Raw genomic sequence first — 109,583 nt, 5'->3', positions numbered from 1 at the left:
GAGAGAGAGGCCTTGGCTACACTGGCAATTCACAGCGCTGCACTTGCTGCGCTCAGGGGTGTGAAAAAACACCCCCCCCCGAGCGCAGCGAGTGCAGCGCTGTAAAGCACCAGTGTAATCAGCGCCTGCAGCGCTGCACGCTCTCTCGCTGCGCTGCAAGCTATTCCCCTCGGAGAGGTGGAGTACTTGCAGCGCTGGCGGCGCGACTACACTCGGCAGCGCTGTGAATCCACGAGTGTAGCCAAGGCCAGAGAGAGAGTGTAAGCACCATAGGTCCAGATTTTCACAGGTGGCCACTATTTTGGGCAGGGCCACCCAGAGGATTCAGGGGGCCTGGGGCAAAGCAGGGGAGCTTGTACTCATGGGGCAGCACTCCAAGTCTGCGGTGGCGGCATTTCAGTGGTGGGGGAGCCTTCAATCGCTCCGCGTCTTTGGCAGCACTGAAGGGCCCCCCACTGCCAAAATGCCGCCGAAGACCCAGAGCGATTGAAGGGCCCCCTGCCACCGAAATGCCGCCGAAGACCCGGACCGCCGCCGGGTGAGGAAAGGGATTCTCAGCCAGGGCTCATGGGGTTCCTGTGGGGCCCGGGGCAAATTGCCCCACTTGCCCCCCTCTGGGCGGCCCTGATTTTGGGGCACCAACCTTGAGACATCTTCTGAAAATGCTGACCAGCCTTACTGCAGCAGGATGGCTGCACTTTTCACATCCCTGCTCCTTCCTCAACTGCAGTTTCCTGCATACAGAGCCAGGAGCGGCGGCAGGGTTTTTGCCATCCTAGGCGGCAGCACTCCTCCACAGTAATCCGTGGCAGCTCCTCCTCTGAAGTTGCATTATCGGCGGCGGGGATCCTTCCGCTCCGGGTCTTCGGGGCACTCCGGCGGTGGGTCCCGGAGCGAGTGAAGGACCCACCGCCGAATTGACGCCGAAGACCCAGAGCGGAAGAAGCCCCTCACCACCGAAATTCCGCAGAGGGTAGCGAAATGCTGGCCCCCACATCCTGCCGCCCTAGGCAACTGCCTAGGGTCGCCTAGTGGAAGCACCGGCCCTGGTTCCAGCCCTCCTGTCCAGCACATCAAAGCAGTGGAGTAACTTTGTCCCAAAGGTTTTAGTGTAGGGTGACCAGACGTCTCATTTTTAAAGGGACAGTCCCGTATTTAAGCCCTCCTGCAGGTGTCCTAACTTTTTCTTAAAAACGGGCCAATTGTCCCATATTTTCTGTCTCCCCCTACATCAGTACTGGCGGCTACTGCTGCTGGCCGGATCCCTGCTTGCCAGCCACCTCCCACCAGTGGTGTGTGGGGGTGTCCAGTGGCCAATGATGGGAGTGGGTGTGCAAGGCTGGTGGTGGGGCGAAGATGCAGCGCACGTGGTCAGCTGCTCCCCCTGTTGGTCCATCAGCTCAGCCCCTGCTCCGTGCCAGCTCTCAGCCAGCAGGGCCCTGCCTCCCATCCCGTTTCCAGATGCCACTGGCTGCACACTGCAGAGGCTGGTGAGTTTGGGCAGGCGCCCGGCAGCAGCCAGTTACGTTTCGCCTCTGCTGCCCACCCATCAGCCCTTTACGTGTTTCCCCTCTCACTGTCTTCTCCCTGCTTTGCTCCTTCGCTCCTCCCTCCCCCCGCCCCGCTGCTCCTACATATCCCGCCTGGCAGGGCCTGCCTTGCTCCCAGCATTGTGCAGAGAACCAGCCCCTGTTGGGAGCGCTCAGCTCACCAACAACCTGGCCGACAGGCTCCTTCCTTCCCCCTCTGGCTAAGCCGGCGCCCCTGAAAAGCCCAAGACCCTCTGACCTGGGGCATTGGCCAGGAGGAGCCGAACCCTGCATGTACCAAAACCCTGCACAGCGCTGGCACGGGGCAGCCTCTCTGCCCCTCAGCTAAACTCTGGAGTGGTGGCAGGGCAGGGGTGGGGAGGGGGGTTTGAAAGCTGAGCCAGTCTCTGGCCAGGTTTGCTGAAGCCCCTGCAGTCAGGTTCCCTGGGCCCTAGTGCACAATGCATCCATAGGGCTTCACCCCTTCCTGCCCGCGCTGTGGCCTGGGGACAGGAAGCAGCTGGGTTATATAGGTGGTCAGCAGCAGCCTGGAGGTGTTAGCTGCCTTTTGACACTGTGTGGGCAGGAAGGGACAAGCTGCTTCCAGCCACAGGGAGGGAGGGGAGCGGAAGTGGGAGAAGAGATGAGCTCTACAAAGACACAGGCCAGGTCATCCCTTTCCCCTCCTCCTCCCCTGCGGCTGGAAGCAGCAGCTCCCATCCCTCCCCTCCTGCACAGTGACAAAAGGCTGCACATTCTGGTGTGAACCCTGGCAGAAATCTGGGGAGGGGGCCACGTGACCCTGCATGCCCCCCACCATGTGTTGTCTCAGGAAGACGTGGCTGCAGGTACCAGGAGAGGCGGGTCCATCCTGGGGGCCCAGCCTGGCATGGAGGGCGGAGAGCACCAGGCACGGAGAGTCGGATCAGTCGGCCACCTCTGCCCCCCAGTGTGAGAGAAGTGTACGGGAGTGTGTGTGTCACCTCTCCCCATGTGTGTGTGTATGTGGAGGGGTAGGGGTGTGTGTGTCACCCTTCCCTATGTGAAACCTAAAGCCTTAAAGATAAGAAGGTAAATAAAAAGAATCCAACTACGCCAGGGGTGGACAAACCTTTTGGCCCAAGGGCCACATCTGGGTATGGAAATTGTATGGTGGGCCATGAATGCTCATGAAATTGGTGTTGGGGTGCAGGAGCGGGTGAGGGTTCTGGCTGGGGGTGCAGGCTCTGGGGTGGGGCCAGAAATGAGGAGTTCAGGGTGTGGGAGGGGGCTACAGGCTGGGGTAGGGGGTTGGGGTGCAGGAGAGGGATCAGGGCTGGGGCAGGGTTGGGGCCAGGGGTGCAGGCTCTGGGCGGCGCTTACCTCAAGCAGCTCCTGGAAGCAGCGGCATGTCCCCCCTCCAGCTCCTATGTGGAGGTGCAGCCAGGTGGCTCTGCGCACTGCGCCATCCTCAGGCGCTGCCCCTGCAGCTCCCATTCATCACAGTTCCTGGCTAATGGGAGCTGCGGGGGTGGTGCTTGGAGCGAGGGCAGCATGCATAGCCCCCTGGCTGCCCCTAAATGAAGAAGCCGAAGGGGGAACATGCTGCTGCTTTCGGGAGCCTAAGCACGCATACAGGGAGCAGCCTCCAACACCACTCCCTGCCTGGAGGATGGGAACAGGGCAAGCCCCAGACTCCACGCCCCAGCAGAAGCTTGAGGGCTGGTTTAAACCGGCTGGAGGGCCAGATGTGGCCTGCGGGCCATAGTTTGCCCACCCCTGAACTACGCAGTATTTCTTTTTAATGGGGGCTCAGTCAACTTGATGTTAATTTGAACATTTGTACTGCATAGTTCTGATTGATTGCTGTTGAACTCATAGACTCAAAGACTTTAAGGTCAGAAGGGACCATTATGATCATCTAGTCTGACCTCCTGCACAACGCTGGCCACAGAATCTCACCCACCCACTCCTGTAACAAACCCCGACCTATGTCTGAGCTATTGAAGTCCTCAACTTGTGGTTTAAAGACATCAAGATACAGAGAGTCCTCCAGCAAGTGACACATATTCCATACTGAGGGGAGGGCTAGCTCAGTGGTTTGTGCAGTGGCCTACCCAGGGTTGTGAGGTCAATCCTTGAGGGGGCCATTTAGGGATCTGGGGCAAAAATCTGTCAGGGATGGTACTTGGTCCTGATGAGAAGGCAGGGGACTGGACTCAATGACTTTTCAAGGTTTTTTCCAGTTCTATGCAATATGTATAACTCACATGAATACAAGTAATTTTACCAGATGTCCCATATTCAGCATAGGGAAATATGGTCACCCTATTTTAGTAGGGGGAGGAAGAAGCTGGTTCCACAGCTCGGCCCAGTGCCAATCCTCCCAAACGACCTCCAATAACACCATGCCCTACATCTCCACTGTGTGTGTCTAGGGAGAGGTCCTCTGTGTGTGTGTTGTGTATACACTCCCCCAGCACTCTGTGTGTGTGTGCACACATGTGCACTCCCCCAGCGTGCATGTGTGCGTGTGTACACGCCCCCAGCACGTGTGTGTGTATGTGTGTGTGTGTATGTATGTGTGGGTCTGAGGGTACACTCCCTCAGTGCTCTGTGTGTGTGCATGCGCACTCCCCCCAGTGCATGTGTGTGTGTGTGTGTACGTGCGCTCAGGGCTAGCATTAGACTCGGTGGGGACCAAGGCAGAAACTATGAAGTGGTTCCAGCTTTTCTTCCGCCCCACGTGGCTAAGAAAAAAAACAAAACAAAACAAACTCGATTGAGCTGCCGCTGAAGTGCCACTGAAGAGGACGAGAGGGAGTGAAGGACCCGCCGCAGAATTGCCATCGAAGATCCAGATGTGCTGCCCCAACAATGGACGGAGTGTCGCCCCTTTCTATTGGCCGCCCCAGGCATCTGCTTCCTTCGCTGGTACCTGGAGCCGGCCCTACCCCCACAGAAGGCGTGTGTGATGGTCTCGGGGGGGGGGGCGGACCCAGCGATTAACACTGACCTGCAGGCTGGGTGGCTCGCTGAGCTGAGTCAGGGGGTGGAGGTAGCACTCCCTGTGCCCCACCACTTGGGGCTGGAGTCTGTAACTGGTTACCACCTTTGAAAATCAAAAAACCCCAGCCCTCCTCCTGCCATAAGGCAAGCCTGCCACAACCCCAGCCCCCCAACCACAAGGCAACTCCACAACCTCCACCCCTTCGATGGCCACTTATGGTATCTAGAGAGATAACACCTCTAGATAAGATTGATAACATCATCTCTTACTTAAACTGCGGAAGTGGGAAAACTGCAGCATCTTTAACTGGACACAGAAACTTCTAGCATTCGATAGCCCAGTGTATTGTGATAATAAAGCAAATGTTTAGATCCACATAAAAAACATGGCAGATTAAATTATTTTCCGGGCAACTGGCAAATCCATTTAAAAAATGGCCTGGCTGATCAAATACTGGCCAGGTGGTAACCCTATTCGCGAGGCCCCGGGCAATCACCTTGCTTGCCACCCCCTAATGCCAGCCCTGAGCATGTGCACTCTCCCTGCGCTCGGTGGCTGGGTGCGAACAGTCACCCAGCACCCTGCATCGCACCCCCTTTGGGTCCAGGCTCCACAATTCAGCCTCCCAGCAGTACCTTCCTGCCCTTGCAGGTGTCCTTCCTGGTTCTTCCCAGGTACCTCAGGCCTGTGGAGACGGGAAATCTCCTTTCTCTGCCTGCGAGCAGAGCTGGGCTGGAGGAAAAATGGAGTTCCACAGCCAGCTATGATGGCTCCAGCACAGGACAGGAAAGTAGCAGCAGAGGTCAGAGGGGCCCAGGGGACTGGAGAGGGACCCCGAGGGTATGGGGACAGCATCTGTGGGGGCTGGCTGCAGGGGAAGGCTGGGTAGGAGGGAGATAGGAACAGACTTGCCCTGTTGCTGGCAGGGAGCCAGCAGTAGTGGTGGCAGCAGGTCTCAGGACAAGAAGCTGGTGTGGAGATACCAACAAGATTCCTCTGTTATTGCCCCTGTACCACACTGCCCTTAGGAGTGGATTGGGAACTGCTTGGGTCAGTCACTGTACAGTAAAGAAGCCGTGCCTTTATTTCTGGCAGCCCTATCCATTAGACTGAGTATTCATGGTGGAAACCCACCGAGGGCTAGAGCCTGGAGAGCCGAGCGCGTGGAGCGCCAGCCAGCGTGCTGTTGGAGCTGTAGGGGGCTCTCACAGCAACCCTGCTGTGAGGTCCGTTACAATACTCAGTTGTTCCCACTGGTAAAAGGTGGGGAATGTGGCTGTGAAAACCTGACAAAATGAACACAGGTACAACAAACAAATAAAACATCCATTTACTCTTTAGGAAACAGCATGTTAGAAAACAGCATTCAAAAGCAGCACAAAATGTACCTTTGGAATTACAAATGCTACTCAAATAAGTTCAAAATATTGATCCAGACAGGGTTCAGATTTTTTGGTACAATTCTAATCAGTGATTTTTTAGAAGATGATGATTGCCCAGAAGAACATCAAGGCTGGATAGCTTTTCAAAAACAAGTTAGCAATTTTTCCACTGTGGATGTTGTTCCATACGGTCTGTTCTTGAGCCCCTTTGTTTTATTGTATTTGAACCATATAAATGCAAGGCAAGTATAAGAGTATCCAAATGACACATACAGCACTTATGGCAAGTTATTAATACAGTGATATAAGTTAATTCAAATTACAGAGACACAAAAAACTTCATTTGAAAAAGTCTGAGTTTTTTTAATTAGGTAAAACAGTACGTTTTGTAAATATCAATTTTGTTTTTACAGATGACTGCTCCCTGGGATGCATTAACATAAAGGTTTGCTGTAACATGCAAGTAAGCACAATATATAACTTCATTATGCAGCTGAATACCACTGCATTCTACTTTTACACAATGGCTCTGCCTAGCGAATCTGTGCAGTTCTTTTCATGCAGAAAATATATACTGTACATGAGCACAGAGGACAGTTGTCAGACACATCCTTTGTGCACCGTAATACAAACACACATTTTCTTGTGTGCTGCTTATTCAGCTAACTCACGTCATAGCAATGTGAGCCTTTGTCTTTTCCATAAGGGACAAGAAAGGTGCTCTCTGATTACCGTGCCACCAGCTTCATTGCGCCTTTCTCTTTGTATTACAGCATCTATCATTAGCCCTGGTTTTGCAAGGTTCTGAGTGCTCTCAACTACCATTAAAGATCAACTGAAGGAATTTTAGGGTGTTCAGCACTTTCTTGCATTAGGCTCATTAGTATTACACCTCATATTGAATGTTGTGTCCAGTTTTCAATGTTTTTAATGTTCCAGCATGGGAGAATTTGCAGTCTTCCATCCATGTGTGTGAGATTTGCATGTTTAGCTCCTCATTACCATTAATAGATGTACACGTTCATGTTAGTATTACAGTAAATTGTTGATGTAAATCCTCCATAAATGAATGAGAAAATGCTTACCACTAAAGCCATTCAAATACTCATAACATGATTAGACTTTAAGGCTTCAGTTCTGAAAGATGCTAAGCATCCTCAATGCTCATTCACTTTCAGTGGGATTTTTGGGTGCTCAGGACCTCACAAGATGGAGCTGCAGGCCCCATGATAGCAAATATACTAGGGCTGACAAGTGATTAAAAAAATTAATTGCGATTAATCATGCTGTTAAACAACAATAGAATAACATTTATCTTACATATTTTGGATGTTTTCTGCATTTTCAAATATATTAATTTAAATTACAACACAGAATACAATGTGTATAGTGCTCACTTTATTTTTTATTTTATTTTTATTACAAATATTTGCACTGTAAAAGAAAAAAAATATTTTTCAATTCACCTCGTACGAGTACTGTAATGCAATCTCTTTATCATGAAAGTTGAACTTACAAATGTAGAATTATGTACAAAAAAACCTGCATTCAAAAATAAAACAATGTAAAACTTTAGAACTTACAAATCCACTCAGTCCTACTTCTTGGTTAGCCAATCACTCAGACAAAGAAGGTTGGTTACAATTTGCAGGAGATAATGCTGCCTCCTTCTTGTTTACAATGTCACCTGAAAGTGAGAGCAGGCATTCACATGGCACTGTTGTAGCAGGCATTGCAAGATATTTATGTGCCAGACATGCTAAAGAGTCAAATGTCCCTTCATGCTTCAACCACCATTCCAGAGGACTTCATCAGCTTCCATACTGATGATGGGTTCTGCTTGATAACAATTCAAAGAAGTGCGGACAGATGCATGTTCATTTTCATCATCTGAGTCAGATGCCACCAGTAGAAGGTTCATTTTCTTTTTTGGTGGTTTGGGTTCTATAGTTTCCGCCTCAGAGTGGTGCTCTTTTAAGACTTCCAAAAGCATGCTCCATACCTCATCCCTCTCAGATTTTGGATGGCACTTAAACCTTGTGCCAAGTGCTGTAGCTATTTTTAGAAATCTCACATCAGTACCTTCTTTGCATGTTGCCATGTGCCATCTGCTGTGAAAGTGTTCTTAAAACGAACTTGTGCTGGGTCATCATCCAAGACTGCTATAGCATGAAATATATGCAGAATGCGGGTAAAACAGAGCAGGAGATATACAATTCTCTCCCCAAGGAGTACAGTCACAAATTTAATTGATGCAGGGGCATCTGAATGTTTAGCATATCTGGCACGTAAATATCTTGCAACGCCGCTACAAAAGTGCCATGCGAACACCTGTTCTCACTTTCAGGTGACATTGTAAATAAGAAGCAGGCAGCAATATCTCCTGTCACTGTAAACAAACTTGTTTGTCTTAGCGATTGGCGGAATAAGAAATAGGACTGAATGGACTTGTAGGCTCTAAAGTTTTACACTGTTTTGTTTTTGAGTGCAGTTATGTAACCAAAAAACACCTGCATTTGTAAGTTACACTTTCACGATAAAAAGGTTGCACTTCAGTACATGTATGAGGTGAATTGAAAAATTTATTTTGTTTATCATTTTTATAGTGCATATATTTGTAATAAAAAATAATAATATTAAGTGAGCAGTGTACACTTTGTATTCTGTGTTGTAATTGAAATCAATATTGAAAATGTAGAAAAACATCCAAAAATATTTAATACATTTCAGTTGGTGTTCTATTGCTATAAGTGCGATTAATAGTGATTAATTTTTTTAATCGCGATTAATTTTTTTGAGTTAATCGCGTGAGTTAACTGTGATTAATTGACAGCCCTAATATATACATTAAATTAGTGGAAGTGTGAATGTTCAGCTGGTCTTTGCACTCTTCCCCATCTGGCCCTATGCGATTCTGAGACAATGGAATGGCACAGTTTGGCAAGAGTCTTATACTGTGAAACCTAACAATTCTCCAGCAATTAACTCTTAATCATTATTTTGTGTTCAACCTTGAAGGGACATTTCTATTGACGCCTACTGCTCTGTGTTAAAATGTTGCTTTTATTTCTAAAGCTACCGTATTTAGGTGGATCTGTATGCTCATTGCAAATATCAGATACAAAAGTAACTTGAGAAATGCAGTATTTCAACTTAGAAAAGCATTTTTGCCCAAATTCTCATTTGGCTCTCAAATGCACATATGTACATATGGTTTCTGAAAGCAGAATTTGATTCACAAATTCTATTTTACAGCACCTCCAAGAATTGTAATATGCCATATTAAAGTATATTCTCTTTCATTTTCCCTGTCTGATCCTTTGCCATTTTTCTGTATGAAGAACTCTCATTGACTTTAATGGGAGTTCCACAATTAGAAAGATGGGGAAAGGCCTGTGTGTATAGACTTGGATTTCCAATCTATGCTCCCTTACACAGTATCCAAGTCTTAATTTCTTGTATTTTCCTCCTTCAAAGAAGAATTAAAAATCTTTTTTAATTAAAATGTAAGCATAATTAACATAGCACTTAAAAATGTACTAGGCATTTATAGTAGATGGTTTGGAAAATGAGTCTCTGCGAACTGACTAGTTTATAAAAACACCTACTACCAGATGTAGTACTTGCTACCATAGGGTTGCATAGGGTTTCTTTGACTAAGTAAATTGAGACTTGCTCCTTTCAAGTGTTTTGACAGGCACTGCCTCCCAGTGGTCAGAAAACTTCCCTCTTCTCAGGCACAGCTGCAAAAGTTTAGGAAATTATCCAGTTCCCATGTGTAGAGCCCTGCAAATCTGCAGATATCTGCGGACCATTTTTGCAAATCACGGATCGGATGCAGTTACAAATTTTGTGTCTGCGCAAGGCTCTACCCATGTGGCTTGCACCTAGGAATTAGCTAGTTTCCTATGGATTAAATTATACTAAACTGGTGTTCTCCCATCCGAAAACCTTATGTGTCAGATGACTACTGTGTACAGAAGCACATGCACTTCTACCCAGAGAAGAGATTGAAGGAAAAGGGCTGCATTATGCTTGTGCTAAAGGCCATATTGTAGAGAAGGAAATAAATAAAATGGATAAGTATTCGCTATTGTTGAATAATGAATTTTTAATGCTGGAAAATGGTGTGTAAAGTAAATAAATAAAATGATGTTGAAAAGAGGCCATACATAACATAGGATTCAAGTGATTTTAATATGCAATGTAGAATATGGTAACTAAAATATAATACATAAAGCATAATACTATACATCAGATATGGAAGATATAAGAAAAAAAGTTAGCAAAATATTGTAGTCATAGCATAAAAATGCATGTAGCTTAATTACATTCAATCATAAGTACTGAAGTATTCAACAACACTGTAGTCCATGGTTTAGAAACAATGTGCATTTCAGATTTTCCACTGCAAAATCCATTCTTCAGCTGAACAATTTTGCAGAGATTCTTCTGTTTACATGTTGCATCCATGCACACTTTTCCCTACCAACGCTACCACCGGTACTTTTTCCTTTCCCATATCAGGGGAAATGTAAATGTTTCTATACTTTTTTTACTGTTTTTAAATGTGCCTCAATCTAATTTCAACTTTGCAGTGCATCCTTAAACCAATATCCACCTACCAGTGACCTTGTAACTTAGCAAGAGCAATAACATAGAAGATAAATACCAGATGTGAGGCAGGCCAAAATATGGCCTTTTCACATATTCAAAATACCCACCCATCCCTTTTAATAACCCAGTCTTCTGAGGGACACTTACCTTGCATGCACATGTCTAAAATTTCTGACTGCATCAGTTCCACAGCATGCTCTTAGTATTATGTAGTTAAGGGTCAATTTTGTTCCGTGATGAGTGCCCTCATCATTCACAGAAGCTGAGGATGCTCAGCTCAGCATGTGGTCAGGTCCTTTGCCCCACTGGCTAAACAGTCTGATAACAAGCAAAATGAAAACAGTGGGAGGAACATGCTATGCTGTAGAGACTTTATAGAGAGACAAGGTGGGTTAGGTAATGCTAGTGGGGGAGTGGCACTATATGTAAAAGAAAGCATAGAATCAAATGAAGTAAAGATCTTAAATGAACCAAACTGTACCATAGAATCTCTATGGACAGTAATTCCATGCTTGAAAAATGAGAATATAGCAGTAGGGATGTACTACCGACCACCTGACCAGGATGGTGATAGTGATTGTGAAATGCTCAGGGAGATTAGAGAGGCTATTAAAATAAAAAACTCAATAATAATAGGGGATTTCAACTATCCTCATATTGACTGGGTACATGTCACCTCAGGACGGGATGCAGAGATAAAGTTTTTTGATACCTTAAAAGACTGCTTCTTGGAGCAGCCAGTCCTGGAACCCACAAGAGGAGAGGCAATTCTTGATTTAGTCCTCAGTGGAGCACAGGATCAGGTCCAAGAGGTGAATATAGCTGGACCGCTTGGTTATAGTGACCATAATATAATTAAATTTAACCACAGCCCAACACTGTAGCATTTAATTTCAGAAAGGGGAACCACACAAAAATGAGGAGGTTAGTTAAACAGAAATTAAAAGGTACAGCAGCAAAAGTAAAATCCCTGCAAGCTGCATAGAAACTTTCTAAAGACACCATAATAGAGGCTCAACTTAAATGTATATCCCAATTTAAAAAACATAGTAAGAGAATCAAAAAAGAGCCACCATGGCTAAACAACAAAGTAAAAGAAGCAGTGAGAGGCAAAAAAGCATCCTTTAAAAAGTGGAAGTTTAATCCTAGTGAGGAAAATAGAAAGGAGCATAAGCTCTGGCAAATGAAGTATAAAAATATAATTAGGAAGACCAAAAAAGAATTTGAAGAACAGCTAGCCAAAGACTCAATAAGTGATAGCAAAAACAACTTTAAGTACATCTGAAGCAGAAAGCCTGCTAAACCAGAATGCTGGGAATCATTAAGAAAGGGATAGATAATAAGATAGATAATATCACATTTCCTCTATATAAATCCATGGTATGCCCACATCTTGAATACTGCATGCAGATATGGTTGCCCAATCTCAAAAAAGATATATTTAACTTGGAAAAGGTTCAGAAAAGGGCAACAAAAATTATTAGAGGTATGGAACAGCTTCCGTATGAGGAGAGATTAATAAAACTGGGACTTTTCAGCTTGGAAAAGAGACAACTAAGGGGGGGGATATGATAGGGATCTATAAAATCATGACTGGTGTGGATAAAGTAAAAAAGGAAGTATTATTTACTCTTTTTCATAACACATGAACTAGGGGGTCACCAAATGAAATTAATAGGCAGCAGGTTTAAAACAAACAAAAGGAAGTATTTCTTCACACAATGCACAGTCAACCTGTGAAACTCTTTGCCAGAGGATGTTGTGAAGGCCAAGACTATAACAGGGTTCAAAAAAGAATTAGATAAATTCATGGAGGGTAGGTCCGTCAATCGCTATTAGCCAGGATGGGCAGGGATGGTATCCCCAGCCTCTGTTTGCCAGAAGCTGGGAATGGGCAACAGGGGATGGATCACTTGATGATTACCTGTTCTGTTCATTCCCTCTGGGGCACCTGGCATTGGCCACTGTTGGAAGACAGGATACTGGGCTCAGGGCCGGCTCCAGGGTTTTGGCTGACCCAAGCAGCCAAAACCAAAAAAAAAAAAAAAAAAAAAAAGCTGCGATCGCAATCTAAAAAAAGCCGCGAACGCGATCTGCGGCGGCAATTCAGCGGGAAGTCCTTCACTCCGAGCCGGAGTGAGGGACCGTCCGCCGAATTGCCGCCGAATACCTGCACCTGCCGCCCCTCTCTGGAGCGGCCACCCCAAGCACCTGCTTGAGAAGCTGGTGCCTGGAGCCGGCCCTGACTGGGCTAGATGGACCTTTGGTCTGACCCAGTATGGCCATTCTTATGTCTTATGTTCTTTTATTGGACCAACTTCTGTTGGTGAGAGACAAGCTTTCAAACTACACAGAGCTCTTCTTCAGACCAGAAGCTCTGTGTAGCTTGAAAGTTCATCTCTTTACCTTACACACATCTCTAACACACTGGGATCAACATGGCCATGACAACACTGCTAACATCATGTAGATTTTTTTCACATTTTACATTGTTTGGCTTGAACAGGAATGTAGCATGGTAAATCTGTGTTCAGGTTGCTGAGCCTTGCTTGGTGTAGCAGGACCATTCATTTTATTAAAGTAGGGATTTGCCCTCCTACGAGCCTCTGCTCAGCACCACCTCTGCGTAACAGAAGCCCTCTCCAGTCCAGCACAGCACTCATGGTCTACTCTGTTGTGAATATAATATTTTGTTAGAACACAAAATATTTTGACATCACTTTCAGATTAAAAATGTTTTTACTTTATATATAAAATTCTAAGGGCGGGCCCTTAAGACATAATCTATGTCTTATTAACTTTATTTTTTATCTTATTTTTAACACTTTAAATTTTCATCATTGGTATGAGCAGTCACAACTCCTTCTAAACCAATTGGGTTGTGCCCATTCACACAAGTGAGTTGAATTTGGCACAGTGTTCCAGTTTTTTGCCAAGCCTCAAAACTCCACTGAGAATTTTATCTGGAGACACCAATTCTTTAAAGGTGATCTTTAGAAGAAAGAAGTTGTGGTATCCTGGTGCCCCTTTTTGACTTGTTTATGATGCATCAAGAAGCCCTGGAAGGTGTTGGCCTTTAAAAAACACCTTTTTTTCAGCATGTCTCACATTAGAAATTTGCATCTTGTGTGCCCTGTTTTTCTTGGAATTGTCTGGAAAGCTAGTAGTGTCAGTGATTTTAAGGCAATGAAACCTGATCATTTTGATGGGAGGGGTGATTTTTTTATTCAGGCTACAGTGTTTAAACACTGTTTAACTCAGGTGCCCTATGATCTTGGGAGAAAAGATCTCTGTTAAAATTTCAATAGTTGAGTGCTCAGAACTCACAGTGAATTCTGCAACAAAAGTAGGGATGAGAAGGCTGGCTATTTCTAGGAGAAAAAAAATAAACAACAAAACACAAAATTCCTTTCATAGCTTCTGGCTACATTGTAATGAACCAAAAAAAGGGGTATAGTAGAACCCCATTACTTTTGTAAAGGATGGTTCTGTGGTTAAGCCACTAGCCCAGGACTTGAGAAACTAAGGTTTGATTTCCTGCTCTGCCAGAGATGTTCTGTGTAAGCTTGGGTAAGTCTTAGTCTCTCTATTCCCCACTTGTAATGTGGGCATAACTTTTCTTATCTCAGAGAGGATAAAGACTGTGAAGCACTTTGAAATCTATTGATGAAAAGCATTATTTTAGAGCCAGGTATTATTATTTTAATCTTTGCAGGTTGCCTTTAATTCTTAAGGAATTATTCATGTCTTATAGGCATGTGCTCACCATGGACCCAGTACTCCACTCCTTGCACACTTTGGGTGTGCAAAGAATATAAGACAAGGAACAATATACAATAGTTGGTTTCACTGAGCCACAAAAAAATGCATAGGGTTTAGATTATTACGCTTCCTTCCTTCATCTTAGGTTTGAATCATTTAAAATTTAGTAGACCATCAAGATGTGTAGACTAAACAGAAATACTAATGTATTACAGACTGAAAGACCTAAGTGGGAACCTCTTCCTTCAAAGCACACTGCAATTTAAAATGAACATTCACATTATATGGGTTCAATTTGTCAGCACATCTGAAGCTTCACATGCAAGGAAAATGAAGCATACACAATGTAACCAGTTTATCCTAGATACTTGCTGCTGAACCAGCAGGTGGCAGCTATGTTTGTTTACCACCTGATTCAAGGTGGGTCATGAGAAGGTTGAATATTTTTTAATGTTCAAAGAAAAAGATTGCATTTAATTATTTTTGATGGGGCATTCACCCCATGCAAGCCCTGGCAGGGTGAATATTGGCAAGAGAGGACAATTAGCCATAGGCTGCACCTGAAGGAGAGCTAGGATGCGATGAGGCTTAATTGGGGATGATGATCATCTGCACAGAAACAGGTGGGACCTGGGTTCCCTTACAATCCACTGTGGGAGTATTGCAGTGGGTATGGAGACTGCCTGAGACTGTGTGGTCAGAGACCCTGATGAGACTCCAGAAGGGGAAGACAATTGTGACTTAGCTAGAAGGCTAAGCCATGGAAGAGGCAGAGCGAGTGACACAGGCAATGGGCTGACTGACTGCAGGATGGGGCACCCACAGTGGTGAACTAATTCCCCAGATGAGCCATGAGGTGGCACCAACAAGTAGTGAGTAGCATGACCCCATTACATAGTTGTCCTCACTGAAAATTTCTGCACATTTCCCAGCATTTGTGCAACTCCACTGAGGCTAGCAACTCTGAGACAATTAGCATAGACTGGTGGCTTGAATTTTCACCATCATATGTAATGCAGCATGTCTGGTGGGGCTGCTGACAGCAGGAATCAAACCCTGGGTCTAAAAGCACACCTCCTATACTGCCCAAGCTAGAAGGTTATAGCAGACTCATAAATCTCTGTGGTCTAGCCAAGGGGGGTGAGGAAGACCATTTGGGCAAAGTACAGGTGTGGGGGCAGGGAAAAAGCCTACCCCAGATACTTTTAGTCCAGGCAGCTTGAGGGCGAGGGGGGGGGGCAAGGAGTCCCACACAGAGCTGGTGGGTGGGATGGGGAGGGAGAAAACCAAGGCAAGAGAAGAGCAAATACCAGTTTAAGAAACAAGTACTGGTTGAATGTGACACAAGAACCACTAAATGCCAACTAGCAAGGGGAAGCAGAAGGGTTATGGGCACCTCATGGGGCAGGTATCTGCTTTCTAGTTCACCACAGAATGCCAGGCGAGGGCTCAAATGCAAGCCAGTGTCACTATGGTCATTAATATTGTTGTGAAATGTATGTACAGCTACTCTGTCAGGAGTTGTGTGTGTGTGTGTGTGTATATATATATATATATATATATATATATATATACTGAAAATTTGTTTTTTAAGTCTGTATCAAGGTATTAGTCACCAGCAAAGGTGGGGAAAAAATGGTTTTGCTCTAGACAGGAGGTAAGAAATTAAACATTCTAAGCTAATGCAATGGATGCCTCTTTATATAGGAAGTCAAATGTTAACAGAGATGTGAAATCAACAGAGAAGGCACACAGAGGAAAAAACAAGCCGGGGTGGGGTGGGATGTATTCTGGCTAAGAGTAAAGACCGTGAACTTTGCGGGTATTGCTGAGAGGCAGAAAAGACACCATGGTATCCTGCACCTAGGAAGTAAATGGACAGCATGCTTTCATTCATAAAAATGGGCTCTCAGCCAACCTTGGTTGAAACTGCTGCAGAAGACTTTAAACAGGACATTAACCTGTTAGTTAAGCTTAGTTTCTAGAAAGCTGTTTTTGTTTTTATATGTAACTATTTGTTTCCAATATTCTTACTCGCTGTTACTTGAATCTTTGATAAACTTAATCATCTTTTAACTATAAATTATATATCTGATATTAAGCTAAGTATTGAATATGAGCTGAATCTCACAGGCTGGTGTGTTTTGTTCCTTTGGGAACAATGGATCCGGAATGTCTGTGAGTTGCCAGGGGCTGGATATCTCAGGGGAATGCTTCAAAGGGGGTTTGGGGATTGGAGTGCACCTATTGTTAACTTGCAAGGCAAAGTAAGGGTTGGCATAGACCAGAGGCAAGTGCTTGAGTGGCTAACAAACTGGTGGTGTTCAGGAGCCAACACCCAGCTAAACACAAGCAACTTTCCTTCACTTTGGAGTCAGGGGGTAACAAGGTGACTCACAGTCCTGGGCACCCTGAGAACAGGTCTAGTCACTTCACCTCCCTGTGCCTCAGTTTACCCATCTGTAAAATGGGGATAATGATACTGATGATACTCCCTTTGTAAAGCACTGGGAGAGGTATGGATGAACGTGCTGCATAAGAGCAAGCTGGTATTATTATGTACTTTTATTAATTCTAGTTGCAGTATGGTCACTTTGTGGAGAAATTCTGGCCTTGTGCGCTCATTGGCCATCAGTATTGCAAGGACAGTTTGGAAATAAATAAAGTGAAGATAAGAGGTCAGTTGAATAATTCTAAAAGAAAAGAGATCAGTTTTGTGAAGAAGAACAGGTTCTTACACAACCTCTTCTGTTGAGCCATATGTTTATTATTATTTGATTAGCCCACAAATAGTGTGTCACTTAGGCATCCCTTCAGCAATGCTAATGTGATGAATTGTTTGTGATTTTAGACTTTTTACATTCTAAATGATAAATTCTTAGCAGCCCAACCTTACCTATATCTCAGCAGCAAAGGAGGGTCACAAATGTTCCTCTACATTGTAGAAGACAGGTTCTTTGTGGCAAATGCTTTCATCCTGAAGATGACCTGTACTGGAAACCTTGGTGACCCTAGTGGGTGGGTTTTACTTCATAACTATCCATGAGAGACCATTTTGAAACTATATGCTATCTCTGAATTTCATTTCACAGGACCCTGATCTCAGTGCATTATGTTATTTTTGTACCAATTCAGATTCAGCAAAGTTTAGATAATAGTCACTACATTATCCACTCTTAAAAATCTATCTACAGTACTTGACTAACAGCTGCAAATGTCCAAGCAAAGGGTAACCATATCTCATGCTTCAAGGTGTAAAACGACTGCTTGTGGAAGTCAGGAAAGAATCCTCTTCCCTCACCTCATTCTCCACCCCATATTACAACATATAATTGCATGCATTATGGATGATTTTTTTTTTCCTTCCACAAAGCATCAGATGTCAAACCCTATTTGAGGCAGGATATCGGACTAGATGATCTAATGTTCTTTTCATAGATTGTAAGGCCAGAAGGGACCATTAGATCACCAGTCCAATCTACAGGCCATTGAACTTTTATGTATCCAGTTTCAATCCAGTATAATCCTATGGCCTTCCAGTATGTGACAGCTTGCAATTAAGTACAAGTTAGAACTGTCTTGAAAATAATGGCTCTTGAGTTAAACCACCTTGAGAGGCTTCTTCACAGAAAATGAAAGTGAGGTTAATGGTATATCTAACTGGATTCTAAATTAGAAAAATAAGACTTTCTGGGATTAAATAAAACCACAGTTTCACACTTAAACAGGGTGTTTTTCTTACCTTAAAACAGAACAAGTAACAACTTGTTAATAGTCATTCTCAAACACAACCCTCTATAACTAGGATACACGGTAAACAAATTTCTTTGGAGAATATAGACCATTTTATACTTCCTGTTATTTTTATCTCCATATTTACAAAAAGTTTTAAACCAAGTGGTAAATCTCAGAATACAAATGTAGTCTGCATGATCAAGTTTAAGATGATTAAACTATTACAATAAAATTAAGCACTTCTGTGAATTTCAGAAGAAATTCACAATATTTACATTATCTAAAAGAATGAAAATTATCTAAACCAATTAAATGCTTATTCGGCACATATTTGCATTTTAAAAAAAACATACTGGCATTTTTTGTTGCATGAAAGACTTCATCATATGGTGCAATATGACAAAAGATATTCATTTCCTTACTCATTCATGTCATGGAACATCTTTCACCATAATTTCATTGCAATTTAAAAATGGACCATGTTTATTGCCCATTTGCAAACCTGGATTCAAGGGTGTGTCATAAGCTCCAACAATATTTGTTAATAAGATGACAGAGTAGGATGATTTTTTTCCCTGTAGGATCTCCACTGGGTCCCTTGGGGAGAAATCCTTGTTGCTTATGACACCAGTTTGACCTCATTGTGACTTGCTTCATTTAAACACACAGTTGGGAAGCCATCATTATTTACAACTGGTTTCTTCAGTGTTGCACCTGAAATATAAGCAGGAAACATATTGAGTTTTCATTTTATATTGCTTCTAAATACAGAACAAAAATAAGCTGTGTTTAGTGTGCATTTTATTGGCGTTCTTATTTTATTATACAAGTTGAAAGAATAAATACAGTGGTGTGACTAGAAAAACAAGAATAGAAATTGGCTACAAATAGCAACGTGGTCAGAAAAATCTCCTGTTCGTTGTGATATATATATTTTTTTAAACAGTGCAGTCGATGTTGCACTGATATAGTAATACTGCCCTCAGCACTGAAATCCAGCCCCTTCTGCTTGGCACACTGCAACACTGCCTAGCATTGGAGGACAAATAGTGACAGATACCTCAATAGCGGGAGAGTGCAAAGATGCTCTGGAGATGCCATAGTGGAAAATGGACTGCCTTCTCTTCAGTGGAGATGACAAATGGTTGTGTAAGCAACAGGACTTCCCCTTCCAAGAAGACGACTGCCGGTAAATGTCAGTGCTACCATGTTGGGAAGTAGGCAGTTGTTTGGGCTGGGGCATATGGTGTTTCTGACTTTTGAATCCTTGGGAATTGATGTATTGGTATTAGTCCCCCAAATCTCACTAGGCAATGCATATTGCCTTCAGAGAGGCCCAGCTGCTCCTCAGAATTATTCCAGGAACTTCTTTCCTCAGTACCAAGTGCTATGAGGCATGTACGTGCAGTGACCAGTGGGAAGACAGCAGTGTGTCCCCCATCCCAGTAGACTCTTGTAGAGGGGTGCGACTCACTGGCGGGGCACCGGCTGTTGGTCATCCAGGGAATTAGCTCTTCCAGCCTGGAGTGCCCTCTGCAGGCAAGTGTCTCGTCTGTCTCTGGCCCCCATGTCCTTCCCAGACCCCGGTGCCCTTTGCCCCAGCAGCAACTCCCAATCTGGGTCTCCCCACCCAGGGAAACCCCCAACCCCCACCTTGCCTCAGTGGCTACTGCCAGTCATCATGTAGCCACTGCTCCCTGGGGCAGACTGCAGTCTATAAACCCCCACCTTGCCTCAGTGGCTACTGCCAGTCATCATGTAGCCACTGCTCCCTGGGGCAGACTGCAGTCTATAAACCACTCCTCAATCAGCAAGGGGGGGTTGGACCTACTGCCTCTGCTTATCTCTGGGCTGCCCCTCTGCAGCCCCAGTACCCTTTGTGGGCCCTTAACTAGGCCTGCAGCCTGGGGTTTTTGCTAGGCTGGAGCTCCCCAGCTCCCTCTGCCCTGCCCCAGCACTGCTCCACCCTAGGTACCCTTCTCGGCTTCCCAGGTAGCCAGATCCTCTCTCTCAAGAAAGCTAGAGAGAGAGTGTCCCCTTCCTCCTGGGGCACCGCCCTCTTATAAGGGCCAGCTGGGCCCTGATTGCATTGGCTACAGCTGTGGCTGCTTTCCAAATCAGCCCATCTTTTCCCCAGCCACAGCCCTCTCCCAGGGCTGTTTTAAGCCCTTCAAGGCACGGCAGGGTGACTACCCCGCCACAACCCTATACTGAGTTAGGCGGGAAGCAGGTGCCTTTGTGTAGAACTAAGCAGAGGGTGGCCAGGATGCTCTGTTCCCACTTAAAATGTACAAGCATAATGTCCCCCTTACAGCACACACAACACCACTTAATGATGTAGTGATTGGGGTAGGAGATGGAGTCAACCCCCACCACCTCTCCTATAGCACTCTTCGTCTAGGTGGACAGATGAGTGGAGGACAAAATACTGATGGGGACAGGAACAATTGGACTTCTGAAGAAAGGTAGAGGGACAAATCCCCCTTTAGCTACTGGGTGTGGAGACTAAACCTAGCCATAATCTTCTCAAAATGTCAGATGGGGTATAGGTCTTTTAGCCATCCTACAGCCATACCAAAGTGGCATCGTTGGCCATTGTACATTCTCTCACAAGCCACTATCTTATCTCGTCTGCCATTCGGCCGGGGATCTGTGAAGAGATGGAGGATGGCTGGGCCTGGGGGGAGGCCTCTGTTGATTCAGTGAAGTATCCAAACTTCTGAATGTTTATCCAAGCCCCAGCCTTTATGAAATTCCTCTGTCACTGTATGTTTTTACAGCATATTTGCCTGGTTTTGTGTTTGCTCTGGTGCTGGGTTTCCATTATTTTTTTCACTTTATTCCCTTGGTAGCCCTAGAATTGGAACAAAACTTAACGAAAAGGGGAAAGACCTGTTACTTCAGCTTGGGAGCCACAACTGAGCAGGGAAAATTCTAAGTATATTCCCTATTTCTATAGGATGTGATGGTGCTTATTAAATCTCAGGAATGTGAGGAATGGAAAGATAGAATTACTATATGGGTTGTAGTGTCACTGGTAGGGGAGGGGATAATAAATTGAGTCCTTGTTCTGGAACATGGCTGCCTGTCTCAGGCTTTTGGATGAATTCAAGCTATTGGGAGTACCTATTAAAATCTCAGGACTTATGTGGTGCCTGGGCCATGGTTGCTACAAGCCCCATAGCCGAATGCACACCACGACACTGAGAGAGATATTGAATACACCAGAAAAGGGAACAGAGCCTAGATAGGAAAAAGGGAAGCCAATCCTTGAGTCCCATCATTGTCCAGACCCACCTAAAGAGAAGGATATATTTTTTTTCCTTATTTAAAAAAAATTGATATTGTTGCTTTTCCCAGTGATCTAGAGAAGCCTGGATATTAGCAGATGGCTATGGGGTCGCAGGAGAAATTATTCTCAAGCTTTCCATTTTCTGTGTGGGTAGATCTATTTTTGAGGTCATGATGATTCAGATATCATTAAAATTGGCCAGTATGCAGGGCCGGCTCCAGACACCAGCTTACCAAGCAGATGCTTGGGGCGGCCACTTCGGAGAGGGGCGGCACGTCCAGCTGTTCGGCGACAATTCGGCGGATGGTCCCTCACTCCTGCTCGGAGCGAAGGACCTCCCGCTGAATTGCCGCCGCAGATCGCGATCACGGGTTTTTTTTGTTTGTTTGATTTTGTTTGGCTGCTTGGGGCGGCCAAAACCCTGGAGCCGGCCCTGCCAGTATGTATATGTACACACCCTTCATGGCTCCCAGGGCCCTGGCTTATTTGGAAATTTGGCCCTTTGAGACATTTTTAAAGTATAGAGGAGAATTTACAGCTTCCTTTTCCTCTTGTCAAGTGTTAATCTTTCCATGTTGTGGGAAAAGGTATGGAAGGAAGAGTGGAATTATTCCTCTGGAGGGAGCCAGAAGGTAACTTGTCAGGTATGTTGGGCTGGAGAATATAGACATGTGGGGGGATTCCTTTGAAGGGTTATGTCCACAGAGTTCCCATCTCTCTGAGCTCCGTGTGGTGAGTTTCTCAGTGTGAACTTCTATAGTTGTGCTCTTTTTCTTGACTTTTACTAGCATTTCAAATTCATACATTTGGGAGACACTGTCGTGCCCCTTCTCAGTGGGGCAAAGGATTATTTTTAGCCTCCCAGTGCACCTTGACACATGCCTACGATCCACCTCTGCATTGCTAACCTGCCAGGGTTTTTTAGGAGAGTGCACAAATGGCCTTACTGCTTGTGCTGCTGCTCATTACACAGATTGAAAGAGGTGAGGAATAGATGTATTCCTGACTCCTGAGAACAGCTGTCAGAGCCAGGTGCCCATCCTAAATGGGGAGGGGTGCTAACCTGTGGCCAATCTCTGCAGATTGCACACGCATTGCAGCAACACTTATTCAGCGAATGCAGTGACTTTGTGACATTCTGAAGCTTTTGCAGTTTAGTTGTTGATTTGAACACCGTTTTCCAGGGATTACAAGATAACGAATGAACCATCTGCATTATCCAGCACTTCAAAATGTAGTTCATTAACTGCTGGAACTGCTAAGAATTCATTGATGTGTGAATTATGCACAGCACCACAAAGTCAAAAGTGCAAACCCTGCTTGTGAAACTCTGCCATCTAATGGCTGAAAAAGTGGTTCATGCTCCATCTGTTTTTATTCACATTTCGTTTTTCAAACTGCTGGATATATATTTGCAGTACATCTTTTGAGTTGTAGAGCCTTACTTGGACAACTGGTCCTTGCTGCAACACTCACATTTCCGACAGATGTATTCCTGTGGGTTGCCTTTTGTATGCCAAGATTGCTGGAGCTGAGCACATTGAATTAATGAATTCATCAAGTGAACACCCGAGATCAACTCTCAGATTATTTCTGGCAAGTACAGATAATTTCTTAGTAGAAAGGGCTGGGATATGGCTAACTACAGAGGTGTGGCACCTGAAACTCCCAGAATCAGTAACTTTTTAGTGTTCCCAGAACAGAACTAAGTGGTTTTGGTTGAAACAGGGAACTTAAAAGCTCAAGGTATTCTTTAGCTATTTGAATTATTTTTTCTCTTGGACTTATTCTGCTGGGTTCTCAGGATGTGTTGAATACTCATGAAGGTGCTTGTGTCAGACTGTGACCCTGTATAATACTCTGCAGTTCTATAAAGCTTTCCATTGGAGGATCTGTGTTTTATTAAAATTTCTACTTAAGCCACTTTGCCCATGTGAAGTATTACATCCATTTTACTGTTGGGTAAACTAAGGCTCAGAGAGATGAAGAGACTTTTCCAAAATATCACAAGTCAGTGGTGGGACTAGAACTCAGAAGTTCTATATTCTGGTCCTTGGTTCTAACCACTAGACTACACTGCTTATCTAAAGCTCCTCTGAGATAGTGATGGGAGAGGCCACAAGGGTTATGAGTACTGTTGTGTGAAATGTAAATCTTGCGTGGTGGTTTATTTGTATTGTTAGAAACTCAAAACTCAGCCCGTTGTCACTGAAAAGTCCTGAATGTCTGTGAATGGTTTGGTCTTGTCTAGGCTATGGAAAAGGGTGTATAAAACATTCAGGTATATCTGATGTTAATCCAGGGGAGAGTGGAGGCTAAGGCTGGAGGGAGGGGCAGGGTTTAAATACCTTCCCCCCCGCCCTCCCCTCCAGTGCACAGAACCAGTGACTAACCTGAGCCCTGCCCACCAGCTCAAGTGGTGCTCCTCCAAGTCCAGTGGGAGCCATAAAGGAGCCCCTCCTTTTTTCTCTCCAAGTCAGTCCAGACAAAGCCCCTCCTTTCTCCCCCTGGCTTTGCGGATGCAGGAGTTGCAATTTAAAACATCTTTGCTAATGTTTTTTAAGAGCTACTTAAAGACATGCTAGCTTCTAATGTAGACAGGATTTAGCATTTCTATAATCATAGAACCATAGAGTTTAAGGCCAGAAGGAACAGATATGGTCACCTAATTTGACCTGCATAATACAAGCCAACATATTACCTGGTCGCAGTTAATGCTACATGAGCAGTCAGAGCAATAGTACCAGCCAGCGATCAACCAATGGGTTGCAGCAGGAGAAATGGAGGTGGTAGCTATCGATATAGTTTCAGACAGTTTGTTTGGTACTGAAGCAAGACTCCCTGAAAATCCTAATTGGAGGGCAATAGCTATAAAATGGTACCCAAAGGAAAAAGTATAGTTTTGGAGCCTGTGTACTTTGTTAGGTGCTTTAGAGGTCTTTGGAATCGGGGGGTCCTATAAATCAAAATATCTTACAGCTTGCTATTGTAAATGATTTCATGTGCACTGCATCACAATCTCAGAGACTGCACCTTCTGCTCTGTGGATCTAAATGTAAGCAGAGTCAGGATGAGCTCTACCCTGACATCTGGTGGTGAATTATGGCGAGGGTGGAAAAGAACTCCAGGGGCTGATCTTGTTTGCATAGGCACACCCACTCGCCTGGCATGAAACCACAGCAACTCAAAGTGGTTACTTTGGCTGGTGTGGGATCCCCAGTTTCTCTGTTATTGGGGCAGGAAGAATAAAGTTTTGTTACCCTGATTCTGTGAATCAAGGCCAGTGGAACTGTTGTATGACAGAAGGACTGAGTGAGTCATTCACCATTACCTAAGTAGCATTTGCTTGTCAAGGGGCATGGGTTACAAAACCCAGTGAATGGAGAGAGGATGGGGACAGGTATTTGTACCTGATGGTGTGGCCCCCTCCCCAAGGGGGTTGAAACACCAATTGCACTACCTCCTCTCTCCACTGTTGAATGTCAGAGCTGACTTTGATTCCCTTAGGAGTCTAGTTCCAGACTGCTGAGCTGAGTTCGCTTTGGGCCAATAGTGCACCAGCACTGGGGCTCCCCTACTACTAGCTGAAATCACTAAGAGCTGAAATCACACAAGAGCTAAAGCTATTTAAGAGCTGAGATCACTGAGGCTGTGTTAACTAGTGGGGGAGCCTGAAGCTATAGCTAAGCTAACTTAGCTTAGCGGGGAGTGAGCGGAGCGGAGCGGCTCACAGGTCGGTGAGCGGAGCGGCTGGAGGAGCAGCTAGCAGAGCAGAGCTCTGTGGGAGCGGCCCAAGGGACGGCTGGAGCGGAGCGGTGCAGCTCACAGGTCGGTGAGCGGAGCGGAGCGGCTCACAGGTCGGTGAGCGGAGCGGAGCAGCGCGGCTCACAGGTCGGTGAGCGGAGCGGAGCAGCGCGGCTGCCAGAGCAGTTCGTGGGACTGCGGGTGGAGTGGAGCAGTTCGTGGTGAAGGCTGCAGTGGAACCCCATGGAGAAGCAGCCGGTTGGCCTCGGATCACGTAAGGTGCCCCTTAACACCCTGCTCACCCCCCCCCCTTGAACTCTGGGGCTGCACTGATCATGGACAGAGACTTTGGGGGGTTGTCGGACTTTTGGGACTTTTGTGATTCTTGAGTTGCTGGACCCAAGAGACTTTGGGATTGGTGGACTTTTGGGACTTTGGTGATTCTTGGGTCGCTGGTTTCAAGAACCAACGGGAGAGGACACGGCCCAATTTGCTGGGGTGGGTCTTCGCTCATGGTTTGGTCTAAAAACTCTAGTTGTGGTGTTTTTTCCATTTAATGCTGATGTTGTTTACCTCATGTTATTAAACATTTTCTGTTACACTCAGACTCCGTGCTTGCGAGAGGGGAAGTATTGCCTCTTAGAGGTGCCCAGGGGGTGGTATGTAATTGTCCCAGGTCACTGGGTGGGGGCTCGAGCCGGTTTTGCATTGCGTTATTGAAACGGAACCCCTAGATACAGAACCCGGCCCTTGTTGCTGCCAACTTAGATGGGCAGAAGGGTTACATAAACATACTTTGTCAATTTGCTGTGGGGTTTGCAGGTTGTGCAGACCATCAGTCTGCACTAGCATTTACATTGAATTTCACAGTCTCAAGGTCACTGACAGTCTAGAAATCAATTTTCAACCTCTCCATCCTGTCTTCCTCAACCTGATTGTTTTTTTTCTTATCTATCTGTGTGAGAGAGCTGCTTGCACAAGCCTGTGTTTGTAAAATGGGACTAACTCGTATGCTCAAAGTCTTTGTCACTACAACTGAGTGAATATGACTAACAGTAAAACCTGCAATAAAATGATGGTAAATAATCTCTTCCCATATCTGTTTTAAACCTTACAGGTAATGCATGTACTTAATGTTCATGTGAGTGATGTCACTGCTGGGTTTTTTTGCTATTTTGATGTGAACCGTATTAAATTTTAAGTGGTAACCCAGATTCTCCAATTTTCAAAAAAATAAAATAAAATAAATCAAGCCTGGAGGCAGTAATGTATTTAATGTTTAAATACAACCTAGCTATGTTTACAATGTCATGCCAGCTTGGATAATATTGGATAAGGCATGTTTGGTTAACTTGTGAAAATTAGGGTCAGCAAACATGACGGGCAATCAGTTATATGTGTCAAGCGGATATAAGTCTATCTGAGGATAAGCTTCATGACCAAGCTCTCCCTGCTTCTCCCCACTTTCTCAATCACTGTGGAAAACGTCACCATTCTGCCATTACTGAGGCCCATAACCGGGACATCATCTTTGACTCGAGTGTTCCTCTAGGTCCTCACATCCAGACTTTTTCTTTTTCTCCATACCATGTCGAAGATAGGGCCTTTCCTATCTATACACACACACACACACACACACACACACACACACACACACCCTAAAACTCTCATCCCGGCTCCCTTGTGCCTTGATTATTGAAATATCCTTTTCTGTGGCCTTGACAGATGCAGAATTGCCTTGCTTGTATCCGTTCAGAATGCTGCTGCAAATATTGTTTTCCTAGTCTGTTGCTTTGACCATATCACCTCTGGCTTGCCATCTCTCCATTGACAACTCCTTCTCTCTCATGTCAGACAAGTTGCTTATTTGTCTCCACTTTTCAAGGCCTATCCCCACTATATCTACCATCTCTCATTCTCTATAAAAATGTTAAGTCCAGTTGGCTAATGTCAGCCTCCATTGCCCACTTGTTAAATTGTCACTTGTTAAAACTTTGTGCCTTCTCTCATGCTGCCCCTCCTTCTTGGGAGGAGCTCCTCATAAATCTCTGCAAAACTAACTCCTTCAAATCTCTCCTTAAAACACTCCTTTGCTGTGAGGCCTACACAAAACTGGAAAACAGTTAGGCCCCTGGTGCACTAAGACCATAGGCGCTGACTCCATGGATGCTCCGGGGCTGGAGCACCCACAAGAAAAAAATGGTGGGTGCTGAGCACCCATCGGCAGCCCCGCTACCAGAATCTCCCCCTCCCTCCCAGCGCCTACCACCTGCTGCGGATCAGCTGTTTCATGGTGTCAGGAGGCACTGGGGGGGGGGGGGAGGAGCGAGGGCACAGTGCGCTCCAGGTGAAGGGATGGGGGCATGGAAGAGGTGGGGGGGAGGCAGAGCAGGAGTGGGACCTTGGAGGGTGGGGGGGGTCAAGTGGTGGCAGGGCCTGGGCGGAGTCAGGGGCCCCACCCTGGCAGATTAGAAACTTGGTGCCTATGGCTAAGATCTGTGCCTAACATGCTGACCAATATTGTCTCTCTGTTTTCTTGTACTCCTCCATCTATGTTTCATTATGTAAGCGGGGGAATGGTCCCGCTATTGTGGGGAACTTTCCCGGCTTCTGCACTACCCAGGTGAAGTGGGCTAGCGAAAGGATCCGAGTCCTTGCTCCCACTTCCTTTACCCAGAGGCCTCCCTGCCCTTGAGGACTCCCCTTCCACTCTCCTGTCTGGCAGTGTCCTCGTAAACCCAACAAGGCTGGGCCCAGGATTCCTGGGGGGCTCGACCCCCATCCCTGCTGTGGTCACCCAGGACAGGGGCTAGGGTGTCCCCACTCCGGGGTACTCTCTCTGCACTGGGCACCTCCCTGACCCACTGATCATTTTATACAATTTAAAGCAAATACAAGTTGTTTAATTAACAATTAATTTTAAAAAAGAATAAGGAAAAATGGGAAAGGTTAAAGGAAAACACATCACCCCGCTCTGTGGCAGGGAACACTACAAACAGTGTCTCTGGAACGTCAGGGCAGTTCACAGTCTGTTCCTTGTAGGTCCCAGGCTCCTTCTCAGGCCCTGGCTGTGCTGCAGAGACGCTGCGGGTTGGACACTTGCTCTGGTGGTGGCCACACGCTCTCAGGCTCTAGGTGGCAGGACCCTTCTTCCCAGCGTCGCCCCCGCCCAGTCGGGGTTACGATCCCCTTCCAAGTCTGGCCTGCAAGGCCTCTTGGCTGAGGCGTCTCCCTGTGCTGGGCCCACTGCCCAGGGTCCCCCTCACTCTCCCCAGCTGCTCACCGCACTCGGACTGCACACGGCTCCGGACTGCCCCAGCCCCAGCTCCGGACTGCTCCAGCCCCGGCTCCAGCTCCACTCTGCCTCAGCCCGGCTGCTGCTGCTGCTCTGCCTTCAGCTCCCTGGGCTGCTTCTCTGGCCTCTCTGGCTCTGGTTGCTGCAGGCTGCTTCTGTGACTCTGCTCCCAGCTCTGACCTGCTTCCTGGCTGCTTGTCTGGCCCCTCTGGCTCTGGTTGCTGCAGCTCTGCTTCCAGGGCAGGTCTGCTCTCTCTGGGCTGTGCTCTGGCTTTGGGGCTGCAGCTCTGCTCCCAGCAGCTTAGCTCAGCCTCTGCTCTCTCCTTAGCTCGGCCCCAGTCTGTCTGACTCAGGCCATTCCAGTTCACACGGAGGACGGGACCCCCTCTGGCCTCCTGACTCCCTGATTAGCCTGCCCGCCCTGTCAATCAGGCTGATCTGGAGCATTGGCCTCTCCCCATTGTTCCTGGGGACTGTCAATCTCAGGCTCCTGATTTCCCATCGACCCTTCCCCTTTTAGTGCTGGGAGCTAACCAACCAAAACACCCCCACTGAATGTTAGTAAGGGGGCAACAGTCCCCTTACATATATCCATCTGTGGTCTCTCTTTCTTATACTGAGATAATAAGCTCTGGGGGTGAAGGGACCATCTTTTTGTTCTTTGTTTGTATGACACCTGTCACAGTGGGGTCCTATCCGTGACTGGGACTCCTAAGGTGGTACAGTAATACAAATAATATGTGAGATAGTCAAATGGGATAGATGTGACTAGAATAACCTCTACTACAGCATTTTGAAAAACCAAATCCATTGTAGGCCCTCTGGTTTGTTAGCCTGGATATCGTACTATACAAGGCCATATCCACTTTTGCCTATTCAGTACACTTATAAAGCCTCCATATAGACAAATTTATGTATGCATAGTTTTTTGTAAACATCAGAGGAACAGGCAACAGGAATGAAGATCTGCATGATGCAGTGCCCTGACCCATGCAGAAACCTTTGTCCAGCCCACTTTTCATTCTGGAACAGTTAATTTTAAGTTAACACTTTCACTCCCAGGGTCAAATGAATTTCAGTCTGTTTCATTGACAAAGGTCAGGCAGCAAGAAACAAACCTGAAGAGAGACTGCAAGGTAGTCCATATAATTTCACAGGCTGCATCTTTTAGCCATGAAGAAATAAGGCAATTCCCAAAGGCTTCTGTCAGATCATTGGAGCATGTGAAATTTTCAGAGGAAAAAATAAATTTAGCACAATTTCAAATTCCAAACCTTTGCAGCTAACATGTTAGCCAGTAAGCAAATATATAATCTCACATTGATTGGGACTATCCGTTCCAATCAAACAACCTAAAGAGAGAATAAGGGGGGGACGGCTTTTCTATTTCTCCAGGGCATGGGAGGGAAAGAGGGTCTTTATCCTTCCAATGCTTCCCCCTCTGTCAATGGGAAGGCAAGCAAAGATGCCAGCAGCCCCCTGGTCCCATTACCAATGCAGACAGTGATGAAGTGACTCATTCTCCAGTGCTCACCCCTGATGGGGAAGCAGGATGAATAGATCAGCTATGCCAGCTCTGCCACTGCCTAAGAAGGATGGAAAGATCCCTTTGGCACCTCTGGGAAGAGATTGATATGGGATTTTTGGGGGCTCCTGCCCTTCCTTCCTTGTCAAGGTCATAGGGTATGATTACCTCAGTGTTCCTTAACCATGTTTATGACATAATGATGACTTCGATAGCAACCAACTGTGATGTCAGAGAGAATGATTGACTTCAAGAGGGAAATTAGCAGTAGGAGCTGATTGAAAACTCTTCAGTAGCAAACCTGTCTTCCTTGCCAACACCCTACTTAAAAAAATAAAGAAAATGTAGCCTAGAGAAACATTGGATGTTTTTAAAAGGTTCTGATGAAGTTTGAGCAGCTCTTTAAGAACTCTTCTCCAGAAGTAAAACTGAAGAGAACAGCTGGGAAGAGATTAGAACATGTGGCCTCCTCTGCCATCTAATAAAATTGCTAGAAATGCAGTGGGAATGTAGAGCTCCTGATTTGTCTTTACTAGCTCAGACTCTTGGTGCTGCCTTGGTTTTTTTTAGGCTTCTTCAAGATCTTCTTAGTTGTGCTCTTAGCTAAGTCAGACAGGCACCTGCTATCCTGCAATGGAATTTTCTTTTTCAATCTCATTAACGTATATTCAGGTTCTAATTTGTATTAGCTGGATGTTGTCAAATAGGTAAATAGACTTTAGTTGACCTTCCCACACTTCACAACCATATTTTTAATCACATTTCACATGCTTGACCTCACATGATGCAGACCGCCTAGGAATTAAAAATGGATGAGGCACTAGTCTGGGGTTCAGTTGAGTGGCTGCATTAGCACTAAAACTGTAGTGGAGTTGAATTATTGATAGCGATAGCAATTTTCACTTTCCGTTTCACTGCTGAATAATAGATTAAAAGCTGCATGGTAAGATTATTTTTATTACTCACATAAATGACTTGTTCGATTTAAGAAGAGTGAAAATAACAAATGAAAAGTGCCTTGGGGTGGGAAATGAATTAGGCTTAAAATGTTACGGCTTCGAATGTTTAGCCATTTTGGGGGCCTTTTCCAAAAATCATTTAGATTTAACTTAAGTAACAGAGGGAGTTTCATATAATTCAGATCAGGAAATACAATTGGACAAAACAAGGTAACCGATTTGAGGGAACAGGAAAGCTATATATATTTTAGCTAAGTATCAGAGGGGTAGCCGTATTAGTCTGAATCTGTAAAAAGCAACAGAGGGTCCTGTGGCACCTTTAAGACTAACTATTATAGCTAGTGACCAATCATAAGCTAAATAAAAAAAATTAAAATAGCCAGGCAGACTAATTCCAGGGTATTCATTCTTTAACACTGCCCAGCTATTGAGTCTCAGACTTAAAAGTATTTAGGATGTTTTGCGTCTCGTATTTTGTTAGATAGCAATAAAAATGTCTGTGCAGGGCATTTCTAGGGATTAATGATCCATTTGGGAAAATGGCCTTCAGCAGTGCCTCTAGCCATCGGCTTCTCTGGCTAGTCATTAATCCTCAGTAGAGGTCTTGCCCTGGAGCAGTATTAATCAAAATCATCCTTGCTGAAGATGTTGGATCTCACAGCAGCCCTAGACTCTGAATGGGGTGAGGCACCTTTGCATTTCACGTGTGCATAAATAGAAATGAGCCCAGCTTCTGTCCTGCAGCACTGAGACTGATGTTGACTTAGAATTAGACAATTCCCCCCCCCCCCCCCCCACTGGCTTTGAACTTTTCACAGTGCAACCTCAGCAAGTATCTGGGAGGATGCCTGGACAGCTTTCTATTTCTGTTTGGTTAGCAGCAACTCAGTAAAAGGAAAAAAGAAATCCTCCTTGAACTGAGAGTTCCACACCAGTAGATCAAAAAGCACTGGTTACAGCCAGGCTAGAACAGTGGGTCTTCAAGAATGGTTTACATGTTTTCCATTCCACTGTTTTTACTTTTGAATAAAAAAGCTAAAAGTACTGCAATTATGGGCATTTCCTCTTGTAGGATTCTCAAAACCTTGTCTTTTAAACATTTTAGGGCCTGATCCAAAACCCCTTAAAGTCAATTGAAAGACTTTATAGCACCTGATGTAAAGCCCATTAAAGACAATGGAAAGACTTCCATTGGCTTGAATGGGCTTGGCATCAGGTGCAATGAAGTCTGTCAATTGAAATATTTCCATTGACTTTAACTAGCGTTGGAAGGATTAAATTTTTATTGCTAAATGTCAGTCAACGTTGATTTTTCACCCCCCATTCTCTCCTCTCACACATACTTACAAAACCATATTTTCATTAATAATAAAAATTTTACAGATAGGTGAAGTAAGACAAAAGCTCCTTGAGAACTTTAGTTTGATTTATAGACATTTACTATGTCAACATCACATGTTGAAAAATACAACTTGTGTTTTAATGGGTATAAAGCTTTAACTCCTTGAATCTCAGCGTCTGTCATAAATAATTCTGACCAACCCATAACTGTCTGTAACTGTAAAAATGTAAATGAATAAAAATTAAAAATGCTTCAAAATATACATTGATGTTACCTAGGGTTACCATACGTCTGGATTTTCCCGGATATGTCCGGCTTTTTGGTCTTCAAATCCCCGTCCGGGAGGAAATTCCAAAAAGCCGGACATGTCCGGGAAAATAGGGAGGAGTCGTGGTGCTTGGGTTTGGGCTGGAGCCGCTGGGGCCGGAGCCGCTGGGGCCGGCGGTGCTTGGCCGGGGCTGGGGCCGGGGCCGGAGCCGCTCGACCGGGGCCGGGGCCGGAGCCGCTCGACCGGGGCCGGGGCCGGAGCCGCTGGGACCGGGGCCGGAGCTGCTGGGACCGGGGCTGGGGGTGCTTGGCCACCAGTTGGCGCCGCTCGCCCGGGGCCGGGCTGAAGCCACTTGGCTGGAACCGGGTCCCGAGCCGAGCCGGGCCGGAGCCGCTGGGACTGGGGCTGGGAGTGCTCGGCTGGGGCCGCTCGGCCGGAACCGGGGCCCGAGCCGAGCTGGGCCGGAGCCGCTGGGACCGGGGCTGGGGGTGCTCTGCTGCTGGCCGGCATCACTCGGCCAGGGCCAGGGCTGGCGCGCCAGGGCCGAGCCAGGCCAGAGATGCCAGGGCCAGAGCCTCTTGGCTGGGGCCAGCCGCCGGAGGGAGCCGCTCGGCCGGGGGGGCCAGACTGGGCCGCGCCTCCTCACGCCCTCCCCACTGCCCCAGCCCCAGCTTACCTGCTGCCTGCCTGTTTCAGGCTTCCCGTGAACATTTGATTCACGGGAAGCAGGGGAGGGGGAGGAGCAGGGCGCGGAGCGTTCAGGGGAGGGGGCGGAGTTGGGGCAGGGACTTTGGGGAAGGGGCGGAGTTGGGGTGGGGTCGGGGCCCCGTGGAGTGTCCTCTTTTTGGACTATTAAAATATGGTAACCCTAATGTTACCTATCAAAACTATGCAAAAAATAAAATTTGAGTTTTGCCAGGCCTAACTTTAACAACCTCTGGATTCAGGCCTATACTGAATGTATTGCTTGTTAAGTGCCATATAGACTTAAATCATTCTTCTCTACATAATAGGTACAGCATGTGCAACAGCTTCCACCCTACCTACCTCTGTGACTCAGCCCTGAACTACTGAGGTTCCATATCCAGTCAGCTTGAGACTTCCCAAAGGGGTGCTAATTGTGATACTGAATTTTGTGACATAGATACCAGTCTATGAGGAAAAAGACAGAGCCCACAACTTATTTCATATAGGCCACTGGACTGTTATCAGAAGGTAATAGCTTAGTCCCTAATAAAATATGAATATGGGGTAATAATTGGGACCTAGTAGGCCTAGCCCAGTTGTGAGCCTAACTATAAACTTTTATCCACTTTTCCACAGTGTCACAATAACCTATAACAATAAATGTTGATGGGGGGGGGGGATAAGTGCAAAAGGGGGGGAAAAAAGGCCTATGTTAAGATCATGCCTGATAAACAAGAGACGTGTGAGACCAGAAATCAATGGTCCAAAATTGGTGTCAGAGATGACACCTAATTGGTGAATAAAATAATGAGGGAGGGGCTATTTCACACACCACTTCCTTTGGGACCCTCAAAAAGAGATTTTTTGGGGGAAATTGGTGAACACTGACTGAAAGACAGGAGAACAGAAAAGAACAAGCTTCACCATCATGGTTGCCTTCTCTTGGGACCCTGGGATGCACAGTAACACTGCTGGGTCTTTGTCGTCCTCATCCTGGGAGATGTTCTCCAGACTAGGCCAAAGAGAGGGACCCAGGTGACAACACTACCTCCACTGGCTCTGTCTATTTCCCATCCACCACCTGGGATGTGAGACAGTCACCGCCCGCCACCATGTGTCCTTTTTCTTCCCCACCTTTATTTCTTCACTTTCTTGTCCCTCTCGTTTTTCCTTTTGTGTGACAAGAGTCTGGCTTTGCCAGCCAAGTCCGCACATTTTTCGTATTTTGCAATGCTGCCATAAGACTGTGACCAGAAAGAGGCAGCTAAAAGCAATGCCTTAAACAGCCCAATGCTGGTACAAGTTTGCCAGGTCTCGGAGTGGCTGATAAGATCATGTGCCATGCCTGTCTTTCTCCAGCAGTGAGGTTGCGCATGAAAGTCAACACCAGAGCCGGAAGCTGCATTTTTTTTAAATCTTTGCTGTTCTCTTCCTTCCTCTTTTGTGTGCATAGGTCTTGTTTTGTCTTCTAGGAAACAGGATCAGATAGCAATAACCACAGCTCCAGCTCATTTCAACTACCTTATTCTCTTTTCCCCGAACAGACAGTTGTTAATATCTTTAATACCCTCTAAGAGACTGTCATATTGGGGGAATTTCCTTCTAAAAATTCTCTCTAGCTAAAGGGAACAAGGGATGTTGGTAAAATGAAAGCCGTACTTAATGAACTCCTGAAGAAGAGCTCTGTGCAAGCTCCAAAGCTTGTCTCTCTCACCAGCAGCAGTCAGTCCAATAACAGATATTACCTCATCCACCTTGTCTCTCTAATGTCCTGGGTCCAACATGGCTACAACAACACTGCATGATTACTTAATTCTTTAAATTTGAAATGCTTTAACTGTTTTTTCCTTTTTCTGTATCTTTAATAAAAGGTTAAAACATTTGTTACTGGTGTGTTTGCCATGGTACTAAGCAGGCTGAGGTCCCTGTATACCAGGGGTTCTCAAACTGGGGGTCAGGACCCCTCAGGGGGTTGTGAGGTTATTACATGGGGATCACGAGCTGTCAGCCTCCACCCCAAACCCAGCTTTGCCTCCAGCATTTTTAACGGTGTTAAATATATAAAAAGGTGTTTTTAATGTATAAGGGGGGTCGCACTCAGAGGCTTGCTGTGTGAAAGGGGTCACCTGTACAGAAGTCTGAGAACCCCTGCTGTATACCAAATCCCGAACCTTGTTTAAAACTCTTTAATGTTGGACCATTTCAGGGTCATGTTAACAGATTTGACTCTTTGGGCCCACGTATTCTGTCTAAATTAATACAACACTAATACATAAAATATAGGCATAGCACAATCTTTCCAGCAGTCTCCTTATGCCATTACTGATCACCTGATCTACTTAATCCCCTCAGTGTTACATGTAATTAGGTCAATAAGATTGTGATTTTTAATTATTCTTTGACTTCTGGACTAACATGATTACAACTTGAGACAATATCTCTGTTTTATAATTTGATATCCCAACCCACTGATATGCATATTGAGGCAGATAGGTTGAGGTCAAAATTTTGGATACAGGTTTAAAATGTGGATTTAGTCACCCAAGGCTAAACATTTTGATCTAAATGACTTGGTGAAGGTGATTAAAGGAAGAGTTTCATAGAGCCAGCCTCAGGAGTTTCTAGCTCTGAGTTAGAGCTGCTCAAAATTTTCTGGAATTTGATTTTTTTTTTGACAATTTTTTACACCCCCTCCGCCCCAAAAAAAACCTAGCCACCCTCCAATGTTGACAATTTTTGCTGATTTTCTAGTATTTTTGACCAACTCTACCATTAGACCACACTTCTTTCTGCTAAAGAAACTCAGGGCACTATAAACAAGATGCCCTGACCACCTACAAAAAGTAACGAATGCTACCAGGAGAAACTACAAATTCTTGAGGATTCATTATAATGTTTGTTTTCTGAAATATCACATTGAAGTTCAAAAATAAAAGGGGGTGGTTTGTCCGGTCGGGGTTGTGGAAACTGCCTTTGAATCTGCTAAGTATTCTTTGGCATACAAGTTTTCAGTGATTTCTGTGTAATACACTTTTATTTCACATTCTTCCTTTGCTGTGTTTGCCCCTGTACATTGTGTAAATACTCTGAGCCCAAATTCTCTAATCCAGACAAGCTGTGCTCACCACAGTACCAGGGTGAAGAAAAGGTAGTGTTATGCCATCTTTACATTCCTCCATTTCTGCAGCCAGTGAAAGCTATTCTTATGCCCTGCTGGCCAAGACCTTAGGAGACCATTCTGGCAGCTGGGGGGAGTCACCAAAGCATAAGTATACCCCAGGTATGCCCCCTTTTTTTAGGAACATCCCTTTTCTCTGGCTCTAAGCCACCTGGAGATTTCCAGTACAGATAAGCAATCTTAAAGGACTTGGGTCCACAGAGTTTCTAGCTGCTTTGAACAAAAGCAAAGACAAGAATCTAGCCCATGATTTATAATCCTCTTGACTGCACCATTTAACAGAGTTCACTTAGCACCTCTTAAAGGCCCATTACAGTGCATCCATTTGAGCAGGTCTGTTTGCATCCAGTTAATCAGAACCCAGTGTTTTGCAGTCCCCTTGGTTTTTAAATTTGGCAGTCCAAAAAGCTGGCATTTCTTGGTGTAACCTTGGACATCCATTAAATGACACACACTCCTATATGCAAACATGGAATGGATTGGGGTATCTAGGAAAGAAGACTGTGTGAGTAACATTGCATCATAATCAATCTAAATATGACTTTCTTTGTGTGTATTGACTATCGGTGGGGGGGCGGGAAGGGAAGTGCTGATCAATTAAAAACATGACTAACCTCTGTTATGATGGGTCAATAACTTAATTCATGAGGATGATTCAATTAAGGATCATTAAATTTTCATTAGAAATCTATATAGCATATGGATGTGATGTTTTATTAAAAAGGAATGAATGGGCACCAGCTTTTTAGAACTTTGTGCCGTCATTTGTTTTGTGGAAAAGTGGGTGTGAAATGTCACCAATCGTGTAACTTAGTGGAGAATTCTGACTTCATAGTAAAAAGCAACAGAGGGTCCTGTGGCACCTTTAAGACTAACAAAAGTTTTGGGAGCATAAGCTTTCGTGAGTAAGAACCTCACTTCCCTGAAGAAGTGAGGTTCTTACCCACGAAAGCTTATGCTCCCAAAACTTCTGTTAGTCTTAAAGGTGCCACAGGACCTTCTGTTGAAGAAGTGAGGTTCTTACCCACGAAAGCTTATGCTCCCAAAACTTCTGTTAGTCTTAAAGGTGCCACAGGACCTTCTGTTGCTTTTTACAGATTCAGACTAACACGGCTACCCCTCTGATACTTGACTTCATAGTGTAAATGACTACAGTTTGTGAAGCAGGGGCTAATCAGGGGCAAGTTTTGTCAAATTGTCTAAGTCTTTCAAGCAAAACTGGGTCCACTGCAACCTAAATTGGGGTGATTTATGCTTTCACCCCAAACCAAGAGAGGTTGGGGCTGGCAAGGGTTGTCTAATCCTGAAACATGAAAAACTCAAACTGTAGAAATCTGTGAAAAGAAATCAAATAATGTTTACCTGAAAGCTTGCAAATTGAAACTGCTTTTTCAGCAAAGATGTAGGTACAGCAATACTGCCTGTCAAAAGAATCACATACTTCTGTGTTTCAGTTATAGTTGCTATCACGACTGATTAAAGGTCACGCATTTTACCACCAAGCAGAAAGGAAGCATGAACGTACAACTCAAAGGAATTTTACAAATGTGCTAATAGCAAGATATTAACACAATAAACTTCCAATTTGTACAATTTATGGGAATTGAACAAGTGAAAAAGAAAAGAAACAGAATGAAATTGTTACACTAAACTTTTCTTATATTTGGATTAACGCACATGAGTATATGCAAAATGACTAAACTAAAATGGATTTTCAGTCATGGTTACCAAAAAGAGAGAGGGTCCTTCATACTGATCTGAATGTGTAAAATTATATCTGTGTAAACTAGTTTTGATGTTAGATTTTATTGTATCAATTTGAGTGTTTACACTGGAATAGTTTTCTTTCCATGATACAGCCTCAAGAAAATCTTTCCTATAACTGTCAGAAGTCTGTCTGGTGGCTTAGTAATGCTGCCCTTTGCTCTCGTATGAGTGCCATCTATATGAATTAGGGTTGATAATAACCAAGTCCCTGGTGGATTTCATGATTTGTCTAGTTCTTCTTCCTTTGTTAGAGCTCTGTTTGGGGTAGGATTTTTTCATCATTATGAGATTTTGTTCAAATAGGGCTGCTATTCATATTTTCATGGTTTGTTTTCACTTAATTTATGGGGCCTCCATTTAATTATAGCACTAGACAGGAAATATAAATGATGAATGACATGACAATTGCTGTTTGGAGGAGTTTATTGATTTATGTGCTGTGGATTATTGTCATGACTTTTATTAGATAACAATTGTTACTGATTTACTAGGTTGATTTTAATAGAATCAGGGTTGAGCCTACATCACCTGAAGGGCGCATGCCCTCTGTAAGGGATGCATGTGCTCTCTTCAGCTCCAAGGAATATATAGAGAGAAGAGTTAAAAGTACCAAAAGCAGCAGAAGGTGGGGAGTCACCCTTCATAGCAATCAAGCATCTCTGGCTTAGTGTATGTGGGGAGTGGAGGAGGAAGCCGCCACTTTCCACAACATATTCCACTCCCAGATGAACAGCTGTCCACACAAAGGTTAATGCTGCTTCTAGCAACACTGTCTATGCTCTGTGCCTGCAGCAACCTTGCACCGGGAAGCATCAAAAGGCACAAATGGAGGAGCTAGTGGGAGCAGGGGAGGCAAGGCAGAGTTAGGGAGGGATGGTCTCTCTATGGATTTGGAACTTCCTTTCTTCATGAATCCTCAGGCGCTAGAGGGCATGTCCTCTTCCCCCAAATCCCTGAGGTGAGCCTTTGATAAAAACATAAGAATGGCCATACTGTGTCAGACCAGTGGTCCATCTATCCCAGTACCTTGTCTTCTGACTGTGGCCAGTTCCAGGTGCTTCAGAGGGAATGACCTTTATCAAGTGATCTTCCCCCTGTTGTTTAGTCCCTGCTTCTGGCAGTCAGAGGTTTAGGGACACCCATAGCATGGGGTTGCATCCCTGACCATCTTGGCTAATAGCCATTGATGGAGCTATCTCCATGAGCTTATCTAATTCTTTTTTGAACCCACTGATACTTTTGACTTTCACAACATTCCCTGGCCACGAGTTCCACAAGTTGACTTCTTCATATAATGCACTGTACATCCTTTTGTTTGTTTTTAAATCTATCTATCAGTTTCATTGGTGAGCCCTGGTTTTTGTGTTATGAGAAGGCGTAAATAATACTTATTCTCCATCCATTCATGATTTTATAGACCTCTATCATATCCAACCCTTAGTTGTCTCTTTTCTAAGCTGAACAGTCTTATCTTTTTAATGTCTCCTCCTATGGAAGCTGTTCCATATCCCCTAATCATTTTGTTGCCCTTTTCTAATTCTAATATATCTTTTTGAGGTGGGGCAACCAGAACTGCACACAGTCTTCAAGGTTTGGGTGTACCATGCATTTATATCAAAGCATTATGATATTTTTATCTTTTTATCTTCCCTTTTCTTATGGTTCCTCTTTTGAGTGCAGCTGCAAATTGAGCAGATGTTTTCAAAGATATAGGAGTCATTGTGGATAGTTCTTCCTTGAGTGGTATCCGCTAATTTAGACCCCATCATTTTGTATGTATAGTTGGGCATATGTTTTCCAGTGTGCATTACTTTGCATTTATCAACATTGAATTTCATCTGCCATTTTGTTGCCCAGTCACCCAGTTTTGTGAGGTCACTTTGTAACTCTTTACAGTCACAGTTCACAGTTGGACTTAACTAGCTCTTGAGCAGTTTTGTATCATCTGCAAATTTTGCCACCTCACTGTTTACCCCTTTTCCCAGATAATTTATGAACATGTTGAATAGGACATGGTCCCAGTACAGACCTCTAGGGGGACACCTCTATTTACCTCTTTCCATTCTGAAAACTGACCATTTATTCCTACCCTTTGTTTTCCTATCTTTTAACTAATTATTGATTCATGAGAGGGGCTGCCCTCTTATCCCACAACTGCTTACTTTGCTTAAGAGCCTTTGATGAGGGACCTTGTCAAAGGCTTTCTGAAAGTCCAAGTATACTATATCACTTAGGGTTACCATTCGTCCGGATTTACCCGGACATGTCCTCCTTTTTGTGCTAAAAATAGCGTCCGGGGGGAATTTGTAAAGCACTCACAATGTCCGGGATTTCCCCCTCCCCCGGCACAGCAGAGCGAGCGGCTGGGAGGGCTGCAGGAAAGTCCCGGGCTGGACTCCGGAGCAGCTGGAGAGGAGCCGGATCCGCCCTGCATTCTGAGCAAGTGTCTCAGCACAAAGTGCAGCCCTCCCCTTTTGCAACTGGGAGCGGTTTCTGCCATGCAGTGTAGCAAAACGGGAGCGAGAGCACTTTGTGCTGATACAAGGGCAGCTCTCCCCTGCAACCCGGTCCGGACCAGGGACCGGGTTTTGTTGTGCAGGGCCAGGGACCGGGTTTTGTTGTGCTGGGGAGCTCAGCCACGTGTCCGGCTCGCACAGAGCCCAACACCCTGTTCTGAGCAGCAGGGTAAGGGGGGCAGGAGAAGGGGCAGGGAAGTTCTGGAGGGGGCAGTCAAGAAACGGGGGGGGGGCTTTTTGGGGGGAGTGGAGAAAGTTTTGGGCAGTCAGGGTACAGGTAGGGGGTAGGGTCCTGGTGGGCAGTTGGGGGGGGTCTTAGGAGGGGGCAGTTAGGGGACAAGGAACAGGGAGTCTTAATGGCTCTCTTAATGGCTCTCTTAATGGCTCTCCATGCGTCTCTGGACCCTCTCAGCTGTCGGGCTTGGACGGAAACATTGCCTGAGGGTAGTGAGAGAATGGGTTATCGGTGAGGTGGGGGTGGGCGTGAGCCCGGTCAATAGGGGCAACCCCTACCAAGATCTGAGCCTTTTCTCACACGCCCGTTAGAGCTCGACATTATGCTGTTTGGGACCCCTCTTTGAGGAAAGCCTCTGGATTGCAAGTCCAACCGCTACCTCCTCGTGGTGAGAGTCGGTAACTGGCTTGGATAGCCAGGCGGATTGCGGAGGACGAACCCACATCCCACGTTCAGTGGGGTGTGGGACGGGGTTGGGCAGCCCCATATGGTGCCACATGGATGCCCCCCTGGTAAGGGTAGCCTCCCCCAGGTACGGGTTGATTCCCCCTGGTAAGGGTTAGATTCCCCCTGGTAAGGGTAGTCTCCCCCAGGCAAGGGTTAGTTTCCCCCTGGAAAGGGTTAGTTTCCCCCTGAGAAGGGTAAATCTTTTAGCTATGGAAAAAAGTAATTTATATTTTTATACCGGATTGGCGCTGGACCGGGTTAATAACGCCCCCGCTGTTGGCTTTGATGCCCCGGCTGACAGTGTTAAATATATTAGGGGTGTGATCAGGGTCGCTGGACCAATGGATAAAATGGTGTGGACTATAATGAAGTCTCATGAGAATGAGAGTGAGAATCAAGTCCTCCCAGTGGAGCATGGAGAGGAGGTAGAGGAGAATGTTTGTGATGATCATGGTGAGGAGATTTTATCTATCTTACCGATGGTTTTTACAAGGGACACTTTTAATGATTTAACTATGGACAGTTTTAATCCAGATTTTAAGTATTTAAGTACATTTGATGATCCATATGTTAGGGAATCAAGTACTGATTTTAATAGGGATCGTAATAAGGATCTTAACAGTATTGGTAGTAATATAAATATATTAGAAAGTAGTTCGTGGAAGGATGGGGTTTTTTATTTAGAGTATCCCGTTGATAGTTTTAATTGTCCAATATGTCCCCAGATATTACCAACATTTGGTAAATGGGCCAAACACATTAATGTGGTTCATAAAAGTAAAGCCATACGAGTTGTATGTAGTAAATGTGGAAAATCTTCTCAATATCATAATATAGCTTGCCACTACCCCAAGTGCATACCCAAGAAGGCGGATACCCCAATGAAGAGCCATATGTGCTCCGTCTGTGGGCTTGGTTTTCATACTAGATCTGGATTGAGCCAACACTGTAGACATAGACACCCTGCTGTGAGGAATGAGCAAAGAAAAGAAGATATGGCTGCTAAAAGTAAGATCAAAGAGGGATCGACTAGATCTCGTATATGGACTAAAGATGAGGTTGCGCAGCTTATACAGTTGGAAAGGAAATATATTGGGAAAAGGAATATAAATAAATGTATTGAGAGCGAGATGAGGACCAAAACGAATAAACAAATATCAGATAAAAGACGAGAATTAGCAAAGAAGAAGTTAGTGGTAACAGGAGATAGGGAGGAAGTGACTGAGGTAGAGGACATTAGAGTAAATATATTAGAAATTCCGCCCCCAAGAGAGAGGATTTTCCCACTAAAAGGACATCCAGAAGTGGATTTAGTGGAGAAAATATGTAAACGGGGAAAACAAAGTAGGGAGGGAAGAGAAATAATAAATAGTTTAGGGGAAATTGAAGGCTTATTAAAGGAGGATTTAACAAAAGCTCTCGGATGGGCAATGTTGGAAAAATTATGTTATTCATTAGTAGAGGGACAGGACCCTAGAAATGAAAGTCAAATAGAGTTGAGGAATAAAGGAAAAGGGAAGATTAGAAAGGAGGGGAGAAGGAAGCAATTTAATGCAATTAGGAGATATGCTACAAAGAAAGCTAAGTATAAATTCTATCAACAATTATTTGATAAGGATAGAAGAAGATTGACTCGCATTATAATGGGAGAGCCAGATAAGGCTAAGTGTGCTATCCCTATGAAAGAAATTGAGGAATACTATGTAAATATTTTGGGAACAATTGGACATGGTAATATGATAGGGTGGCCATCATCCACAGAGAATGCGGATAATGATATATTAATGAGTCCGATCTCTGTGGATGAGATTAGAATAGCTTTAACAGAAATAAGAAAAGATAGTGCTCCTGGCCCAGATAAAGTAAAAGTGAGCAATTTGTGGGATATTTTTAATTTAGACTCCTTAATACTTACAAAAATTTTTAATATATGGTTTCTAAATAGACAGGTACCAGATGAATTTAAGAAAAATAGAACGATTTTAATACCAAAGACACAAGATGAGGAGGAAATGAAGAAGTTAACATCTTGGAGACCATTGACAATTGGGTCAGTTTGGATTAGAATCTATACCAAAATATTAGCAAAAAGACTGGTGGAAACAGTTAAGATATGTAGTAGACAAAAAGGGTTTATATCCGCCCCTGGGTGTGAGGAAAATATTGCTATATTAGATAATTTGATTAAAGGGGCTAAACGAAATGGGAATGAAATTGCAATAGTGTTCGTAGATCTGGCTAAAGCATTTGATTCTGTGGGACACGGACATATAATAGCCGGGTTGAGAAGATTTGGTATAGATGAACATTTTATAGATATTATTAGGGACCTTTATGATAATTGCACAACTAGGGTATGGGTGGGTGATGAAGCTACTGAGTCTATTTTAATTAGGAGGGGGGTCAAGCAGGGTGACCCGTTGTCCCCAATTTTGTTTAATATTGCTATGGATCCCTTTTTAACTAGATTAGAAGTAGAAGGAAGTGGTTTTTATGTTAAGGGTAATAGTGTCACGTCATTGGCTTTTGCCGATGATGTGGCAATTTTAAGTAGCTCATATAAAGGAATGATCAAAAATTTGGGTATCTTAGAGGAGTTTTGTAAAAATACTAATCTCTCTGTTAATGTGAAGAAAACGAAAGGCTTTCATATTTTAACTAAACATAAAACCTATGTAGTTAATCCTAAGGATAATTGGCAGATAGGGTCAGAGAAGATTGAATATGTTCAACCAGGGGATTTTGAAAAATATTTAGGGGCTAGAATAGATCCCTGGATAGGTGTAGGGGGACCGGTACTTAAAGAAAAATTGAAAGATTGGAGTGAGAATTTAATTAAGGCCCCATTAAAACCGGCCCAAAAAATATTAATTTTACAGACATACATCTTACCGAAGCTATTTTATAATCTTCTTTTAATAGAACCCCCTTTTAATCTTTTAGACGATCTTGATGTGTTAGTTAGAAAAATAGTTAAAGAGATTTTACATTTACCTCAGTGTACCACAGATGGGATATTTTATTCTAGAGGTAGGGATGGTGGTTTAGCTCTCACTAAGTTTAGTGTGCAAATCCCAAATATGTTAATTCGTAAATGGAGGAGACATATTGTCTCGAGAGATGATTGGATGGACCTATCTTATCTATATGCAGGAGAAAATCTTGTGGATAAAATATTGTCATTTAGTGCAGTAACATCTCATCCCAAGAAATGGAGGGAAGAGGAATTTTTAAGATGGTCGGAACTGAGATGTCAGGGAATAGGGATAAAATATTTTAAAAATGATTTAATTAGTAATTCGATTTTTAGAAACTCTAGTAAAGTTAAATCGTCAGCGTATATCGCAGCATTGCAGCTTAGGGCAAATATTTATCCTACTAGGGAGACATTAGCAAGAGGAAGAGGAGGTGTGAATGCTCTTTGTAGATGGTGCGGTAAAGTGCGGGAGACTGTTCCCCATATCTCAGGACAATGTTATAAGACTAAGAATGCTAGGATAAAAAGGCATAATAGAGTAGTGTCTGCAGTTGTGGATAAGGTTGGTAAATTAGGGTGGAAGGCAATGATAGAGCCCCATTTGAGAAATAGTAAGGGTGAGTTAAGAAAGCCGGATATTATATTTATAAAAGGAGATACAGCAGTGGTGGTTGATGTTACAGTGCGATGGGAGGATAATGCCGGAAGTTTGGAACAAGCCCACAGTGAGAAGGTGGCTTATTATCTTGAGTTAGAGGAAGAAATTAAAAACTTAACGGGAGGTAAAAATATCCACTTCTTTGGTTTTGTGCTTGGGGCGCGTGGCAAGTGGAGTGAAGGTAATAATGATTTGTTACAATTATTGGGAATGGACAGAAGTAAAAATTTTAAGGAGAGTATATGTAGACTTGTTTTATATTCCACTATTGGTATGATGGCTATATTCAGTGACAGGTAAAGATCCCGGAGTTTCCATTCCGTGTATCTTGCCAAAACTAAATTTTAGCTATTTTGGTTTCCATGCTCTAAATTTTCAAATTTTTAATATTGTTTTGAACATTAACATATTTAGTGTTATTTAATATCTGCCCTTCAATAGAATGGTTTTAACTATATAATAAATACTTATTAATGGATGAAATTCCAATTTAAATCATTAGTTTATTTATTTATTTATTTTAACTACTGGATGTGGATGCGGACTGGCCGCGTATAGTAACCAGGAAAGGGCAGGTAGTCACGCCTGTACATAAATAGGGGGTGGGGTTCTGGAGGGCAGTTAGGAGCAGGGGTCCCAGGAGGGGGCAGTCAGGGGACAAGGAGCGGGGGGGTAGGGGGCTGGGAGTTCTGGGGGGGAGCTGTCAGGGGGCAGGAGTGGGGAGAGGGATCGGAGCAGTCAGGGGACAGGGAGCAGAGGGGTTTAGATGGGTTGGGAGTTCTGGGGGGGGCTGTCAGGGGGCAGGAGTGCGGAGAGGGATCGGAGCAGTCAGGGGACAGGGAGCAGAGGGGTTTAGATGGGTTGGGAGTTCTGGGGGGGGCTGTCAGGGGGCAGGAGTGCGGAGAGGGATTGGAGCAGTCAGGGGACAGGGAGCAGAGGGGTTTAGATGGGTTGGGAGTTCTGGGGGGGGGCTGTCAGGGGGTGGGGAGTGGTTGGATGGGGCGTGGGAGTCCCAGGGGTCTGTCTGGGGGTGGGGGTGTGGATAAAGGTTGGGGCAGTCAGGGGACAAGAGGCAGGGAGGCTTAGATAGTCCTGGGGGGCAGTTAGGGGCAGGGGTCCCAGGAGGGGGTAGTCAGGGGACAAGGAACGGGGGGAGGGTTGGGAGGTCAGGGGGGGCGGGAAGTGGGAGGGGCAGGGGCGGGGCTAGGGCGGGGCTCCTCCCGTCCTCTTTTTTGCTCGCTGAAATATGGTAACCCTAATATCACTGGATCACCCTTGTCTACATGTTTGTTTGCCCCTCACTCTAGAATTCAAAGAGAGTGATGAGGCATGATTTCCTTTTACAAAAGTTGTATTGACTCTTCCCCAACATATCACATTCATCTACATGTCTGATTCTGTTTTTTGTTTGCTTGTTTTTTACTATAGTTCTCCTGGTACCAGAGGGTCCTGTGGCACGTTTGAGACTAACAGAAGTATTGGGCATAAGCTTTCATGGGTAAGAACCTCACTTCTTCAGATGCAAGGCACTGCATTTAGCCGTATGGAACGGAAACACCATGCAAGGCACTGCATTTAGCTGTATGGAATGGAAACACCATGCAAGGCACTGCATTTAGCCGTATGGAATGGAAACACCATGCAAGGCACTGCATTTAGCCGTATGGACTGGTACCAGAGTTAGGCTTAGTGGCCTCTAATTGCCACAGTCATCTCTGGAGCCTCTTCTGCGATTTGACTTCTTGCCTGTGTTCTAATATTTACCAATTGACTTTAAGGTCTTAGTTTTATGATATAGTGAGTTACTGGGAATTCAGTAACATTTAGGTGAAAGTTCTATATTGTTAGTTGGTCCTTTAACCTATGAGATATGAGCAGGCCACGTGATCCAGCAACATTCTCTACTTCAATATGAGGAATCTGAACTATAATTTAAGTAGCTTATCCTAACCAGTTTAAGCACAAATAAAGGGCCAGTGTTACCACCAGCACAATCCAATATGTAACTCCATTGAAACCAATGGAGTTGTAGTGGATTATGCTGGTAGTAATTTTCACCTAAGGTATCTTCATGGATTGTTGTCTACTGGTTAGAATGGGGAAGCAGGAGTCAAAAGTTCTGGGTTCTGTTCCTGGTTCTGCTACCGGGGTGGCAGGTTATATGGGCTATTGGTGCCCGAGCACCAGGAATATTCAAGCCTGGGGGCTGTGCTCCACCAATATTTGGAGCTGGGTTTCTCCCCTGGCCCTGCCTGGAGTGGGCCCTGGCCCCCCCTGCCAGAGCGTCATCCCTTCCCCCCCGCTCCCACCTCGGAGCTTCCCTGCCTGGAAAAAAAAAAACAGCCTGTGCCCCTCTCCCTTGCTTGTGCTGCCAGCTGCCTGCCGCTGCTTCTACCTAAGGCTATAGGGAGCAGTGGCCGGCAGACTGTTGGAGCACCTCGGGAGGGGGAGAGAGGAGGGGTGAGGAGGCACGCACCTGCTTGGGAGCCCTCTCTCCCATCCCCCAGCACCCACCTGGAGGAGACGCCAAGGGGACTTCCAACCAGGAGATGGATATCTGGAGTGGACCTTGCTCACCTGAGCAGCTGCTGGGGCTTCGGTGAGGTTTGACCCTGTGATTTCCCCCTCTCCCCCCCACAGCCCCCACTCCTGCCCAATGCTGGGCAAGGGGCATCCCCATCCCCAGTGAGGGTGTAGCAGGCTGCAGCAGGGGAGGAAGGAAGCCACATGTGATGGCAGTCCCAACCCTCCAACACTGGGGGTGATTCAGGGTCCAATATTTCACTCTAAGGGGGGCGGGGGGCTTCCTAGACCTGAACAGCTGGGGCTTGGGTGAATTTTGTGACACCCTACAACACCCCCCCCAGCCACCACCCTGCAGTCCCCACTCCTCCCCCACGCAGGGCAAGGGGCAGCCCCATCCTCAATGAGGCTATGGTGAGGGGCAGCAGCAGGGGAGGCCACCCGTGATGGCAACCCCCGCCCCCAGTACCCATCAAAGGGGAGGTGAGGGGGCTTTCTGGACCTGAGAGAGGCCCTAGGAGCATATGCAGAGACTGTGGTGCAGAGTGAGTGTGCTGCGGGGGGGTGAGGGGGAGAGAAGAGCAGGGGTCCCTCCCCTGGAGCTTGCTGCTGCCAATGGGGGAGGGGGAGCCCTCTCTGGCCCTAGCCCTGGGGAAGCCTGTCTGCACCCCAAGTTCCTTATCCCCACCCCTGCCCCACCCCAGAGCCTGTGCCCCCAGCACCCCAACCCTGAGCACCCTCCTGCACTGTGAGCCCCTCATCCCCAGCCCCACCCCAGAGCCCTCACCTGAGGGGGAAAACGTGCAACTTAAATTTCATGGTCAGTTTGGAATATCATTGTGTTTAGCACAATACTTGATTATTTTACACCCTTTAAAGTATATAACTATAAACTAGTATAAAGTATAGTCATATACAGGTGTTACGAAGTGGGAATGTTCTTAATGTTTTCTCTGAATACTATGTGGGTGCCTCAGTTTCCCCTATGCATTTCTCAAGTATCTAGGTGGTGGGATAAGGGGTTGCGATTGTTGCAGAGCCCGAGAGGGCCAGTGTGATGCTGTCTGCACAGAGAATGGCCGACACCCTATCTCCTGGCAACTGATGGCCTGGGCTGCTCTCCTGCAAGGTGCCAACTGAAGGTGTTGGAGAACAAAGAGATCAGGTGGTCTCCTAATGCCTGGAAAAGAGACAAAGGCCAGAGGAGGGAGTGTCAGTGCTTGTGCAGACTTCCGGGAAGCACATGGTGTGCAAGGGGATGCTGGGATGCTTTGGAACTACTCCACACAAAGCCAGTCAGGACTCTGGGGGAGCCTCCTCTCTCTGAGCATACTGTCTCCAGGGCAAGAAGCTTACACGACTTCACCTTCCTGGGTCAGACCTCGGAGCATTCAGCATCCCCTTCCACACCGTGCTCTTTCTGCAGCGAGTCTGCCCAGGCAGGTCCTGGAGCAACCAGAGGTCCCTGCACCCCAACTCTGCAGTCAGACGTGACTCTCAGCCAGCCGGTAAAACAGAAGGTTTATTAGACGACAGGAACACAGTCTAAAACAGAGCTTGTAGGTACAGAAAACAGGACCCCTCAGTCAGGTCCATCTTGACGGGGGTGGGGGAGCCCAGATCCAAGTTCTGGGCCTCTCCCCATTTCCCCAGCCAGCTCCAAACTGACACTCCCTCTTCTGGCCTTTGTGGGTCTTCTGGACAAGGAGGCCACCTGATCTCTTTGTCCTCAACACCTTCAGTTGGCACCTTGCAGGGGAAACTGGGGCACCCACACAGTATTCAGAGAAAACATTAAGAACATTCCCACTTTGTCACAACAGGTGCAACAAAATATAATACTGTATATTGAAGCAGGCAAGTGCTGCTTCTGACTTTCCACTTTCAATTGACCCTTGTAATCTTGTGGTGCTGACGCGTTGTAGCTTCATTTTATATCGGCTTACAGGGCGGGAGCAGGGGGGCACCACCATTTTGGGCACCACCAAAAATTATACAAACCTGCCACCTATGTCTGCTACTGACTTGCTGTCTCCTCATGAGCAAGGAATGTAGGCTTTAAATTTTCAAATGTCCATGAATGTTTGGCGCCTCCAGTTCTGGGGTGGCCAGCTCAAACACTAAGGGCCTGACTTTCCAATGTCCTGGGGATGACACTGAATAACTACTTTCTGGCTGTGAAGATTTATTAATGTTTCAAATCACATTTGAAACCCTTGGATGAATGGAGATATAATTGAGAAGTATAATTATTAGGCAAATAAATGTTTCTCTATTCTTGCTCATATATTCGAATTTCCAACTAAAAAAAAAATATTCTTTTGACTTCTGTGTTAGAAAAATAAATGGTTTGTCCTGTTGACTCCTGAGGTATATTCTACTGTGTAAGCAAGTATTTGCCATGTCAAGAATAAATTATAAAATAAATAAATGGAGATATCCTATCTCCTAGAACTGGAAGGGACCTTGAAAGGTCATCAAGTCCAGCCCCCTGCCTTCACTTGCAGGACCAAGTACTGATTTTGCCCCAGATCCTTAAGTGGCCTTCTCAAGGATTGAACTCACAACTCTGGGTTTAGCAGGCCAATGCTCAAACCACTGAGCTATCCCTTCCCCTGTACAATGTGGGCAAGGATGCATGTCGGAAACATCTTTATTACATCGTTTCAGTAGCCACCTATTTGTGGATGGCCTGATTAAACTAGATGCAGAGCAGGGTGCAAGCCAGCCAGTTTCTTAGCAGCACAGACATTATAAATCAGTGTCCCCAGACTGTATGTGCGGCAGACAATTGGCGACTACATGCCCATAAGTAAGGAAACCTGGCACAGCACCCTAACTGACAGGCCTCGGGGACTGGGAATGGTTGCAAAAAGCCTGTTTTTGCTGAACTAGCCTTTAGCAGAACAGTTGTGGAGCTGATCTTAGAGGTATGTACATGCCAGGTAGGGTTCTGCCCCCTTACTCTAAACAGCAGTACAATAGTAGTATGGTATTGCAAGTCAGCTTGTCCATTTTACACTTACACACGCACATACACATTCTCTCTTCTGATTCATTCTCTGTCAGACTTTGACACCTTTTTTCAATTGAATTTTTCAAAGGTTTCATGAATCTTTAAAAAGAAACTAGTAAGACAAAGGTCAGTAATAATTTACTCAGCCAGTAATGCTTGTAACTGAACATTAAAGAGTAGCAATTCATTCCTAACAATGCTACTGTTGTCTGAAACCTCCCAGGCAAAGAACCAGAAAATGCTTCCAAACTAATTGGAGGATACATAGAGCGCTTATTCTCTTTATACATGACACATCCCATTATAAATCACAACAACAAACAGTACATTTATTAATAATACCAGCTCCAAAGACCTATCAGCTCAGTTGAATGTAACACTTATTTTAGGACCAAATCCTGCGCTCCCTCCATTGTGTGGATATACAAGAACCAAAAAGAAATAGAACAGCTGGGAAGTGGCGGAGCAGGCCATGGAAAGGGCAAGAAGGGGACTGTGCACAGCCTGCACATTCTAGGTAGCAGCACTCTGTGGCAGCTTACCACAACAGTGCTATCAAGAAGTGACAGTGGGTCAGGTGAAAGGTGTGGAAGTGTCAGGGGGTCTGCAGCTACATGGATCTACTGACTAAAACCTGAACCTTGGGAGAGCACAGTGGCTGTTGCTCAGCAGATGGGAAAAATCTCTTTCCAAAAATTTCTGAGACAATCTGCTGCTGGCAGCCCATTTGTACTGGGTATGTGCAGGAAAACAGGCTTTGGCCCTCAAGGAGTGCACATACAATTGCAAAATTTGTGCTGCAAATGGTACCCTCGTGATAATGCCGATGAAGCAGCAAGTGCCAAGTTTATGCATTGAAGCTGCTTCTGTTTTTAGAAATATTAATTTAAAAACATGCAAAACTGATTCACTGCAACTGATTTGAACAGATTTCAATTTTGAGCTTCCCAGGCGCTAGGATGGTAAAGTTACTTTGAAAAGGATTATACAGTTGGGTGTCCCTTTAAATTTACTCCAATCTGCATTATATTTTAATTGCACCTGTAAAAGTGAGCTGTTGAGGTATTTATAGCCGGCAGCAGGAAGTGTGACCATTCTTTGTGTTGGAACTTGACTATTGGCTTCTTTACTGACTAGAGATAAATTTTTTATCCTGACCAAGCCAAAGGATGCATCACTTACATGGAGATCGTGCATAGCTCTCCGTATCGTGCTCATGGTCACCCTGCTTGCTTCAGAGTACAAGCAAAGAACAGCCCAGTGGTGCTGGGGTTAGTCCCCTTGTCCTCAAATATTATTAAGCCTTTTCTTCACTGCCAGTCACTAGTGTCTGACTCTCTAGCCCAGTCCTTCAAGAGACTGGCTGTATTCTTTTTAGAATAGTTCTTTAAACCTCAGTGCATAAAATAGAGGTGAAGGACTTGATTGGTAAATATAACAAGTTTTTAGCCTAGATATTTAGAAGTCATTGTCTTCATTCATTGCTAGTTCAAAAATCATAATTATGGTCTACACTCTGCCAAGCTGATTTATGTATTGTCCCTCCCAAGGCCTGATTTGCCACTCCTTCATAGCAGTCACATGACATATCACTAGTCTGAGGGAATGGAGAAACAGGCCCTGAGTCTTTTGCCAAAACACTTTCGCTTTGACACTATGGGCATGTTGGCTACTCAGCTATCTACCTGAAGGACTGCCAAAATATCACTGCACACCATTTGCTGTGTGGGGTTAGCCCAATAAAGCATTTCCTATCCAACACAGGCAGAGGAAACTTTTTGCTTTCTTTTAGCAACATAAGGGAATGTAGTGCACCTTTTAGTTTACATGGTATTTCACCACAACAAGGAATCCTTGACTGTAGGACCAGAGAGAAGATTGTACAACTCAATACAGCACAGCTCAATCTAACGTAGATTACTGAAGCACAGTATTCAGTAATCAGAAAGATAACAAATTAGAAAGAATTCAGAGACGGGCAATATGAATGAGGGAAGCTGGTGGGGTTGGTTTCATGAGGAAAGAAATTCAATATTCTACAGACTTTTAACCAGTCAAAATCTCTGTTGGCTTTAATTGGTGTTTGGCTGAAAATGGACTGCAAGAGTTGGCCTTATAGAAATATATTTTCCCTAGTGCATGACTAGAGGAAGGGACATTTTGAAGGTGGACTTCAGTAACAAGGGGTAATAGAATACTCCTGGGGGAATTCTGCACCACTGCGCATGCACAGAATTTGTCCACTGCAGATTTCTTTGTTTCCCCACAGAAAAATGACTTTCTGATGGGGAAGCAAAGGGAAGCCACAAAAGTGGTCATGTGACCCTCCCCAGCAGTATGTTTCAGGTGCCAAGGGTAGCCTGCAGAGAGGTAAATCACTGTGGGGCGGGGGCAGGACTGGGGAGGACGCAGCTGGTGGCTCTTATCCTGTGCCGGGCTCAGCTGCTAGTCCCAACTGGGCTGGGGAGAACAGAACTTCCTCATCCCCTGCACAGCATCAGGGGCCAGGTCAGACGCACCCCCAGATTTCTCTCCTGGCTTTAGGAAGCTCTGCAAACTCACCCACGCTTCCTGCACCCAGTGCTCCTCAGCTGCAGGGGGAGAGATCACTGTACAGGGAGTTGCTCCCCTATCCGTCCAACCCCCAATCATCCAGACCCCCTCATACCCAGACCCTCCCACTGAGCCTCACCCCCTCCCGCACTCAGAACCCCCCCAACGAGCCCCATTTCCCCTGCACCTGGACCACCCCGATGAGCCACCCACACCCAGATCACCATCCTACTGAGCCCCAACCTGCTCCACCAGGATCCCAACCCCACTGATTCCCCACTCCCCCAGCATCTGGACCCCCTCCCCCCAGTGAGCCTGCCCAGAACCCCCCAACAAACCACTGTGCATCCAGATCTCCCCTGCACCCAGATTGCCCCACACAGAACCCTCTCAACCCACACCTGGATTCCTTCCACACTTGGATCCTGCCTTGCTGAGCCTTCCTACCCACACCTGGTGCACCTGGCAAGGAGGGGCAGGGCTCTGGGGTGTTTCTGGGGCAGGCCCAGTCCTTGCGCTGTGTCAGGGTTGGATGCAGCCTCACCACTGAGTCCATGTCCTGAGAGGGGGGAGCTGCATAGTGATGTCCCATCTCTGTGCAGCCAGTGGTCTGTGCTCCCCAATGCCATGCTGTAGCCTCTACATTTGACAAATAAAATTTGCAGAATTTTCAAATATTGTGTACAGAAATCTTAATTTTTTGGAGCAGAATGCCCTCAGGAGTAATAGAAGAAAGGTGAAAAAGAGATGGGAAGGTTGAATAGCAGAAGAAATGTCCATACCATGAGATTTATTTTTTTATGACATAATTAATGTTTGCTGAAGGACCAATAGGTAGAAAGAAGCATTCTTTACATATCTGACAGTAAGAGACAGCTATCTATGCCACTCCACTGCAGAAATTGTTCAAGAGCAGTGCATTTGTGTGAAAATAAGACTCCAGCAATATTGCCAAGGCCATTGACACTATCTGCAGAACTCTGCTGAGATCTACTAATTACCAAACTAAGGACATAAGTATTTGTAATGTAGGGTGTGTGAGAGAAGTAGGATTCGGTCCTTCTATTGTCCCCTTTGTCCACCATTCAAAAGGTCTGTTATTGAGCTATATCTTCCTGATGAAAGAGTGACTGTGGCTCATTCTGGAGCTTGTTAATAATAGCTTTGGGTTAGCCAAGGGATGCTTTAAAGCAATGCACAGCGTTTCCCTTGCAGAAGCAGAGTATCTAATCTGGTGAAGTACCACCATCTTTTCATGGTCTGGGGAGTTACAGGCTGATTTTTATTTTTTTGTCCCAATCTCTGATCTTCAGGAAGTAGCAGTTTTCATTCCCCCTATGCAACAGCATTGGCCCTTCTCAGTGCATATTTTACTAGTGCCACCTATTTCTGCCATAGACTTTCTATCAACAAGGTATTTGACAAATTTCTTCTGAGGGGCACAAGCCTTCCTATGATATAAGCAGAAAGTATGACATTTATTCTATCTGATCACCATTCTATCAAACCCCAGAATGTAGGTCAGGGCAGAATAAACCTCTATCTTTATATACATCACAATATTAAACTTTCACATTTGTACCAGCAAATCCTTGCAAGTTTTCATTTTCACATAGCATAGCCCGGGATCTGCACTAAATATTATTTTATAAATAAAGATTTAGAATCATCTGCTCCTAACTGGTGTTTCACTTGTGACACACTCTACCCTAGAATCTAGCTGGCATCCATTTTAATAAACACGGGTGGGGGGGGAGAAATCAACTTCATATCATTATAATTCCTTTCCCCAACAGAAAATTGGGCCATCAGTGTTTTCACATAAACTGAAAGTCAAGCAGCTCTTGAATTCTGAAAGAAGCTAGAAATATTGTTAAATTAGTCAATAAAGGATTGATTTAATGTCCTGTGATTTTACTGATGGATATTCCAAGAGCACTTTTGAGACAGTGCTTGAATCATCTGACAATCTCTTTATTGATTCAGACTTGGTAAAATCAAGTAGAAAACTTAAATGACATCCCTGCTGTTTCTTGGCAAATACAGTTAAGATGGGTTATTGTATATTTTTATCACCTCAGCTATTAAGCGAAATACTTCTCAATACAAAAATCTCTGCTGCCACATAATTTAAACAACCTTGCCCAGTTCAGATAAAAAAATATTTTAAGAGTTTAAAAATATTAGCCGGGAAGCTATAAGACTTGTTTTTTCTGAGACCTATTTTTGTGGGCTGTTAGACTACCATCCTTATTATAAAGGGTTTCAGGGAGTTGGTTGCTATAGCAACAGTCTACTTAATGCTTTTCAGAGCAAAAACCAACTTCATTGTACATTCAAAGCAAGAAAGAATGGGAAAGGAAAGGAAATCCAACCTCTGTCTGTCTGAGTGCTGAAAACTGCAGCATCCTGTATTTAATAGTAATGGACTGAACAGCAGCTATTTTCCTGAATTGTTTTCTATTTTCTGCCACAAATGGGCTTTTTTTTACATTTACAGAAAACAAAACATAAGATGATGTGCCAGCATTTCTCGGTTCCAATGTGCAGCATCAGCAAGCAGAGTTAATAACAACCCAGGGAATATTTCTTTAAAAGCGTAGTTGAGAATGCAAAATACAAAACATGTCTTTCAAAGTTGCAGTCGTGACAATTTCTAGTGCAGTTTCTTGCAGTATTATTTACAGTGAATGTCTGCAATTATAAACAGGGCTCTATCCTGCTTTCAGTGAAGTCAATAATAGTTTGTTTTGCCATTGAGTTCGATGAGAGCAGGATCAGGCTTCAGTATTAAATAAGCCTATGCCTTACACCACACTTTTTATGTTAATGATTAGAGCTGGGAAATATTGCAAGAAAAGTACTGTACATATGCAAAAATAAATTGGTTTATATTTGTGAGCATTCCTGTGAGCAAATATTCACTTGCAGAAATCTTTGTGGAAAAAGAACATGTCTGAAATGCATGAATTTGAATTGATAGCTTAATGCAAATGTCGGGCATCTTGGAAAATTATTGATGGGTTTCCTTTCAATCAGAGAGCACAATCAATACCATTCCGTACCACAAATGGGCTGAAGTGCTATGGAAAAGTACAATTTACTGCAAACTAGAGCTGTGAAAATTTTCCAGATTTTGAAATGTCAAGGAAAAATTTCATTATGTTCAGTTTTCATGAAAAAATTTACTGTTTTTTAACCAGCTATATTGCAAACATAAGAAGGTCACCAGTCAATGACCAACACATTGTTTGATTCAACTAACTGTGCTAAGTAGAGTAGCACAAAGCAGATGCTTCTCCTGTGTAAGGTTTTTGAATTAGCAATATAGTGCCACATACCAGTATTTCTAGACTTTGCAAGTAACAAACTGTTCATGTTAATTCATTAGTTAACAGTTCAAGAATAATTTGCTGTGTGAGTGCCTCATATTATAGCTACTCTTTAAAGAAATGCATCTTAAAGAACTTAGGTCCTTTTATCATCTGATCTCCTGAATAGTGTAGTCCAGAGGCCACCTTGGTTTGTTTCTGATAAGGAAAAAAATGTGCCTGTGACATATTAAATACACAGCAATGGAGGAAAAATAACCCTTAGTCTTGCTGAATCTTGGGGTCTGATTCTCCACTGCCTTGCACCTTGTGTAGTCATCTACCCCTGTGCAAATGTGAACTGAGAACACAGTGCAAAGTTTGGTTTTGTTGTTGCCTTGTGGGGTTTAATTGTCTGAACTTGGTTGGCTTTTGTGGCTACAGCACTGTAGTTACTGTGCAGGGCTAGCTGTATTCTCCTGGTGCGCAGACCTAGAGTGACCAGACAGCAAATGTGAAAAATCGGTACAGGGGTGGGGGGTAATAGGAACCTATATAAGAAAAAGACTGAAAAATTGGGACTGTCCCCATAAAATCGGGACATCTTGTCACCCTACGCAGACCACTGCATTTTCATTTCATGCATAATCATTTGCAGTTTGCTGCAGGATGGAATTCCACAAAGTCAGCACACATCTCTAGTGTAATAATAATAATAATAATAATTTAATTTAAGAAAAGAACCATACATCTATTATAGCTGGCCTGTTGTAGTGATTGTACAATTTAGTTTTATGCATTTCCCACCCTGTGCAAAACAATCTTTCCCTGCTGCCTGTGCAACTTCAGGCTCAGAAACAAGTAGGAATGGGGATGGAGAGGCCTTCTGAGTTTGGTGGTGGTGGGTGTCATGTAGGAGAGGGATGACTTCTGAGCCTAGGGATGATTTGTCAGAGTCCTGGAGGGTTTTCTGGGAAATGGTCCAGGGCTGAGGGGGTGTTTTCCAAGCTGTGTTTTCTCAGCCTTGATGGGATAGGCATGGAGGAGGGGGGGCTTCTGAGCAGGTTGGGGTTGGATAGGAGGGAGCTGAAGGAATTGATAGATTGTGAGATGGGAGAGCTGATCACAATTGGTTAATGGGAGGGGGAGAACTGGTGGGCATGGAGGAGATGGAAGGGTTAGAGCCAGATTGTGGTGGGGGGGAGAGAGGGAGGTTGAGGCTAAGATATCAGTGAAGAAGCGACAGAGGGATAAATACTGTTTTCTCATACCTTGTCCTTGACTGTAAAGTGTCCCAGTGTTTTGTTTTGTTTTTTATTTTCTTTGTTTGTTTTTATTCTGAATGGGGAAATAGAGGCTTCAATTTGTTCTTCCTTCCTTCCCACATCTCCCATATTCCCCCAAAATGCTTCCCTGTGACACCCTGTCGTAATGTCCCAGTCTTTCCTTTGAAAATAAAATCAGCCTTCAAGGGAGAAGAGATTATAGGAAAAGGGCCCCTTGTTACCTGCAGACTCACTAGTTAATTTAGGCAACAGCCATCACTGTCTCCCGTCACTTTCAGTAAGTGCCATGACATGTTTAACCCTCATCCAAAGAGCTCACAGAGGGACAGAGGAGCCGTGCTTTAATGCCTCACGCAGTAAAGAGGCTCTCCAGTCACACACTATCCACTCCCTGTACTGTCCACATCAGAGTCCAAGCGCTGGTATAAGATAAAGGACTTAGAACCTGTCTCCACAGCCATCGATGTTACTAAATAAGAGACACGTGCCTTGATTTGAAACAGAATAGAGAGAGACTTGCCTAGCCATAGCTATATATATACACAGTGAAACCTTTCTTAAGTGGCCACTAAAGGGACTGACTAGAATCCTTTCTTAATAAAGGTGATGGAGAATTGTGCTCAATTTTGGGTGCTCTCTTGAGATAGGAATTTGCCTACTAAGTACAGTTCATTATGCATGCTTCCTGTGCTACAGCTGGCCACCACGACTCATGATTACATCAATGTCTCATCACTCTAGTTACCATTTCAGATACATCCTGACTTCTGTGTTACTGAAACTTCTAGAATAAAATAGCTACATATTCAGGAAGAAAGTTGCCCACTGAATTATACTACAACCTGCCAGCAAAACTTTCCCATTGCAGACAGAGTTACTACTTTTCCTATGTTCTCTACTCCCACATGATCTCCTCTTTTCTAGCTCTCAACCAGAGGTGACATGCTTTTAAAGGCAATAACCAAACAATGAAAATGAGGAATGTCATGTGATAAAACTTGTGCTCCCCAAATTTCAGCAGGAGAACCTCAAACGCAGCTAAAGAAGACCAGCAGAGACTAGACTAGTGATTCAGAGTAGATCTATACTGAGATCTGAGGCGTGATTGCAGCTCGGGTAGATGTACCTGCGCTCGCACGGCTAAAATTAGCAGTGTTGATACAGCAGCACAGGGTTCAGTAACACAAGTACGTACCAGGGTCCATGTCGCGCTCCTACAGCCAGCACTGAAGCCCACATTGCTGCAACTACGCTGCTATTTTTAGCGAGGCTGGCGCAGGTAAAGCTAGCACCAGTATGCCTAGCAAATCTTCAATTGCAGTGTAGTCAGACCCTGAGGGGTGGGGAGGAAGAGTTGATTGAGAACAAGTATCAGAGGGCTAGCCATGTTAGTCTGTATCTGCAAAAAGCAACAGAGTCCTGTGGCACCTTTAAGACTAACAGATGTATTGGAGCATAAGCTTTCGTGGGTGAATACCCACTTCGTCAGATGCAGTGGGTATTCACCCACGAAAGCTTATGCTCCAATACATCTGTTAGTCTTAAAGGTGACACAGGACTCTGTTGCTTTTGATAGAGAACGTTTCTCAGTGAGCAGTACTAAACCTTTGAAGGAGGCCTAGGGGTTTTGGTTTTATGTAAGATGTTGTCTTTATTGGGGTTTGGTGGTTTGTTTGGTTTTTGTTTCTCTTCCCCCTCCCCCACCAGAAAAATGCAAAAACAGTATTATCCAATGTCCCCTAGGACTGTTATGCAAGCAATCTCTCTGAAACACCACCACCAGTCTGATTAATTTGTGATGGTATTCTGTATTGTATTGCGTTAGCATACTGCTAATCACTGCAAGATGGTATCTGCTCTGAACAGTGTACATCTGTGGTAGTGCCTCTGCTATGCCAGATACACAACAAGATATGGCCTGTGACACACATTACAACCTCATGCAATTATCTGTGGAGACCATTTTGTGTTAAGTGCATGAATGGCCTGTGTACCACTGTGAGCTAGGGGCTGTATGTAACTCACAAGGGGAGAGGGGGAAGGTTGCCACAGCTCCCCCAGGAACTAAGAACAGTAGGGGATGATTAAGGTGAAGCACTTAAGTAATAAATACTTCCAGGGAGGTACCTCCCCCTGGGGAGGCTTGTATATTCTGATTTTTTTTCCAGCAACCAACAGACAAAGAAAGGGCTTTTGATATAAAAAGTCTGTTTTAAACTGACTCAGGGCCTTCTCTCTGATCCAACAAATGGGTAACCGTTGGAAAGATTTTGGCCTCCTGGGACCCATAAGACTGATGGGTGGCTGCTGGTAAGCTTTTAGAATGTGTATAGTACCTGTAATTGGTTATTAACATGTTTTCTCTGTTTTTTCCTTAAGAATAAAGGAGCTTGCTTAGAAAGAGCTGTATGGTCACTTGCAACTGTTCACTGCCCTCAGAGAGAAAGCAAAGCACAAGCGCTGGCCTTTAGACAGAAGGGCTTGCTGAGGATACCACAATGTAAGGCAGGGAGCTGTGCAGTCTTAAAAAAAAAACCCAGTCAGGAGAGCAAAAGATGCAGGTCTCTTACCAAAGGTGGTGATGGCTGGGAGCCAGAAACTTTAAGCGGGTGACTTCAAGGGAGGACTGCAGGGAAATACAGGTGCAGTTACGCTGAAACATAGCCCCTGCCCCAAGGAGCTCACAGACAAGCAGACAGAGGTCAGGAAAGGGGAGGACTTCCAGATGGGAAGTTGGTACAAATCAACAAAAATTTATATAGAGAGCACAATGGAAGTGGGCTTTTAAGAGGAACTTAAAAATAGAGGCAGGGTAGGGACTTTACAGATGAGTACAGAGGGACTGAAAACTCTCCTTCTCCTCGCTTGTCCCCCAAGAAAAAAACAACAAAATTCCTTTGTTTGCTGCTAGCTGGTTGGTAAATACAAAATCAAACAGTTACAGAATATGCCTCAGCCAGTCCTTCTGCTCTACACTCTCTATGAGCCAGCTGCTCTGTTCAATCCTCTTATATACTGGTATTGGTTAAAATGTCTGCTCCATAGATTAGATACTGACTTTGTTTTTTTCCTCCGTGCCTTCCTATTTTTCATGGGGAAAAGAGGGAGGGGGGGGAGTGTTCTTCACACTACAGCAACCATTTTTAATACTGATGAAACAATATTTGGTCCAATCCAAGGCAGATATTATGAGGTAATTCATTTGGTAGCCAAAACCAGACCTGAATTTTTGCAGTTAACTGGCAGGAGGGTCTACTAAGCCACTGAACAGGAAGTTGATGTGTTTGTATTTTGGGCTTTGGCTCATCTGCACTTCTCACTTGTAACACACAGTGGTTTGCTGTGCTTGCGCTGTGCCTTAACCACACCTGCTGAATACAGAACCTGGTTACCCTCCAGTGAAAATCCTGATTACAGGGCTGCAAAACACTAGAAGCTAAATTCTGCTGTCTGTGCAAATCTGGAGTAATTCCAGTGGCTTCAGATTTATACTGATGCAGCTGAGATCAGAATTTAGCCCTCTACTGCTGCCAGGGGGAAAAAGAACGGCTATCAGACTGTATCCATGGAAACCCTGCTCCTGCAATAACGGGCAGAATGGCAAATCAATTTCTATTCTTCAAAATGAAACAAATTTAACACTGTTATAGAGCATCTGTCCTCTGAGAGAGCATCTTTGTTGATAACTGTACGTCTAAAAATCTTTCCTGGTAAATATGCTGGTGAAATCCTTCTCTCCCCCTGTTTCTGACAAAGCTCTGATTTTACACACAGTAAAGATCAGTGAAAAAGTCAGATGCAGACAGTACAGTGATACAGAGCCAAGTCCGGAAGCCATAATGTTTAATGAAGAAGAAAATTGTTTAATTTAGCATCTAGCCCTAGTGTCTGGGCACATGGTGACTAACATTCAAATGCATTAGTAAAGGCAGTGGCCCATCACCTTACTCTCCATCTTCTCTTGTTACATGGTACCATATGTCTCTAGCAGTAAATTTGTACCTGATGATGATACATTTTGTCTGAGTAAGGTGTGTTTTATTCTGTCAGATGAGATTTTAGAATCTGCTTCTTACTTGCAAACAGGCTTGGGCAGCTCAATTTATAAATCCATAAGTATCAGAAAAGGGTGCATTTCTGTTGAAAGGCACATTCTTCTTGCCAATATTGGAGCACAGATCCATTATTTTAGATCACCTGTTTCCCTGTTCCATGCTACCATCAATGAGGGCTCTCAAGCAAAAGAACTGTCATTTTAAGCAGGGGGCTATTGCTGGCATGGCATTCTCTGTGAGTGGGGCTCATCTCTCCCCGTCTCTCCTGGTAATGGATATGGCTAACATATCCATACTGATTTTGTTAGCTCTCTCAGCCATGTTGGATGCTGCTGTCATCCACAAGATTCAGTTTACTCAGTTGTGGAATCATATGGAAATGGAGGGGAAGGCCCTTCAGTGAGTTAGTTACTACTTGCTTCTGAGAGTTCCCAAAAGACATTAGGGCTTGACCCAAACTCTAGTGAAAACAGTGGAATGCACTGACTTCAATGGGCTTTGAAGGGGTAACTACACTCTTTCGCCGCTCAAGGGCTCTCAGGTGCATTTCTACAGGGTTCCATCTTTTTCTTTCCACCTGTTAAATATGTAGCTACAGCCACTAGGGGGGATGATGATGATGATGATGATATATTTTAGCCCACAGCATTGCCAATATCTAGGTGAGACTCAAATCTACATCCCCTTTCTGTCAAACCCAAATATTGCATCTCTGATTTTCCTGTGCCTTAGGGGTGTGCGTGGGGGGGGGGTGTGTGCAGGGGAGCCAATTGCCTAGTTTAGGGTAGACAGGATGGAAGTGAAGATGATAGGTAAGGGAAAGCACTAGAGTTGGCCATGAATATGCCTTCTATTGGAGATGTATATCTGATCTTTACAATATCTCTCAGCTGTATCTGGGTCGTATTATACCCATTGCCGCTTCTTGGTTGCTAGATGACAGCTATGGCCTCAACTGTACTGTCTTCTTTTATCTACGTTTGGCCAAGATGCATGGCCATTCCTCTTTGATATGGACCTTGTCTCAATCATCTCTTCCTTTCTAATCCTAAAGCTAGATTATTGCAACGCACTCTCTTTAGTGCTATCACTGAAATGCACCCAAACGTGTCATACGATAAATGATGCAAGGGCTCAGCATTTTAATGAGATGAGCTATTATGAGCACTTATAAGTGCTTGCCACTCTGCCCTATCTACCTCTTCACTTAAGAGGGCAGTTCAAAATATCTGTTAAGATCTATGAATCCCAAAATGAATGTGGGCCCAGTCTGAGAGCTTCTCTCTCTACCTCTGTCCAGTCGTGGTGGCATAATCTGTTCTTGCTGTCAATTCCTGGGGTGTGGTCTCCAGGGAGAACTCCCCTCCAGGAGAAAGCCATCCCAGCAGCTCTTCCTGTTCAAACTGAGGGATTCCTGCTTTAGAACCTCCAATGCCAGGGTATTCTCAGAGGAAGGCCTAAGTGTCTAGAACCTGCCTGCTCTCGTGACCCATTGGAACCCAAATTTAGAGTGCCATGTAAGGTTGTGTCTATTCACTGCCCCACAAACTGTTTTAATACTTTTTGTCAATCTCTTGCCAAGTATTTCTTACGAGTAACTTTCACTGGTGCACAACTATGTTCTACATCTCAAAACAAGGATGTTAAACCATTCCATTCCTGCTTTAGGTGCAGACCTGTTGTGCTGGGAATTACTGGTCATGTTCCACTGATGTGTAACTTACAAATGGGATTTGCAAATTCACACCATGAATTGAAGGGGAGGGGGAGACTGAAGAGGATCTGGAGCTGTTTCTCCCAGTTGCAATGCTCCTTGCCAAAGTCATTCAGTGGCTGCGAGGTGAGGGTGAGAAGGAGAGCAGCTGGTACAGGAAGGTGAAGAATGATGGTCCTGTGTGGTTGGAGAATTCAGGAAGAGTGCTAGCTGTGTATTTGGTCTCACATGGCTGAGGAGAAAGCATGTGCCAGTTTGGTGAGAGGGAGGAGCAATGGGGTCATTTGTCATGGGGGAAACTGGAACATGTGGAGGTCAGGGTACTTGAGATCTTCAGCTACAAGCACATCACAACCAGGTTTGAACATCTCCATCCCTGTTGGATGCATGGCGGCTTCCCTTCCCTTCCCTTCCCTTCCACCCCTCCTGCAGGACAGGGTGTAAGATTATCGGTAGGAAGCCTGCACTGATGCTGCCAGTGCAGCGTTTGTTCTGTGGCTAAACCAAGGACTTCAGTCTCTGACTGTCACTACAGAGCCTTTCCCAAGCATGACATTTTAAAATAGTGAGATCATCGCAGCCTTAGAGCTTTTGTCATGTGTAAATTCTCTAGGTTTAAGCAATCCTGCCCAGATCAGGTATATTTTCTTATTGTTGTATTTCTCTGTAGCATTAGAGCAGGTGCCCCATGTATTTTCTGCCCTTCTCCGACTCCCACCTTCATCAATATGGTAGAGATATTCAGTCATTTTCCAAAATATTAAAATCCAAAATTAACCCACAAGCCATCTGTTATTGTGGGCTCAAAAACGACCAGAGAAGATGAGTCCAGATGGGAAAACTCCATGTTACACAGTTAATAGCTACCACCACCGCTATTTCTAACATCCATGCTAAATACCATTTTAATAATTGTGTAAATTCATTTTCAGTAAGGGTGTAATAACAATGAAGGAGGCTGTAGCAAAATGATTCCCTGAAATGATGCTTTTGAGCACACAATCCACAAATATGTAAATTCCATCAACATTTTAAATTGGTAAAATGTGTGTACTATTCATTTTTACTTTGTTAGACAAATCTTCTGTCACAAACTAGCATATCCCTTTTGCAAAGAGCAAATATTAACACCTCTTTGGGGCATGTGCTATGGCATATGAACTCTATTATAATCCCTAACACTGCAGGTATCTACACTGACAAGTGGTGGCATATAGCAGCTGCCATTTGATATGATGCAGCAGAAAATGCCCTGAGACCAATAATGTCTACTTGCAGTATATCTCATACCGTGTTATGATACAATATATTACCACTTCTGACAGTTACATCAGCTACAATTCTGCCCTCCCTTTCTAGCAGACAGTGATTGTTTCCTGCATCAGAAATAGAATTTCTTTCAACCTTCCAAGCTTGAGAACTAATGGATCTGCATAGCAGAGCCTTATGAATGAATTTCAACTATGAAGTAGAAACAACAAGCAAACGTATATATTGGTCCACTGATCTAATGCTAGGCAGATGTGGCCAGCATTGGGGACTTATCTGTAGTAACTGTGACTGCTAATCTTTCCTTTTTTATTATGAATTTTTAATTTCTATATTATGAATCTCACAGCAGCAACTAGTTCCAAGAGCTACAATCTGTTCTTTCATGGCAAGGTGCAAGCTGAAATGATGGGAACTATAGTGGAAAAAGAAGCCATCTTGGATTGTCATTACAAGTACAATAGCAGAGAGCATAACACTTTGCTGCTGATGAGGTGAGCTAATCAATACAGGATATTTTTTTTTCTTTTTGGGTATTGGAGTGACGATGGTAGGTTCATAGTTAGGATGCTTTACATAACTGATTTTAGCCCCCTTTGGAATCCAGTCACACTGGCCTCAAAATCAGCAGTTTTAGCACTGGACCTGAGGTAAAAATTTTCTACAAAATGTAAAAATAATTGGAGAAAAGGGTTTTCTGAATTATGACACACTGAAATTAGAGCTGCTCACAAGAGTACCAAAACCACCTTTTTCTAAATCCATTTGAAGCAACAAATATAAAGCAGCAGGGGTTAAAAAGCACCTTCATGTACTAGATTAAGATCTAGTTCCCATCACCAAAATGTTGTAGAATAAAGCATACTTTCAGAAGTTATTAACTAGCAATCATAGTCACAGAGTACATCAAATGACTGCTGTAAACTAGGTTTTCACAGTATGGAGAGGGGGAAAGTTTTTGGCCCTTTTCTTTGCTGAGAGCTTTCAAAAAGTGCTACCCTCTGGCTACTGTTGGGATGCTTGTCAAAACGGTAGCAAGGAGCGGCTGAGCTTCCAAAGGCTTGGGAGGGGTAGGAACTCAACAAGCCTAGGGCTCGTACATGGAGGAGCACTCTCCCTTCCTTGCCTTCTCTACTTGACAAACCACTTGGGGTTAAGCAGAGGGGACTCATGCTGCTGTGAGCTACAGAACGCTTGCCTGCTGCAGAAACCAAAGAAGTGCTAGGGTTACTTCAGTTCCTTCTCCTGCAGCACTGAGCTTCTCCTTTGCTCCTCCCCCTTGCCCTCTTGTCTCTCTGCAGCCCTCTTCCACACACTGCACAGGCTCTGAAGGCTCCCGGGAGACACCCTCCCCCCGCCCCATACATAAACCCTGTAAAAGGGTGCTGCAAGGCATAGATTGTGCAGTCCTAACAAGCATCATAAAGCTCTTCAGAAGGTCAGTGCCAGGCAGCGCCTGCTCCGATGCACACCTCCTCGGGTCCCTAGGAGACAGGTTCTCTCCTAAGGATCTTAAGAGTATTGCACATTTAGTGAGGTCCCCCTTTACTGACCTGAAGAAGGCAATCCCTCTCCAAAACTTCCTTCCCTCCCCAGGCCCATTTTATAGCTATTTAAAAAACTAAGGAATACTCTCTCAAATTGTCATTACTGAGGAGTTCAGGTTGCAGGAGACAGTAAGCTCTTCAAGACAGGGACTGTCTCTTCTGCTGGTACAGCACCTACCACGATGGGGCCCTTTCTCATCTGGCCCCTAAGCCCTGTTGTTCTACATATGATAAATAATCTGTGGTTTGAGGGCATGTTACTTTTCAAGGACATTAGAGTTAAATAAAAGTTAGAAACTCAGAAAATGCAGTTAAGGTTCCACTTGCAAGCAAGATATCCAGACTACCTTAACTTCTTGTAGTGATGCGGGGGTGGGAGGATCCTGCAAAGAAAGCTGTATTATCAGTATTGGAGGGAACTTTTGTAAAATCTAGCATTATGTGATGGATGCAGTTCTCTGTAAACTTACTATATGGCAGCCATGTTTTGACATCCAGTATCAAATATGTCAGTTTCTGCAGCTGTGATCTGGAATGTTCCTAAATTATCTGTACGTTCTGGAAAATCGCTAGGTAAATGTGTGCAACAATCCCTGTGAAATACTCACTAATACCCATATTACACTGTTTTAACAACCCAATGTACACCTATAATACAGTCTACAATTAGGCATTATTGATTTTGATGGAGTTACATGAGAGTGAATGTGATTTAACTGAATGAGGAATCAGTCCCAGTTTCTCCTTCACCTTTGCATGGAGCTCTCATTCATGTCCATAAACTTGACACTTACCTAAAGCAAAGGAGTCTGTGCAATTTTAACTCTATTTCCTTTCTTCTTATTTTGTCTATATCTATAAAGCAGATCTTAAGAACCTGATCAAAACTGTGAGGAGCACAAAGTACTCGGTAGAACCAGGTGTAGTGGGCCTTAATTCTGTTTAAAGGGAATGGCTAACATTTCATTTTTTCACATTTTATTTCAATCTTCTCTACAAGAACTTACCTTGTTACACTGGTGTCATTGATGGTTCTTGCCAGTCACTGCTCTGTCTGTGGTAGTCAGCTCTGGGTTATTAGGAAGAGTGGCTCCTTCAGAAAGTCCTTGGTAGTATTCTTCTGTGTAACTGCATGAGGTTGTGCTGCACTGCTTAGATTCATTACTTTGCAACGGTTTGTCCAGTGAACTGTTTGAGCAGGCTTGTGAAAAATCATTGGGTACAGACGAGCAAACGGAGTTGAAGAGAGGTAAAAACGTTGGCCTACTAAGGGGTGTCATGCTGTTAGAGTCACTTGGTCTTGGTTCAAATCTAAAGTCTTTTATGTAAGAGAGGGCTTGATTATTTAGCTGGGCGTATTCAAAATTTATCTTACTCCTGGTGACCTGACTCATATGATCTAGGATATTTGTTCTGTGTTTCTGATCTTTAGAGCAAATTAATTCCTTATTTTGTTTCAACTGATATGGATTACTGGCTTTGAGGCTTGTCTCATAATTATCTTGGTTTGTGTGAGGGAGACCAGGGTATTCTAAACTCTGGGTGATACAGTTGCATTCATTTTGCAACAATATTTTGTTTTTGTATTGAGACATCTTACAAATTATGTTGTTCATTTCATTCCCGATGCATTTGTCTTCCAGATGTTTGTTTTCATAGCTGATTTTTAAGGATGCAACTTGAGTGACACAACGTTCCAGAAGCTGCACTATAGTAGTGTCGCTTTCCCTTTGTGTGGGGCTGATGTAGCTTTGAAAATGTCTCAGAGTAAGAGGCTGCATTGGCTTGTCGCAGGAAATAGACAAGGAATGATATATTGTTTTATTGCCATCTGCTGTCTCTAGGGAATCCATTGGGGAAGTTGCTGCAGTCATATAAGAATAACAGGATTCTACTTCCTGGCTATCATTTAACAAAGGATTTTGAGAGCTCTGGCAAGCAGGCTCCATGTTCAGGTCGCCTGTTAATGGGGCTTTATCTCCGGGTCCCTTGCATTCTCCTAAAACTGGCATCTTCTCTTTTTCAGACAAACAGGTCCCTAAAGTGTCTCCAATAGCTTGTGATCTTGGCACAGTACCTGATGTGCTGTTGGCTTCCTGAAGCCCAGACACAGTACATGAGTCCTCAGGGCAGTTTCCTTCGCTTACCTGAGAATGCCCATTAGCTGTGTGAGGCCAAGAAACCTCCCTTTGGTCTTTTTCAGCCACACCCCCTAAACACGTCTGGGCCATGTCATTGTCATCAGCCAAAGAAGACTTTGGGTTAGAAATATCAATTTCTCCCTTGGTTTGTTTTTCCTCCTCAGCTGCTATGTGCTCACTCTGGCATGGACTGGGACTACAGGAGACCAATGGATCGCCACTTTTTTCCAGCTGTAATTCAGGACTCCTAATCGGGTCTGTGGGGGAAACCAACCCTGGGTTTTTTCGTAGCCAGTTTATTATCCCCATGGTCAGTGAAAGTTCAGTATCACAGAGCTTTAACAAGCATTCCTTACCTTTCCATGTGCTGTGAAGAAACCCCTGGCTAATGATGTCAACAGCTGGCTGTGAAGCCATATTCTCCTCCGCTCCCACATGAAAGCTGTAAATTGACAAAGGGATTTCAATGGCCTGTTCTGAAATGCTTTCTGACATACACAGCTCATCGTCTAGGACTGGGCTTATTTTGGCTTCATTAGGATCATAGAATAGTTCATAAAGGGCATCGCCACTGTAACTGTCTCTTGGAAATCTACCTGGAACCCCAGGAGTCTGAGCCTCCTTCATTTCATCATCCTGCCCAGGAGAGAATGAATCATAATATCCTTCATCGCTGGTGGAGGTGGATTCTTGGTGGTCACTTTTTGGTGTCCCTGTATCTACAGAGCTTTCTTTGGAACTGTCAGGATCTTTATCAGGTGACACTAGCAGGTCAGTCATTGAAGCAGCAGCTTCACGTTTAGTCTTTCCCAAGTCAGGACTGGGTACTTTCAACAACCTCCTATCAAATAATGTGCTCTGATGTAATCGCACCGACTTGTTGATGTTGTCCCAAAATTTCGCAAAGTCAGCTGCTTCGTTTTGGGCAGGGGATGCCAGCTGTTCCACCCCCCCTTGAAAAGACCCCAGGGCAGGGCTCTCTTTGTGCTTGGATCGCCTCACCAACACTTCTTTGCTGCTCTCCAGCTCCAAATGAGCAGAGCTCTCATCTGCAAAGATTTCCCCACATCCAGTGAGAGAGTCAAAGCTCTTCAGAGAAGCGACATCTTCACACAGAGCATTGCTGTAGTCATAGGAGGAGTCAGACTGCATTTCGCTGTCGGAAAGGTCTTGTGCCAAGCAGTCAGCTGCAAAGGTTTCTCTGGGTTTGAAAAGATACTTCCCAAGCCTGCCTGACAGCTCGCTCTTCCACGCTGGAGAAGGCAGCCTCTTGCCCTTCTCAACTAGCAGCGTTAGGCTCTCTGGTTTATTTTTTTTCATGTGAAATATATCCCTGAGCCCTTTTTTAGACCTCTTAAGGGAAATCCTCTTCCTAGGAATGCTTTTTGCTACAGCTGGTACAAAAGGCATCTGTGGCACAAAGTTTCTATAATCTATCATCTGCTGACTGCTGCAAGTGGACTGGCTTGGGCTGACCACGGACTCTTTCTTACCACTGGAATTCAGGGTGCTCCCCACCCCAGAAAAGCTGATGCTATTGACAAGTCGCCCTTTACTTCTTCCTGGAGCTGAAGAGCCCACCTTGTAAGCTTTATCACTGTGGCTGCATTGTTCTGTTTTGTCTACCCCTATCACACAGTCATGGGTTTTACTCTTTCTTACCAGTTTGTAGGAAGACCCAGATGGCGCTAAGATGTTTTCACTAGCCCCGCTCCTTGTTGTTGTATTAGAAAATCGGTCATTTTTCTGTGTGGCCAAACTTGCTGGTTGGACCACTTCGCTTTTGCTCCCCTCAACTGCTACCCTTTTGTCTTTTTCTAGATCATTCTTGTCTGTAGGAATCACATCCACCAGTGGTGCTTTCTCAGAAGTCAGCTGCAAACTTGATTTTATGAAGGTCTTTCCTCTCCTTAGCTCCATACTGCTTCATCACATTTGTTTCTGTAGAGGAAACAGCAGAACAAAATCTTAGAATCTGGCTAGCAGTGTGCTTTCAGCTAACAAAGGACCCATATGGATTTGGGGTATGTTTCCCAAACAACTAGAACCCCATTAGAATTTGTATATTTTGAAGAAAATCTAGAGAAATGGACGGGAGGAAATCAGCAATATTAGAACTGATTTTATTTCTTGCGAGAGACTTCAGTCAATAACTCATGGTGTTGTTTGAAAAAGAGTTCAAGTGAAACACAGGGAGTGTTGCTTGTAAGGTTTGAAAGGTCTGAAAGAATCAGCGGGGAGAACAGGTCACTCTAGGTTGGTGGCTAGTTGGCCTGATTGCCTTTGAAACTGTCAAGCTGCTGAGCTTTCAGATACAGGATCACTGGAGAACAATGAGGATCAGTGGATACCCAAGGAACTTTTATGCCAAAGGCCTGCTTTGGGGAGGTGATTGTTCATTAACTTATGCCTTTGATTAGGTCAAGGGATGAGGAAGATCCCAAGTGGGGAAAGCTCTGGGGATGTAAAATATAACACAAGAGATTTTCATTTTACATGGAAAATCTCTGCAAATCCCTGCCTGTACATCGTGAACTGGTCCTTTGCTTGGAATGCATGCTGAAATTGAATTACTGTTCTTGCTTCTGCTGAAGTGTGTGAAAGGGACATGCTCACCACTAGCACCACCTACTGGTTGGGCGGGAGTATGGCAGGTTGTTTTCCTATCGGGAGTCCCCTTTTATTACCACGGCTCTGCGCTGCGGTGGTCTGTCCTTCCAGTGACGCTGCCCTCCAGCCAGGTCATATTCGCAAGTCTGTGCCTTTTGGGATATGTATAAAGAGTCCAGCAGTGGGAGGAGGGGTCTTTTTGCAATTAAGCAGGAGGCCTCAGGACTCCCCTCCATCTTGGGTTGAGATCTCACAACCCAGATCCTTTTATCATCAGAGTAGGCTTGGACAGGTCACTACAGTCAGGCCTCAGGCAGCAAGAGCTCCTAGGTTGCTCCTTCTCAGGAGCCCAGCACGTAGGTCAGCTCATCTGCCTGCTTTTGAGCTGCTCTGCTCGCCTTTTAAAGCTCCTTCTCCAGCCTGTGCAGGCATAGCAGGTGCAGTGGGGTGCGGCAACTTGGGTGCAGAGCAGCTCTCTAACCCCTGCTTTTCCAGTGGGGGATTTGTACACCCGATCACAGAATGCAATCTATAATTTTTTGTAGTGCTACTTTTATTATAAAAAATCAAAAGTAGCTTTTATAAAAGGCACCACTAAATATCACTGGACAGTTGGATTGGCTTGACAGACATTTTTAAGTGTACAATGACCAACTATAGTACATAGATGCATTGGCAAAACATATGCACATTGTACATTGGTTACTTTTAAATGCACATGCATTGCATAGTTCATTACAAACTTGGGGTCTACACCTGTATGCTACAGTGTTCAGTACAGTTGATGTTTTCATGCAGTAGATAAACACTTAACTGAAATACTCATAAAAATATTATGCCATAGTCAACTCTCCTGGAATTATTTCATAAATAGACAGCACTTGTTTCTCCTCCTCCCTACGCCCGTGTAAATCAGGAGTAAAGCAATGGGATTATAGCTGCATAATTCAGAACAGAATCAAACTCCTCATGCAAGCTCTCATGCAAACGAAATTCTTATTGGACAAAAAGAGTGGCCCAGATTTTTATTCAAAGGCCTGTTCTTTAAAAAAAAATCCCTTCAGATCTGCACTGAATGAAACCTCCATTTAGAATTAAATTCTCTAGTTCTGCATCATTTACATATACACTAAAACTAAAATCATCTGGGCCCTGAAAGTCAGCAATAATTGACAATGAATTACTGCACATTAAAAGACGCATTAGCAGCACAGTGTTGCATCCAACACTCGTTGATAAACCATGCACAGCTACACTAGCAGAATAAATAACTGCCAGTGTTTCAAAGGAGATGTATAAACATGGGACCAGCCTCGGATCCAGCTCTTTTGCACCCAGTACAAGTCAGGAAGGGTGGTTTTTAAACCAGCTTTTTATGCATCCTCCCACCAATCGTGAGCTTGGCACAATCTGAAGACATAACTTGGAGCAGTCTTAGGCTCCTCTAAATTGTAGCAACTGCCCATGGCCTCTAAGAGGCGGTTCTGTCAGCTAAATCTGACCATCTTCCCACAATGGACAGGTAGGTGTGGAGGAGCACATGGCTCGGACAGAGACATACCTTAGGGGAGGATCTATTCTCTATGTCCTAGTAAGGAGGAGAGGATGGAAGGTGATGAAATAAAGGTAAGATCTGATGAGAAACAGTCAAATGAAAAAAAAGTCCCATTCAATTACATCCCGTAATGGCAGAGGGCTAAAAAGTGACAAGTTTAAGTCTAAATATAATAAGATGGGTAAACTTGAGTGCCTCCTATTGAATGAGAATATTGATGTAAGAAGCATCACAGAAACTTGGTGGAATGAGGATAATCAATGGGACACAGTAATTGCAAGGTACAAAATATATCGGAAGGACAGAACAGGTCGTGGAGTGGCACTATATATGTGAAAGAAAGCGTAGAGTCAAATGAAGTAAAAATCTTAAATGAATCAAACTGTTCCATAGAATCTCTATGGAAGTAATTCCATGCTTGAATAATAAGAATGTAGCAGTAGGGATGTACTACCGACCACCTGACCAGGACGGTGATAGCGATTGTGATATGCTCAGGGAGATTAGAGAGGTTATTAAAATAAAAGACACAATAATAATGGGGGATTTCAACTATCCCCATATTGACTGGGTACGTGTCACCTCAGGATGGGATGCAGAGATAAAGTTTCTTGACACCTTAAATGACTGCTTCTTGGAGCAGCCAGTCCTGGAACCTACAAGGGGGAAGGGAATCTTCAGGTAGCCAGATCCATGGCTATCCAGTGGCATAAAGCAATTTTTAGTGGAGGCTCTGGTATGGCCTATAATCAGCACATTTATAACACAGGGGAAGGCAGGAAATAGTGGCAAACTTTAGGGTGATGTGTGACTGTATATATGCACAGTCTGTAGAATACGGCATACATGATGATGTGGTGATAGATAAAGGTTTTATCAGCATGATTTTGATGTAGCCATGTTACTCATAGATGGAAATGTGAGTTCTTCAGATCTGTGATGAATGCTAATAAATACTTTTCTACCTCACTACACCATTGCATATTCGTACATGTCACTGATGCTACAGAAAAGTTACTTTATAAATGTTTTAGGAAAAGGTTATTGGGATGGTTTTGCACCCTGTCCTTAATTCTTTATTAACGGAATCCCAGATCCTTTATTTTGCCTGGGATTGATGACAAGCTAAGCAACCTGGGTCATTCTGCTTGTCATTTGGGTCATTTGGCATAATACTAGCATGCTTCCAGTCTTCTGGAATCGCCCTGGTACTCCAAGATTTATTAAAAATTGCCATCAGTGGGCCATTTATCTCCTTAGCGAACTCTTTTAGGACTCTTGGATACAAGTTATCTGGCCCTGGTAATTTAAAAACATTTCTCCCTCATAGATGTTGTCTAACATTCTCCATGGACTGACTAACAGACTGGAAAGTACTTCATCATCCTTATATGATACAAATCATTCTGCTTCTTTCCAAATACAGAGTAGCAATACGTATTGAATACTTATGTCTTTTATGCATCATTATTAATTCTACCATTTCAATCTAGTAATGACCATACCATTTTTTTCCTTTTCCTGCCTGGGGGGCTACGCGTCAATACCATGGAAACTGTACCATGGAAATGAGGTTAAAAGATTAAAGAAATTTTAAGGTAAAGTTACAGTATATGCTTCCAGTGGTTATGTAATCCTAATCAAACTTCTGTAAAATGATTCTAGACTTTTGTAAAATTGTACTTTTGTCTGTGGGTTGTCCTGACCTGTGCATTCAGCTACAGCATTGCCTGTCTCCAGTCCTTTCCCATTATTTTTACCCTTGCATTTAATTTCCACTTTTTTATCTTGTACTCCTACTAGAATTAAAAAATATATCTGGGGACTGATTTCCATCTTTGTAAAGGAAATGTGTTTTTGCAATTAAAATTCACTCAAAATGACAGGAATCTTTGGAACTGGCTGCCAGCTCACTAAGAATTAATCCATTATGGTTTCAACAAGACTCCGTGTGTACTTTTCCTTCAAACTGCCCCATCTCCTTTTTTCTGGCATCAGTGGATTACTTGTGAAATTCATTTAAGTAAATCTTTGCTGAACTACGGTTAAATTGTTATCTACCACTGTCTCAGACGCAGACCTTTCTGCAGCTAAAGAAATGTTATGCTACTGTTGTGGGGAAACTGCCTTTCCCATCTATGATATTGCTAGAGTGACGCATACTTACTGGTCTTGACCACACCACTTAGTCTTAAGGTTTCACAGGCTTCTAAACAAGCAATTAAATCCAAAGGTTGGGCTGGCAAGTATAATACAAATAAAGTCTTGGAGTAAACACCATTCTGGATTTGGAGAATATTGTTTTTAAAATTCAAAGACCCTCTATCATCAAACTTATAAGAACCATCTATTATGCACTAGTTCATAATACTAGTGTTGGATCTCTTATGATTTAGGCAGAATGGATATTAATGGTTTACTTTTTGAGAACTCGCAAAAGAGAGATGCTAGAAGTGTGAGGACGACCAGTGTTCCCATGGTTTGGGAGTAATCCCAGCACATTGCCTTTCTGTAGAGATGTTAGAAGAATTGCTTTAACTTTAAGAATGGGTGTCAATTACTTTTAGTTGCTCTCCTATTGGAAAATATTTCTGCCTGCATTTTCTACAGAAATGAAAAATTATTCCTGAGGGCCATAAAATTTTGGCAAAAATATCAATATTCTTGGATGCAACCCTGGGGAAATCAACCCATTTGGAGAATAAGTGTTGACACCAGTGAGGTTGCATGGCTATCATTAATAGCAGAAACTGGCTTAGGAACTAGAAATTTAGATCAAAGCTTGACTCAATGTTGCTTCTCCTAGGCAAGGAAAAAGGAGCATTAGCCTTATGTGGCATTATGATGATATTGACATGAACTGTAACCATATAGATCACTGTTGCCACCACTGTTATATATTTACAGCAAATATTGTACAAAGGTTGTCATGTGAGATGTCTATGAAGAAGTTATGATTTGCTGGTTATAATTATGCTATCTGTATGTGTGTGTACCATTTTTTGTAGTTGAAGTTATGAATATTGGCTATGTACTTGTATCTCAATGTGTTTGATTCTAAATAGCATTAGTGAAGCATTTGGTCAGATTCTTGAGAAAGGAATTTGCAAATTGAGTGCCCAATCAAGAAACACTTAACTGACAATGGACCTGGGGAGACTCCAATCCACATAAGAAGTCTTCCTGGGAACATTCAAGATAGCATGTGAGCAATGGCTGCTGCCTGCAAACTGAGTCATGCATGGACATGTGACTTGCCCATGTGACTCCAAATTCATCTTGCTGCTGGGATTTTCCACAGCAAGAACAAAGAGGTGTCCTTCCACAGGGCAAAGAATATAAAAAGCCCTGGAAACGCCTCCATTTTCTCTTCAATCCTGCTTCTTCTGGAGGAACCTTGCTACAAACTGAAGCTGTAAACAAAGGATTGAATGACCCATCCCAGCTGTGGATGTACTCCAGAGACTTCATTTGAACCTGCAGTTTATTCCATCACTGCTACAAGCATGAACCAATAACTTTGCCAGTACTGTAGGCAATTGATTCCATTTAACCAATTTTAACTCTCATTTATATTTCTCTTTCTATAAATAAACTTTTAGATTTTAGATTCTAAAGGATTGGCAACAGCGTGATTTGTGGGTAAGATCTGACTTGTATATTGACCTGGGTCTGGGGCTTGGTCCTTTGGGATTGAGAGAACCTTTTTCCTTTTACTGGGGTATTGGTTTTCATAACCATTCGTCCCTATAATGAGTGGCACTGGTGGTGATACTGGGAAACTGGAGTGTCTAAGGGAATTGCTTGTATGACTTATGGTTAGCCAGTGGGGTGGGGTGGGGTGCCTTATTGGTAAAGGAAACCCAGCCTTGGGCTGTAACTGCCCTGCTCTAAGCAATTTGTCCTGAATAGATACCCTCAGTTGTGTCCCACCAGAGGCAGCATCGTTACAGGCATTTGTTCCAAAATCTTATTAGCTGTATAGTTGGAGACTCTGGTCATATGTATACTTGTGATGGGTTTTCACTGGAGACTACTAATGAGCAAAGTTAGGGAGAGTTTTTAGGTATTTTATGAGAATATTTTATCTTTGTTATATTTAATGTAATAGTTTATTCTTAAACAGTAACACCATGAGAAGAAGGTGCCTTACCCAACCACATACTATATACTGTCTAAACTTGCCCCTTCCCTAGGGTTTGATCTTATTAATTAAATCCATTGACAAACTCTTATGCACAATATTCTTTCTCATTACTGATATTTTTAAAACTGAGTAAAATCCAGCATGCATGTTTTTAGAGTAAAATGTTTGAGGTGTCTAAGTCCCATTTTCAAAAGTGACTTTGACGCTCAGACATGTAAGTCCACTGTGCTGAAGTCACTTTTGAAAATGGGACTTGGATGCTTTTGAAAATGTACTCCTTGCTCCAAAATTAAAACTGTGGTATGATGAAATTTTTGGACAAGAATATAATGGAAAGTGTACTTACTTTAAAAAAACCCCAAAATAATTTTTTAAACAGATAACACTCTGAAGTGAAACTTATTCTCAAATTTTTAATGAAGAATTTGAAGAATAGGAAATGACAAAGAACTGAATGCTTCGGGAAGCCTACTAGAGACTTTGCCACGCTGGCTAATTAACTTAGGGATATGCTGAGCTACTATGATGATGGGTGCCAATCCAAAACCCTAAAAAAGATTAACAAAGAAGTATAAGGGGCTTAGTGCCCATGATTCCTATTAAAATCAATGGGTATTATAAATGCTTAGTACTTGTTCTAGATCAATTAACAGCATAAAGCAGAGTATATAATCTTACTGAAGGGGTTCTGTTTGGGAGAATAAAATTTAGTTACTTTCACAAACACTTAACTCCCTTTACTAAAGGTCACAAAATAAAGCCAATGGAGAATTTTCCTACTATTAATAGGAGCATGCAGTTCTTTTTCACTATTTGGCTGTTTTTAATTATAATTCAATAAAGAAGTTCCCTGCTGAACCGTGATGATATTCTGTCTGCAGTTACTGTAATATGCAATTCTGTTTCTTAAAGGCAGACAGACATAACGTTCCCTCATAGTGTAAACCAAAGAAGATTTTAAAGCATTGCTCATCTTCTCACTTCTTAAATAGATTACTCTGCCAGTATCTTATTCTATTTCTCCTTTTTAAAAATGGCACTAACAATTCATGTTACAGAGGGAGATTTGTTTTTAAATAAACCTCTGTGACATGCAGACCTATGCTGGGATCATACCACCTGCTTGGAGTATTCTTGTCATCATTATTAGTGGTTACATGTTATCATTTCTCTTTATCACCTGCCTCTCTTGGGTAACCCAGAATACCTAATAATTTGCATATACATTTAGGTCAGGCTCTGCTTTTTCTTACTAAAAGACCTAAAGAAACACACCATCATGTGTACACAATAAAATCTTACACCTCACATCAGAATACTATAAGGATCTGTAATTAAATGTTTAATCTTATTAGCACTGTGCTACAGGAAAGTCTGAACCTTAAATTAATCACTGCCAACTGCTCCATAAAGCTGAGATGTCAGTAGTAAAATTAAAGCCCTTGGTATGCAGAGCTCTGCAGTTTTGGGTGTTTAAACGTGCTGGGTACATATAAAAGATCAAAAAGGGTGAAGAAAAACAAGCATTCTTTTTCCCCAGTTCATTGTACAGGGCATGTAAGCTGTAGAATCTCTACATGTTCAGCACAATGGCTAGCTCCTAGCCACCAGTTTCATTCCCTTGATTAGTCATCTGAACAGTTTCAGTAATTACTAGCACTTGCAGCTCTATGCCAAGGGAAAACAGGGAGAGAACTACACTGAGGAATGTGGGGGGGGAGAGGTGAATTCATTACAAAAGGAGGAAACCTTCATGGCAAAACCTTTGCATTACCCTGCACAGCTCAGTTTTTCTTCTGCACCTGAAGCTGAGAGAAAGGTACTGGCTCAAAACATTTTTCCTTACACCTTGTGGGAGAGTAGCATAAACTCCAGCACAGGCTACTGGTTAAACAGCTCACTATTTCCAGGGAGAAAACAGCTGCACAGAAATCTCTGCTGTGTACCTGAAAGGGAAACTGTGCATTTATTGCTTGCTGTGTCCAGCAGCCAGTTGTATCAGACAGCGAAGAGTTAACCTTGCTAGCCCTTGTCACTTTCAGTTATTTATTGCTTTAAAAGAGATTGAATGTGCACATCAAAAATATATAAGAAAAGAAATAAAGGAAAATCAGTGCTCCATGCTAGTGTCAAAACAAGCAATCATCCCAAAATAATAATCTGTCCCTTGGAGTCTCGTGGTAGGTGTCAGAGCAAAAGGAATTCTATTGCACGAACAGCTAACAATAAGGCAGATGACAAAAATCTTACTCACCATGTTTTACCATTCAGCAGTAATCCTCTCTACTACAGTCTTGTTGCTGAGGCTGAGAATCTTTATCCAGAGGCTCCTGTGATGCTTTTCAGACTCTGAGGGGCTGTACTACTGCTGCTCTCCACTGGTATTCTCCACCTCCTATCTTTTCCTCCTCCTCCTCCTTCCCCTTCCCTCCTCCTCCCACCCCCCAATCCTTCCAGCTTGTAGCTTGCTGTACCCTACATAGATTCTAGGTTTCCCCATGTAGCTTGATTTAGGAAAGATGTTTGTTTCAGCCATCTGTTTGGTAGCAAGTAAATGCCTAACTTGCTCAGGGGCAAAAATTGAAGGTAAACTAGAGAGCTCACAGCCAACATCCTGGTTATACTACACACACAACAGGTTTGGAATAATTCAGGAGCACATTTATTGTAATTGTATTTCTCCCACCAATTTTCATAGCTGACTGGAATACAAAAAGACCGGTCTGAACAGATACTTCTAGGTTATTGGAATGCATCACTGTTCAACATGTATCATCCTTTGAAGAAATGATTTAAAGGGGACTGTTATGGCAAGAGACTGTGCCTTCACATATACTACTTCTGATATTAAAGAAGGAATCTCACCCTGGAGCAAACTGGGGACAGGAGGAGAGGGAATATTTATACCAAAAAATGTAATTGGCTAGTATTTGTCTTAGGTGGGGTTTTTTTAAGTCACTGAACATGTTTTGTTTTTTAACCAGCTTTCCTTAGTAAATCAGTCCAGGTTTTGCTTGATTTTTGCAGTAAAGGCAAAATTGGGGGTTATATCAGGGGTGCTGGAATAATGAGTATAGTGGGGGTGCTGAGAGCCATTAACCCAAACTGTAAACCCTGCAAATAATTGAAACCACTTCAAGTCAGGGGGTGCTGCAGTACCCCTTGTACCTCTAGTTCCAGCACCTACGTGTCGTATCACAGTCTGTTATGGAAATGAATTTAATATCAAAATAGCGGGGTTTAAATTCCATGTCAGGGTTGAGCTAGATCCTCTTCCTCTCTTCGCTTTCCCCTGTTCCTCCCACCCCAAAAAAAAAAATACTCTAGCCATGGAGGGGTTGAAAATTGGGCAGAATCCCATATTTTCAAAGGGAAATTAATTTTGCCACCTTGCTCCCCTGTACCTCTCCTCCTGGCCTTCACCTTTCCTGTCTCCTCTCCCCTTGATTGTAGCAGCTCCCGGGTTTGGGGCCTGAGAGGGATTCTCATGAGGATTCTCCTAAAATCAGCACACTGCTTATACATAACGGTCTAAAACACTCCGGTAACACTAGTGTGAGCTGTAGCTTGGGACTGTACTTTATATGTGGGTGTGACAGTTCTTGGTGTACCTTGTTACCACTGCCTCTAGGGAGAGGTACCTTGCCCATGATGGTTGGGGGTTAGCTCCCTAACACCACCAGCCTATTAGCCACTCAAGTGCCCTCCTCTGGGCTTTGCCAGCCCTGTCTTCACCCTACAGGCTATCAAGAGGTGTGTCCCAATCCCCAAGTCCCTCTGAATCATTCCCCTGTGATATCCAGCCCCTGACACTGGCTACTCACAGGAATCCCAGATCCTCTGCCCCCAAAGGAGCAGTGTGCCCCTGTTTTACCTTAAACCCCATAGCATTTGTAATAAAGCAAGAGAAGGTTTATTTAAGAAAGAACAAGGATTCAACTAAAGCCAAGAGAGAGCAGGAGAAACAAATGGTTACAATGCAAAACAAAATCCTAAAGCACAATGTAGGGCCTACACTTAATAGCTACCTTTCCTATCTAATACAGTAGGTTTTCCTTCCAAAATTCAGTCTGTTGCACAGTTAGATGGCTTCACAGGAACCAGGATCCAAACTTCCATGAAAAACACTCCCACTCTGCAAGCTGTTTCTCCAGTGAATGGATACAGTGTCTGTCCCCATCCTGTGTCAGACCGAAACAGTCGTTTGTCTTTACTCAGACAGGGTGCTCTCCTGTCTTTTGTAATGTTCCTTTTTTTTCCCCAGGTGCTTTCAATCATTTGCAATTGTCTCTGATGGTTTTCCAGTGCAAGTCTTGGGATGGAGCAAGACTGGACAACTGAGCCTTGCTTTACATTGCCTGCTAAATGGAAGGGTGACCACCCACTCCTGTTTGAATGGACCATCACCACGATACATTATCCCCTGGTGATTAGCTTTTACTCCAAGTCCAAAAAAAAAAAACTTTTAATATACAGTAAAAGCTGTGTTATCTGGCACTTTACCAACGGGAGTGCTCCATAAACCAGCATTTCTGATCTAATTGAAAGTCTGGTTTATAGTCCAGTTGGTGTGGGGCTGGAGTTGGGGCATGGGAGAGGGTGAGGGGTGTGGGCTCTGGGAGGGAGTTTGGGTGTGGGAGGGGGCTCAGAGCAGGGGGTTGGGGCGTGGGAGGTGTTTCAGGGTGCTGGATCCAGGTGGTGCTCACCTGGGGCGACTCCCCGCAAGCAGTGACATGTCCCTGCTACTCCTAGGCAGAGGCACGGCTAGGCAGCTCTGCGTGCTGCCCCCTCCTGCGCCCCAGCCCTGAGCCCCCTCCCGCACCCAAACTCCCTCCCTCTTAGTAAACCAGAATTTTTAACTTACCAGCACCCTCATTCTCCCAACATGCTGGATAACAGAGCTTTTATGATAGACAAGGTGGGTGAGGTAATATATTTTATTGGACCAACTTCTGTTGGTGAGAGAGACAAGCTTTCAAGCCACACAAAGTTCTTCTTTGGGTCTGGGAAAGGTACTGGGAGTGTCACAGCTAAATACAAGATTGAACTGATAGTTTAGCATAAGTAGTTAGCACATATTCCAAGGAACCATTCAAAATCAATGCTAACTACTTATGCCAAACTATCTGTTCGATCCTGTATTTAGCTGTGACACTCTCAGTACCTTTCCCAGACCTGAAAAAGAGCTCTGTGTAGCTTGAAAGTGTCTCTCTCAGCAAAAGAAGATGGTCAAATAAAAGATTTTACGTCACCCACCTTATCTCTCTGTCTTGGGACTGACACAGCTTCAATAAAACTTCATACTTTCAGTATGGTAACATTACTCCTTAAATATTACCCATTCATACATCTCATTGACATTGGCACTGACTCTGTGCCCTGGCGCACCCATGGAAAAAAAATTAGTGGGAGCTTAGCACCGACTGGCAGCCAGCTCCTCCCTCCTGCCCAGTGCCTCCCATCTGCTGGCGGCCCTGCCGATCAACTCCTCCCCACCCCGCTGATCAACTCCTCCCCATCCCTCCCATCGCCTCCCACCCACCATGATCAGCAGCATGTAGGAGGCACTGGGAGGGAGGAGGAGCAGGGATGGGGTGGAAATAGGCAGGGCGGGGCTGAGGTAGGGTGGGAAAAGGTGGGACCTTGGAAGGGGTGGAGTGTGGGTCCAGAGCGGGGCTGGGAAGGGGTGGGGTAGGGGTGGAGGTTTGGGGGAAGGGGTGGAGTGTGGGTGGTGCTGGGGCAGGGGGGGGGGGTCAAGCACACCCAGGTAGAGAGGAATTCAGCACCTATGCACAGTTATATTGTCTTGATAAGGCATGAGATTTCTGTAGATACCTTGCATGTTACCCCATATGGATAAATACCCTACAAGACCGTGCCTCAGACTTGCACTGATTCCAAAGCCCTGGCTATGATTTCCCAGAAAGATCAGCTAGCAGGAGCTGGCCTGTGAATGAGCAAACTGTGTTTGAACACTAATAGCTCTGGAAATTGGGTTAAGAGCAATTGTGAAGAAAGCCATGTGAGACAGGAATGGATTCACATGGTCTGATATTTTTGACTTAGCATGAAATATTAATATGTATTGAGTTCTGATTTCAGAAGGCTTGCTACACAGATGATCTTGGCTTTGAGAAACCCTCACTTAGTGTGTTCTAATGAGGGATGAGAAAACGTTAAAGGGTTTAAGTCCTTTTTCTAAACGAAGTTAGCGCATGTTAAAATGCTGGCAGATATTGCAGATCAATCAGAGGTCACATGCTTCATGTGTGCTGATTCACTGCTGAAGTTCAAGGTTCTCAGTGCCCCAAGAGAGATCAGGGGGGTTAGATTTGTGTCTGCAAAAATGCCTGCATAAAATCAGCATACAGGATTACTGGGATGCATTTTTACATGTGCAATTGTGTGCATACAATTCTAAAGGTCTGTACTTGGGTCTGTAATACCATCCACAACACACAGGCAGCATGAAACAAAGCTGCAGTGTTAGGTCTGTAAAAGCACAAAGTAGACAATACTACATGTGCCATCACAGAAGAGGAAGACAAATCCTCACCATGGATGTAGGGAGAGCGGGGCAGACACATGGTGTTGGTTCCAGGAGCGTAGCCCCTCAGGCCTTTCCAGTACTGCCAGTTCCTAGGATGAAATCTGGCTCTTTCTTCTTCTGGAGTTGGGGTAGGCCTCTCAGTAGTCACCCCTTCATCTTCCACCTGATGCCCATTCTTCCCTGGAGGGAGCAGGGGAGATCCTTCTTCAGACCTGGAGGATGGACTCAAGTCTCCTAATTCAGAATCTCCATTCCAGGGGCTGTCCAGGGCACACTCAGAACCATTTGGAATGGGTCCAAGGCTCAGATAGACAGCTCCAGAGATGAGGGGATTTCAGCTCCTGGGGAGTTCACTTTCTCGCTCAAGCTTCGCTAGGAGTGCCTTCTTCAGGTCCTGTCAGGTCCCTGTCATAGAGGGAAGGAAATGGAAATTATTAATGATCAAGCACATTAGTTAAATACAGTGTTGCCATAGTGATATTTTGGGCCCAGTCCTGCTCCCAGGTTAGCCATTGGTAAAACTCCCATTGAGCTACATGGCAGCAAAATCAGGGCCTTTATATGTTGCCATATAACTCACCTTTTCAAAAAGTTGTGAAATATTTCACAGTTTTATAAACTATTCTTTTCCCATTACCACCTCACTGCTTAATTGTCAATCCCAATATATTTCTCTGTAGATCATGAACTACTGGCAAACACTGAAGACAAATTATTGAGGGTAGTTATTAGGTTGCTATATGTCAGTGGTTCTCAACCAGGGGTACTTAGAGGTCTTCCAGGGGGTACATCAACTCATCTAGATATTTGCCTAGTTTTACAACAGGCTACATAACAAGCATTAGGGAAGTTAGTACAATCTAAAATTTTATAGACAATTATTTGTTTATATTGCTCTGTATACTATACAGTGAAATGTAAGTACAATATTTATATTCCAATTGATTTATTGTATAATTATTTGGTAAAAATGAGAAAGTAAGCAATTTTTCAGTAATAGTGTGCTGTGACACCGTAGTATTTTTATCACTAATTTTGTAAGCAAGTAGTTTTTAAATGAGGTGAAAATTGGGGGTACACAACACAAATCGGACTCTTGAAAGGGATACAGTAGTCTGGAAAGGTTGAGAACCACTGCTATATGTCACCATTCAGAGGAACTGTACCGGTATTCCCCTCTATGATCCAGCAAGTGCATCCACTCTCAGGCTTCTGGCTCCCAGATTGTTGCCTTTCTTGGGTGGAGAGACCCACATCTCACTCCTCCTGCCTGGGATATTCCCAGGCTGAGCAGTTCCCTGCCTTCACTGTGTTGGTCCTAGCAACAGACAGGCTGCCTAAACTGACCTGCTTGCTTTCTCTTTAGAGGCTGATAACAGTGTAATTGCCCTCAGTTATAGTTACCACACAGCTCTTTCTATGCAAGCTTATTCTTTGGGTGAAAGCATTACAGAGAAAACATTCAAAACAATAAAAGAACCTACATGTATGCTAATAAGCTTCTAGAAATCTCACACACACACACCTGCCAACTCTAACATAGGCTGTGGCAGGAGCAGTCCTTCAAAAAACCCAAAGGAGCCTCTCTTATGGTCACAAGTTCATAATAGCCTCAGCTCAGAACTAGCACACTCATAACAATTTTGGTCCATCCTTTATACAGTTTGGGGGGTTTTGATCTGGAGTTTCCAGGAACAGGTAAATAATAAACTGTGGGTCTCTCTCCCCAGGGCATAGCTTCAAAAGGCTGGCTTTGGAGGGGAGAATTTTTGCATTTCCCTCTTCCCAAGTACTTCCTACAGAATGAACTTCATGCATATTGTCCCAAAAAAGCCCTTTGAAATTCCTAATATTTTCCAGAGATTGCATTATTCAGTCTCCTAGAGAAGTTATTACAATAATACATACACAATTGCATTTTTAATACAATGGACTGCAAAGGTATTAAACTTTATTCAATAAAGTTTAACTTTATTCCATAAGATTTATCCAGGATATTGCACCATATTGTCACCAAAGGCAAACTATGCTGTTTCAAATTCATCTGTCAGCAGAAGTAGGTAGCTGGTATTTCAGTACAATAGACCTATGGGGCAGAAAAAAAAATCACTGGAATAATTCAGTTTAAGACAAAGGAATTATACCATGGATGAATTTGGCCCATGATATATCCTGCCAACATATCAAATCTCTAAAAACTGAGACTATAATGATCCCCAGCTGGGTTTTCTGCTAACATCAGCTTAAACTTAATTATTCATACATTCTTATCAGTATTCAGTGATTTTTGTGTGTCTAAGGGCTTGTCTACACGGGCACTTTACAGCACTGCAACTTTCTCACTCAGGGGTTGTGAAAAAACACCCCCCGAGCACTGCAAGTTTCAGTGCTGTAAAGCATCAATGTAACAGTGCACCAGGGCTGGGAGCCACGCCCCTCATGGAGGTGGGTTTTTTAGAGTGCTGGGAGAGCTCTCTCCCAGCGCTCTGCCGCGACTACATAAGCCATGTCAAAGCACTGCCACAACAGCGCTTTAACATTGCCAGTGTAGACTAGCCCTTAGAGTATTGGTAATGAGATATAGAGCCCTTCACCTCCAGGTGACTAGCATGAGTCTGACTGAGGCTGGAAGCAAACAGTCATTGTTACTAGCTAACTACTCTTCAGCAGCTTACCTGAGGTTAATTGCTGGTCTCATTTCAGTAGTTAGTGAACAAATGGCTGTTGCACAAATTACAATCACACATTGTTACTAACAGAAACAATGCTTAGCAGTTATATATTGACTTATTTGTCTTCACAGGATTTTACAAACAACTACATCAAGAATCTCCTGTTCCCTCTCACCAGTTGTGAAGTTCTGTTATCTCCATGTTGCAGTGAAGGAGGCTGAGGCAGAGAAGTTAAGTGGTTAAGCTGGAGTCACTGCTGACATCAGAATTAGAACTCGGGGGTTTCCTGCCTTTCAGACAGTCTTCAGTCTGCCAATAATGGTGGACTGAGTGAACACAAAGGGGTGCTGGTGCCTCCAGGCCGGAGTCATTACATTTTCAGTGTTGTGATTCTGGCGACTGTCACTAGGAGAGGAGAAAAGAAAATGGACATTTTTTCTCCAAAACTTCTCATACATTTTTTGATGTTCATCAAACTTCCTTTAAAACAGAAATGTTTTGACCAGGTCTAATCACAACCAATAACTTTAAAAAGCCAGCCTGCAATATTTCTACTTCAGAAATGTACAGCTGCATTAGAAACCCCCCAAATTACTTTACAAGTGGCTAATAAAAATAATCATGAACATTCACCGGACCTGTAGCCCAGTAGTAGCATTACACAATACACATACAACAGCAATGCGTGCGTGACTATATAGGTACAGCCACATAAATACTAAATACAAATAGAGGGCTCATATTTAGAATTCTATCTCATTCCTGATGTTCCATAGGGCGTAATTTAGACATGATCATGTCACAGGGTGACACTGACTCTTTAAAGATCTGTCTACATAGCCCATGGCAGTGAGCCTGCCAGCCCAGGTCAACAGACTCACGCTAGTGGGGCTAGCGCTCTAAAATTTGCTGTGTAGACAGCACTTTGGAGTTGTGGGCTCGGGCTCTGAAGCCTAGGGATGGGGTGGGCTTCAGGTCCCAAGCCACAACTTCAACATGCTGTTTACACAGCTATTTTTAGAGCACTAGCACGAGCCCTATCAGCCTGTGCTAGGAGGCTCGCTGCCATGGGCTGTGTAAAACACACTCTCAGAGAGAACAGAGCCAGTGCACCTGTGATTCATCTGCTACCTCCAGTTGGGCTTAAAAGAGGGGACCTGAGCCCATATGAGTTCCCACCACATGACCTGGTGAGAGAGGGTCGCCTTAGAGCATTGACTGAGTCGGTCTGGAAAAGGTCGTGTGAGAGCTGCTAAAGGCCAGAGAGGGACTGTAGAAGGTTCCAGATGAAAGTGTTCCTTGGTTCCTGAAGGAAGGCTGAAGGCAGGAGAGCAGCAAAAGGGGTTTGCTAGCTGACCTCCCCAAGCCAGAGATCCAGGGCCAGAGAGTAGCAAAGGGCATTGCCTGTTGACTTTTAAGCTAGAAAACTGAAGCTGGTCACCACAGAGGCATGAAGAGGGTGGGAGGGCTGGGCAGCAGAGGGTCTTAACCGTTAATGTCTCCACACTGGAAAGCTGAATCCAAGGGGACAGTGGAAAGGCCAAGGAGAGTGAGGGATGCTCCCCGGGTGAGGATGATCTCCCAGCAGAGAGATTGTGGGGATTCTGGCTGGGAAGAGCAGGGTTCCATCTAGCTGGCTGTCCTGGCAGAGGGACAGAAGAAGACTGAAAAAGAGCCTAATTGTGGTGGAAGACACTGGAGTAAGGTATGGAAGGACTTCCAGCAGAGAGTCTTTGGGGGAAATGGGGGGGAATTCCGCTGGGAAGAGTGGGGTTTCAAGGACCATATGCATTTGTTATGGGAAATAGGCTGTATTTGGTATTTTTGTTGGGGATTATTTTAACTATGTTTGGTAATAAACCAACCCTAAGGAGGGGTGTTATTTAAGCAAGAGAGTCTGAAGTGGAGTTGCTGGGGATTCTGAAAGGGGAAACTGAGGCAGGCAGGCCTGTTCTTCTGCAGGAGGGTGCTCCAGGAAGGAGCCAAAGATGTTTTCACAGTTACGGTAAATAAGCAGTGAAGCTGAAGGCACTGAGCTTGCTAAGAGACATTTGGTTAATGTATCATGGTTATTGACAATGTCAAGGTCAGCACTGGGGTTGGAGCTACAGTAGTTATCAGCAGGTATTAACATACAGTATTTTATGAGCCTTCCAGCTGGCAGGTCATTTAGACTGGGGTGATGTGCTGAGCATTGCTATTTGTACCCATTCACAGCCTTGCAGGCTCCAAGGCACTGTGTAACGATGGCAAACTCATCTCTCCCTGGGTTTCTGATTTTTTGACAGGTGATTATTAATGCTTTCAGAGCATCTGTTCTGGCTCAGCAGTGCTTAGCCTCTACTACAATGTTATAGATGGCTTTTCTTAACATGCAACCTCTTCTCATTAATAGCCGAAGCATCAGTGATACATGGGATAGTGTGGTCGCTGGGAGACGGGAGAGAATGCTGGGAGTACACTGAAAGCTGAACTCACCTGGGGATGGGAAAGTGGCAATATATTACTCTGATGTCGCCTGCGTTCTTCCTGCTTTTGTTCAGAGATGTAGCGTGCCACTACAACAAGACAGCTTTATTTAAGAAAATCACTTAGAAATGAGTGTTGGAGCTTGAAATACATTGATCCTGGGGATTTCTTGCCCTACAGAAAAATGTACTGTGGCCTAAGTATTCAAAAGTGTTTTTTGAGTACCTCAGTTTCTGGGTATCCGATGTAAGATATCCTAAAGAGGTATGGTTTTTCAGAAGGCTGGGAGCCCAGCACTTTCTAAAAATCAGGCCCCTTTAAGATGTGTCTTTAAGGTAGGGTTACCATATTTAACAAATAAAAAAAGAGGACCCTCCACGGGGTCCTGGCCCCGCCCGTTTCCACCCCCTTCTCCGCCCCTTCCCCGCCCCAACCCTGCCCTAACTCCGCCCCCTCCTCCCTCCCACTCCCAGCCACGCGAAAAGGGCTGCCCGAGCACTACCGGCTTCACGGTTTGCCGGGCAGCCCCCAGACCCTGCACCCCCGGCCGGCGCTTCCCCAGCGCAGCTGGAGCCCGGGAGGGGAAGCGCCCAGCTGGGGGCGCAGGGTCTGGAGGCTGCCCGGCAAACCGTGAAGCCGGTAGTGCTTGCGCTTCGGGCAGCCCCCTTGCCTCCGGACCCTGCGCCCCCAGCCGGGCACTTCCCCTCCCGGGCTCCGGCGGCGCAGGGTCCGGAGGCACGGGGGCTGCCTGAAGCCGGTAGCGCTCGGGCAGCCCGGCTCTTAAACAGAGCCGAAGAGTCGGGGAGGAGCAGAGCCGCCGCGGCCGGAGGCTCTGCTCCTCCCCTGACTCTTCGGCTCTGTTTAAGAGCCGAGCTGCCCCAGCGCTACCGGCTTCGGGCAGCCCCCGTGCCTCCGGACCCTGCGCCGCCGGAGCCCGGGAGGGAAAGTGCCCAGCCGGCGGCTGGGGTCCGGAGGCAAGGGGGCTGCCTGAAGCCCATAGCGCTTGGGCAGCTTGGCTCTTAAACAGAGCCGAAGAGTCAGGGGAGGAGCAGAGCAGCCGTGGGAAGGGAAGTGCCCGGCCGGCATTTTCCCGGACATGTTCGGCTTTTTGGCAATTCCCCCCGGACGGGGGGTTGATTGCCGAAAAGCCAGACATGTCCGGGAAAAAACGGACGTATGGTAAACCTACTTTAAGGCTGGGCCCCCAAAATCACTATCTGGTTTTGAAAATCAGGCCTTGGATGCATGGCTTTGTACTTCAGCAATATTTTTAATACACCAAGAGCTCACAAAACCCTGAGCCAGAGAGTGGTCTTATATGGACTGTGTAGTCAATAGCTGCAGCCATTATGCACTCAATATTTCGCACACAGCCTGCACCATTCAAACCTGACTTACTGAGAGAGTTTTCCTCTGGTCTCATCACAAAAAGTGCCAGGGGATCTTTAATTTCCATCTGCAAAACAATTAGAGACCAACAGAAATCTAAGTTTAACATCTGCGTAGGCTGATGAAGCGGGTCCAACAACTGCTACTAAGTCTGGGACCATGTTGGCAGTGTGCAGTGACCCAGAAGTGATGAGGGTCATGGAGCTGTGAAGAGAAGCTTGAGCTAGCAGTGCTGTGTACATCAGCTGCTGCCCATGTCTTGCTGCAGGGGCCTTTCGGGGAGGCTACACACTACCCACAACCATGGGAGTACATGGAATCGGGCAGGTTCCTCTGCCCCACTTTTTTTCTCTATTCTGTACCTCCCCAGGCTAGCATGGATCTGCCCCAAAGTAGCCACCCCAGGCTTAGAAACATTGCCTAAGCGTAACAGAAATTACATCTCCTTATAGACTCTTCCCTCCCCCGCCACTGCCCAGGGACTTATGTGGGGAGAGGAGATAGGGAGAAGGCAGTTGCTGCTGCTATGAGGTTGGGGTTCAATGTTCTTCCTTTGACACGTTAGTGCACATCTGGCTCTAAAATAGTGTGGCTGTCCGGCCTCCTAGAAGCCCCACACCCTTTCAGCAGGAATTTCCAAACAAACCTGTGTTCGTACAACACCTAGCACAATAGGGCCCTGGTACATGATTAGGGCTCCTAGGTGCTACAAGAATAGAAATCATAAATAACTTCATCCTCCCTTCCAGCGTTAGTAGATGTTGTGATCTTTTGACATAGTCTAAACCAGGGGTCTCAAACTCAAATGACCACGAGGGCCACATGAGGACTAGTACATTGGCCGAGGGCCGCATTACTGACACACACACCCCCACCACCCTTGGCCCCGCCCCCCCTCCACCCCTTCCATGAGGCCCTGCCCCCATTCCAACCCCTTCCCTGAAATCCCCACCCCAACTCTGCCCCCTTCCTGCCCCCAGGAAGGGCAGGAGGGGTGTGGGGTGTGGTGGGGGCTCAGGGCAGGGAGTTGGGGTGTGGGGTGCAGGAGGGGTGTGGGGTACAGCAGTGGGTTGGGGTGCAGGAGGGGTGCGGGTACAGCAGTGGGTCAGGTGCAGGAGGGGTGCGGGGTGCAGCACAGGGTCAGGGTGCAGGAGGGGTGCAGCAGGGGGCTCAGGGCAGTGGGTTGGGCTGCAGGAGGGATGCGGGGTACAGCAGGGGGTTGGGCTGCAGTAGGGGTTCGGGGGGTGGGCTCCAGCCCAACGCGCACCGGGGGCAGGGCAGGCTCCCTGCCTACCTGCCTGCCTGTCCCCGCACCACTCTGGGAAGTGGCTGGAACCTGGGGGAGGAGGGGCACAGGGGTCTGTGTGTTGCTGTTGCTTCAGGCACCACCCCCAGCAACTCCCATTGGCCCGGGAACGGGGAACTGCGGCCAATGGGAGCTGCTGGGGACGCTGCCTGAAGCAAGAGCAACACACAGAGCCCTGTGCCCCCCCCCCTTCACCAGGTTCCGGCTGCTTCCCGGAGCGGCAGGGGGCAGGGCAGATAGGGAGCCTGCCCTGCCCCCAGTGCACGTCAGGCTGGAGCCGCTCTAGGTAAACGCTGGGGGGGGGGGCCACGAGGAGCTCGAGGGCCACAGAAAACAACCCCGTGGGTCTCATGCGGCCCCCGGGCCACGTGTTTGAGACCCCTGGTCTAAACGTATATTGAGTTCTTGGATACTCTGCTATTCTGTTGATGAGTGCTGACATATAAGCTGCTGCTATAACAGTGTTTAATGTAACTTTCAAATGTATATTTTATTTTCTACTTAGTAAAGAGCTTGAGTTCCACATAAACTTTGTGATGACTGGGCAGTGGGGGTGGGGTTAAGTTGTTATTTCAATCTATAAGAGGATTGATGCCAAAAAACAATCATTTTAGAAGTCAGTAATGCTCAGCAGAGTGTGCATTCACCAGTCAGAGTTTCAACAGTGAAACAGAACTCCATGTAGAAGACAGCGGGCCAGATTCTCAGTGAGTGTGAATAGGCGTAGCCGCACTGAAGTCAATAGAGCTATACAGATTTGATGAGCTAGCAGCTGCTGATCTAACCCAGTAAAAGCAGTCTTGTAAATTCTGCCACTCCACCGGATCTGTAATAAATGAAGGGGGGGGGTGAGGGGTAGCTCCCTTTTATGGACACCCAAGTATCCAGTTAGCTGTAAAATCCCTCTTGGTATCTGTTCTCTGTTTGCTTTACCTGTAAAGGGTTAAAAGTCCCCCAGGTAAAGAAAAGGAAGTGGGCCCTTGACCAAAAGAGCCAATGGGAAGGTAGAACTTTTTAAAATTGGGAAAGAAACTTTCCCTTTGTGTGTTGTTCTCTCTGGGCTGCAGGGACATAGAGCAGCAATGCTGTAAGCAGCTTTAAGTGAGGTATGATTATAGATTATCAATTCATACCTCAAACCTACTTATCTGAAGCCTCAGATATGTAAGTAAATTAGGGAATGTCTAGAAAGACGCGATTAGGGTTATTTCTTTTATTTCTTATTGGCTTGTGAACTCCTCTGTGCTAACCCCAGATGCTTTTGTTTGCTTGTAACCTTTAAGCTGAACCCCCAAGAAAGCTATTTTGGGTGCTTGATTTTTGGAAATGCGCTTTTAAAATCTAGCAAAGCCTAAGTTCCAGATGTATTTTCTTTCTTATTGTTTTTAATAAAATTTACCTTTTTTAAGAACAGGATTGGATTTTTGGTGTCCTAAGAGGTTTGTGCATGTTGTTTAATTAGCTGGTGGCAACTGTTAATTTCCTTTATTTTCTTTCTCAGCTCTTCCCTAGAAGGGAGGTAAAAGGGCTTGAGGGTACCCCACAGGGAGGAATTCCCAGGTGTGTCTTCCTGGGTTCCAAAAGGGGTTTGGCATTTGGGTGGTGGCAGTGTTTACCAATGCCAGAGAAACGCTGTAACCTTGGGAGTGTAATAGAAGCTTGGAGTGGCAAGTATTAATTTTTAAAATCCTTACGGGCCCCCACCTTCGGCACTTGAAGTGCCAGAGTGGGGATTCAGCTTTGACAGCATCTAAAAAGCATAGGATCCCCATTATTCACAGGGACACTGCACCAGCTGCTCATCTTGGAAACTTGTTACATGGTATTTTTCTCTCCCTGGTGGCATGGAGGCAGGGTTTGAGGACAGGACAGGCAGAGAGGGAACATGACCAGGCGAATGTCTGTGTATCTGGGCAGTTAACGGTTGCTACCAGTGTATAATTTGTGCCAGGGCTTGCCAGGACTGAGCCCCAGCCCCTCTAGGCTTGGCAATTGATAGCCCTGGCACCTCTGGGCTCCCAGCCAGTAGCTGCCCTCTCTGGCCACCCAGCTCTGAAGGCAGCAGCACCGCCAGCAGCAGCGCAGAAGTAAGGGTGGCAATACAACACACCATGCCACCCTTACTTCTGCGCTGCTGCTGGCGACGGCGCTGCCTTCAGAGCTGGACACTTGTTCAGCAGCCTCCCCTCTTCGGCCACCCAGCTTGAGCCCTGGCACCTCTTTCTTTACAAATTAAGCACTGGTTGCTCCTACAGCATGAGGGTTGCAGTAGTGTCTGTGGCGCAGCTCTGCAGCTGTTTTCTGTGCTGGCAGCGGTTTGTGGGGTAGGAATCTCTTGCCCAAGTCCTACATAGGACATCTGTACAAAGAAAGAGAATTGGGCTTCATGGGTGATGCCTAAATATCCAACTTATCTCTTTTGGAGATAAAACCTGCTACCTGACCTCTAGGTAGAATTAAAGAGAAAACTGATCATGGGAAGAAAAGGCAGTTTGGGAGCAGAAGAACGAAGAGGACACATGAGGAATTGTAACACTAGTTCATTGTGTAATTGTTAAATTTCTAGAAAGGAGAACTGGTGAGGCGAAGGTTTTATTGATTTTACATATACTTTTTTTGTACTTTTGGTGCTCAGTGTCACTGTACTAAGAGTGGACCCCACATGCTGAATAATCTGTTTAGGCAGATATGCTAACAGGTTAGAGATCATTCCTAAACCATTCTTGTCTGGTAAAACTATTTGCATACTTATTTGATTTCTTTTACATCTCTTTTGCTCCACAGTAAACTTTAAAACACACAATTAACTCCATCCCCCTCCCCCAGATGGTGAATGGAACTATTTGCTGCTCTCTAGTGTAGTTACATTTACCAAGTGAATTTACTCTTCCCTTTCAAGTTTCTTTTCTGATGTACCTTTGGAGGGGGAGACGGGGGAATCAGTAAGGAGAATTTTGGAATAAATATTTTATTTGTAAATGTTGTTGCAGTAATGTGAAAAAGTAAACAAAATAATTAAAACCAAAATGAAGGACAGAAAATGTTACCATACATGTGGGGAATCAGATGGACTTTGCAGGGTTGTGACTGTGAGGTTGTTGGTGACATAGCTGTAGTAGACTAATCCCAATTCCCTGGTTTCAGCCACTGTGGTAGGTGCAGAGATCTCCCTGATTCTCCTGAAATGCTTTGGTGACTCCAATATTTTATGGACGTATTGCCTGTCTAGAAAATCTCACTGACATGCCAGGTCTCGGCATCATATTTTATTTGTGTTTAATATTCAATGTTTGACAAATCCCAATATCTACTATTAGGTGTTCAGTCAAATACCAAGAATGAGAATTATCACATTCCTACTTGTACATTACTGTGTCTCCACTATAGGCTCCCTAAGAAGCCACCTTATTATACATGTATCTTTCCAGTTTTTATTTTGGCTTGCAGGGGTCATTTAGTTTCAGAAAAATCTTAGCTAACTGTGAAACTTGTTAGACTTGTATAAACTTCCAAGAACTTGTATAAGTGAGAACACAAAACGAATCTGTGTGGCTTTCTGAGCAAAGCTCCTCTAAGTCATTAGTCAAAGAAAACGAGTAACAAGAAGCCATTTCAGGGCTATGGACCACCGCAAAGAGGCTTGCAGTGAGAGTCTCTGTTCCCCTTTCATAGGTCTGCTCCCATAGATGCTATGCTAATATGAGAAGGGGACACCTTGTGTATGGGGGGAAAAATAAAAAAACATGTAAGTGAGATGTCAACAGACAAAAACACCTTTGTTCAGACTACCCTGTGAAATGCCGTGTGTAGTTTGGACTGATTGTTGCAATGAATACATTTTCCACTAGATGGCTCTCAACATTAAAGATTGTTTTCAGTGTCACCTTTAAATATAAAAATCATGTCATGGATTTGAATATCACTTAGTGGCTTAGCTTTTATCTCTACTCTGAAAATGCGCCCCTAAAAGTTCTGTTTTGCTGTTAATTATTGTACTAAGAGCTGTTGGCAGGCTTATAGATATAAGTGACTTACAGATGCTCTTGATAAAACTGGTACACATAATAAAAGCTAGTTCTGGAACATGTACTAGATAAAGTGCAATACATTCAGAAGCAATGTTGGCTCTTCTTGCTAGCCAACAAGATGGCTTCTGATCTATTGGAGAGCTGTTTTAACAGGTCTTTTTAAGTCTAAACTAGAATGATCAGGTTGCCTAGTGCTAGGTTAACATATTCTCTGAGAACAAATGTAATGAATTGGTTAATAGTCCAGAGCTGTGTTTGCTGTATGTGCTGCTAGGAAATAGGCCTTGAGCATGCAGGCATTATCAAAGAAGCTGTTCTGGCAAAGCAATTATATGAAGTTAACACCTGAAGTGCTAAAAAAGCAGAAAGCAAAGAAAGCCCCTAAGGGTTCCACTGTGATAGAGAGAGGACCCCACAACACTTTTTTTTTTTTTTTAATCTATAGCATAGAGTCCTTCTCTATTCTGGATCTGGCAAGCAGAGAGAGTGAGTGTTAACTGGTGGCTCAAGTCCCTTGTAGTTGATATTCACACAGGAAGAAAGGATTGGCTTAATGAAGTACCCTCCCCCCCCCCAACTGAGGATGGGCTGATTACCCCTTGGACCACTATATGTATTGCAGTAAGGGAAAGACGTGAGGGTCACTGAGCTGGCTGACCTGGGAATCTTGCTAGTTGACAGCTGGGCGTGGGAGTGGCAAGCGGCTGCCCTCTCAGAAGACCCTCCAGTATCCTCTGTTTTTTACGCTCATGTTGTCAAGTCTTTCCTTCACCACAGGGCTCAGCACTGCATCTGCTATGCTTCTAGTTCCCAGTACATGAGGAGGAAACACTCATTCTGAGAGTTGAGCCCGGACCTCACAATATGCTACTGCTAGATCAGCTAACGTGAATAGTATGTGACTTACAAAATGTCCAGATTGTGGGCGTAGCTTGAGCTAGCTGATTCTCTGTACTGGGGTCACACCATGGGAGTACAGAAGCTATCCCTTGTTCTGAATCTCCAGTTGCTTGATACAATGACAGGCTTGACAGCAGAGAAGTGACCAAGGAAAAGTGTTTACCTTTTGGTAAGGTGGAAAGCAAGCACACATACTGGAGCAACTGAAACTAATTCAAAATACATTCAACAGACTAGGCTAGTAGAAGCAAAAAATGGTTTATCAAATTCACTGTAGAAAATATAAGGAAAGACAGTAAGTAATTAAAAGTGACATTGGACTTATAGTGTGAATGAGATGGATGTTGCAAAATGCTGAGCAGGAGGGAGATAATCGTGAATGTTACACCAAAGCTGTCAGCATGATAGTTGGCAGCAGATGAACAGACACAGACAGGAAAGGCTGAGGTGTATCTTTAGGGACAAGGCGGATAATTCTGCAGACATTGTTCTAGTGCCATAGCCAGCACCAATGAATGGTGGTGATTTGAATGTTGCAGTGAAGAGTTGACATTTCCCAGTGGAACGGAGCATTTCAAGAGAGAAGAAATTAAGGAGCAGGTGGCATTAGTATGAGCAGTTCAATCTGAATGCAATAAGCAGCAGTGGCAGTGCTCGGAGACAGGAGCCATAGAAGAGGGTGCACCTCTGAAACAGTATCGAATTGGCCAATAAGGACTGTCCACCTCTCCCCCAGTGTTTTTTATTCCTCTCAACTTCCATGATCTATAAGAGTTTTAAATTCTCTTTATTTGCAAGAATGTTTGCAATTGTTCTCATTTCTGTTGGATTGGCACAGGGAACATGAGCTCCAGCACTTTCTCATCAGAGTAAGAAACTGCTGGATTGTTGATGGAAAAGGCTGCTCTAGTACATGAATTTTGAAATCAGCAAGATTGTTTGGAGAAGTAGATACCAAACATTGTAAAATTAGCCCCCAGTGCTAGAGGGTACTGACAATTCTTATGGTATTGCCTCTAGAATCCTGAGCCAGATCATGTGACGGGGGCCAGGAAATAGATTATTTCTAACAAGTCCTTCTATGCATGTCACACCCTTATTACAAGTATCAAGTTGTAAAGAGACTGAAATGGAGATAAGGATGGTTTTGTGGTTAAAGCCCTGGCTTGGGACTCAGAGGTGGGTTCAATTCCCAGCTCTGATGCCGACTTTCTCTGTGACTATAGACAAGTCACTTAATCTCTCTCTGCCTCAGTTCCCTAGCTGCAAAATGGGGTGACACTTCCTGTCTGTCTGGTCCCTGATACAGGTTATTTAGATTATAACCTGTATGTTGTGGGCACATCAGGGTCCCGCTTGTTGTGGGGCCACTAGGCATAAATGTGATACAAACAATAAGTAGCAAAGGAAGAGGGAAGCGAAGAGATGGGAGGTGTTTGTGTATCCGGATCCAAACAAGCCAATGGTGCCTTTTTTTAATCAGAATAAATCACCAAGTAAAGTAAAAATAAAAATGAATCCAGTTAGCACGTGCCCATGTCTGTGAGCTGCTTTCAGCAACACTGTACTTGGGCTCAGTCTCCATCTGTCACCAGCTACAATTTCACCAACTGACAAGAAACACAGTAAATGACTGACATAAGCTGCACTGGTGTAGGCAGGCCCTGGTTTATGGCAGAGCAGATCATCAAAGTAGTTACACCTGGGCGGACTTATTTTGCCAAGAAATTTTCTGTATTTCCTTGGCTACTATGGGAACATTTGCATTTGAATAAGTTTCTTCCCTCACAAACCTAGCCTCCACTTCTGCTGTTTCTGCAGTGAAATCAAAATCTCCTGGTTGACAGTACCTATGGGGCAGTGGCACAGATGCTACGTTCAGAGGCCAATGGGACGAGGGGTTTTGTGATTGGAAAAATCCCATTTCTAAACACACAAGCAGTGGATAACTCGCCAGGAAAATATTGGGAAGAAATAGCAGTTACTGTATGTTTGTGGGCAATACTGGATATTCTAAAGATTCCCACTGTGTGGAATCTTTCTTGATGTTAATGTAGGTTGTGATTCTTAGCACACTCTGTCCATTAATCTTTTGCACCATCTGTGCTGCCGTACCTAGCACCTGCTTCAGCAGCATGAGGTCAGGTCATTGTCAGCCCATGGGTGTAGATCATTTGGAGCATCAACAGGGCTTCAGATTGTTGTCCAGGGACCATGGCAATCCTCAGGCACAGTGCTGTGAGCTAGAAATTAGCATGTTGGCTGTAGCAGTGAAATGCATTCCGTAACTTGATGGCACTCTGCCTGTATCTCACCCATGTTGTGAAGTTCAGAGCACATGTTCAGAGCACACTGAACTGATTTGATAACAATCCATCATGAAAGGGCTTGACAAGAAGAGTCTGCACAGTCGGAATCATTCTTGTGCTTTCAGTGATGCATCCCCTGGTTTTGTTTCCTCCTTGTTGCCGCTGAGCCTTAAAGCGACACTACTATATAACCGTAATGGTGTCTCAGAGCGATGGGACTGTTCCCTCCCAGTCGTAATGCCTGGATATTGGATATAAGACTGGGGCTAAGCATTGATGGTACTCCGTCGGCAAGTGTGAAGTGGTACTTCCCCATTCCCTAGTCACCATGCCCACAGCTCCCAAGGGAGCCAGTCTTGCTCACACAGGGGGCCTTCTGCATCCTGTTAACCTTCAAGGGTCTGCATGTAAAAAACCCCACTCCACACTACGAACCATTGAAGAGGATCAGCAAGATGCTGTCTGAAGTCCAGCACCACTCCTTCACTGGATGGAGGTATCACTGTGGAGTTCTTCCCTTATCTCTGGGCAATCACTCAGGTGCTGCCTTCACAGAACACTACGACCCCGTTATCTTAGAGAGTGAGAAAACGGGTCTGGAAGTGGAACCTCATAACCAGCCTTCCCTCCCCTTTGAAAAAGGAAAACTCATATCATTTGTCTCTTTAATCAGTCTTTATTTTCCTGCCCTTAGGTCAGCCTCCTCCTGACAACTCTGAGCCACTACATTGCCTCTTCTGGTGGCAGCACTTTCTGTCTCTGACAGACCTGGTGCTGGGTTGGATTCTTCTCTCCTATTCTACAGTATTTTTTTCCCTCCATTTCCTCCGCTCACTTTCTCTCTCCTCTCCCCATTTTTCTCTGCTCCCCAGACCCGATCTACCGTAGTAGATGAGCATCTCACAATCAATGGATTTTATCCTCTCAACACCCCTGCAAGAAAGGCATGGAGACACAGGGTAGATTAAGTGAGTTGCCCGAAGTCAGCCAAGAAGTCTGTGTCTGAGTCAGGAGCCTCAGTCAGGTGTCCTGGCCATTAAACCACCACTACTACTCAACCTTTCCTTCTACACATTAATCCTACCCTTTCTCGCCCAGGCTATTTCATCCATCTTCCAGTCACCCATCCTGCTCATCAAGCCTTCATCCTGCTGGGAAATCCCATCCCTGACAACCCCAACCTTTGCAGCACATCTTGTCTTGCATTACATGAGAGACAAAATAGGCCAATGCTAGGCCGCACAGGACAGGATCCTCCTTCTGGCTGGAGCCTTTCTGTAACAATCCTATGCTTCCCTTCCAGCAGATGCTGGAGATTACCCCCACCGTGTGTGAGGCAGGGCTGAGATGGAATAGCTCAGGTGCTAGCCATCTGCATAATGAAAGGGCCTGTGAGGAAAAGGGCTATAATGGCATAGCTGTATGCATACACCAGCCTAGCTTGAGTTCTCGCTGGAAGGAAAGAGCATTATCAACTAGTGATTAGAGCAGTAGACAGGAACCTCCTGTTCCCATCGCTGTCACTGACTCACTGTGTGATCTTGGAAAAGCATTCAGCCATATAAAATGGGTGATAATCTTACAGTATGGACAAATTGGTGTTATCATCTCTACAAAGCATGTTGTCAGGCCAGGCCGCAGGCAGCCTGTGTGCACTGGTTAGCTACTAAGTTGCAGTCAGGAGACGAGTAGCAGGGACTGAGTTGGGCAGGGTCAGGATACCAGGAAATCAGGGTCATGCACCAGCTTGCAGGTGGCAAGCAAATAGCAGAGTCAGAGTCGTGCCAGCTCAGGATACCAGGAATTCAGGTTCAGGCATCAAGTTGCAAGCAGCAGGCAAACAGCAGAGTTGGAGCCAAGTCAGGTCAGGATACCAGGAAGTCAGTCAGGCACCAGGTTATAGACACCAAGCAAACAGCAAAATTGGGGACAAACCAGGGTCAGAAACCAGAGTCTAGAGTCTACAGTGAAGCAAGGTCTGAAGCAGATGCAAGGAGGCAATCCGCACTGTGGCTCAGACCACTCCCGATGATGGCTTCCTGGTTTATATGCCAGAATAAGCCAATCAGTGCGCTGTAGGGGGCTTCCACTCAGATCCCACGGGGCAGTACTTCCTGCAGTGCCTACCTTCACAGGCTCCCCCGGCAGAAACCTAACTTAAGCTTCTAGTGGCAAGGCAGAAGCATCATAATCCCAGGTTCTAGTCCCACAGTTCTTGTGTATGTAGGATTTATACAGGTGCCTCCTATTAGCACTAACATGGGATTGATTGATTTTTGCAGTGCCATTAGAAACCTAAAAACATAAATATTTCTTTATACAAATTAAGCTGCTTTAGAAAAGAGAGCTAATATTTTAAAAGTTGGCATTATTTACCCAAGCCATTCCCGGCTGTTGCATAAATACCTCATTATAGGAGGCAAGAGGGAAGGAAAGATTATTAAACCCAAGGGGAAAAAAATCCAGAATGACTTCTCATAAGGCACTGTAACTGCTTGTGTAAAAAAAAATGACCACATAAATCTGTTTGTTTTCGTATACCCCCAGAAGTATCTAAAGCCTGACTCATAAAAAAACATTGCTGGTTGAATCATGTAGGTCATTTCACCCTGAAGGAAGCACAAAGATAGGAGAGGAAACCAGGTTTGCTTTTCATTGTGTGGTACAGGAAATGAAGTTGTTTACATGGCTGCAGCTCCTAGCAGTGACCCTGCAGTAGGAGAGTAAGCTCTGTTTGGAACCAAATGTGTTCCTTTTTTCCCCTCAAGTTATGATTATTTCACTGACCCTATTGTTTCTTCCTTTATATAAATCTTTTTGAAAGGCTTCAAAATATTCTGCTTCGTTCTACTACCCTGATATCCCATTTAACCTTGAATATTGCACCTGCAGAGTCAAATCTTCCATGAGACCTACCTTCACTTTCTGACTCACAATAACATGTTTTATTATGGCCCCGTGGCATTTGGAATTGAAAAATTATTCAGAGGCTTAGCTCTCAATCATCCCCTCTTCCTTATCCTGTCTCCTATTTCATTTTGGAGCCTCATCAAAACATCTTCAAGCCAGTCCTCCCCACCTTTTCTCTTTCTTTGTTCCAATTGACCTTTAAAATCATTGCAACCTGGACCCACTTTTCACGCCTCTTTCTTTGCTACCTTGTTTTTAGCAACAACTGTACGTGGTTTCTGGACTTTGTACAGCTGCAGGAACAACTTGTGGGCCACCGTAGATTTAAGATCTTCTCACCACAGAATGACCAATGATATACTGAACAACTTTCAGTACCTCTGGGTGCAACAGGAGACAGAGCTAGCTAAAAGGTGGAGATCATTGGCAATACTCCAATTCTTATTGTTCTTGGTAGTACAGTAACACCTAGAGACCTCAACTGAGATTGGGACCCTATTAAACATAGCAAGAGACAGTCCAGCCCCCAAAGAGCATACAGCCCTGCTGCCCTCAACCTTGTCACAAGCAAAATCCTCTCGCAAGCTACCAGGAACTTTGCCTCAGTGAGCACTGAGTTAAACCTAGAGGGCAGGTCCCAAAGTTCTTCCATGGAAAATCTCATACAGTTGAAAACAAATTTGGAACCTAGCAGAAGTGTAGTTCTGTTCAGGTTAATTCTTTGTCTCAGCATTCTAATGGAACTGGCATTTAATTGCTGTTTGAGTCCTCCATTTTCCTCTCTCAACCTTGCAAGGGGCTGAGAGCCTTCAGCTGGACCAGATTCTGCAACTCCAGTGACTTCACAGGGACTGGTCACCATAGAAAGACTCTGCCCCTTGATTTCAATGGGAATGGACACTGCTGCGCATGTTTTACCCAGTACCTCAAAGGACTGGGCCCAGACTAAGCACAAAAACTCAAGGCATTGCTTTGTGTTTAATGTTCCGTTCAATCCTACAGCCAGCTTCCCTTTCCCCAGACTCTTGGAACCAAGGACTCTCTGGCAGCCCTGACATAGTTCTGATTGACTTCCCTTCCTCAGGGGAAAGGTAGCCAGTCAGAGGAAGATTTACCCCTAAATTCCCCCACTGACCTATTGGAAGCTCTGGAAACTTTAGTGGGGGGAGGGGAGTCAGCATTGGTAGGTTTCCTGCAAGGTGGCAACATAACCACCCTTGACATACATCTTGCTCAAAGAGGCAACCACCCCTTCAACACCCAAACACTCCTGTACAATAGTCATCTCACAATGTCCCCCCAAAACTAACCTGCCTCTCTAGCCCTTATAACATTGTTAGTTGTACAGCAGTAGCTCCTAGAGGCCATGGCACCATTGCACTAGGCATTGTACAAACACATTAAAGAGAAGGGCCCCGCCCCCAAAAGCTTGCAATCTAAGCATGTAACCACTGAGCACGTGACTTCCCTGATTCACACCACTGGATTATGATGTTAGTCCAGTTTGTTCCTTCATTCTGCACGTAGAATATGTTTTGATACACGGCAGTGTGGATGTTTTGAATCAGAAGCTGTCATGATAATTCTCAGGGTACCCAGGTCTGTGAGTCACTTTGTTAGCCCCCAGCCTCTGCCTTGAGGGAGACTTGCTTGTGCTTAACTGCGTGTCAGGTCCCTGATGCCACCAGCCTATTAGCCACTCACGCATTCTCCTTTGCTTTCTGCCAGCCCTTACTGTGCCTTACAGGTTAACAGTTGGTGCATCCCAGCTCCCAAGCCCTTTTGAAGCATTCCCCTGTAGTGTCCAGCATCTTCTCCACTGAACACTCATGGAAATACCAGGTATGCTGTCCCCAGGGGAACAGTATACCCACCAGCTTGTAGGATTCAACTCAGGATCAGTGCTTGGCTTAATACCCCAGCACTGAGATATATTTATAGTGAAAACAACCATCAGTTTGTAATCAAAGATTCAAGGGATAGCGAGTGAGGAAAATGGAAACAGGTTACATATAAAAACAAAATTGTAGTATGCTTTCTAGAGACTAAACTTAACAGGTTAGCCTCCTGTAAAGAAGTTTTATCTCACCCCAGGTGTCCTCTGGACCATTTCAACCAAGGTCAGTTGAGATCACATTTTCATGAATGTAAACACACTGTCCACTTACTTCCTAAGTGCAGGATAACTGGTATCTTTGTTGCCATCCACTATATCCCCAAAATTCATCGTATTCAGATAGTAAAACCCCCCATGTGATGGGCTGTACCCCCGGGGTGAAGCCTAGAAGCAGTTGGAACCGCTGTGCCCCTTAACTATTTAGCTGGGTTGGGCTACTAAGCAAGTCATTTTTAAATGAGGTGAAACTTGGAGTTACGCAAGACAAATCAGACTGCTGAAAGGAGTACAGTAGACTGAAAAGGTTGGGAGCCACTGTCTTACATGATACATTTTGCACAAGATGCATCATAATTATATCATAATCATATTATAATCATACCACTATGATGAATATGGGGCAGCGTGTCAGACCCCCATCCCCCTGGTCACTTGTTTTTCCTGTGTCGTCCTCCTTCCCTGTTGATTTCACATCCTTCTGCCGACATTGTATGTAAATGTTCCTCTGTTGTGTTGCTTAACTGCTTAATGCACAAGTGAATAAACATCTTTTGTCGGACAGAAAACCTGTTTCTCCACCTCTGCTGTGACACAGAACCTAAGAATATATTTTCAATATACATATATAACTCCTACATAGTATCTATATGCATACATTTCACAATGATATTAACAACCAGTGTGATACTGGCTTTCATTTTAAGACCTCATATAACATTCTTTGGTGAACTAGAATCTGCATACCAGAATCAGGACATTCTTGCAACCCCCTTGCCAGTTGGCATTGAGGGGTTCTTGAGTCACAGAAGCCTTGAATTCAAACTAGTGTAGTGCAGTGTTAATTTGTAGGCCATGAATCAAAATACACTGGAACTGTGATGCATTCATTGCATCACAGTTGAGAAACTGGTTGAACAGGTGTGAAAGAGAGTGCTTATTTGTCTTGTTCACTCGAATTAGTTAGTCCCCTGCCCCAGGAACAGCTTAATCTATCTTGTGTTTGTACAGTGCCTAGCACAATAGGGCTTCAATCTCAAATGGGACCTGTAAGCACTACTGTATTATAAAGAATAATAATGGATAGCTCTTTGCAATCTATGTAGCAGTATCTTGCTATATGGCAACAGCATATAAATATACTGCACTGTCTCCAGTACTTGATTTATAGTATTAGTTATTGCTCATCATACACTTTGTTTTGCACGGGCCTCCTGAATTCAACCCTATTGATTAGCTCCTGACTTGAAAGTGCAAGCATGGAGATGCAAAACCACAGTTCGCCTTGGCTTTCTACTGGAGATTCACCAATAAATAAAGTAATTAATGGTGCGTGCAATTCGATACAGATTGTAAAATAAGAGCCAGAAGGGGAAGAATCTTTAATACTGGTTGTTCTGAACAAGGTAGAGACATAAGAAGTGCTTCTGCATAACATAAATTTACCAGAAAGTAACACAAATGAATCAATAACTAGAACATTGAGGCCAGGATTGAAGGAAATGGAGAGAATCATTCAAGTTGGCACCACAAAATATTGAGCATTCAATCACAAGTAGTACCTATGGTATTTTGGGACACCATGTCAGACACAATGGAAAGGCAGCCTCCCAAATTCATTATCTTCCATAGGAACAGTCTTCAGTGCCACTGTGTCCTTGGTCTGTCAATCCAAATACTGTAATAACATCTAAGCTTAAGGAAATCCACTGATGATCAATGAGGCTCAGGTGCCACCTAAGGTATCTGCAGACCTGTATGTCAAGGCACACAAGGTTTTAAAAACCCAGCAGTCACACACTGGGCAATTGCAGGACTCCTGTTAAAACTTGAGTTACGTGACTTGGGCTAAGACCTGAGTCTGATAGTGCTGAATCCATCTGCACTGTTCAAATTATTTGCTGTTTCCCGATTTTTCAAAATTTAGGCCTTGTCTAAACACACAAGTTGTGCCCTTTTAGCTATATTGGTTTAGTTAAAGCAGTACAGCCTGTCACAGATGAGGCAACTGCACTTGTATTCCCCCTCTATGGTCCACCGAGGGCACCCACTGTCAGGCTTCCAGTTCCCCAGCCATTACCTATCTTGGGTGGAGACCTGTGTCTCTCCCCTTCCTGACCAGGATTTTTCCAGGTTGCTCCGTTCCATGCTTCTACTGTGAGTTCCCCAGCAGGTCAAAGTGCCTAAGTAGGCCTGCTTTGCTTTTTCTCCTCAGAGCCTATAAACAGTGTAATTGCCCACAGTTAAATTACCACACAGCTCTTTCTAAGCAAGCACATTTATTTTGAAGGTAAAAGCATGATAGAGAACACAGATCAAGAACAAGGACCTACTCAAAGGCTAATAAGTTTACAGGAGATCATCCCAACCCCAACAAGGGCTCTGGCAAGTGAACAGTCCTTCAGACCCCACACAGGGATTTTCTGTGGTTCAAAGTTCGTAAAGATGAGCCTGGGAGCTTAAATTCATAACTTTGCTAGACATTAAAAATCTTGCTCTTAAAGACACTGGATTTATGGCTTATTGCAACCATCTGAAACCCACTAACCCTCCTTTTTTTGTCCTATGACTTCAGAGTTGCTAAGGGGCCACTTCACCTGAAATGGTCCCTTAGAATACATGTTAACTACTTATGCTAAACAATCTGTTCTACCTTGCGTTTAGCTGTAACACTCTAAGTACTTTTCCCAGATCTGAAGAAGAGCTCTGTTTAGCTCAAAAGCTTGTTTCTCTCAACAACAGAAGTTGGTCCAACAAAGAATATTCCCTCACCCACTTTGTCTTCCCTGCTCTGACAGTATATGCTGAGGCAGTAGGGGGGGCTTCCACCAGATTTAGGCCAGTAGAGCTCACTTCCACAAGAGGAACTCTGTTTGCTCTTTACAGCCGGACTCTAGCCACTTTGCATCACCTGATGGGTGCATCTAGCCCATAACATATACAGCTTTTTACACTGGGGAGAGGAACAGGTCCTCCACACGGATGCCCATCTTCAAGGGTCAGGTGAAAAACCAGCTAGGCTCAGAAGGCCAGAACTGTGCATTTACAAAGAGAATGGGTCTTAGATCCCTGGATGCCAAGTAATAAGATTAGAGAGAGAAGTTAGTACAAGGGTAGGGTTACCATACGTCCGGATTTTCCCGGACATGTCCGGCTTTTTGGGCTCCAAATCCCCGTCCGGAGGGCAATCCCAAAAAGCCGGACAGGTCCGGGAAAATCGGAGCGGGGCCGAGCCGGCGGCTCGGAGGCCGGGCCGGCGGGGCCGGGCCGGGGGCTCGGGGGACGGGCCGGCAGTGCCGGGCCGGGCCGGGGGCTCGGGGGACGGGCCGGCGGTGCTGGGGGCCGGGCTGGGGACCGGCGGTGCGGTGCCGGGGGCCGGGGGTGCTGGGCCCGGGGGCCGGGCCGGGCCGGGGACCGGCAGTGCTGGGCGGGCCGGGGGTGCTCGGCCGGGCCCGGGGCCGGCACCCCAGGGCCCAAGCCGACCCAGGCTGGAAACGCCAGGGAGGCCAGCCTGGGCCGCGCCGCCTCCCCCCACACCCTCCCTTACCTGCTTCAGGCTTCCCGCGACTCAAATGTTCGCGGGAAGCAGGGGAGGGGGCGGAGACTTTGGGGAGGGGCGGGGGTGGGGGCGGGGCTGGGGGCGGAGGCGGGGACCCGTGGAGTGTCCTCCTTTCGGAGGCACTAAATATGGTAACCCTATACAAGGGAATATCTTTTACTGGACCAACTTCTGTTGGTAAAATGGACAAGCTTTCGAGCTTACACAGAGCTCTTCAGGTCTCTGTATAAGCTCAAAAGCTTGTCTCTCTCACCAACAGAAGTTGGTAGAATAAAATATATTACTTCCCCCGCCTTGTCTCTCTAATATCCTGGGATCAACACAGTACAACACTGCATGCAAGTCATAATATTATGGTGTTATTCCCTAAAATATAACGTTTTTAATGTGATATGTACTATCACCCTGTGACACACTCAGCTGATAAAGTCAGCCCTGTAAATGCCCACATAGGGCTGTGTGCATGTGCAACAGCTCAACTATTTTCAAAATTGTGTGTTTTTTCTATCAGCTAAAAATGTGCAGCTGAGATGACAATGAGCTACTTTTTTTGGTCCCATTTAATCCAAACCAGCTGGTGGAAAATGCTCTTGTGATTTAACATTCCTGGGATTTCAGATTAATGGATAGAGTCTCTTGTTGCTATGTAAAGAGCTGTGAGACAGAATTTGCTGCCATAATGAACGAGATTTTAGTTGGTTGTGATTCCAGTTGGCCTGAATTACAACCCTTCTCCTGCTCTATTCTCAATGATGGTATAAATCCTACAAGTTTGGGTGTTCTGAATACTAAATTTGCTTATGTCTTTTATGAGGTTAATTATATTCCTCATTAACAGATGGAGAGTCTGAACTTGAATTCATTTAAGTAACTGCAACACTGATCACACATTCTTCGGTGCATGCAGGATTGAGCCAGTAAAGAATGATGACGACCTGCTTTCATTACCATCAACCACAGCAACAAAGATCCCCTTTATAACTAATGATTACTTACTCTTCTCCCCACACCCTTTGTCCTGTAAGGTGCAGCATGTGAGGATACCCTGACACATTGCCCAATGCATGCCATCTATCAATGTGCTAGGAAAAGCAAAACTTGTATAGGTTTGGATAAGTCACAGTGGGATTCAGACATTGTTTGCCATGTAAATTATTTTGCCTTGTGTCACCTGACATGCCCTAACAGAACATGTATATTGCACAGCAAGAGTTTTTTCAGTTAAGACTCTGCATCATCTTCCAAAGGTGATACAATTACATGTAACTGTTCATGCTGTCTGCAAAGCATCTAGCAAACTGCTGGTGCTATATGAATAATGAATATTATAATGCTCTGCTAAATGTGCATTTGCCTTCTTCCTGCTTTTGTTGAGCCACTTCACTGAATCTTTAACAAGCGGGGGGAAATCATCATTTGAAACTGTAGTTCTAAAATCAATAAACAGTTTGCTGTATAAGATGGCAAATGAGGTTCTGGTATATCTGCCAAGATTTCCAAAAATAATTGCCCAAATTTAAGCTAAGTTTATTAGACACCTAAATAAGTAACCAGATTTCCAAAAATGCTGAGCAACTAGCAATTTTCACTGGCTACTTATCTCGGTACCTCAATGTGGATTAAAAACCCTACATTTGGGTACCCATTTTTCTAAATATTGCCCAGGGTCATTTCATATTCACAATTAATTATGTCTTGTCTTTACCCTTTAATCTTCTCACACACAAGGCACTGAGTCCAATGTGTCTGGTTGCCCCTGCCCACCACAGACACAGTGGGGTATAATGAATCACCAGGAAATTGGAGATTTTAAGAGAAGCCAGGCACTGTGCTTCTCCCGTCTTGTACCTTGTGCAGTCACTTATGCCAGTGCAAAGCAGGTGTATTATATCATTCTGATTTAGTATCATTTGCTCCTACTTTTGCATAGGTGTAAATAACTGCATGGCAGTGGTGAGTAAGGCCACTAGTCCAAATAAAGCATACCAACAGCCCTAATAAATAGCGCATATCAGCCAGTAACATGTACCCCACTAATATACATAATACTGGGGAGGCTTTTTTTCTCTCCCCACCTATTTTAATCCCTCTTCCCCACTTAACTTTCCTTCCCAGAGTTGTCTCATCCAGCCACCTGTATCCTCTGTTCTTCCCAGTTCTCCTCCCAAAATGGAAAGTTGAAACTGTGTATTTAAGGCCACCAGACTCCACCTCTTTCCCTGCATGCTCTGCGGTTTGCTCAAGCTGAGAGACAACCAGACCTTCACTTCCTACACCCTGTCAAAGTGGCTAGACACCCTGAAGTCCCTCTCATACCGGTCTGAACTGGGAAGCCATTCTGCTCTATGGTGCAGGAACTGTCTCTTTGTTCTGTGTTTGTACAGAGCCTAGCACAATTGGATCCTGCCCCATGCCTGGGGCTCCTAGGCACTGCCACAATTCATTGTCAGGGAACAAGGCAAGCTGCCATATTGAGACCCATTGTTCAGTCTCCTCCTAAAGTTGGGAGCCCTCCAAACACTGGTGTGAAAAGGAGACTGACTCGCCTTTCTCTGAGCCTGGGTCCTAGTGAGATAAGATTTTTAACAAGTACACTCTTTTCTTTCTGACATTTTCCTTCCCCAGTGACATCTTGCTCTGTCATAACAATACATGGTTTTTTTATGACAGCTTAATGCCACTTAAGGCATCTAAATATAAAATACAGTGCGTACATGCACGCGCGCGCACACACACACACACACACA

General features: G+C 44.6%; 1 protein-coding gene across 1 annotated transcript; it reads right to left on the bottom strand.

The window, feature by feature from the left end:
- Positions 1-18,101: 18,101 nt before the first annotated feature.
- AMER3 (APC membrane recruitment protein 3) lies at positions 18,102-79,021 on the bottom strand. The gene is made up of 3 exons (XM_005282464.4): positions 78,886-79,021; positions 67,186-70,260; positions 18,102-18,728 (listed from the first exon to the last, which is right to left on the bottom strand). Exon 2 carries the CDS (start codon positions 70,237-70,239, stop codon positions 67,201-67,203), a length of 3,039 nt encoding a protein of 1,012 aa, XP_005282521.2. The 5' UTR covers positions 70,240-70,260; positions 78,886-79,021; the 3' UTR covers positions 18,102-18,728; positions 67,186-67,200.
- Between the last annotated feature and the right edge of the window lie 30,562 nt (positions 79,022-109,583).

This window comes from Chrysemys picta, chromosome 9, assembly GCF_011386835.1.
Source record: "Chrysemys picta bellii isolate R12L10 chromosome 9, ASM1138683v2, whole genome shotgun sequence".
NCBI lineage: Eukaryota > Metazoa > Chordata > Testudines > Emydidae > Chrysemys > Chrysemys picta.
Note: the sequence above shows the minus strand (reverse complement) of the source record. Positions and strands in the feature narration are given on the sequence as shown.

Coding starts and splice junctions, on each gene's coding strand:
- AMER3 (XM_005282464.4), bottom strand. CDS start 70,239: ATGGAGCTAAGGAGAGGAAAGACCTTCATAAAATCAAGTTTGCAGCTG.